Source organism: Triturus cristatus, chromosome 4_2 (assembly GCF_964204655.1).
Source record: "Triturus cristatus chromosome 4_2, aTriCri1.1, whole genome shotgun sequence".
In the NCBI taxonomy this organism is placed as follows: domain Eukaryota; kingdom Metazoa; phylum Chordata; class Amphibia; order Caudata; family Salamandridae; genus Triturus; species Triturus cristatus.
The window spans coordinates 969,132,553-969,268,215 of NC_140586.1; the positions used below are offsets into that span (position 1 = coordinate 969,132,553).

The 135,663-nt window shown below is 46.0% G+C and overlaps 1 protein-coding gene across 1 annotated transcript; it reads right to left on the reverse strand.

The window, feature by feature from the left end:
* Positions 1-53,863: 53,863 nt before the first annotated feature.
* On the reverse strand, positions 53,864-121,600 carry LOC146839175 (uncharacterized). Its single transcript, XM_085603189.1, has 2 exons — positions 121,523-121,600; positions 53,864-57,141 (listed from the first exon to the last, which is right to left on the reverse strand). Exon 2 carries the CDS (start codon positions 56,522-56,524, stop codon positions 55,265-55,267), a length of 1,260 nt encoding a protein of 419 aa, XP_085459315.1. The 5' UTR covers positions 56,525-57,141; positions 121,523-121,600; the 3' UTR covers positions 53,864-55,264.
* Positions 121,601-135,663: the final 14,063 nt, after the last annotated feature.

Below are 135,663 nucleotides of genomic sequence, written 5' to 3' on the forward strand. Positions count from 1 at the left end.
AAAGTTCTGTAGTCAGAGGTTCCTCCTTTTTACCCAAGGAAGGGGTTGGACTAACTCAGGGGACCCACCTATGGGAGGGTTTGGAAAGAGGGGTGGCTACACCCATTTCCTTTGTCCAGTTTCACGCCAGAGCAGGGGCTGGTAGCCCCTGCAACCGGTTTCAGCTGGACTATGCACAGGGACACAAAATGTGCCCCCAGTGCAGACTTCAAAGCACTCTTGGAGTGCGACCACCAAGCCCGAATCCACTAAAGCCTGTCTGGGAGGTGGTAACACCTCCCTGTGACAGGAAACCTATTGTCCAGGCCTCCCCAGCCATAGTTTTAGTCAGCAGCAGGAGGCCAGACTTGTGTCTGTGGCTGGCAGCATCCATTTTGTGATGCCAGGGCTCTTTTAGCTGGTACAGGGTATACCGGTGTTGTCATGTCTCTCCCTCTAGAAGGGTGGGATCATACTCCCACACAAGTTACTGGTGTGGGGGTATGATTCCAAGGTGTTTGGCACCAAACACAACATGTTTCTGTGCAGCCATCCCAAAGTTAGCATTTACCGTGAGGTTATAATGCACTTAAGAGTATATGGTCAGGCTGCATCACAGACAACCCCGGAGACAAGACTCCGAAGGCTGCAGAGGGGCTCCGCTCATGCATGGGCACCCTCTCACATAAAACCAAGCACCCTGCCTTCAGGATTGAGAAGGCCTGCCATAGGGGTGACTGATAGGTTTATATGCGCAGTGATAGGGTGAGATATAGTGAACCTATATCTCTGTAAGGGGTGCATGCACCACCTCACTCAGGCTGCAGTAGCAGTCCTGTGGTGTCATCTTGGAAGGCTTCCCAGGGGTGGCATAATACATGCTGCAGCCCCTGGTAGGCCTCTGGGGTACCTATGCCCTGGGTACATAGTATACTATATCCTAGGGACAAATAAGGGTACCCCAGAATCCAATCTGGAGTGTACCTAAAATACTTGTAATCAATTTAAAGGGAAAAGCAGATAGGCTGGGGTCCTGAATAGCAGGATCCCAGCCAAACTAAGTCGAAAACAAGCAAAACACCAGGAAAAAAGTGGGGGCAACCATGAAGTCAGATTCCACCTTCCTACATAACCCGCCCCCCCCCAACGAAAGGAGATCAGGCTAACCTTGGCCAGTTGAGCCTTTATTGACTAAGTGGCCATATAAGCAAGAACCTGCACAAGCATGGTTACCCCCTGTCTTATGGTCCACTAAGCAATCCCTAATCCCAAGGGTATGGGATGATCTCCACCATGGAGAATCACTACCTGTAGTGTGTTTTGGCAAAGAAAAAGGCTGGTGGGGTGTCTGAGTATAGAAGTGAGGCCCTAATAAAGTTGGTCTCAGCTTCCTCAGCTCACTGGTCACCATGGAGGCCTTTCTTTCCATGACTGAGTTGTATTTGGCACTAAGGGTCAACCTTTGGCTGTTTACAGCTGGGGGTTGGGTCTCTTTGGTTGGAACACTGGGGGACATGGTACGTTTGGAACCTTTTGGCCCCAGGTTTGCCTTGGCCCAACATACTCCATCTGAGAGAGGTCCCTACCCAATGGTAAGCTGGATCCCTTAGTGTGTTTAGGAATTTTCACCTGGCTAGGGCTACTAGACAGGGTGCCCCTAATCTGCTGATCGGGGTTCCTCTGGACAGGGGGCCTTGTGGGGTCCACTGACCTCCCTGACCTCTGCAGCTCTGGGCTGACTAAGGTAGGGTAGAGAGGGGCAGGTTACCTGATCCAAACTGGGCACCACCTTGGAAGGGTTCCCTGCCATCGGAGGTGGTGCCAGAACAGGCCTGACTACCTCTGGAGCAGCTCCTTCACTAGGGGTAGGATCAGTTCACTGAGGAGGCTGACCCTTACCTATAGTCTGGGGAGAAGAAGACTTTTCTTCAACCCTTGTTCTCTCTTGTGGAGGAGAGTGGGCCATTCTTTCAGGCTCCATCACTATAAAATGTCCCTGGGGTTGGGCTGTGCTCTTCACAACCCAACCAACTCTCTCAGGGAGGGCTAACATTCAAATGGGCCTGGTATTCAACTAAAGCCCAGGCTGACATTTCTAGATCATTGCCCAACAGGCAATCTGCAGGCACGTTTGGGGACACTGCCACTCTCTTTGGGCCAGTGACCCCTCCCCAGCTGAGATAAACTATGGCCATGGGATGATCTGTTCGGATACCATCAATGTTGGTCACCTGGTACTTGAACTCAGGTAACAGCTGTTGACGGGGGACTAGTTCCCTGTCACCATGGTGACACCAGCCCCAGTGTCCCTGAATGCCAAAGCTTTTTGACCATTGATTAAGGGCTCCTGTCCATACTTGCCCAAAGTATTGAGACTCATAGTAAAGGTGGTAAAACCCAAGCCACCATCACAGACGGAGGATGCCTGTGAGGGGGACCTCTCTACATTAGTGCCCACCTCTGTTCCCCATGAGAATGCACCTAACATGTTGGGTGCACTACCACTACATGGGGGATTACTACTGGTAGTACCAGGAGGAGTGGTAGTATTGGTAGGAGGAACATTTTCTTTATTGCCAACCCTAGGGAAGCTGGTTTCATTTTTCCAGTGGCCAGGCTTTTTGCACACATGGCAAAAGGGTTTCTTTTCAGGGGAGGAAGGAGTTTGGGGCCCACCCCCAGAAGAGGACTTTGGGGCCCTGTAGTGGGCTTATCTTTAGACTTATCCCCACCTTTCTCTTGGGTCTTGGAGGAATCTTTCTTCTGGTCACCACCCTGTGTTTTGGGGTTTACCCTGGTTCTGACGCATTTGTCTGCCTTCTTTCCCAATTCTTGGGGAGAGGTCAGATCAGAGTCCACCAGGTACTGGTGTAAAAGCTGGTTTTGACAATTATTAAGGTTCTGCTCCCTCATAATCAAATTGTACAATCCTAAAAAGTCATGCACCTTGCCGCCATGTATCCAACCTTCCAGAGCCTTAGAAGCACAATCTACAAAGTCAAACCAGTGTGGAGTCTGTGCCTTTTGGGTATCTCTGAACTTCAACCTGTGCTGTTCAGTTGTTAGGCCAAACCCATCTATCAGTGCACTCTTCAAGACTTTGTAATTGTAAGCATCCTCTTCTCCAACAGTGAGGAGCTTATCTCTACCTTTGTCTGCAAAGGAGAGCCACTAGATTGCTGCCCACTGCTCCTGGGGGACCCAATGAACCTTACAGTCCCTCTCAAGTGCAGTAATCCATTTGTGGATGTCATCCCCACTCTGGTAGGGAGGTACAATCTTGCTTAGGTTCCTATGGTCATGAGTCTTCTCTCTACCACTAAGGATGTTGCTGCCACCATGGGGCTTTAGCCCCAACTTTCTTCTAGCTCTATGAAGCTCTAGGGACTCCCTTTCTAATGCCAACTGCTCTCTTCTGATACTAAGCTGAGCTTCCTCATACATTTTTTTCCCTTTTTAATTTTTTTTTATTAACATTTTCAATTACAACAATATCCACCATACCATACGGTTTCGTTGTTACATATATCACATCTACAAACTGCAGCAATACCATGAACAGCAAGGTCTTGTTCGAAAACATGTCAACCGCCTCTTTGCCCACATTAACACGTGATATATTAATATCTCCTATTTACACCTCAGCTAGTCGGAGTCCTCTGATTTCGATTCTTCCAGTGGGGTATCACAAATGTTTCCACGATATTCATTCCATTTCCCCCGGACCCGTGTCCATTTTTTGGGGCATCTTCTATGTATGTACACTGATTTTTCAGTTACCATTAATTTGTCCATACCTCGACACCATCCATTTAATGTGGGGGTTTGTCTGGCTCCCCATAGTTGTGCTATATTTCTTTTCTCTAAAGCCATACCAAACGCTACCCAGGTTTGTGCCGCATGATTGAGATCTGTCGGTTCCCAGATGTTGAGTATACATCTCTTCGGCTCCGGCGCCACTGTTATACGTGTGATCCGCGAGATTGTGCGCATGATTGCTTTCCAATATTTGGCAATTTCTGCGCATTGCCAGAGTGTGTGCCAGAATGTGCCTTGTGCCCCACATTGTCGGATACAAAGTGGTGTATCTGTCCTGTGTAATTTGTACAGTAATGTCCTTTTGTAATATGTACGATGTAGAACCTTCAGTTGTACTAATTTAAATCTAGCAGGGATCGCTACCTCCCTGGGGAATGCCATAGCTGCCTGCCAGTCAGCCTCATCTAGTTCACCCAGGTCAGTCTCCCATCTAGTTTTCAGGATTTTTATCGGGTCTGGTTGGTTGTTTACTATTTTCTTGTAAGTTAATGAGATGGCTTTTTTCGTCATATGATCGGTAAGTAGCCTGTCCTCGAGGGGTGATGATTCTGGTAGTTGCGTGCCCTGCGGGATTAGTTCCGTGAGTGCATGTCGTATTTGCATGTAAGTCTCTGTGTGTGCCAAACCATAGTTCTGCTGCAATTGTGTAAACAGGATAATCTCACCCTTCCGCCATAGGTCTCCCACCTTCGAGATGCCGATTAGGTCCCATTGTCTGAAACCCTTCGTATTTCGTAGCTTGCCTAGTTTTTTTGTGTCCCATAGTGGCGTTGCCTGCGTCACAACTCCCTCCCATCCCAGGTCCTTATGCGCTTCATGCCAAATCTTAATTGTATGCGCTGTCGGCTCTGTGAGAGTCTTTGTTTTATTCCTATTTTGAGTTCCCCCATCATACCGTCCACACCCAGGAGATGTCTGTCCATGCGATAAGCTGGTTCCTCCTGCGCGGCGTAAAGCCAGTGATTTATTCCTGCCAGTTGGTAAGCCCTATAGTATGTTTTGATATGTGGGAGTGCTATGCCACCATCATACCAGCTTTTGACCAGTTTGTGCATAGCAGTACGGGTGGCCTTACCATCCCACATCAGCTTGTTTACTTCATTATTAATTGATATGAAGTATGATAGAGGGACGGGAAATGGCGTATTTTGTAGGATGTACAAGAACCTGGGAAGCGCCATCATTTTAAAAAGGGCTGCCCTGCCTGGCAATGTAAATGGTAGGGACCGCCAGTGGAGGACGTCCCGGCGAAATCGTTCCAGAGGTTTCATGAGATTTTCTGCAATAAAATGCGCGTCCTGACATGTTATATGAATACCGAAGCTATCTGTATGTCACAATTGCGTGGGAGTCGCGGGGGAGCGGCCGAGTGTACGAAAATGCGTGATTTCGTCCAATTTATGGTATATCCGGATACACGCCCGTAAGCCGCACAGATATCCACGAGGCAGTTAAGGGAACGGGTTGGCGAGGCCAGATAAAGCAGGATATCATCGGCACAACGCGATATACGGTCCTCCCATCCCATTGCCCACATAAGCCCACGGATTACTGGGTCTTGTCGTATCCATGCCGCCAAAGGTTCCAATACAATTGCAAATAAGAGCGGTGATAATGGGCAACCCTGCTGTGTCCCTTTTGCGAATTGGAAGGCAGCTGAGATGCACCCGTTGGCGACCACTTGCGCCATTGGTTTTGTGTACAATAATTCCACCCATCGTATGAATTTGGGTCCGAATCCCAAATGGTGAAGAACCGCGAACAGAAAGGGCCATTCGACCATGTCGAATGCCATTTGCGCGTCCAGAGAGAGAATTATGGCGTCCTCTTTGATAGTGGATTTGCGCACCAGGACACTGTGGACCCTTCGCAGGTTCAATGCCATGTTGCATTGTGGCATTAAAACCCGATTGGTCCGGGTGAATCACCATTTCTAAATATGGCTGCAGTCGTGTTGCGAGCGCTTTGGCTAATATCTTAGCTTCTGCGTTGATAAGGGAGATTGGCCTGTACGACATGCAACTGTGTGGCGGTTTGCCTGGCTTGTGTATCGCGACGATCGTTGCCAGGCGCTGATCTATAGGAAGTTCACCTTTCTCTAAACTATCAGAGTACATGTTAAGTAGGTGGGCTGCCAGAATAGAAGTCTTCTGTCTATAGAACTCCATGGGAATTCCGATGGGAGCCAAGGCTTTACCTGTAGGTAATGCTACTATTGCCCGTGTCAGTTCGTCTTTTGTAAGGTCTGCCTCAAATGCTTGTGTAGCTGCTTGGGTCAGCGTTGGCATTTTATATCTTTCAGAAAGGCTTTATTTTTGTCCACTGTGACCGTGGCTGTAGGTGTATATATGTGCTTATAATGGGTCGCTAGTTCGTCTACTATGGTTTAGGGATCGGAGGTCGTGATTCCTCATTGTGTATCCAGCTGGGCTATCCATCTATTGGCTCTTTCCTTTTTGTCTAGCCAGGCCAGGAGTTTGCCTGCCTTGTCCCCTTGCTCGTATACTGTGTGCTGTGTTGTCTTGAGTCTTGATTTTGTCTCCTCCCAAACAAAGGACTTATATTCTTGTTGTGCTAGCTGGAGCCCATGTGTAGTCGCCTCATTGATATCTGTGGCATGGTCTATTTCTGCCCTCTCTAACTGCTCTTCCAGCGCTTGAATTTGTTGATGTTGTTGTTTCTTGTGATGTGACACCAACAAAATTGCCTGGCCACGTAGGACCGTTATATATGCTTCCCATAATGTCATTGGTGACTCCACCGAGTGTTCGTTTTTGTCAAAATATCGTTTTGTGGTGATTAGTTTTTTCTTAATATCCTTAACCATTAAATAGTGTGGGTACAGTGGAAAAACCATGCGTCTACCCGGGATGCGTGAAGCATAGGTCAGCAGTACTGGTGAATGGTCCGATATACCCCTAGTGTTGAAAACTAAAACGGGGATATGATTAAGCATTCACTGAAGACATGAGTTCTCTACAGTCAAAACGTGTTTCTTGTCTTATGTTGACTAATGTCCGGACTCCATTTTGTATTGTCATGTCTCCACGTGCTTTGCACGAGAAGAGTCCTACCTTTCCGCTAGTTGCCCTTGTAATCTGCCTAGTAACAGTCTATAAATAGCTCCTTTGTCCGTCTGGCGCATGCCCAGACTTGACCACATCTGTTATCAGTTAGTCCTTGTTTGACCATGTTTTCGCGGGCTCAGGAAATTGTTAACTCCGCCCATATATTGATCCTGTATCGAAAATGTCCATAAATGGTAATGAATTTTGCTCTATGTTGTATCCACCCACTTATGAGCCCCTCTGTTGTATATAAAAGGGGACCATGTACGCAAGTTCTTTGTGCTACTCTATGTAATACTGAAGAGTGTTGTGTAGGTTGTAGGACCACCCTTAAGGGTCAATAAACTCTGTCTTTGTATTTGCAGTTTCCGTGCCAACTTCCTTCTAGTTTTCGTACACAGGAGGGCGAACCCTTGTATTTGCGGGCCTAGCTGGGGCCTGTACTCATCAATTGGCGCCCGTCACGTGGGGCTCATCGGCGACTCGGATGCTCGAAGGACTGGTCGTGACGAAGGTGAGGAATTTGGCCGGGGATGTGATCACTGCCAGCGGCGTCTTTTAGTCCTGGCATCCCGAGGTTTCTTCCTTCCCTTCCGAACTGACCATCTGGGTGGCGCCGGTCCTCGACTGAGACCTCTTCTGTCGGTTTGCCGTGTGATAGCCGTTTGGGCGAATTTTGGAACTTGGCAGTTGGAATCTGGACACTCTTGATTGGTAAGAACCATTGTACGGTACTTGCTCCGAGTTTTGAAGCCTGGGTTGGCTATTTGAGTTTGATTTGTGATGACCGGTCATATTTTGTATTGATTACTGTGAGAATATATGCGTTGCAACACATATAGGCAGGTAATGTGGAGATATTTCTCCGGAGTTGTTTAAATTTGAACGGCGCAACGTTTAAGTGCCATTTTTGATAATACTGCATATTTTGCATTATTTTTGAACATGCCTGCTTTTAGCGCACTCCGTAAGTGGTGCTGCTGCTTTGGAAACCGGATAAATCTTAAGGAATCAGCTCCAGCCCCCCCAGAGGGGACTCCTAATAGGGATATGTATGTGAAGCATGGTCTTTCCTCTATAATGTACAGCACAGTGTGGAGGAAATACACCAAAAAGGATCCTGAGTTACGATGGCCTTTGTATGGATCGTTTGATATGCGTAAGATTGGGTATGTGGAACAGTGTATGTGTAAACGGCGTGCTCGGCAAGACATGTTTGAATATGTACGGTTATGGGTGAAGGAAGTGCGTGAGCGGGAGAAACGTGAGAAAGCGCTGATTGATAAAGAGCAACAGAAAAATGATCATGTGAGAGCGCAGGAAGCGAAGCGTCGGGAGGAAAGAGAACTGGCGGAGAGACAAGAGAAAGAGCGTAGGCTGCAAGTATCGGGTCAATATGCTGTCCGCCAGCCACTTTATCCTGTCCTTACTAATCTCGAAGATGATTTTCATTTATTAGATCGCTCTCCGCCCCCTTATGTTGGCGCGTCTGCCCCGAGGTCACAGGATTCTGGATCGGTTTCGGATAAGGTAGACACGCGATCCATGTTATCAACTGATCGTATGGGTGAGCTTCGGAAAATTTATTTTCGTGCGCTTAAGGGCAAGCTATCTCTTACTGAATTATTGGCATCTTTGGACAGTTGGCAGAATAGGGAAAAGTTATATTTTGTTGAAACTTTTTCTGATGAAGTGGTTACTGCCTTTCGGAAATATTCTGATGTTCTTGAACCTGATGATATAGTATTAGATTCTAAAGCATTACGTAACGGTGTTTTTTCTCCCTCTAAGGTACCCGATGCGGTTCGACGGCTGTTTACATTACGGGACGCGATGCTTGAACTTAAAGAGAAAGCGCGCCAAAAGACAGGGGAGGAGGAGCAATTGAATCCACATGTCGGCGGGAAACAGTCGTCTACCTCCCATTCAGATAAGAGTGAACTAGTGCATGCTAAACCGATGCGAGAGGCGGCACCTTTGTATGTTCCTCCTAAAGGAGCGGAAACTAGTTCAGACATGTCCTCCCCCGATGCTAGGGGATATTTCGTGTATAATTGGGTTTATACTCCCTGGCATAGGACTGATGTTATGGCATTGAAGAATGCATTGCCTGACCCCCGCAAGAATCCAGCGGCCTTTTACGAAGAGGTCGAAGGGGCCTTGAATTCTTGTACTATGACTTTGGCGGATATAGATTTGTTCTTTGGGCTCATTTAACCACCGGATATGTGGCGATCTGTGCGGAAGGTGGATGATCAAGCCGCTTTTAAGGCCAAATGGTCTGAGATTGAGGATGAAGAAAGGGAGAGAAAGCCCGCGCAAAAACCGCCCCAGATTATTTTAGATCTCCCTGCTGCTATCTTGACTAAGTTGAAAACGATTATTCCCCCTAAAAAGATTGACTGGAATATGTTAGCCTCGTGTAAACAGAAGGCTGATGAATCAGTTTCAGACTTCTTTACGCGCTTTGAGGAAACATTTCATGATTTCAGTGGTCAGTCACTTACGGATGATACGGGTCGACATCTTTTTGTTGATAAATATGTGGCGAATTTATTACCGGGAATAGCAGCTCGTTTAAAAGCGAGTGAAAGATCTTGGTCCACCTCGTCTCCGGCATCCCTCCTGACTATGGCTCAGTATTATGAGCGTCAGGAACAAGAAGCGAAGGGGCATGAGGAGAAGAAATCGAAAGATTTGAAAACTAAGGTGATGTTAGCACAAGTGTATGGTCCGCCTCGTCGGGGTGTTGAGAGAGTTAGAGGAGGATTTTATGGCCCCCCTTCGGGTCGGACGGATGTTAATAGAAATCAATGTGCGTATTGTAAACAGTTGGGTCATTGGGCTAGGGATTGTCTGGTATTATATGCACCTCGTCAGGGACGTGGTCAGGGACCGCCGAGAGGTAGAGGGGGTTTTTCGAATTTCAGAGGGAATTTCAATGATCGTGCTCGATTTGAGCCTACCGTGCAGCAACGAGATAGACCTAATGTGTTTGATCGGCAAAATCAGTATCAAATGTCTGGGAATGACCGCCCTGGGTACCATGATTCGCAGCATGCATAGGATTGCATTGGGTGGGGGTTGGAAACAGTTGAAGTGCCAGTTGATCAGAGGGGTCCTTATGTTACAGCAAACGTTCTGGGTTCTACTGATCGGTTCCTAGTTGATACAGGAGCTACTCGAAGTGCGCTGTCCAAACAATTGGTTCCGAGGGCTCCCCCATCTGGCTTAATGGTTACATCGGTAGGATTTGATGGTACACTCTCTCGAAGCCCTCTATCCCAACCCCTTGCATTTCAGGTTGACCAATTTTCTGCACCCTGTCCGTTTTTGCTTGCCCCGAACACGCCTGACAACATTATGGGTCTTGATATGCTTAAGCACTTCAGAGCTACGATCCGCTGCTCCCCTACTGGAGTACGTGTGATCTTGAACGATAATCACCCCATGACAGAACGGATGTGTGTGGTTGCAGAGGATACTGTATTAGCTTCTCTCCCTCGTACTTTGTGGGCCACCTCAGATACTGATGTGGGACAGATGGTGATTCCGCCTGTCCACATTAGTGTCAAGGAGGGTGCTGTGTTACCACGCCTCCCTCAATATCGTATTTCCCAGGAGGGGGAGGAGGCACTCATACAGATTGTGCAGGATTTGATCCAGGTGGGAGTAGTGGAGGAAGTTCCATATAATGTCTGTAACAGTCCTATTCTACCCATTTTGAAGAAAGATACCGATACTAGGGTTTATCGTTTTATTATTGACTTAAGGGAGGTGAATAAGATAGTGATACCTCAGTATCCAGTGGTTTCTGATATCACGACGTTGCTTACTTTGGTCCCGCCAACGGCGACCACATTCTCGGTTATCGATTTGAAAAATGCTTTCTTTTCGATTCCTATTCATCCTGATAGCCGGTACCTTTTCGGCTTCACTTTGAATAATCGGTCTTATAGATTTTGTAGAGTCCCTCAGGGTTATACAGAGAGTCCTAGTATTTACAGTCAAGCATTGAAAAGACAATTGGATTCCTTTGTTCTGCCTGATGGTGTAGCCCTTATACAATATGTCGACGACATCTTGTTGGCGGCCGACACTCCTGAGCTATGTGAGAAATGCACGTTATCTTTGCTTTCCTCTTTGGCATCTCACAATCACAAAGTGTCGAAGAAGAAATTGCAATTCTGTAGACCAAAGGTGACTTACTTGGGTCACCTTTTGTCTAAGGAGGGGCGTGCACTCACACCAGATCGTATTCAAGCAATTTTGGACACGCCAGTACCTTCCACACAGAAGGACGTGCGTGCATTTTTGGGTCTTGCTTCTTTTTGTAGGCAATGGATATTGGGGTTTTCACACATAGCTAAGCCATTGTTAGCACTTTTGACAAAAGATACCCCAATTCCTCTTCCCTGGTCAAATAGTTGTGAAATTGCCTTTCAGCAATTGCGACAAGCCCTTTGTTCAGCACCAGTGTTAGGTACCCCTGATTATACGAAGCCCTTTACATTGTATGTACATGAGAGAGATGGATGTGCATTATCAGTTTTAGTGCAGATGCACGGCGACAAGCAGCGCCCTTGTGCATATTTTTCGGCCGTACTTGATCCTGTTGCCCGAGCATTGCCTGGTTGTTTTCGCTCGGTTGCGGCGACAGCTGTGTCAATACGCCAAAGCGAGGGAATTGTGTTATCTCATAAGCTGTTGGTATTAGTTCCCCATGCTGTTGATGCCCAGCTTAATCAGACAAAGACGCATCATTTGACCAGTGCTCGTTTAACGGGATATGAATTGACGCTTTTGGCTCCTCATATTACGTTAAAGAGGTGTGCAACGTTAAATCCAGCCACACTGTTGCTGTTCCCGGAAACTCAGTCTGAAGCACGAAACGCACATGACTGTATTCTTGTGACCGAGGAACAGACAAAGGGCCTTATTGATCTCCAGGATACGCCCTTTACAGATGTGGATGGAGAACTATGGGTGGACGGATCATGCCTGAAGCTACCAGATGGTACGACTTCAGCAGCGTATGCAATTACCACATTACAAACAATAGTGGAGACAGCACGCATACCGCAGAAATCAGCTCAAGCAGCGGAACTGATAGCATTAACACGAGCATGTGAGCTCAGTACAGGATTGTGTGTGAATGTTTATACAGATAGCCGCTATGCCTTCGGAGTAGCGCACGACTTTGGCCTACTCTGGAACGAGAGAGGGTTTCTAACGTCACATGGAGCACAGATAATGTATGGAGAGTTAGTTCACAATCTGCATTAACATATCCAAAGAAGATTGCTATAGTTAAATGTAGTGCCCATAAAAAGGTGGTTGATAAAGTTGGAGAAGGGAATGCTTTGGCAGATCGGGTGGCACGAGAGACTGCAATGCAGCCTGACTCTACTGCAATGTATGTTGTGAAGTCACAGGCAGAAAGATGGCACGATGCTAGGAGAGAAGTGCTGGAGATACAGAGGACCGCTTCCAATTAGGAACGGGAGCAATGGTCCAATGATGGAGAATTGGATGATGAAGGGTGTTGGAGAAATAAGCAGATGGATAAATGGAAGTTACCTACAGCTTTCGTACAACCTATGGTTCAGATGGCACATGGACTAGCGCATGTCGGAGCTTCCGCAATTGTAAAATTACTCACACAAGTTTGGGAGCATCCGGAGATCGCTAGTACGGCAAAGAGGGTAGTGCAGACTTGCATGATTTGCCTGAAGTATAATCCAGGAAAGGGTACACGAACTCCAGCAGGAGGATTTGCAACACCTACTGCACCCTTTGAGGTTTTGCAGATGGATTACATTCAGCTTGAGCGCTGTAACAATCTGAAGTATGTTCTAGTAGTGGTTTGTGCCTTCAGTAAATGGGTTGAGGCATACCCTACGAAAGACAATACTGCAATGACTACAGCCAAGATGGTATTGAAGGAGTTCTTCCCTCGATATGGTGTTTGTAGATTGTTGTGGAGTGATAACGGACCTCATTTTATAGCAGACGTTATCAAGTATGTCCTGAAAGGACTGGGAATTACCCAGAAATTTCATGCAGTGTTTCACCCTCAGTCTGCGGGATTGGTTGAGAAATATAACGGTACTTTGAAGCTTAAGATCGCTAAGATCCAAGCTTCGACTTCTTTGACTTGGCCAGACGCTTTACCGCTGGCATTAATGTCAATTAGATCGATACCGCATTCTCGGACCGGTCTCACGCCATATGAGATCGTGTTCGGACGCCCAATGAATATTTGTGGTCCACCGAAACCGAAGTCAGTGTATGATGTACCTTGTGTAATGAAGAATGATTATCTGGCACAGTTAACAGATAATTTGGTTTCTATTCATCAACAGGTTCGAGAAGCGCTCCCTGATCGGTCCACAGGTGAAGGACATAACCTTCGGCCTGGAGACTATGTTATGATCAAGGTGTTTGAAAGGACGAACAGTCTGGAGCCGAGATGGGTTGGTCCTGAGGAAGTCTTGCTCGCAACGAGGACAGCTGTGCGAGTCTCCAATCGGAAGAACTGGATCCACTCCTTGCACTGTCGCAAAGTGCCACCTGGACTAGTGGAGCCTGCTGTATTGACCGACCATCGAGAAATCCTGACTGCAGAGAAAGGCCGTGCTGTGGACCCGAATGATACTGAGGAGCTCTTTCCGGACCAAGCGATTCCTGGAGGAAGAAGATATCATCTCAGACCGAGGAAGTGATTTCTTTCTGTATTAGGACACGTTGTCAGAACGGCCCTTAGGTTAGTGAAATGGAGAGCCAATGAGGCAAGGGGGGGGGATCAGCCCTGCATTAGTGTAGTGACACCCGTCTTGGCCCGCTGGTGAAGAAATCAACGGCTGCCTAAGGGGAAGAGTTCTGACAACCTTTTAGTTTCAGGAAGATATTGACTTTTACTACAAAATGGAGAAGAAGAAGATTTTTTGTGCGACAAGTTTTATTATCATTGTAGCTATTGTTGGTATAACCACGTGGTTTGTCGAGGATGTGACTCCTGCCCGTGAGTTGCTTGTTTTGACTACTCCAGTGCCTGAGGAGCACTACTTTTACACCCTTCCGTATCAAGAATTGAAGCATCGTCAGTCTTATTTGAATAATACTTTTATCCAGATGTTGCATCATACCCATGTTGCCACAAATGCTACGAACTGTTGGATATGTGGTATGATGCCAGCTCATCAGAAGAAAGGAGGAACGCCGTTCATACCTTTTCCTTTCTCTCATAATGGCTTTTGTAGAGCATGGTACACTTTGCTTTTTGCCACACGGAAACCTACAGTGGGACGACTACTTTTTAGACTTAATAGGGAATGTCATCAAGATAAAGAAGGCTATCCACAAGCAAATGGGACAATATGGGAGTGGGAAGAATATCGACCAGATAATGAATCAATCCCCTACATCTTCACGAACACTGGCACAAGCTCAAGCGGACCTGTGTGTTCAGAGTGTGGGTTATATTCCTGTTGGTATTAGTGACTGTATTATTGTTTTGAATATAGATGGATTAAATAATAGTACTTTCTTAGCTTCCCATAATACGTACTTCGTATGTGGGAATAAAGGTTATTATCGCTTACCAGCCGGCTGGTCCGGAGTATGTTATGTAGCGTTCTTATTACCCCCTGTATTCTTAGCGCCTGCATCCTATCATAAAGACTTGAAGTTATTGAACAATGTAACTGTAAATAGGTATAAACGTACTCTATCTATTGATGATGTTGACCAAACTGACACTAGCTTACAACAGTATGTTGATTTTAATTTAGGATTGTTTTTCTTTGTTGGGGCTGCCCTAAATAGTAGGAAGGTTCGACGATTAACAAGAGTTGTAGAGGCTGTAACAAATCAAGCTGCTGCTGCTCTTGGGAATCTTACGGAAGAATTACAAATCACTAGAATTGTTGCGTTACAGAATCGTATGGTATTAGATGTTATGTTCGCAGACAGAGGTGGAGCATGTAGAATTATCGGAAGTAGTTGTTGTGTATTTATTCCTGACCACACGTCATCAGTCTATAATGCTATTAATAAATTGCATAAAATCGCAGCTGAGATTCATACAGAAAATGGCACTTGGACCTTTTCTGGATGGTTTTGGGCATTGATCACTACATGGGGATGGAAAGTTTTAACTGGTCTCTGTATTGTTGTAGCAGTTCTGTTTTCCTGCTGCATCTGTGTTCAGTGTGGTCCTTTACTCTGTTCTTTATGTGTGTCATTTTGTATTCCTGATAAGAAAGCTATTGCCAATGTCACCTATCAGAAAAACTTAAACAAGGAGGTGGAAGAGATGATGAAAATTGACATATATGATGATTATCCTAATAAGCCGAATGTCTTCAGTAAATGCTGAAAGGGTCGTCTGTTGAAAACTAAAACGGCGATATGATTAAGCATTCACTGAAGACATGAGTTATCTACAGTCAAAACGTGTTTCTTGTCTTATGTTGACTAATGTCCGGACTCCATTTTGTATTGTCATGTCTCCACGTGCTTTGCACGAGAAGAGTCCTACCTTTCCGCTAGTTGCCCTTGTAATCTGCCTAGTAACAGTCTATAAATAGCTCCTTTGTCCGTCTGGCGCATGCCCAGACTTGACCACATCTGTTATCAGTTAGCCCTTGTTTGACCATGTTTTCGCGGGCTCAGGAAATTGTTAACTCTGCCCATATATTGATCCTGTATCGAAAATGTCCATAAATGGTAATTAATTTTGCTCTATGTTGTATACACCCACTTATGAGCCCCTCTGTTGTGTATAAAAGGGGACCGTGTACGCAAGTTCTTTGTGCTACTCTATGCAATACTGAAGAGTGTTGTGTAGGTTGTAGGACCACCCTTAAGGGTCAATAAACTCTGTCTTTGTATTTGCAGTTTCCGTGCCAACTTCCTTCTAGTTTTCGTACACAGGAGGGCGAACCCTTGAATTTGCGGGCCTAGCTGGGGCCTGTACTCATCACTAGGCAGGTGTGTTATATATATTACCCTTTCCATCCCTGCCGCCAGCGTAAATATATAATCTATTCTTGACACGCTGTTATGGGCCCCTGAATGGAAGGTATATTGATGCTCGTGTGGGTGTTCGGCCCTCCAAACATCTGTTAGCCCAATTGCATTAACAAAATCCTTCAGTTTGGGATTGGAACTGCTAGACCCTTTGGGGGGCCATCTGTCTATGGATGCATCAATGATTGCGTTGAAATCTCCCCCTATAATAAGTTCTCCTTGCGGGAGTGAGAGCAGGAATTTGCCTAGATCTGGGAGAGTGGAATTGTGTAAAGCAGGTGGGATATAGACCGATACCAAGTTATATTGCCTTCCTTCCCATTGGCATGTAACTGCGGCAAACCTGCCATGGTCGTCTGTCCAGAACTTTTGTACTATCAATGGGCATCGTTTCTGTATTAAGACTGCTACTCCCCTTGAGCCTGAGGTGAATTCTGAATGTGTCGCCATTTTATAACCCCATCTGTCCAGGGCTTTACAAGTAGAGCCTGTTAAGTGTGATTCCTGTAGCAGTGCCACCGTTGGTCCCCTCCTTTTTATGTATTGCAGGACCAGAACTCTCTTTATCTTGTCCCCCAACCCTTTCACATTCCATGACATCACTGTGAGGTGCATGGTGTTCCTGCTATCATCTATTGCGTGCGGGTTGTCGGTTGCCATTGGTGTCCTTTATAGTCTTGTTCCTTGCTACCTTACTATATTGCATGGAGGCTTTGTTGAGAGTGTATGCTGTGGTATTAATGTGTATGATTTCCAGTCGTTTGGTATGCATTTGAACCTTTTGAAACCACAACCCCTGTGATTGATCCCTATCCCCCACCCACCTCCCTGCGTCCCTGCCCGGTGGATTCCAAACTACCTACTACCCCAACTGAGCAGAGTGCTTAGTCCCCATAACTTTGTACTTGTGTGCCGGGGGGGAGAGCCATTTGCGACTAGTCCCGGTCCCTCCCTCAGTAGTGTATTATTTCCACAACTGTGTATATGTCTCATCCTATGACATCGTCACCGTAGTTTAACAGCTTCTGTAAGTTCTGCACCACCTTATGACACTGCGGAGCTGTTATCACAGTCTTCATCCGAATTTGGCGGTTCTAGCTTATACTTCAAGGCAGTCCTATGGGGTCCAATCCTGGTTTCAATATCTCTGCCTAAGTGATCCATACTCAATTTGAGTCTTCCTGTACGTTTTGATTTAGTGTATCACCAGTTGCTCCCTTGCTTGACGAGTCCGATTCTGCCGATCGTTCAATGGATTGTCTGTGCCTCTGTGCTGATCCCCGGTGTCCCTTGGCCTTGCGCCATCCCTCCAACCAATCTGTAGCCTCCTCCGGCGATGTGAAGAACCAAGTCTTTTCCTCCGCCTCCACTCTCAGTTTTGCGGGGAAGAGCATTGCGTATTTAAGTTCCTCTATTCCTGAGCTCTTTCTTTACCTCCAGGAAGTCACGCCGTTGCTTTGTTACTAGCACTGTGTAGTCGGGGCACATCTCTACTTTGCTATTATCTACTTGTATAGGGGACGCTATACGTGCTGCCTGTAGGATGGTGTCACGGTCATGAAAGTTGAAAATCCGTGCTAGTATAGGCCGTGATGGGGCTCCCGGCCTGGGCCTCCAGCCCGGCACCGTGTGCATGTTCCACCGAGAAGAAACTTGAAAATCCTCGAGGTTGGAGTTTAGTTTGACAAGGTCTTCTACAAAGAGATCCAAAGCCGGACCGCGTACACTCTCCGGCACTCCCACTAGGCGTATATTATTGCGTCGAGAGCGTCCTTCCTGGTCGTCAATTTTCGCCTCCATTTGTTTATGACCTTTTCCAGAGACCTTACTTGTCTTTGTAACGTCGCTGTCTCCGTGGATAAGGTTGCCGTCGTGGTTTCCAACTCTTTCAGTCTGACACTGATTTTAGACACTTCTGCACGCAGCAGTGTGATGTCCGTGGAGATCGCTCTAATCGACGTTTGCATTTGAGGCAGCGTGTGCATTATATCACGCAAAGTTATTTCTTTTGGTTGTTCGGAGTGCGCGCCATCCTCACTTCATCTGTGAATTTCCGGGGTCTGAGGTCTATCTCCACAGTAGGCATATTTTTCTAATTTAGTTGCTTGTGTCGCACGTTGGCCTCTTCCTCCCATGGTGTTGGGGCCAGCCGGCAAGTGCAACAGCTAGGCGGCAGGGAAATCGGTAATCTGCGTGAGGAGTTTCCACACACGGCCTTTCGGTTTTCCCTCCTCCCACCAGCACTGAAAGGTACAATGTCCGTGATACACCCACAGAAGGGTTAGTGACTATGTCCGTATCTGATAATGCTATGGCAGCCTGGATCAAGCTGCAGTGGGGCTGCATGACCTTTTTTCCCCGGATTAAGGAAGGTCTCTGGGGGCCCAGCGTGCGGACGCGGCCGTTCCCAATGTCTCTCAGCCTCCCGTTATTATTCGTCACTCCTTCGCAAACTGCCATAAAATTTATGCCACCCCAGCCACCACGAGTCCATACACACTCCTTTATTTGGCGCAGAGCACCTCTTCTATATTATGGCTTGAGTATTAAATTGACCTAGGCCTGCATTTCATAATAGTAGGCGCCTGTGCTGCAGTATATGTAGCACAGACCTGAGCTCCTGGCCATGTATTAGATGTGGGGGTAAGTAGCGGGAGCGAGGTCTTTTTGCTGGGCTAAATCTCACCTGCAGGACCGCATCCTCATTATTCCCGATCTACCTGTTGCTTCCGTGGTCCTTCCCTCGTAGTTTTCACTCCGCGCCCTGATGCTTGCACTCTGATTCGTCGGTCTGTTTTCCTTTAATTGGCACCTCTCACATATGCGATGAACCGGTCGCGTCTCGCTGCTCGATGCCGTCTCAGGAGGTCCGGTCCAGTCGGAGCGCAGACTCGACCCAGGTACTTGATCCCTCCGTCTTCGGGTGCTTCCGTTGGTGTTGGGCATGAAGTAGCGTGCTCCGAGCCCTTTGGCAGCAGCTCCGCCGTTACTTTTTCATCCGCTGCACCTGTGCCTTATGACTGCGTCGGTCTTTACCCCCTACCTCCTCTTACATGCGCAGCTCTATTTTACGGGAGTCCCCAGCTGTGGATCTTGTGTGCAGGCTGCGATCGTGTCTTCGGCACTGTAGTTCTTCCGATTGATATAGTGGCCCCAGATTTTCGCCGATTCCAGCTGTAGCCTTCTGGCGGCCGATTCTTGGTTTTAAATGCACCGTGTTGTCGGATTCATGCCAGGATTATCTGGAGAGACGCTGGTTGCCGCTGAGCTCTCCTAGGCTGCGGCCATCGCTGTTGGCTGCAAGCCACGCCCCGCTTCCTCTTATATGAGCAGTCTCTCTTTCCTCTCATGGGAGAATTCCCTCCTATGAGAAGAAACAGAGGTCGCTACAGATGTACCAGAATGGTTAGACTCCAGAGAAGGAGATCTTGACCTTCTAGGCACACTGCCAACTCGCCAAGGTGGAGTAAAGAGAGGTCCAGTATGGCCTTCTTCGTCATCTTCAGGAGGAGTTGCATCTTCCAGGTTAAGATCATTGTCATCTTCCTGGCCAGCTTCAGAGGTCAGGTCATGGGTATCCTCACCCCTTGGCCCTTCCTCATCTGCTGCCCCACCCACTCTGCAAACCCCTCCAGACCCTGAGGTCTTTCTAAGATCATCTAAAAGCAGTACCTCTATGAGGTGTTGGGTGTTTGTATTTTCCCTGTTTTGAATTTACTAGTACTACACAATGCTCTCAATTCCAAGAATGGGAGTTTGTCATACTTAGATGGCAGAGGCTCTAGAAGGCTGTAAGACCTGTAAAAGTGGTTCCATAAAAGAGTGTTTCTGCCTCTGTGACCCAATTGGAACTAGCAATGAGGTCAGGGCACTCCTTTGGGACCCCACAACAGCAAATGGAGCCAGAAGAATGAAAACGGGCACATCTGCACCAACATCTGGCCTAGAGGTCTCCCCACAGGTCCAGAATGCCTCCAGGGCGGCGGAAAGGCAGGAAGCCATCCTGTTGGAAGCCAGGGGGCTCTCTTAAGCATCATCCTGGTTTGGGTGACTTCAGGTTCCCTGAAGAATCACTTAAAGTGGAAGGAATGCAACAAATAGCGCCAATAGTCTGAGGTGAGTCCTGTAAAACTTCACCCAACCAAAAGCCGCGGTCTGACCTCACAGGCAGTGAGGGGTCCCCGGCAGTGGCAGCAAACAACCTGTAGATGGCGCTGCAGCAACTCTCTGAGTTAGATTCTAAGGCTCCAGCCGCACCTATCCAGGGAGTTGTCCCTCTGCCCCTTCCGGTCAAGGGCGTCTTTACCGTCGAGACAGTCAGCAAAGCTTTATAAAGTGACACTGAGGGAAGGCAGCAGCCCCAGCCGCACTGACGCTGGATACAAGGAGCCTTGATCCGAGTGTGGGTACATCTGCCATCAAACTCTCATCTGTCATTGATCTCGACTCTTGATCCGGTGATGCCCCTGATACTGATAGATAAGAGTGCCCTAAGTGTTAACTCTGTTCAGGAGGTTCAGGACGTATCGATCGGTCCAGCGAAAAGCCGAACATGATCCCTTCAGTCCATTTCCTATCATTGGAAGGACAGCGCTTGATCTGAAACCAGCCCTCATGCCGCAGAAAATACATCTTGACCGTTTTCGATTGACAGGTTGGAGGTGTTAAGGAGGATCACCTGGAATCTATGAAACATTCCCTCCGATCAGCTGATCTCTCCTTTCTGGCAAAATATGACGTAAGCAACCCTGCGGATGGTAATTACCCCCAAGAACCCCCCCCCCCCCCTAGGTTCATACTCGAACTTGAGGGAACATGCTTAACACAATGAAAGCGATAACTGCTGCTTTAAACTTTCATTCCGACAGAGTGAACATTTGAGTAGAGTTACTCAACACGCTTCCTCTCTAAGAGTTACTCAACGTGCTTCCTCTCTAAGAGTTACTCAACGCGCTTCCTCTCTAAGAGTTACTCAACGCGCTTGTTCTCTTAGAGTTACTCAACGCGCTTCCTCTCTAAGAGTTACTCAACGCGCTTCCTCTCTAAGAGTTACTCAGCGTGCTTTCTCTCTAAGACTTACTCAACACGCTTCCTCTCTAAGAGTTACTCAACGCGCTTGCTCTCTAAGAGTTACTCAACGCTCTTGCTCTCTGAGAGTTACTCAACGCACTTCCTCTCTAAGAGTTACTCAACGCGCTTTCTCTCTAAGAGTTACTCAATGTGCTTCCTCTCTAAGAGGTACTCAACACTCTTGCTCTCTGAGATTTACTCAACACTCTTGCTCTCAAAGAGTTACTCAATGCTCTTGGTCTCTGAGAGTTACTCAACGCTCTTGCTCTCTGAGAGTTACTCAACGCTCTTGCTCTCTAAGAGTTACTCAACGCTCTTGCTCTCTGAGAGTTACTCAACGCTCTTGCTCTCTGAGAGTTACTCAACACTCTTGCTCTCTGAGAGTTACTCAACACTCTTGCTCTCTGAGAGTTACTCAACACTCTTGCTCTCTGAGAGATACTCAACGTGCCTCCTCTCTAAGAGTTACTCAATGCTCTTGCTCTCTGAGAGTTACTCAACGTGCCTCCTCTCTAGGAGTTACTCAATGCTCTTGCTCTCTGAGAGTTACTCAACGCTCTTGCTCTCTAAGAGTTACTCAGCGCTCTTGCTCTCTAAGAGTTACTCAACACTCTTGCTCTCTAAGAGTTACTCAACACTCTTGCTCTCTAAGAGTTACTCAACATTCTCGCTCTCTGAGAGTTACTCAATCTTGCTCTCTGAGAGTTACTCAACACTCTTGCTCTCTGAGAGTTACTCAACACTCTTGCTCTCTAAGAGGTACTCAACACTCTTGCTCCCTGAGAGTTACTCAACGCTTTTGCTCTCTAAGAGTTACTGAACGCTCTTGCTCTGAGAGTTACTCAACACTCTTGCTCTCTGAGAGTTACTCAACACTCTTGCTCTCTGAGAGTTACTCAACACTCTTGCTCTCTGAGAGTTACTCAACACTCTTGCTCTCTGAGAGTTACTCAACACTCTTGCTCTCTGAGAGATACTCAACGCGCCTCCTCTCTAAGAGTTACTCAACACTCTTGCTCTCTGAGAGTTGCTCAACGCGCTTCCTCTCTAAGAGTTACTCAACACTCTTGCTCTCTGAGAGTTACTCAACGCGCTTCCTCTCAAAGAGTTACTCAACGCTCTTGCTCTCTGAGAGTTACTCAACGCACTTACTCTCTAAGAGTTACTCAACGCTCTTGCTCTCTGACAGTTTCACAACGCACTTCCTCTCTGAGAGTTACTCAACGCTCTTGCTCTCTGAGAGTTACTCAACACTCTTGCTATCTGAGAGTTACTCAACGCTCTTGCTCTCTAAGAGTTACTCAACACTCTTGGTCTCTGAGAGTTACTCAACGCTCTTGCTCTCTGAGAGTTACTCAACACTCTTGCTCTCTGAGAGTTACTCAACACTCTTGCTCTCTAAGAGGTACTCAACACTCTTGCTCCCTGAGAGTTACTCAACGCTTTTGCTCTCTAAGAGTTACTGAACACTCTTGCTCTCTGAGAGTTACTCAACGCTCTTGCTCTCTAAGAGTTACTCAACGCTCTTGCTCTCTGAGAGTTACTCAACGCGCTTCCTCTCAAAGAGTTACTCAACGCTCTTGCTCTCTGAGAGTTACTCAACACTCTTGCTCTCTGAGAGTTACTCAACACTCTTGCTCTCTGAGAGTTACTCAACACTCTTGCTCTCTGAGAGTTACTCAACACTCTTGCTCTCTGAGAGTTACTCAACACTCTTGCTCTCTGAGAGATACTCAACGCGCCTCCTCTCTAAGAGTTACTCAACACTCTTGCTCTCTGAGAGTTGCTCAACGCGCTTCCTCTCTAAGAGTTACTCAACACTCTTGCTCTCTGAGAGTTACTCAACGCACTTACTCTCTAAGAGTTACTCAACGCTCTTGCTCTCTGACAGTTACACAACGCACTTCCTCTCTGAGAGTTACTCAACGCTCTTGCTCTCTGAAAGTTACTCAACACTCTTGCTTTCTGAGAGTTACTCAACGCTCTTGCTCTCTAAGAGTTACTCAACACTCTTGGTCTCTGAGAGTTACTCAACGCTCTTGCTCTCTGAGAGTTACTCAACACTCTTGCTCTCTGAGAGTTACTCAACGCTCTTGCTCTTTGAGAGTTACTCAACACTCTTGCTCTCAAAGAGTTACTCAACACTCTTGCTCTCTGAGAGTTACTCAACACTTTTGCTTTCTGAGAGTTACTCAACACTCTTGCTCTCTGAGAGTTACTCAACACTCTTGCTCTCTGAGAGTTACTCAACACTCTTGCTCTCTGAGAGTTGCTCAACACGCTTCCTCTCTAAGAGTTACTCAACACTCTTGCTCTCTGAGAGTTACTCAACGCGCTTCCTCTCAAAGAGTTACTCAACGCTCTTGCTCTCTGAGAGTTACTCAACGCACTTACTCTCTAAGAGTTACTCAACGCGCTTGCTCTCTGACAGTTACTCAACGCACTTCTTCTCTGAGAGTTACTCAACGCTCTTGCTCTCTGAGAGTTACTCAATACTCTTGCTTTCTGAGAGTTACTCAACGCTCTTGCTCTCTGAGAGTTACTCAACACTCTTGCTCTCTGAGAGTTACTCAACACTCTTGCTCTCTGAGAGTTACTCAACACTCTTGCTCTCTGAGAGTTGCTCAACGCGCTTGCTCTCTGAGAGTTACTCAACACTCTTGCTCTCTGAGAGTTACTCAACACTCTTGCTCTCTAAGAGGTACTCAACACTCTTGCTCCCTGAGAGTTACTCAACGCTTTTGCTCTCTAAGAGTTACTGAACGCTCTTGCTCTCTGAGAGTTACTCAACACTCTTGCTCTCTGAGAGTTACTCAACACTCTTGCTTTCTAAGAGGTACTCAACACTCTTGCTCCCTGAGAGTTACTCAACGCTTTTGCTCTCTAAGAGTTACTGAACGCTCTTGCTCTCTGAGAGTTACTCAACGCTCTTGCTCTGAGAGTTACTCAACGCTCTTGCTCTCTGAGAGTTACTCACCACTCTTGCTCTCTGAGAGTTACTCAACACTCTTGCTCTCTGAGAGTTACTCAACACTCTTGCTCTCTGAGAGTTACTCAACACTCTTGTTCTCTACCATGCAGGGATAGACTCTAAATTAGTGAAACTGACCACTGTTGTTGTAAAGGCTCATTCAGATGCAAAAAACAACTAGTCACTTACGATTGTGCACACATCATAGATAAAGTCTCAGACATCCCAAAAATAGGACATGCCCTTGACGACGAAGTTAAAATGATGTCTTTAGAACAAAGAAACAAGTCTGTGGCAACACTGGGTCCAAGGCAAAGTGTCTGTCAAATCCAAGCTGATTTGATTGTGCAAGCAAACCCGCAGACAATTCATTTAATGTGCAGGCTCATTTGGTGATTGTAAAAGGAGATGCGGCCGAGGTTATGTCTCTAGTAATAAAGCAAGAAAGCAACGTCTTTCATGTATCAAACACTTTTAACTCATCAACCTGCTCCAAAGTATAAGGGATAACAAAAAGAACCAGGAAAAGGCTTGGAAAAGCAAAGTTAAGATATCAGCGAATACCACAGCATTGGTTGTTGGGCTAAGCAAATGTTGCCCAATTTTCAAATTGACCGTTCAGGACAACCAACAGACTAAACCTTCTGCAGAGGAGACAGGAGAGGTTCCGCTAAATCATATCAGGGAAACTTGATCAGTTATCATCCTGGGTCCCGAAACACGCAGCGTTATTGCTTGATGAAAGAGCTATGGGTTCACCTCCATTGACAAAAAAGGCAACTAAAGGTACCTTCAGCGTCTCACCAAAGTATTGCAAATAACACTAAACCAACAACAAATTGTATGACTGCAAAAAACGAACAAACCAGAGCAACTTCAATGTACCTTAAGTGCTGGTAGAAGACATCCCGTTGATTTACAATCATCTTCTCTTCATGAAGGAGCTCCCACACGCAGATCTAGGATCTGGGCATTCCAGATGGACACATAGACGTTCAGGTCAGGCTGGCTGACCCACTCACTCTACTAAGATCTCCTCTCAGCCTTTGTATGAATCCAGAGCCCCACATGATGTCCTCCACCGTGGCAATATACTAACATTAATAGCTTCCATTCCAGTGCTTTCTCATCTTCCACCTGATTATCCTGAATCCGTACAATCCAAACAAGATTCTTCCAGTTCCTCATGAGAAGTGACCTGCACCAGATGGCTAAACAATGACATTGTGAATCAGGTATTCCAATGCGGAAAGCCCTCCGCAGAATGGGGGCTTGAAATTTGTAAATTTGCTGATTAAAACTACCCAACATCCCTACAGCGGTGCCAAAGACGAAAGTGCAGCTTGGCACAATCCCAGCCAAGAATTCTAAACAAGATACATCATTGCTAAGAGGAGCTGTCGACCCCTCTTCAATCCTGCACTAACACCAGGTCCTATAATTGCAAAGTCGTTCTCAGGTCCACGTACCTGTGAACAACTTCCAAAGAGGCAAGTTCTAATGGAGGATTGGGCATGACATCCAACCATCTAAACAAAAGAAAAATCTGTGGGTGAGGAGTGATGGTTGAATATCTCCGCCAAATCGTCCATAAGTATATGTTCCTGGAATGTGTATGGCCGTGCAAGGCTGCTGGAAAATCAGGATACAATATCTTTCTTACAGAACTTTGAAATATTGATGTTCCAGGAAGCATGGAAGGAAGATAATACCCCAATTCTGGGACACCATTAGTTTTCCATCTCAGCCACTCATACATCTTTACAATGCGGTGCAAAAGGAGGCCTATATATATATATATATTTTCATCATATATTAGGGATACCAGTGACTTTTTAGCTAAAATGAATGACTTTGAATGGAACCAACGATTTTATCTTCTTACGTTGGATGTATCCTCCCTATACACTTACATTAATCACAAAGATGGCCATCGTGCAGTAGAATTTTTTCTTAATCAGAATAAGGCAACATGCCCCCAACACAATACTATGCTGTTAAATATGATTAATTTTTGTCTGAACAACAATATTTTCTTATTTGACAAAATGTTTTATCAGCAAATGCGGGGTGTTGCCATGGGAGCCAGCTTCTCCCCCAGCTACGCCTGTTTATTTATGGGCTGGCGGGAGGAGCTGGTCCTCAAAGGCATACACCTAAGGGAGTATGGTGAGCATGTGAAAATTTATTATAGATACATTGATGATTTATTTATCATATGGGATGGATCAAAAGTCAGCTATGAACTTTGTTACTATGATCAATCAAAATTATGTCAATCTAAATTTTACCGCCACCATAAGCAACCAAAACATTAATTTCCTTGATGTAGAAGTCTATATTAATAATTGTAAATTAGAAACTAGGCTCTACAGAAAGGAAACTGCTGGGAATGCGGTACTGCACTACTCTAGTTTCCATCCACGGCACCTTGTACACAGCATCCCCTATGGGGAAATGCTCCGCCTAAAAAGAATCTGTAGCAATCAAAATGATCTGATACAAGCGCAACAACTAAGCAAAAACAGATTCTTAGCTAGGGGATATCCCCTTAAAACAATACAAGAGGCAATCAATAAAACCCAAGATCTGGTCAAAACAGAACTACTAATGCCCAAAAAATAAGGAAAAAAGATACAAATAGAAAAGTCTAGTTCTGATGAGTTAAGACTAATTACCACCTACAGCGCCCAAGAAAAAAACATAAAAAAATTGTCCATGGGAATTGGGCTCTTGTTTAAAATGATCCCATTATAGGTCATGAGCTCCCTATAAAACCTAGTATTACCTACAAATGGGCACCTTCAATGTACAACAGCTTAGTCTCCAGCAGCCCGGAATCATCTAACTGTACAAATTGGTTAGCTATCCTGAATGGATTCACAAAATGCAAAATGTGCAAAGCATGCCAATATGGCATAAACAAAAAAAGTTACTGTAATGCGTTCAGTAAGCAGGAGATAAAAATTAACAAACCTTTGCACTGCAAAACAAAATTTGCGATATATGTTCTGGAATGTACATGCCCATTAAAATACATAGGCAGTACTAAACTACCAGGGAACAAAAGAATCCTACAACACATCAGGGCAATAAACAATAATGATTCCACTTACCCTGTAGCTAGGTATTTTGCAGAAGTCCATAACAAGGATTTAAAAGATTTAACATACTTTGTGATAGATGCAATACCTAAAACTAAACGAGGGGGAGATAGGGAATACTGGCTGAGAATACTGGCTGAGAAGACTGGAAACTCGCTATATTCTTAATATGGACAGTAAATCTCCGGGAGGTCTTAACAATATGGAAGACTTATATACTTGTTTATAAAAATGACCCATTTGTTTCCCAGAACTCTGTGCGTCCTTTTTACCTATAGGCACAAACTGTATTATACATCTATTTTTTGATGAAAATTGCTCTAATTATATTTACGTCGTCCCAATCAAGTTATCAGTGTTTTGAAATATAAATAAACTTGAGAATAAAACCCATGGGACACACTTCCAGACGTAAATGGAGGCTGCTACTTCACCTAAAACCAGTTAACATAATGGTTTTTTAACACACCACACTTTTTGCACTGTAATTTTTTAACACTTAAGGTTTTTTAAATTAATTAGCACACAGCACTTTCTGTTATTAAGGGTTTTTAGATTCCCAATTAGGAACCTTTGATCCTTGCACACATGCCAGTAAAATCTCGCTCCAAACAACGATTTTGGATTTATCCAGACATTGTTTATACTGTATGAATATATATTTATATATAAGCCAATAGAACAAAATTGAGTTCTTTTAGATCACAATATTTATAATTTCTTTTTAATATTCTAAAAACGTTTTTAGAGGATTTATTATGACATTTTAAAACAATCTTTGTGTCTTATTATATTCAAGGTTATTTATGTCTTTATTAATATCTTTTAACCTTTTACATCAAATTTTGATAATTTGCATTTGTTGTAAATTGGCACTTGACTTTGTGATTATTATCTATCATACTTTAGTTATTTAAAAAAAACTTAATAATGAGCGATACTGAAAATTCATGATGGCATGTTTAGTTTGTTTTCTATATCTATCATGGTGCAGCAATCACGTGCGAAATGTTAGCGTTTTAAATGGTCTGTGAACATTGACGGCGTTGTCATGTGATCAAGGTCCTTCCCGGACTGAAACGCGTAATGGCCGACATTAAACTGCTATTGTAAAGCACAGAAAACTGGGTCCGAGTCTGCTTGCCGAGCGAAGGACAATCGAATTTGGTGAAAAGCAGTTACTTTGATATATATATATATATATATATATATATATATATCAAACCACAACTGCTCAGCAGACAAGGGTGCACTCCGGGGGTCGTGATCCTCCATGGGCGCCACCAGCACCTCGACCGGCGAGTATGCCTGACGCGTTTCGGAAAATATCCTTAATCATAGGCAAGACACTCTGCAGATTGAACAGCTGCAAACTTTATTTTAAAATGGTTGCCCGCCAATGGGCTTCTGAATAGAAAGTCCCGCTGCCTTCTGGGACTCGTAGTATTGCAGCCAGTCTCTTTACCCCAATGGGCGGTATGAAACATCACATCAGCCCTTCGTGGGCTGCGGGGCGTTAGTGGCGTCCACAATCCATGGTTCGACCTCCCTGCGACAGCGACGATGACATTCATCTCGCATCCTGCGCCCATGGAGGATCACGACCCCCGGAGTGCACCCTCGTCTGCTGAGCAGTTGTGGTTTGATGTTAATACGCGCCGGCTTCAGGCGCAGAGGGTTGCACCACCCGAAGATGGAATGGGGGCAGGATGCGAGATGAATGTCATCGTCGCTGTCGCAGGGAGGTCGAACCATGGATTGTGGACGCCACTAACGCCCCGCAGCCCACGAAGGGCTGATGTGATGTTTCATACCGCCCATTGGGGTAAAGAGACTGGCTGCAATACTACGAGTCCCAGAAGGCAGCGGGACTTTCTATTCAGAAGCCCATTGGCGGGCAACCATTTTAAAATAAAGTTTGCAGCTGTTCAATCTGCAGAGTGTCTTGCCTATGATTAAGGATATTTTCCGAAACGCGTCAGGCATACTCGCCGGTCGAGGTGCTGGTGGCGCCCATGGAGGATCACGACCCCCGGAGTGCACCCTCGTCTGCTGAGCAGTTGTGGTTTGATGTTAATACGCGCCGGCTTCGGGCGCGGAGGGTTGCACCACCCGAAGATGGAATGGGGGCAGGATGCGAGATGAATGTCATCGTCGCTGTCGCAGGGAGGTCAAACCATGGATTGTGGATGCCACTAACGCCCCGCAGCCCACGAAGGGCTGATGTGATGTTTCATACCGCCCATTGGGGTAAAGAGACTGGCTGCAATACTACGAGTCCCAGAAGGCAGCGGGACTTTCTATTCAGAAGCCCATTGGCGGGCAACCATTTTAAAATAAAGCTTGCAGCTGTTCAATCTGCAGAGTGTCTTGCCTATGATTAAGGATATTTTCCGAAACGCGTCAGGCATACTCGCCGGTCGAGGTGCTGGTGGCGCCCATGGAGGATCACGACCCCCGGAGTGCACCCTCGTCTGCTGAGCAGTTGTGGTTTGATGTTAATACGCGCCGGCTTCGGGCGCGGAGGGTTGCACCACCCGAAGATGGAATGGGGGCAGGATGCGAGATGAATGTCATCGTCGCTGTCGCAGGGAGGTCGAACCATGGATTGTGGACGCCACTAACGCCCCGCAGCCCACGAAGGGCTGATGTGATGTTTCATACCGCCCATTGGGGTAAAGAGACTGGCTGCAATACTACGAGTCCCAGAAGGCAGCGGGACTTTCTATTCAGAAGCCCATTGGCGGGCAACCATTTTAAAATAAAGTTTGCAGCTGTTCAATCTGCAGAGTGTCTTGCCTATGATTAAGGATATTTTCCGAAACGCGTCAGGCATACTCGCCGGTCGAGGTGCTGGTGGCGCCCATGGAGGATCACGACCCCCGGAGTGCACCCTCGTCTGTTGAGCAGTTGTGGTTTGATGTTAATACGCGCTGGCTTCGGGCGCGGAGGGTTGCACCACCCGAAGATGGAATGGGGGCAGGATCCGAGATGAATGTCATCGTTGCTGTCGCAGGGAGGTCGAACCATGGATTGTGGACGCCACTAACGCCCCGCAGCCCACGAAGGGCTGATGTGATGTTTCATACCGCCCATTGGGGTAGAGAGACTGGCTGCAATACTACGAGTCCCAGAAGGCAGCGGGACTTTCTATTCAGAAGCCCATTGGCGGGCAACCATTTTAAAATAAAGTTTGCAGCTGTTCAATCTGCAGAGTGTCTTGCCTATGATTAAGGATATTTTCCGAAACGCGTCAGGCATACTCGCCGGTCGAGGTGCTGGTGGCGCCCATGGAGGATCACGACCCCCGGAGTGCACCCTCGTCTGCTGAGCAGTTGTGGTTTGATGTTAATACGCGCCGGCTTCGGGCGCGGAGGGTTGCACCACCCGAAGATGGAATGGGGGCAGGATGCGAGATGAATGTCATCGTCGCTGTCGCAGGGAGGTCGAACCATGGATTGTAGACGCCACTAACGCCCCGCAGCCCACGAAGGGCTGATGTGATGTTTCATACCGCCCATTGGGGTAAAGAGACTGGCTGCAATACTACGAGTCCCAGAAGGCAGCGGGACTTTCTATTCAGAAGCCCATTGGCGGGCAACCATTTTAAAATAAAGTTTGCAGCTGTTCAATCTGCAGAGTGTCTTGCCTATGATTAAGGAGTTTTTCCGAAACGCGTCAGGCATACTCGCCGGTCGAGGTGCTGGTGGCACCCATGGAGGATCACGACCCCCGGAGTGCACCCTCGTCTGCTGAGCAGTTGTGGTTTGATGTTAATACGCGCCGGCTTCGGGCGCGGAGGGTTGCACCACCCGAAGATGGAATGGGGGCAGGATGCGAGATGAATGTCATCGTCGCTGTCGCAGGGAGGTCGAACCATGGATTGTGGACGCCACTAACGCCCCGCAGCCCACGAAGGGCTGATGTGATGTTTCATACCGCCCATTGGGGTAAAGAGACTGGCTGCAATACTACGAGTCCCAGAAGGCAGCGGGACTTTCTATTCAGAAGCCCATTGGCGGGCAACCATTTTAAAATAAAGTTTGCAGCTGTTCAATCTGCAGAGTGTCTTGCCTATGATCAAGGATATTTTCCGAAACGCGTCAGGCATACTCGCCGGTCGAGGTGCTGGTGGCGCCCATGGAGGATCACGACCCCCGGAGTGCACCCTCGTCTGCTGAGCAGTTGTGGTTTGATAGATATATATATATATATATATATATATATATATATATATATATATATATATATATATATAAAATCTACTGGCGGTCGCCAGTAGATAGTTATACTTAGGACCTATTTTCCATAGGAAATCCGCAACATTCTATTCCCAATAAGTCTGGCGCCGATTGACGAATCTTCGCGAAATTTTCCAAACTTTTGGCCAGCTCCTACCCTGAAAGTTTCGCGGTGACTCGTCAAGCGGGGGCTGAGAAAAAAGGAGGGTCCCAAAACGTGTTTTCCCCACGCTATTTCCCATAGGATCTGTTGTCGCAGCTACAGCCCGAACTGCTGAACAGAATTACACCAAATTTGGCAAAGAGGTAGTGCTCAGTTCAGACTCGTGCCTTTTGCTTAAATGGTGTAAATCCGTTCAGTAGTTCCAGAGAAAATGACAGTTATAAGTACATATATATCTATGGCCGGGGAGGATCCGCCGTGCACGAGCTGAATACTAATTGGCTGTCAACACTCCAGATCAGGAAGTGTTGGCAGCCATCTTGTGCCTCGGTAGAACCGAGAAGCCCCAAAAAAAACATCACAAAACGCGAAAAGGGGGCAGGGTAGAAACACCCTGACCCCCTAGGCCTGCTCAGGGGGTCCCACAAGGACAAATATATATATTTTTTTTAAATAAAATCGCGGGATGCGCGTAGGGTCCGCGCAACCCGCTGAGGAAAAAAAACCGAAGCGCAGGCTCCCGCGCTTCGTTTACAATTAACCCCCGGGGGGGCCAAGTCCCGGGGGCGATTTTTCATAGTTATGGAGGGCCCAGAGGGACCTTCCAGCCCCGGGGACCGCCACCCCCGGGGCTTGTTTAAAAAAAAAATTGAACAAAAAACCTGTGTGGGGGGGCTCGAGCCCCCCCACCCATCCCGGGGACCGCCACGTCCCTAGGGCACTACATATTTAAAGTAGGGGGTCCGATACGGACCCCCAAGCCCCGGGGACCACCCCCCCGGGGCTTTAACTGGAGCCTTGTTGTGGCCCTGGGGACCGCCACCCCCCACGGCTCCTGCAGTGTCCCGGGGTGCCCACCCCCGGGACACTGCTGTTTGCAATGGTAGGGCGGGAGCCTCGCGGCTCCCACCCTGCCATTGCAAACCGCTTTGCTATTTGGAAGAGAGAGCAGGGAAACCTGCTCTCTCTTCCAAATAGCAAAGCAGATTGCTTTTACACATGAGGAGCAGCATGTTAGCTGCTCCCCATGTGGAAAAGCAATGCCGGCTCCCGCAGGAGGCGGGGAGCCGGCGGGGCCGTGGGGGGATTGGGGACCCCCCACGGTCCCCAACGGAGGCCAGACCCCGGGGGCCAGTAGGGGCCCGGGAGGGGGGCCACGCGGTCCCCCTCCCCAAAATAAAAATAATAAAAATTAAAAAAATGGCCCCGGGGGATGGGGTCCCGGGGCCAAAAGAGGCCACAGGAGGGGGGCAAGGCAGCCCCCCTCCACAAAAAATAAATAAGGGCCATGCCCCGGGGTTGGGGTCCCCGGGGCAAATTAAGGCCTCGGGAGGGGGGTCACGCCCCCTCCTTTCATCACTCTGCAAACGCGCCCCCTTGCGCGTTTGCAGAGGGGGATCGAATTCCCCTTCAATACTGGGGGTCCCAGGGGGCCAACTAGCCCACCAGGAACCTCCAGTATGCGCCAGGGGGCTGCGTTGCAGAGAGGTGTAATGAGGCCACGCCCCTTTTTACACCTCTCTGCAACGCTGCTCAATGGCACTTACTGGAGGTACCTGGTGGGCTAGTTGGCCGCCAGGGGACCTCAGGATTCAAGGGGACTTAATCTCCCAACTTAAAACGCGCCACGGGGCGAGTTTGCACAGTGGTGAAGGTAGGGGGCGGGGCCTGAGGTGATGCTGTGCAAACACGCCCTGTGGCACATTTTAAGTTGGGGAATTCATTCCTCTTCAATCCAGAGGTCCCCTAGGGGACAACTATCTCACCAGGTACCTCCACTAAGCGCCACAGAGCTGCGTTGCAGAGTGTTGTAAAGAGGGGCGTGGCCTCTGAACACCTCTCTGCAATGCAGCCCCCTGGCGCATACTGGAGGTACCTGGTGGGCTAGTTGGCCCCCAGGGGACCTCAGGATTGAAGAGGAATTAATTGTTTGCACACATATCACCTCAGGCCCCGCCCCCTTCCTTCACCATTGTACAAATATTCCTCTAAAATCAGCCGAACTACGAATTCCGATTTACTCACCCGTAATCAGGAGAGAACCCTGGGCTGCATCTTTTAGCCCAGCACTGACCCTGAAAAGTAATTCTAAGCGTACTTACCAGTAACTTGTATTTCCTTCCATAGGAAGCCATTGTGTGGTTTTCAGCGGAAAGTTTTCTAAGTGTCCATTTTTTAAACTTACAAATATTCCTCTAAAACAGTGGTTCCCAAACTTTTTCCACCTGTGGCTCCCTTGACATATTGGCCGTTGACCGCGGCTGCCCGTTATGTTACTTTTTTGGGCGGATGGGGGAATGAATGCCCGGCCTCTGAAGTACTTCCATTTTATTCCCTGAAAAATAATTGGCATGAAGCTGGTGCAGGTAATATAATCATAGATGTAACAAAATAAAAGTGTAACAGTTGTTTAATAAAAAAGACTTGATTTGGTTAAGTCAGAAAGAATACTCTCCAGCACGGTGGTTTGCATGTAAAATATATTTTTTTCAATTTGTTTTGAAAAATTTGGCGCTAGCATTGGGTGCTCTCCTACAAATAATTTTAGTTGTTAAGGAGCCACTTTTGATATATACGAATGCTGCTCCACTAATCCTATTAGCCATTCGTCCACATTAGTAAAGTTTTGGTGTTCTACATATATTTATCATTTCTCTCATATCACTTGTGTTGATGTCAAGTATGCTAATTAGTTCTCACTTTTAATGTGCCTTACGATTTGAGAACTCTGCAACTGTTGAAATGTGACAGACTGGATCTATAAACCCACCCAAGGGTTAAACTAGACAGAGTGACAAGGAACGGTGGGTTTAGTGAAGGAAGAAGGCTACAGTTATGCAGTTTACATCATAAGCAGCAGCTCTTGAGATTGCGAATATACACAGGAAATGCACAAGGCTGCTGTTAATATAAAACCTAAACTACAGACTTTAGAGGTTGGGGAGAAATAATATTGATTTCAAAGTTTTTTGGAGAACAATCAAAAAACATACACTTTTACGAACTTCCAGGTTTCAAGAATGGAGGTGTAGATTGCTGGAGCATGGCAAGTGGAAGTACAGAGGCATCTGTACAATGCTTAAGTCCCAATCTTTGTACGAGTTGGTGATGGTAAAACAAATCATACAAGCAACATTTAAAAATATAATGAAGCAAGACAGCTATCCCAAAACAGCGCTACCAGGTACTGATAGCTTTAGTAGATTTAAACTCACCTGTTATCCTGTGGTGACTGCAAGCTTAACAACAGTCTTTTCGACCAGGGCAGCAGCAGGTAGAGGCTGATCAGGAATTACATCAGAACCCAAGCAAGATAGTTAACAAGCTAAAACTAGAGACTGAACAGAATCTGCACCCTGTTTAGCTTCACCTGAAGTACAGCTTGAGAGGCAGGTACCACTGCCACACCCTCCTTGAATCTCCACTGGAGGGCCTTTTACCATGTCTATTTAATTCTATGTACGAGCCAGGTAGTTGGGAATTGTGTTACTGAGCGATCTTCATACAGAAGAAAAAGTGGGACTAGTAAGAAGACCCACTATATATGACCTGGGCTGCTTGTTGCAGGTCACACTTTCTTTAAAAAAAAGTGTGGGTTACTTACTATATGAAGGAATAATTAGAAATGACAAAGCAGAGGGCAAATATTTCTAGTTGCTGCAATTTTTGAAGGTTTCTAGGAAGCACCTGGAGGCCAAGTTTCCAGTGAACTCCTGCTGAGGATATTTTCACGCTTGAATCACTTTCAACCACAGACCAGGATGCAATCCAGCCTCGTAAATTAACTCTCCAAGCAGCAGAGCTCCCAAATGCACACGTAGCTTTCTTTTAGCTAATGATCTCATGAGTCATTCATGAAGAGGAGACGACTAAGAATAAGATATTTCCTCATCAATTTCATACATTGGTAACTTCAATAAACTCACTTATTGGCTCAGTTACTTGATATATGATTTAAACAGCCTTCCCTTCGTGCAAGTGTTATATTTCCTTATCGCTCAAAGTTTGTGTGAACTGCGTCAATATCTGACAAACAGAAGCAGTTAATGTGCTATTTTACATGTCGCACTGCCGTCTAGTGGTACAAAAGGGCGTTTCATCTACCTTTAACAAAACATATTTTAGATAGCGAGCTTACAAAATGCAAGTAATTGCACAAGCCGGGATACTGAAGTATTGTGTCGCGGCGCCCCTGGCTATTTTTGGGGGCGCACCAGGGCGCCACGGAGCACAGATTGGGAACCACTGCTCTAAAATCAGCCGAACTACGAATTCCAATTTACTCACCTGTTATCAGGAGAGAACCCAGTGCTGCATCTTTTAGCCCAGCACTGACCCGGAAAAGTAAATCTAAGCGTATTTACCAGTAACTTGTATTTCCGTCTATAGGAATCCATTGTGTGGTTTTCAGCAGAAAAGTTTCTAAGTGTCTATTTTCACAAACTAAAAATATTCCTCTAAAATCAGCCGAACTACGAATTCCGATTTACTCACCTGTTATCAGGAGATAACCCAGGGCTGCATCTTTTAGCCCAGCACTGACTCTGAAAAGTAATTCTAAGCGTACTTACTAGTAACTTGGATTTCCTTCCATAGGAATCCATTGTGTGGTTTTCACCAGAAAATTTTCTAAGTGTCCATTTTTGAAATGTATAAATATTCCTCTAAAATCAGCCGAACTACGAATTCCGATTTACTCACCTGTAATCAGGAGAGAACCCAGTGCTGCATCTTTGTGCCCAGCACTGAACATGAAAGGTAATTCTAAGCGTATTTACAAGTAACTTGTATTTCCTTCCATAGGAATCCATTGTGTTGTTTTTCAGCAGACAAGTTTCTAAGTGTCTATTTTCACAAACTAAAAATATTCCTTTAAAATCAGACGAACTACGAATTCCGGTTTACTCACCTGTTATCAGGAGAGAACCCAGTGCTGCATCTTTTAGCCCAGCACTGACCCTGAAAAGTAATTCTAATCGTACTTACCGGTAACTTGGTATTTCCTTCCATAGGAATCCATTGTGTGGTTTTCAGCAGAAAAGTTTCTAAGCGTCTATTTTCGCAAAAAAAAAATTCCTAAAAAAATCGTCTGTATGACTTAAACACATTCTTTCAACTTTTTACAGGAGGTTGGCCAGTGCTGGATCCAGGATCCACCACTGAGTAAGAAAAAGTAACAATAACACTACTTACCTGCTAAGTGAATTTTCTGCCATAGGATAACATTGGTGATTCTATGTGAAAAAAATTGTAAGTGTTAACTTTTAAAATACAATAATATTCCTTAAAAATAACAACTGTAACCAAAACGCTTTTACTCAACTGTTTACAGGAGATGTCCAAGGACTGAATCTAGGATCCAGTCCTGTGGTTAGAAAAGTAATCCATAAAGTAACTAATTGCATTTGACTAGAAATTCACGTTGAGCTCAATGTTGCATTGTGTTTGAAATTGGGTTGCCCATTGCAACAACTGTAACTACTGTACTCAAAAGTATGTTGCCTATTTGCCAAGTATTTAAACTAAAGTAATTCATTCTGAGAAAGTATATTTTGTATTGTAATGTATAATGTAATTATGATGTAATTAAAAAAAAAATATCTAAAAATAAATAGTTTAAACAATGTAGTAAATCAGTATAAAAAAATCAGTATAACAATTAATACATTAAAAATTGTCATTTACAAAACCTTTTAAATTCACTGAAAAAAACATAGGTTTCAGGGCGTTATAGTTAGGAATTGGCATTCAAAAAACTTTAGAAATTCACTGAAAAAACCAAAGGTTTCAGGGGCGTCATAGTTAGGAATTGGCATTTAAAAAACCTTAGAAATTCACTGAAAAAACCATAGGTTTCAGGGGTGTTATAGTTAGCTGGACATTTCCCTTGTACAAAACCCTAGAAATTCCCCTGTTATAGTTAGTTCAGCTAACTATAACTCACGCCCCCGCAATGCACTGCTGATGACGTCACATATTACATCACTCATGACATGGTCAGTGACATCACTCATGACATCACTGATGACATCTCAAATGACATCACTGATGACATCACTGATGACGTCATCCAGTGACTGTGTGTTTCTGTAAAGTTTAAATATATTTTATATATTTATAGTGAAAGGCCTGTGGAAGAATGAGTGGGTAAACAAGTGTGTGAATGGATGATTTTCTAGGTGCGTAACTGACTCTATAAGTGAGTCATTAAATGTATCTTACTGCGGACAAGTGACTGAACTGTGTGAATGTCTGTATGTGTCTGTGTGTAGGTGTATAAGTGGCTGCATGGTTTTGTGAATAGCTATATGAGTGTCTATATGGGTTATTGATTGGTTGTCTGAGTATCTGTATGGGTGCCTGAGTGTTTGTGTGGGTAGGGTGTGTGTGACTCTATGCATAGATGTGTGAGTGGGTGATTCTATGGGTGCATGGTTTTAAGAGTGCATCTGTGATGGACTGTATGGTTGAGTGAGTGTATGTATGGGTGTGTTAGGGATTGAATGTATATCTCAGTGGTACATGTGTGACTAACTACATATGTGAAAGGCAGTATATATGCGTGTAAGAGTATATAAGTGGGTATATATGAGAGTGTGTGATTGTGAGAGTGGCTGTATGGATGAGTGTGTGCTTGTTTCAATGATTGTATAAGAGTGAAAGAATGTGGTACTATTTTTATGAGAAAGTGAACTTGAGTGTGTTTAACTGTATAGGTGAGTAAATTGGACTGTGTTTAATTACTTGCACGACTGACTAGGTGTGTCAGTACCTCAATGGATGATTGGTGGTCTGTGAGTGTCTATATAGGTGTATAAATGCATATGATAGTCTTGTACGGAGTGACTGTAAGTATGAGTGACTGTACAGGTGAGTGAGTGGAGGTGTATGTAGACCTAAGAGTTAATGAATGGGTATGTAGCTATTGGTATTGGAGTATCTATGGTTTTGAGAATGGACGTCTGAAATTTGGAGTTGGTGTATCAAAGGTTAAATTAGGGTGTGAGAAGATGCAGTAATTTATCACATGGATGATGTCATCAGTGATGTCATAAGAGATGTCACGAGTGATGTTATGAGTGATGTCACTGACCATGTCATGAGTGATGTAATATGTGACGTCATCAGCAGTGCATTGCGGGGGTGCGAGTTATAGTTAGCTGAACTATCTATAACAGGGGAATTTCTAGGGTTTTGTACGAGGGAAATGTCCAGCTAACTATAACACCCCTGAAACCTATGTTTTTTTCAGTGAATATATATATATATATATATATATATATATTACCTACTGGCGGTCGCCAGTAGGTAGTTATAGTTAGGACCCCTTTTCCATAGGAAATCCGCAACATTCTATTTTGAATAACTTTGGCGCCGGTCGACGAATCCTCGCGAATTTCTCAAAATAGGTGGGGCGCTACGCTCCGCTCCTACCCTGAAAGTCTCGGGGGGATTCGTCAAGCGGGGGCTGAGATAAAAGGGGGTCCCAAAACGCGTTTTTCCCATGCATTTTTCCATAGGACCTTTAGACAGGGCTACAGCCCGAACGGCTGAACAGAATTACTAGAAATTTGGCAGAGAGGTAGTCCCTAGGTCAAGGAAGTGCCTTTTGTAGGTTTGGTGTAAATCTGTTCAGTAGATTCTGAGAAAATAGCCTTTAAATCAATATATATATCTGAGCCAGCTTACGGTACGCTTACCGTAAGCTTACCGTACGCGTACGGTGGCGTGCGCGAGCGCGATTCTGATTGGCTCTTAGATCTTAGTAAACATTCGAATCGGCCGAAACCAGGAAGCGGCGGCCGCCATTTTCTCTCTCGCACTGAGAGTTAGGTTGTTAAATAAAACCAATACACATGTAAAGGAGCTGTTTTGACAGCTCACACACACATAGCCATGATGAGGGAGTCCCCCAAGACCCCCCAAGGTCAAAAAAGCCATTTTTATTTTTTCGCTAATTTCGCCGATTACGCTTACCGTACGCGTACGGTAAAAAATATAAAAAAAAAACACTATCCACACTCTCCCCACCCCCTGTGCTTTTGGTGGCCGCCGGCCACCAAATGTGCAGGGCTAATCAGATGTGTTTAAAAAACCACAATATTTTTAACAAAAATAATCAAAGAAAAAATTATCCACACTCTCTCCACCCCGTGTGCAAATGGTGCCCGAAGGGCACCATTTGTGCATGGCTTATAAGCACCGTAAGCACAGTAAGCACCGCGTGCTTACTGTGCACGCACGGTGCGCGAAGCGCACCGTGCGCGCACGGAACGAACTGCGTTAAGTGGGCGCGCACGCCACGAATGGCGTAAAGTAACTTAGCATTTAAAAAACCGTACAAATTCACAGAAAAAACCATAGGTTTCACACACGTTATAGTTAGGAATTAGCATTTAAAAAACCTTGCAAATTCACTGAAAAAACCATAGGTTTCACACATGTTATAGTTAGCGGAAATTTTACTGATAAAAAAACCAGTGAAATTCCCCCGTTATAGTTAGTGCAGGCAACTATAACTCACGCGACCGCAATCTTCTGCTGATGACATATGTGTCTTTATGAAAAAAAAATATTTGTAATATATGTATAGCTAAAAATGTATGGAAGAAGACATGGGCAAATAAGTGTCTAAATACAGTATTAGCATCAGCAGAGGATTGCGGTCGCGTGAGTTATAGTTGCCTGCACTAACTATAACGGGGGAATTTCACTGTTTTTTTATCAGTAAAATTTCCGCTAACTATAACATGTGTGAAACCTATGGTTTTTTCAGTGAATATATATATATATATATATATATATATATATATATATATGAGCTTTGCTTCGCTCACACGTTTCTTCCAAGAGAAACAAGAACGAACGTGGACCTCGTTGTATAATTCAAAATTTTATTTCTCCTTGTCCGCCATTACGCGTTTCAGCCGTCAAAAGCGGCCTTGATCACATGACAATGTTCAGACATTTTTTCCATTATTTAAAGTGCTAGTGCTTCCAAAACCAACCTATCACACATGTAGAAATACGTAAATAGTGAAGAAAGACTGAACTAACATCCTGTAATTGAGGATCCACATATGTAGTTCATGTACAATAAACTTGATTGCAAAAATGCAATTAAAAAACAATATTGGTAAAATACCTCCTTAGTACATTTCATACATGCCCATGAAGGCCATTATAACAATTTGAAAAGCATTGATGGTATTTATACTTTCACTTGGTTAACTGTTTGAATACAGAATGGTAAATATCCCACATAGGGCTAGTCTCAATCAATATGGTGTTTATCAAATAACTGTTTAAATACAGATAAAGAAATGAATATCCTTCATGGAAATATTTTCAGTCGTTATATTACATGCGTGATTGTGAAAAAAGAATAATTAAGTGAATGATTAAAATCTACTTGCCATTTATCTATATAAACTACTACTTGAGTGCTACCTCGGTTGCAATTTAATGACAATTGTCTGTATTAAGGGCATCTATGTTAAATACAATAGAAAAATGCATTGATAAGTAATCATTGCATAAAATTCCCATATTTACAAATTGTAAATTCATTAATGCAAACATGAGGCACTCAGTAATTTGAAAAAGGTGCAGAAAGTGCTAATTGGTTCAAAAGAGCCACAGAATCTAAAACAAGAGGGATTGAAATTTTTGCATACATGCCAAATAGAGACGCTAATAGGGGAGTCAGGCTGATTGAGCTAATATTTTTTGCTACTGAATCATTAGATGACCTTGATCTATAAACCATCAGAACAAACAATACAGTATTAGCATCAGCAGAGGATTGCGGTCGCGTGAGTTATAGTTGCCTGCACTAACTATAACGGGGGAATTTCACTGTTTTTTTATCAGTAAAATTTCCGCTAACTATAACATGTGTGAAACCTATGGTTTTTTCAGTGAATATATATATATATATATATATATATATATATATATATATATATATATATATATATATATATATATATATATATAATATGCTACTTACCAGTATGCATCTGTTCTTGGCATGTAGAGTTGCAGATCTAAAAACTTTTATATAGATCGCCATTTGGTGTTGGGCCGGGATGTTTGCAGTTTGTTTTTCCTCTTGGAAAGTCTTTGGAAGTCACGAGGTCGGTGACTCCTCCTTTGGATCGTATTGCGCATGGGCTTCGTGTCCATCCTCAGATTGTTTTTCGCCAGCAGGGAAAGATGGAGCGTAGTAACAACAGTGAAGAAACCCATGTGTGTTGTATCTAAATAAGATAGACTGGAACAGATACAGGTAGCCGGGGAGGCGGGTGGGCGTGTGTAGATCTGCAGCTCTACATGCCAAGAACAGATGCATACTGGTAAGAAGCATATTCCGTTCGAGGCATATGAGCTGCAGATTACACACTTTTGCACAGCAGTTCCCAACCTTAGCGGCGACCACCAGCATCCGTTGCAGTGGTTTGAAATAGTGTTTTTAGTACAGCCTGGCCCACACTAGCTTGTTGCTTGGTTTGCACATTATACACAATAGTGTTTAGTGAAAGTGTGCGGTGTTGACCATGTAGCTGTTTTGCAGATATCATCTAGTGGGATGTTCCCTAGAAAAGCCATGGAAGCTCCTATCTTCCGTGTAGAATGGGCTTTAGGGGGAACGGAAAGCGTTCGTTTTGCTTTGTGGTAGCAAATCTGGATGCATTTTACAATCCACCTATCTATCCCTGATTTTGAGATGGGGTTGCCCTTGTGTGGTGGAGAGAAAGAGACAAACAGTTGTTTGGTCTTTCTGAAAGGTTGTGTTCTTTGGATATAGTGAAGTAAGGCTCGTTTGACATCTAGCGTGTGAAGAGCCCTTTCTGCAACGGTCTGAGGTTGCGAGAAAAATACTGGTAATTCTACAGATTGGTTTAGGTGAAAAGGGGAAATGATTTTAGGTTTTGGGTTGGTACGGAGAACAACCTTGTTCTGGTGCATTTGAAGAAAAGGTTCTTGTATGGTAAGTGCTTGTATCTCACTGACCCTTCTAAGGGAAGTGATGGCTACAAGGAAAGCTGTTTTCCATGTGAGGAATTGCAGTTCGCATTTATGCAAAGGTTCGAAGGGAGGCCCCATCAGCCTTGTGAGCACGATATTTAAGTTCCACACAGGTGAGGGTGGTACTCTGGGGGGAATTAATCTTTTGAAGGCTTTAATGGCAGGTACTCTGAAAAGTGATAGGTGCTGCCTGTTTTGTAAGTAAGCTGCAATTGCTGCGAGGTGTAGCCGAATGGAGGTATAGGCTAGATTACACCTTTGTAGGTGGAGTAAGTAGCATATGATGTGTTGTATAGACACGTCTAGAGGATTGATTGTGTTGTTGTGGCAATAAACAACAAATCTTTTCCACTTGGCAGCATAGCAGGATCTAGTGGTAGGGCGTCTAGTTTCTTTGATGACGTTCATACAGTCAGGGGGAGGGTTTAGGTACCCGAATTCTAGGATTTCAGGAGCCAGATCGCAAGGTAAAGCTGCGCTGGGTCCGGGTGCCTGATCTCTCCATGGTTCTGGGTTAGGAGGCATGGTGAGAGGTGTAGCTTTTGGTGTGGTACTACCGAGAGTTCCAGCAGCGTGGCGTACCACGGTTGTCTGGTCCACATTGGAGCTACTAGCTGTTGTAGCTTTCGTACGACTAATGAAATGAGTGGGAGAGGCGGAAAAGCGTACGCAAATTTGTCTGACCAGTTCATCCATATCGCATTTCCTTTGGACAGTGGGTGTGGGTATCTGGCGGCGAAGCTTGGGCATTTTGTGTTTTCGTGGGTGGCGAAGAGGTCTATCTGTGGATGCCCCCACATTTGAAAGAACGGATGAAGAACCTGTGCGTGAAGTTCCCACTCGTGGATCTGTTGTGTCTGTCTGCTGAGCAGATCTGCCACGGTGTTTTGGACTCCTGGGACATGTTGAGCTAGGAGAAAGATTTTGTGGGGAATTGCCCATCTCCATATGCTCTGTGCTAATTGAGAGAGCTGTGGAGAGTGTGTGCCGCCTTGTTTTTGAATATAATACATGGCCGTCATGTTGTCTGTGCGAATGAGGACTGTCTTGCCTGAAATCTGTGGTTGAAAGGATTTCAGGGCTAGAAAGATAGTTAGTAACTCCAGATGGTTGATATGGAGTAACTTTTGTTGCGGCGTCCATGTGCCCTGCACTGTGAGGTGTAATAGATGAGCTCCCCAGCCGGAGAGCGATGCGTCCGTTGTTAGTATTATTTGGGGAACCGGGTCCAGGAATGGTCGACCTTTGGAAAGGTTTGTGGTGTTCCACCACTGCAGAGAACGATGGGTGCGACCGTCTACCAACACCAGATCTGTCAGTTGCCCCTGGGCCTGGTTCCATTGGCGCGCTAAGCACTCTTGGAGAGGACGCATCTGGAGTCTTGCGTGAGGCACTATGAAAATGCAAGAGGCCATCATCCCTATCAGTTGCATAAACACTCGTGCTGGAAGGGAGTGTTGAAGTATGAATTTTTGTCGTAAAGCCTGACTGCTTGCAATCCTGGCCGGATTGGGGTAGGCTATTGCTTTTGAGGTGTCTATGGTGGCACCGAGGTATTGTTTTATGTGGGATGGTGTTAGCTGGGACTTTTGGTGGTTCACCGTGAAGCCTAGTTGGTGAAGTAGTTGGATTGTGGTGGCGGTGTGGTGTACACATTGGTTGTATGAAGTGGCTTTTATCAGCCAATCGTCCAAGTATGGGAAGACGTGAATGCGCTGTCTTCTGAGGTGTACCTCCACCACTGCTAGGCACTTGGTGAATACCCGTGGTGCTGTTGTGACTCCGAACGGGAGCACTTTGAATTGATAGTGTTGTCCGTCCACTACAAATCTTAGGTACTTTCTGTGAGCATGATGTTCTGGAATGTGGAAATATGCGTCTTTCAAGTCCAGTGTGGTGAGAAAGTCGGTTTGCGAGAGGAGCGGAAGTACCTGCTGAAGCGTTACCATGTGAAAATGGTCAGAGTGTATATATGTGTTTAGGGGCCGGAGATCTAGAATAGGTCGTGGAGTCTCGTCCCTTTTTGGTATTAGAAAATATAGGGAGTAAACCCCCAAATTTTGTTGATTGACAGGAACGTGTTCTATTGCGTGTTTTTGTAGGAGGGAGATTACCTCCTGCTTTAGCAATGTGGAATGTTCTTGTGACATTGGGCGTTGCCTGGGTGGAATGTTTGCGGGGGGTAGATGTTAATTCCAGGCAGTATCCTGACTGAATTATTTGGGTCACCCATTTGTCTGAGGTGATGGTCTCCCAGACATGAAGGAAATTTGTGAGTCTGCCCCCGACTGGAGTGGAATGGTCTGGGGGCAGCGGGGGGAAGTCATTGGGTAGTAGGTGTGGCAGAACGGGCGTTGTTTGTTTTGCCTCTGCCCTTGTTGTTGTTACCCCTGTAGCCGCCTCTTTGGTAACCTTTTGTAAAGGTGGTCTGAGTAGGGGACTTGTACGATGTGGACGCTGTGTTTGAGGAGTAGCCTCTGGATGCACTTTGAAAGGATGAGCGGCGAAAGGAGCGTCTAGGCGGGTGAGACTGTAAGGCCTCCATGGATTTTGCTGTATCCGTGTCCTTTTTCCTCTTTTCTAAGGCCTCATCCACCTTTGGCCCGAATAGATGTTCCTGGTCAAAGGGATGGTTAAGGATAGAGGCCTGTACTTCTGGTTTAAACCCAGATACTCTTAACCAAGCATGACGACGGAGAAGGACGCTGGTGTTGATGGCCCTGGAGGCTGTGTCTGCTGCGTTTAGGGCACAACGTATAGAGGTGTTTGTGATTGTTTTACCCTCTTGAATCAACTTGTTGGCTTTACTTTTATATTTTTCAGGGAGATGTTGCATTATGCTCTCTAATTCGTCATAATGAGCCCTGTCATATCTGGCCAGCAGTGCCTGAGTGTTTGCTATACGCCATATGTTGGCGGCCTGGGATGCTGTGTGTTTGCCTGAAGCATCTAGCAATTGTGATTCCTTGTCAGGTGGTGGTGCATCACCTGACGCTTGTGAGTTTGCCCTTTTACGTGCCGTAGAGACCACTAAGGAATCTAGTGGCGCTGGTCCTCTGATGTAAGAGGGATCTGAGGGAGCAGGTTTGTACTTTTTTTCGATACGTGGGTTAAGGACCCTGGCTCTCACTGGGTATTTAAAAACTTCTGCCGCATGCTTTACCACCCCTTTGAGCATGGGCAGTATGGAGGTGGACGTCTGTGTAGTATCGAATGTGTCTAGGAGGAAATCTTCCTCCACAGGGTCATTATGCATGTCCACCCCATGATAATGTGCTGCTCTTTGCAGAAGATGGTTAAACCCTAGTGAATCTTCAGGTGGAGATGGTCTAGAGGGGTAAATATCGTCTTGTGGGACGTTGGGGATATCTGGTATATGGTAATCGTCCCATGGATCTGGAGATCCTGTAGGGGTGGGGTCTTGTGGCACATCCCCTGTATCATAATATGGGTCCCCCCTGATCATCATCGTCTGGAGATGGAGTAGGAGAACGATGAGGTGGGGGTGGAGAGGGTGGAGGGGGTGGAGGTGGGGAAGGAGGAGGAGGTGGAGGAGGAGGGAAAGGTATTCTGAATGGAGAGGTAGCAGAGTCCTTCCTCTTTGGAGGTGGAGGCGGAGCAGGCTTCTGCAAATGTCTCGTCTTAGTAGAGAGCGTCAAATGTCCAGTTTTTGGATCCTTGGTAAGAGTTTTTTGCAAGGGATCCGGTGTAAATAACTCTGGTGAGGTAATTTGGTCCGTCGGCGTCGAAGGCGTCGAGGCCGATGGTTTTTCAGGTTTTTCCGTGCCGGTTTGATGTTTAGAACCCGGCTTGGGACCCTCCGGTCTCTTGGTCAGCGCCGAGATGTGCTTCGGCTTGGAAGTGTCGGTGGCCTTGTGTGGTTTGGTCGGCACCGAAGATAGCGTCGGTGCCGAAGAGCTGGGTTTCGACCCCGAGGGCTTTGGTGCGGAGCTCGGTGTCGAGGTGGAGTCCGTCTTCTTTTTCGGTGCCGAAGTGTGTTTCTCGGCACCGCTGGCAGGCTGGCTCGAGCCCGAGCCGCCGGAAGGCTTACTTGGCTTCTTCACCGGGCCCGAAGGTGGGGTGTGTGAAGCAGTGTCTCTGGTCTTGCCTAGGCCCGGAGGCGAAGGCGTGACCGAAGCCTTTTTGGATGTCGGCGTGGGTGTGGGAGGGGGTAGATTGGTACTCACGACCCTCTGCGCCGGGGTGATGTCCTCCACATCTGACTCGTCGGCCTCGGAAGCGCTGACGAGGTCCTCTTCGGTACGATGATGTTCCGGATCGTCGATGTCGTCTCCGAAGATGTCGACTGGAATGGACGTCGAGGAGTGTGCCATGTTCCTTCTGGCTCTTCGGTCCCAAATAGTTTTTTTGGATCGGAAAGACTTACAGGCCGGACAGTCTCGAGCCTCGTGTTCCGGGGAGAGGCAAAGGTTGCATACCTCATGAAGATCGGTGTGGGGAAATTTGGACCCACATTGAGGGCACTTTTTGAATGGAGCTCTTTCCATGAGCCAGGACCGGAGCCTGAGTAGGCCCGAAGGCCGTCGTCGACGACTGGAACCGAAGGTTTGTGTTGATGAGAAAGCGCGTTGATTGAAGAGATCGTGATCGAAAAAATACAGCGATTGGGGTGAGGATTGCGCGTCGATCGTTGAACTGGAAGCTGTTCGGAACCGGAGCGCGAAGATCACATCCGAGCCTGATGGCGGAAAAAAACAATCTGAGGATGGAGCCGAAGCCCATGCGCAATACGATCCAAAGGAGGAGTCACCGACCTCGTGACTTCCAAAGACTTTCCATGAGGAAAAACAAACTGCAAACATCCGGGCCCAACACCAGATGGCGATCTATGCAAAAGTGTGTAATCTGCAGCTCATATGCCTCGAATATATATATATATATATATATATATACATATACATATATATATATATGTATATATATATATATAGCCTTTAAACTGGACACCAAGGCCCAAGAGATGCATCTGCAACTGACATGGCTGCAGTGTGTAAACCACACTTCTATATTTCAATTATTCTATGAAACATTTATTTGACTACAAAGAGATCTATTAAAAACGACTCAGCATGCCACTCTTTGGGAATGACCGAATCACTTGCTTATCAGTATCCAGCTGCAAGCCGAACTTCCTCGGGTGATTTCAAAGCTCACTTAATTTTCACAACAACAACTGATAATTCAAGCAGTGCCATAGCCCAGTCGTGTCATAATCACTTACTTACTAGGACTAATAATGTTAAATGGCAAACCCCCAAAGGAACTATCAACTGTGCCGCCTTTACAAACTCCAGATGTCACTCTACAATAGACTATCCACCATTTCCAAGGCCCTGCCTCCAGCACTGTTCGGCATGATGTTAAACCAGGAGTTGAAAGTGATCACAGCTCTCGAGGAGTAAGAGAGTTATCTCTGTATTATCAGCCGGATCCAATATTCTCCATCAAGTGATCCCCTCCTTGATTTGAAAGACTGGCCTGGGAGTCAACCAAACAGCCTGAAATGATGGGTATTGAGGGAAAAAAAATCAATGCTACAAAATGAAGCGTCTATGACGGAGATTTGGAATCAAGCATACCAATGTTTAATAGAAGCCTTTTCAGCTAAAACAAATGAAGGAGGAAACCTACCATAATTGCACACAACAAAAGAAGGCCCCAACAGAGCTTCCAGCAAACACATTTGTCAACAATTTCTTCTCGAAAACAAGCTCTGAAATCCCAGAGAAGTATACAAGCAAGAAATATGGAAGGCAAAAAGGGCATACCGTGACGAGTTATGAGCTGAATGGCATCATGCCATTAAAACAAACAACATCCATGAGTTTTGGGGAATTATTAATGACCTGGAAAATGGCGGCAGAAGGGCTAATGGTGCTCCTGTCACAGAATCTGTCTGGGAGGACCTCCCCTCTGAACTGTATGGTGTGCGACTCAAATCCCACATAGATGAGGGCGTACAGTGGAGAACATTGACCCTGGTTCTACAAAGTGACATAAACTAATATACACCAATGAGCTTGAGCTCTTACACAGAAATAAAACTGAGCTATTAAATGGGGAAATTGTATCAACTCTTCTTAGCGGGATTACATCAAACAGAGCGCCGGGCCCACGTGGTTTCCACAGTGCCATTTTTAGAGCCAATTCAGACCAGTGGTCAGAGATCTTGCCTCCTTTATTTAATGAGATCCGACTGACGAGGTCAGTGCTGGAATCATGGCAAGGGAGCATACTGCAGCCCATGTATAAGAGCGGGTCCCTCTGACAATCCTGCAGACTGACGGCTTATGGCTCTAACAGATGTTCAGGCGCAGGGTTTCGCATTAAGTTTACTTGAAGAACTCGAAGAGTGAGCAGAATTGCATCATAGAATCTCTGTTCACTAGTCAGGATTCCGAAAAGACCAGTCAACAACTACTACCTTACTGTCTCTTACACTAATGGCTGACAGAGCAATTTATAAAAGGCAAACACCATAATTTATTTTATTTGAAGAGTTTGATAAAGCATGAACAAGACCCAGAAAAGGGTATCAGAGCGCTGTACAAAGGAGGGCACAGGGCAAGAGTTTTAAAACAAGGGTGCGGTACAAAATAGAACACAAAAATTAACAAAAAAGTTACAGCAGGTAATACATCAAAAAGGACCTGTGAAGAGAAAACATAAGAAATGTAGAGTGATTGGTAAAAAGACTGTCAAGCTGCTGCTGGAAGTGGATTAAAGATGGCATCAGGGCTATTGCTGTAGATGGTCATTCAGTATCAGCCACTTGACATGTTTTTTGAAAGAGGTAGTCGATGGGTTGGATCTGATCTCGGTAGAAAGAACATTCCAGATTCTAGGAGCAAGACCCGAGAAGACATGGTTGTAAGTTCTTTTCTTATTGAATTTGGGTGGTTTCAAAAGTAGAGTATTAGAGCTTCTTAATTTCTGACTCGAGCCAGATAGCTCAAGGTTTTTTGCTAGGTAGACGGGGATGTTGTAGTGAATTGCTTTGTGCATCAGGCAAGCAATTGTGAAGCAAATCCTTGCTTCAATGGATAGCCAGTTAAGCTGAATTAAGTCCGGGGTGATATGATCATGTTTTCTGGAACCCGTGATGAGTCTGGCTGAAGCGTTAAGGGTGGCTTTAAGCGGAGACAGACTCGCTTTAGGAAGGCCTGCAAGGGTCACCAACCCATATTCCAGGCGTGAGATACCGAGGGATTGGACAGCTGTCTGGATGTCCTCAGGAGGCAAGAATGGCTTGACTTTCCTTAGGGTGTTGAGCTGATGATTAGCACCCCTAATAGTGACCCTAATGTGAGCTTGTATGTTTAGGTATTTGTCCAGGGTGATGCCTCAAGATCTAGCACAGTCAACAACTTGCGGGGTGCAGTTGAGTGCAGAGAGTTGATTGATCCAGTTTTGGGTAGGAGCCGAGTGGTTGCGCGGGGAAATTTGAAGGAATTCTGTTTTAAGGGAGTTTAGCAACAGATGATTATGTGTTTTCCAAAGCGCATCAAGAGTTTTTATGTCGTCAGGAGAGGAGATCTTCAGCTAAAGTTGCGTATCATCAGCGTACATATGGTATTGAATGTTGGATTCGTTCAGAATATTGGAAAGAGGTTCCATAAAAAGGTTGAAGAGTGTGGGAGAGAGCGCAGAGCCTTGAGGAACTCCAATCGTGGCCGGGGCACTGGCAGCAAGTGATTGGTTAACTTCGACTCTTTGGGTACGGTTATATAAGAAAGAGGCAAACCAATTTAAGACGGGGCCCGATAACCCCATCCTGTGTTGAAGAAGAGCAATCAGGTTTTCATGTTTAATAGTGCCAAATACAGAGGACAAGTCAAGCAGGATCAGAAGACAAGGGATCTCAAGGTGTCATCATCTATGTGGGTTAGAGCTGTTTCCGTGCTGTGCCCCGCTCTGAAACCAGACTGGTAAAATCTTCCTCACCAGGGTAGGAGGTCATGGGTGCCGAGATGTGGTTTATGGTATGAGAGTCTTGTTGGATGATTTCAAACAGTTTCTTGGGTCTATTTTTAGCGCTGTCCAGTAGGATTCTGAAGTGATCTGATTTCGCACTGCGAATGTGTTTGTTGTAAGCGATTCTCAACCTCTTTAAGTGCTTGAGGCTTCTCGTGGATGGAGAGTTCCTCCAAAGTCTCTCAGAATGCCTAAGTTTGCGACATTCCTCGTTTATGGATTCAGTAAACCAAGGTTGGGATTGTTTGGTTGGAATCCTTTCGAGTTGCATGGGATTGATGGAGTCAACTATACTTGACATGGAATTGATGTAGTGATCCGTGTGGTCGTCAACGTTAGATATGTTGGGGGGAGGCTGAAGCAAGTTCTTGCGAATGGTAGATCGATTATTGAGGTTGATGTCTCTCAGATTGCGAACAAGCTCTTCGGTTTTAAGCGGTTGCCTTTGTCTGAACAGGACTTTTTCCAAAATGTGAAAAGAGATTTGGTGATGATCCGACCAATCACAAGGTATAATGTCATCAAGAAGAATAATGTTGTCTCTAGCTATGATAAGGTCAAGGGTGGCGCCTTTATTGTGGGTGGGACCATTGCAGGCCTGGATGAGGTTGAGGTCAGAGAGGAAAGCCTTAAAAGAGCATACTAGGGAATCATTTGTGTTGTTCCAGTGAACGTTAAAATCTCCAAGGAAGATATGGCTAGCGTGAACGTCAGCGCAAGAGGAAATGGACTCCATAATTTGCTGTAAGAAGAGCAGAATGTCACCAGGTGCATGATATATCGTGTGGAGCACACAAACAATCTTCCAATTGTTCTATAGAGGCTCCCCCAGACGCACACCGTGCTTCGTAATCACTATTGAGGTCCCCCCCAGATGCACACCACGTTCTGCAATCATGATAAAGGTCCCAACAGACGCACACCGCGCTCTGCGATCATGATAGCGGTCCACCCAGACGCACACCATGCTCTACAATCACTATAGAGACCCGCCCCAAATGCATACAGCGCACTACGATCACTGGGAGGCGTGTAAAAGAGGTTGGGTTTAATAGAGAGTGTTTCACGCACATCCAGTAGTCTCCTATGGGTGCTGCAGGGGAGCGTGTAAAAGAGATCAGGTTTATTAGAGAGTGCCTCACGTTCACCCGGCAGTCTCCTAGAAGGACTGCTGTGGGTTGTAGAATAGGTTGTGTTTGACTGAGAAGGAGTCTAATGTTCACCTACTGTTCTTATCCAGGTGCTACTGGAAAGGGCATTGAATAGGTGGCTTCGACAGAGAGAAATGCAGAGATTAGAGGCGCAGCTCGCCTCTTTCATAAAAGGGCACTGTTAGCGTATACATGTTTGCACTCTAGATTGCAGTTGTTGATTATGGGGAGCCACACAGAACTTGGTATTGCCCCCTCTCCTTTCCAATGCTTACGTGAATCTCCTGCCTTTATTCTTCACATTATGAGATTTTGATTTTCCAATGTATGCTGAACTCACCCAGCTAGTGGTCAACATGGATATGGGAGGGTACCAGATCCAGTCACTTACCTTGATCAGTGAGAATGTGTAATTATTGAAAAACTGTTTTGAGACTGAGACCCTCCTGCTGTGAGTCTCCTCGCACTCTACGTTAGGCTTTGACAGACCAACAGTGTTAGGTCGGGCCACTCACACCTCCCTGAAGAGGACCCTAGACATCCTCTCAAGCCCCCTCTGCCCATAAATAAGAAAATCACTGGAGTTTACAGAAAGTGTGTGAATGATTCAATTAACATTTATTTTAGAATTAATACATAGTCCATTACATTAATACAACAATATTATAGAACAGCGTTTCCCAAACTGGGTTACAACCCCTCTTTTTGGCTCCCAGCCAATATCTCGTGGGTCGCAAAAGAGTAATAAATAACGGTGCCTTTACATTTTGTAATAATCTTGTCAGATTTGCTGTGCTTTAACCTCTTCAATGCCCATGACGAGCTGGTCTCGTCATGGGCCGCGGTTGCGCTGTGCCCATGACGAGACCAGCTCGTCATAAACCCCGCCCGCTAATACAATGGCCGGCACAGGGCGGGGAAAGGGGCGGGCACTGAAGGGGTTAAATGCAGATGTCAAACGTTAGGATAATTCTTCTGACAAATCCTGCTCCTTCTGTTAACATGGGGATTGGTGTTTACTTTTCTTGCTCTGACTCCAAAGCGAGAGGAGTTTTTAAGGTGAACTGTGTGACAATCTCGCTGGTGTATGTGGAGTGTGAAAGGAAAGGCTGGTGGGTGTCATATTTTGTAACACACAACAACATATAAATACCGCCACCTTTCTTACCTGCTGATATATTTCAGAATATATCAGCAGTATGGAAAGCAAAAGGAAATCCATTATTTTGCAATTCTGAAGTGTGATGGGAACAAAGATTTCAAAAGGATAAAAACAAATCAAGACAGTTTAACTGGGTGATGTACAAATGATATTCACTGAACCCCAACTTCTATACATTATCATTAGGGTGCTTTATATCTTTATCAGTAAAGCTGTATGTCTGCAAATCTAGTGGTCAGAAACTGTGCTGCCTCTAAATGACGCACGTTACTGTAGGATGCTTTATTATTATATTGGCGACCCACGCCCCGCCATGCACAGCTCTGTTATCAATGATGTCATTTCAAATGTTACAGTGATGATAGCAATGATGTTACAGGACATGCCATGAGTGATGTAATATGTGGGGTAATTAGCTGTGCATGGTGAGAGTATTACTTATAGTTACTTTAGGGAACGAGTTATATTTATTGTTACTAGAGATAATAATAACTGTGGAATTTGAGTGTTTTCTTAGTTTAAAACGTTACATTGATACAGAACTTTTCACCTAACTATAACAACACTTTAACCTTAGTTCTTTATGTGAATTTCTAAGGTTTTTTTCCATGTAATGCAAGACATAATTACAACTCATAACTATAACGCCACTTTATCCCTTACTTTTTTCAGAGAATTTGTAGGCTTTTTTTAACATAAAGACTTATATTTTATTACCATATGTAAAGCCAACCCCCGCCACACACGTCCTTTGACTGTGCGCGGAAAGAGGTTAAACGCAGGGCCTGCTGCCAGCCCCTGCCTCCAAACTAATGATTTTGTTAACGAGTCACAACACCAAATATAACAATAACTATTGGCTTCATCAAGGGGTGAACATATCAATATATAGGAATATATACATATATATATATCATCTTTCTATAAAAATCACCAGTGCTTTTGTGAAATGTATATTTCAGTAATCCACACATTGCAATGTTTAATAATAGTGACAATTATAAACATGTTTAATAAAGTTTTATATTAAAAAATCACGTTTGAGAGTCTTTTGTTTCACATAGTTTATATTATCAAAGCAGTTTGTGGTCTGTAAAATGTTAAAAGAAACACTCAAAAACATATTTTTTTAATAAAACCTACATGTCTCTGAGTCTTTTAACATTTTTTCAGCTCACAAAAGGGAATCAGAAAAAAAACACGAGAGCCTCGAACTCCCAGTGAAGACCATAGAGCTCCAGCTAGGAGTGTTTTTGAAAAATATGGTAAGTTCTCCGGGGGTCATAGATTCAATGACCCTGGGAACTTTTCACAGTTTTTTCAAAGATGATGTTTGAAGGCTGCTGCACTCCATGCAGCTCCTCCACAACATTATTAAAATGTTTGGTGTTCCCCCGTGCTTTCTAGGCAAACCACCATGTAAAAATATGCTTAAATATACCCTGCAGGGCATTATGGGGCACCCTTTCAAGGAGCAGTAAATAACAAATGTGCGGCTCCTGCCTCTCATGTATTTTCTTTGTTGTTCTTTTTATTTAGGGTGTTTTGTGCAGCTCCAATCTCCAAGCCTTTACAAGCCCCGGCAACCCCATACCCAGGGCCGCACTCATTTATTTATGGAAGGGGTATCACATCTCTGCGGGACCCCAATGACAGGCAGTTTTCTATTAGGGAGGGGGGTTGTGTACCCCCTCCCCAAGCCTCTGAAGATTCACTAAACTACTTCCACATTCATTGAAATGGTATCAGTGTGTATTCACTGATGTGTTTGGAGGATTGATAAGTGACTAAAGCTTTTCACACATTCACTTCACTTGAATGGTTTTTCCCCCGTTTGTGTTTGTTGTTGTCTTTGTAGGTCTGATAATTGCCTAAAGCTCTTCAAACATTCACTGCAACTGAATCCTGTGTGAGTTTGCTAGTGAATCCTTAATGCTCAAGAGTCAGTAAACCTACTGCTATATCCAGTGCAATTATATGGTTGTTCCCCTGTGTGTCTTCGCTGATGAATCCTGAGCTTTGAGGAATCGCTAAAACTCCTTCCACATTCATTGCAATGGTATGGGTTTTCCCCAGCATGTGTTTGTTGGTGTTTTTGTAATTCTGATAATTAACTACAACTCTTCACGCCTTCACTACAATTGTATATTTTTTTCCCTAGTGTGTGGTCGCAGATGTGTTTGGAGGTTTGATAACTGAACTAAGCTCTTCACACATTCAGTGCCCTTGAATGTTTTTTTCCCCATTGTGTGTTCACTGATGATTTGTTAATGCTGAAGATTGTTTAAAACTATTGCCACATTCATTGCAATGGTATGTTTTTTTTACCCTGTCTGTTTTTGCTGATAACGTTTTAGCTATGCATTCTGACTAAAGTTCTTCACACATCCACTGCAACTAAATGGCTTTTCCACAGTGTGTGTTCGCTGATGACTCTTTAATGCTGAAGAGTCACTAAAACCACTGCCACATTCACTTCAATGGTATGGTTTGTCCCCATTATGTGTTTGCTGATGTCTTTGTAACTGTGATAACCAACTAAAGCACTTTGCACATTCTTTGCATTGGTATGGTTTTTCCCCTGTGTGTAGTCGCTGATGTCTTAGGAGATATGAAGATAGACTAAAGCTCTTCACACATTTACTGCACTTAAATGGCTTTTCCCCTGTGTGTGTTCGCTGGTGTCTTTGTAAGTTCCCTAACTGACTAAAGCTCTTCACACATTCTGTGCATTTGAATGGTTTTTCCCCTGTGTGTGTTCGCTGATGAATCCTGAGAGTTGAGGAATCACTAAAACTACTTCCACATTCACTGCAGAGGTATGGTTTTTCGCCTGTGTGTGTTTGTTGATGTCTTTGTAGGATTGATAATCGACTAAAGCTCTTCACACATTCACTGCAATGATATGGTGTTTCCCCTGTGTGTCTTCGCTGATGAATCCTAAGCTTTGAGGAATCACTAAAGCTCCTTCCACATTCATTGCAATGGTAAGGTTTTTCGCCAGAGTGGATTCGTTGGTGTTTTTGTAGTTCAGATAATTGACAAAAGCTCTTCACACATTCACTACAATTGTATGGCTTTTCCCCAGTGTGTGTTCGCATATGTGTTTTGAGGTGTGTTAACAGACTAAAGCTCTTCCCACATTCACTGCACTTAAAGGGTTTTTCCCCAGTGTGTGTTCGCTGATGATTCCTTAATACTGAAGAGTAACTAAAACTACTTTCACATTCACTACAATGGTATGGTTTTTCCCCTGTGTGTGTTCGCTGATGACTTTTTAGAGATACTTTCTGACTAAAGCTCTTCACACATTCACTGCACTTGAATGGTTTTTCCCCTGTGTGTGTTCGCTGATGACTCCATAATGTTGCGTAGAAACTAAAACTTATTCCACATTCATTGCAATCATATGGTTTTTCCCCTGTGTGTGTTCGATGATGTTTCTGTAGGTGTAGTGATCGACTAAAGCTCTTCATGCACTCACTGCACCTAAATGGCTTTTCTCCTGTGTGTGTTTGTTGATGCTCGTTTAGGTGTGCTGATTGACTAAAGCTCTTCTCACATTCACTGCACTTGAATGTTTTTTCTCCTTCGTGTGTTCGTTGATGGCGCTTGAATAGGGATGAGAAATTAAAGCTCTCACCAAATGTGTATGATTCTTCTATCTTGGTTGGCGTCTGTAGGTCTGGTATATATTCATCTACATCCCAAGACTGTGCTTCCTGAAGTGCCAACATGGCTGAAAAAACACTTGTGTTATTCTAAAATGTACTGTATGTGTGTGGTTTTTTGCACGTTTGATTTCTGATTTAATAATAATATTCAATAGCCATTAAATATTTTCCACACTCATAATATGTATGAGGATTCTTTGTAGGCGATTGTGCCTTTAGATAGGATTATGGCTATGCACGCTTGCGGGTAAAGATGTATCTTCCTTCTGGCCGGTACAAATTGGGACAGTCTGTTGTATTGTAGATAGAAGAACTTCTCTTTCCTTTACCTGTCAGTTGTCTGGCTCCGCTCTGTTGTGCTTTTCTCTGTTTACTGTGGTTTGGCCAGAAAGAGTTTACAATACACCTAGAGCACGGAATGATGGCTTGTCATCATTTCAGAAAACAGAGCACTGCGGTAATCACATCATACCGATCCCATGATCAAAGCTGGTTTTGGTCACTTGGTCACTTGTTTATACTTGTTGTTGCCAAAATTTTCTAGAGGTTGTTTCTTCGTCTTGTGGCGTGGAGGTGCACAGCTCACACTCTTACATCCGCTGAATTGCCCTTGCCTGCTTCATCCAGGATCTGTCAATTTATGTGCAGGTTCCTCTATCGTCGACTGCACTGATGTTTTCCTGAAAAAACAGAGACCATTGTTGGAGACAGGTTTTTGCAGATTTTGAGTTTCAATTTCATTATCCATAATAATTTCATGAATCCGAGGCATTTTTTCTGCTGGATGTAAAGATATATAAAATTAATAAATGGAAACAATGGAATGGGAATTCACAATATTAAACTGGCTGTAAAAAACATCTCTTCTTTACCATCTTTAACCCCTTCGCCGCGGCGCGAATTCCGCCGCAGCGCTGGGGGGTTTTTCAGTGAGCGCGATGCCGCCATGCTCATGACGGAACCACGCCGTCATGAGTCACGGGCGAGCTGTTCTCATGACGGAGTGGTTCCGTCACGGCGCCGCCCACTTACGTTCCGCACCCGCACAGGCGGGGAAAACGCGCCGCGTAGGCGGAGCGGCAGCCAACGGCCACGGCATGACGGAACCACTCCGTCATGAGCACAGCGCGACCGTGGCTCATGACGGAGTGGTTCCGTCATCAGCAGGGAAGGGGTTAAAACTTAGCAGGGAATATTTCATCATACATGGATATTTAACTAAAAGCTCTGTTGATCACGTCACATCTTATTAAGTTCTGAAAAAGAGGTGATTTACCAGTGTTCACCGAGTAACTTAGAAAAGAAAGGGAGGTCACGGAGCACCCACATGCTAGAAGTACAGCTTAAGGTAGATGCACAATGACAAGTTTTTATTTAAACAAGAACAGATTGTGGAAAAAGAGTGGGATCAGGCTGGGCTGCTGTTAATTCAGTAACTCTTCAGGAAGTATATAACAAAGGTAACTCTTCAGGAAGAGTATAACAAAGGTAACTCTTAGGGAAGTACATAACAAAGGAAACTGTTCAGAAAGTATGTAAAAAAAGTTACTCCATTGATACACTTCTTCTCATTCCTTTCCTGTTCACACTTGCGCAGCTCAAATGCCAACTCCTGTCTTTAACTCGCTGTTTGTTAAGTCACCTTTGACACTGTCAGTAGCTCCCTTGGTTCAAACATTTCTGGTTTCTTTTAACCTGGAGGCTTGGAGCGTTATTGTGAGTTGAGGTGGGTTTCCTATCGCAATAACTTCTGTCAATCTCCCTTAATCTAGTGCAGCTTACAGCGCCCAGTTCAGGCCCTGAAAGGCAACTTTGAAAAGCAAGGGCCCAATTCACAAAGGTACACTGAGACACAAGTCTAACTTTATGACATTCGGTATTCACAAAGGTACACTGAGACACAAGTCTAACATTATGACATTCTGTATTCACAAAGGTACACTGAGACACAAGTCTAACTTTATGACATTCGGTATTCACAAAGGTACACTGAGACACAAGTCTAACTTTATGACATTCGGTATTCACAAAGGTACACTGAGACACAAGTCTAACTTTATGACATTCTGTATTCACAAAGGTACACTGAGACACAAGTCTAACTTTATGACATTCTGTATTCACAAAGGTACACTGAGACACAAGTCTAACTTTATGACATTCTGTATTCACAAAGGTACACTGAGACACAAGTCTAACTTTATGACATTCGGTATTCACAAAGGTACACTGAGACACAAGTCTAACTTTATGACATTCTGTATTCACAAAGGTACTCTGAGACACAAGTCTAACTTTATGACATTCGGTATTCACAAAGGTACACTGAGACACATGTCTAACTTTATGACATTCGGTATTCACAAAGGTACACTGAGACACAAGTCTAACTTTATGACATTCGGTATTCACAAAGGTACGCTGAGACACAAGTCTAACTTTATGACATTCTGTATTCACAAAGGTACGCTGAGACACAAGTCTAACTTTATGACATTCTGTATTCACAAAGGTACACTGAGACACAAGTCTAACTTTATGACATTCGGTATTCACAAAGGTACACTGAGACACAAGTCTAACTTTATGACATTCGGTATTCACAAAGGTACACTGAGACACAAGTCTAACTTTATGACATTCGGTATTCACAAAGGTACACTGAGACACAAGTCTAACTTTATGACATTCTGTATTCACAAAGGTACGCTGAGACACAAGTCTAACTTTATGACATTCTGTATTCACAAAGGTACACTGAGACACAAGTCTAACTTTATGACATTCGGTATTCACAAAGGTACACTGAGACACAAGTCTAACTTTATGACATTCTGTATTCACAAAGGTACACTGAGACACAAGTCTAACTTTATGACATTCTGTATTCACAAAGGTACACTGAGACACAAGTCTAACTTTATGACATTCGGTATTCACAAAGGTACACTGAGACACAAGTCTAACTTTATGACATTCTGTATTCACAAAGGTACACTGAGACACAAGTCTAACTTTATGACATTCTGTATTCACAAAGGTACACTGAGACACAAGTCTAACTTTATGACATTCGGTATTCACAAAGGTATACTGAGACACAAGTCTAACTTTATGACATTCTGTATTCACAAAGGTACACTGAGACACAAGTCTAACTTTATGACATTCGGTATTCACAAAGGTACACTGAGACACATGTCTAACTTTATGACATTCGGTATTCACAAAGGGCATTTACGAGTGGTAAAGTTAACATTTTGTCTAAGTTTGACTTAAGTTTTGGTCTTAAGTTTAACTGAGAGCAAAAATCTAGTTTTAGCTACACTTTAGACCAAAACTTTCGTACAACTGAGACAAAAGTCTAAAGGCCGTTTCTGAATACCGAAAGTCGTAAAGTTGACTTTCGTCTCAGTTTACCTTTGTGAAACGGGCCCATGTCTTTATTTCTTCCTAAAGTAGATAAAGTTCTGTAAGATGCAGCTCCTTCTGGGGCTTTTGTGTAAAACAGAACAAGGGGTTCATTGTAAGGCCCGTCATGTACATTATACGCGCAGATAAGGCAAACAAACATTGATTCATATCATTTAAAATTTTACGATATCTGCTATTTAGTCCATATAGAGAATCCAACATGACCAATAATTTACCTCACATATTCCCGCAACAGATGTGTGCATATTAATCATGTTTCCCCTTTTTCTGCCTTTACATGACATCTGGCATGACGATGTCCGTTTGGGGCCCAGGATGCCACTTTGTGACTGGATGGGCATTAGGCAGAGCTGGAGGAGGTGTCAGTTGTCCACAGGTGATGCAGCATTTCTACCTTTCCATATTTCTTATATTCATGTTTACCTCATTTCCTGTCCTTCTGCGCCCCTACTCCCCTCTGTCTGCGCTCTCACTCTGCAGGGTTCAGCAGAAGTCAGGTAACGACCTGATAGCAGCGGCTCCTTTATAAGAGCGTCAGAGGTGTTTTCTCCCTATATTTGCTCCCCCTACCCACCAAATGTAATGAAAATAAGATTATAGTTTAAAAAAAGATTTCTGCCAGCAGGCGCTGTGCGTTTTTATTGGCCATAAGTTGTCAGAACCGGGTTGATTAGTGATGAATGGGTGGGGCTTAAAAATACAATACTTCACCACCTCGCCACACACTCGCACTTTAAAGTGCGCATGACAGGATGGCCACCGTGCGCACTGGAGGCCTATCACCATCTTTGACTGACGTGTGCATAGTGAGGGGAGGGGATGGGGAGCTGCAGCTCCCTGCACCCACAATGAGCACTGGGTCCACCTTCCCGATCCAATCCTGGCGCTGCTTTCAGCAAGGGAGCAGAGTCAGGATTGGCCAGGACTTGCGGCACTAATCATATTTGCATGCTGCTTCTGCTAGGTTGTTCTGTTTTACTGTGGGTTCTGGCAGTTAGTTATTCCCCAGGTTGACTTATTGTGCACTGCACTATGCTTCTGACGGTGATCTGGTTGCTCCAGTGTGGTAAATATTTCGTTACCGGTACTATTTTTTATGCGGTAAAGTCTATTAAGAATAACTCAGTAAATATAAGAGGCAGAATCCGTGGTATTAGAGGTTTTAAAAGGCTTTATTCCTATACAAAGGAATACAATTCGAATTGTAGGCATTCTATTCCATCACCACGAAAGTTCAGGAAGGAAGGACATACATTATTGACAGATAGGCAGTTTTATAGAAAATACATTACAGTAAAACAGATGCAAGAGGCGTAACAGCTGATAGTGTAGATAAAAGGTGCATACGTATCTAATAGAGGCGGTACATGGGCGTAATTTAATAAACGTCATCATACATGATGTCACAAGTGGGTGGATCCATAAGAGAATCCTGCAATGTCAGCAGAAATAGTTGGCAGAGATGCGCGCGCAGCCGCATGACGTGTGATTGACGTGCAACTAGAGGGTGAAGGGGACTTGACATTTCGCTCTACATGTGGAGACAGAAGTCTGGGGGTCGTGTCAACCTAATCCCAAATCATATCTAATATCCTATGTTTAAAGAACTGGGTTATCCAAAAAGAGAGGTCTCTTAGGACAGAATCTATTCTATACTGACTATACTGACTGTTAGTGCGTGTACAAGCGTCTAAGTGTCTACACTAGATGCGAGGGGGTAGGAATATTCCATGGTAACGGGGCTATGAATTACTTGCATGAGGGCAGCGAGGCCTGGACCTGTGCACGGTAGCTGGAGGAATGTTTACCTAAACTACTAGACAGGAATGCATCGGATGAGGAGCGAAGGAGATAATCTTGAAGGTGAAATACAGTTTTTGGCAAGCGACAGGCTGGATCAGGCACCGTTAGCCGCGCAGGGAGTAGGACAAAGTTCATGGATACAGATGCAGGCTCAGACTGGAGCTTTCAGAGGCAGAAGGCAGGAAAAGGCTTGATGACAGAATTCGGGCCTACTCGCCTGAATCTGTAAAATGCGGCAAGTGAACCACATAAAGTCGGTGGCCTTTCATACTTAGGAATGGAATATCTGACCCATTCATGGCGGATCTGAAAGAGGACATGTTGACGGTGGACGCACATATATTTGCGTCTTCAAGACTGGAGCAGGAGGGAACATACATGTACTTATAGCATGCACATGGAGCCGTTGGGGTCTACGATAGGGGACATAACTGATCACAAAATTCATATTTCCTCATTCCCTCCTTGTCCCCTTCGGACCCTTAGGAGATATCGATCTTCATCAATCCATCGATCTGTTCATATAGCATCATTTGTTCTTCTTTCTTCTTCCGGGATCTCGAACGAAAACTTGGATGTGGGATACACGAGGTGGCACACAGACCACAAATCGCTGGCCCACATTGTAGACATAAGCAACAACTGAATAGTATGAGAAAGCCAATACCTAGGAAGGATAGGATTCTCCATCCCCAGGCTGACAACACGCCCCAGAACCAACCGGACCAAGTCCAGGTGCCTGGACTCTGGTGTATCTGGCTTACAATCTTATGAAGGCGAGTTATGGCTTTATATACTGACGGCGAATTTTCTGGTATGAAAATGCAGCAACTTGATCCGATGACCCTACAAGCTCCGCCCCTATCGGCCAGGATGACGTCAAGGACAAGACGATTTTGAAGCACAACAATCCGCATAGCAGACTGCTCTTCTGTTAAATTGCCTAAGGCGGAAATAGTTTTGTTCACTACTGCTTCAAGGGTTCTGGTTAATCTACGTATCAGCTTACTATTAGTGACTGTACCTATATAGGGAAAGAATCCTTTATTGAAATCTGTGTATTTTTCCCATGCTGTTTCAGTGTAATCTACAATTGGGAGATCTCTCTGCTGTCTATTGTGTACTAAATGGGTATTTCTATGATAATCAGGAGGAGCTAGGAAAACAGGTGGCAGAAGGAATGCTATGTAACAGGTACCATCCCAATCTAGAGGTAGACGTATATATGCGGTCTGGCCACATATAAAGTAGGAATGACGGGAAGCTCTAAATGTAGACTTGCCTTGATCACTGAATTTTATTACAGTAGTGCATTTACTATGGCCCATGTGTATGGAACCATTCTTTCTTACACATAATTCCCCTTTTACTGGGAATACTGACATGGCGGGCAAGATTGGTGTAGCTTCAGATTCAACGTTCAGGATCATAAGGTTAAGTGTAAAATTACCTAATCCATATACTTCATTTTCTAGATCAGTTCCTGTTCTTTTGGGAAGTCCCTCCTTGTTAGGGTAGCAGACTTTAAGCAAAACTAAGTTCAGGTTTCCCCATACCCAGTTGTCTTGATAAACTGCGGAATTTGAATCTAGGGAATTAATCAAACTAAACCATGCTCCACAGGAGCCATTGTGTGTGAACGGATAGGGAAAGAGGGGCAAAACTCCCTTATAGTTCTGATAGGGAGGGAGTCGGCCACATATCCAACAATTTGTGGCATTGCTGGTTTGATGGGAATGATGTAAAATACTAATGAATGTGTTGTTGCGCAGCGCAAATCTATAGGACAACTCATGCGGAGGTAATTCACTAAAAGAATGTTCTGCAGTTATATTGTAAGCACGCTTAGGAATAGGGCAATACATGTGCAATAGTATGCTGACAATGATGATCAGAAGACTTAGAAAAAACAAAATTAATAATGTTACTGTGCAGTGACTACGAAATGATTTACAATACGCATGCTTCTTGAGCAGCATCTGATGATTTCTTTCTCTATTCCGGTCTAGAGGATACATGTCAGAGACAAATTCAACCGATTCACCTTGAAGAGGACTTAAACAATCAAATTGTCTGACTTACTAGACCTCAATTTTAGTTTGTAAAGTTCTGGTTTTGTTAATTCAGCCAAGGGGAGCTTTGAGTCTGTCTGTGAGGGAACACAGGGTTGAGTATCTACACTGGATGGTAGTCCATAAAATTTCTTGATATGACTCGAGTGCAACCACCCTTTCCGTCCCTCGATTTTCACGGCTGTCCTTGTGGTGAGTAGAACCAACTTCGGTGACTTCCACCTAGGATCCAGTTGGGTCTTCCGGTCAAAATTCCTGACCAGCACCAGGTCCCCAGGAACCACGTCATGGGGCTTCACCTCAGTATTGTCGGGAAAAGCTGCGGATACCTGTGAACGACAAGATTGTAGTGCAGACATCAAGGAAGCCAGGTAATCTGTCAGCATATTACAGTCAACATCAGTGATTTTGCGAGGTATAGGCGTCCCCCACATATTTGGTGGTCTACCGAAGACCACCTCGTACGGGGATAGCCCTGTTCAAGAATGTGCTACCATTCTCATGTAAAAGAGCGCAACTGGTAAGGCTACTATCCAATCGACTCCTTTTTCTCTACATATTTTGGACAATCTAATTTTCAGAGTTTGATTGTGGCGTTCCACGAGACCTGCGGCCTCGGGATGTCGGACACAGTGGAATTTCCATTGGTAGCCTAATAGAAGGGAAACGTGTTTCATTAGTTCGGATGAGAACGGCTGACCGTTATCTGAGTAGACAACACGTGGTAAACCGTACCGTGGGAAGAATTCTCGAACTAACTGTTTGGCAGTAGTCGGGGCAGTGTAATCTGAAACCGGGTATGCTTCTGTCCAACGGGAAAGAGCACAGACAACTACGAGAACATATTTGAATCCTCGACATCGTTCCATCTGGATATAATCCATCTGGAGGACTTCAAAAGCATGATCGGGGGTTTGAAATCCACCCTGCTCTACGGGGATGCTTTTACCTGGATTAAACTGACAACATATCATACAGGTACGAACTTTTTGTTTAGCTGCGGCTCGCAAGTGTTTGTTGAACCAAATGTGTTGAATGCTGTCTAGCATAGCTTTTTCTCCTAGATGCGCTGGACTATGTATTGTGTTAATGATGACTTGGACCATTGAGTCGGGAAGAAACCATATAGATTTTTCCTTCGTCATCCATCCTTGATCTGTTTGGATCCCTCCTAATTCAGTCCATTTCTTTATTTCTTCTGGTGTAGCATGTGTCTGTATGTCAATTACATCAAGGGCGGGATCCTTAACTGTCATGCAATGTGTTGGTGTCGGAACTATTGTCTTTGTCATGTCAGTTGTGTGAGTCTGATTCTGAGCAGTCTGTTTAGCTGTTCTGTCAGCTAGGTCATTACCCTGAGAAATGATATCGGTAACTTTTGTGTGGGCTTTGCATTTCATAATCGATATTGCAGTAGGTAGATGAATCGCGTCTAATAGGGCTTGAATGAGGGGTCCGTGTTGGATGTGGGCACCGTGAGAAGTTAAATAACCTCTCTCTCGCCACAGTACGCCGAAGTCATGGACGACTCCGAATGCATAACGTGAATCTGTGTATATGTTGACTTTTTTATTTGTGGCTTGAATACAGGCTTGTGTCAGAGCGGTGAGCTCTGCTGCTTGAGCTGACAAAGTGTTAATACAATTTGTTTCAATGACTTCAGTGTCTGTTGTGACTGCGTAAGCGGCCACTAACTCTCCTGTACTTGTTCTCATACATGACCCGTCTACATACAATGTCAAGTCTGGATCTGACAAAGGGATATCTGTCAAGTCTTGTCTGGGTTTCGTCGTGATAGTAATGACTTCGACACAATCATGTGCCAATGGATCTGTTCCGCCTACTGGTAACAGTGTGGCAGGATTTAACGTATTACAACGTCTGATTTCTATGTGTGGCTGAAACAATGTCAATTCGTAACCGGTGAGTCTCGCTATAGTCAAGTGTTGTGTTTGTGTGCGGTTCAAGAGAACCTCTACTGCGTGTGGTACTTGTACTGTCAATTGATGTCCTAGCACTATGGCATCGCTTTGTCTGATTGCTAAAGCTGTTGCTGCCACCGATTTCAGGCACGCTGGAAGTGCCTGAGCTACTGGATCTAATGTACTAGAGAAATAAGCACATGGTTTGTATGATCCTGCTTGTTCCTGAGTGAGTACTGACAAGGCAGTACCTTCGCGTTCTGTAACAAAGAGTGTAAACTGTTTACTGTAACATGGTGTTGCTAGGACAGGTGCTTGGCATAAAGCTTTCTTTAAGCTTTCAAAAGCGTGTGTATGTTCTGGAGTCCAAGGGAGGACAGTCGATGTGGCTGCCTCCTGTGTTGTCAACTGGATGAGTGGTTTTGCTAGAAATGCATATTGAGGGATCCACTGCCTACAGTATGAAGTGAGGCCTATAAAAGCCCGCACCTCCTTTTGTGTCTTGGGTGGTGGCATGTTAGCAATTAACTGGATGCGGTCGGATGTAAGCTGCCTTCCCTCCTTGGACAGCGAGTGCCCAAGGTAAACAACTCGCTGGACACAGAATTGCAGCTTAGAAGGGGACACCTTGTGCCCTTTGTCAGCCAGAAATTTCAAAACCGTCAGTGACGCTGTTTCACATTCATGTTCGCTTCGGGCGGTGATCAGCAGATCATCGACATATTGAAGCAAGGCAGTGTTAACTGGCATGTGGATACTGTCAAGTTCTCGTTTCAGTGCTTGGCTATAGATGCTGGGGCTTTCTGTGAATCCTTGAGGTGCGCGTGTGAATTTAAAGCTTCGTCCATTTAAACTAAAACCGAACAAATATTGACTTTCCGGATCGATTGGGACACTAAAGAAAGCATTCTTGAGATCAATTACAGTGAAAAACGTTGCTTCTGAGTCAATAGCTGTGAGTAGAGACGAGATATCTGGGACCACAGGGTATTGTGGTACAATACATTTATTTAATTCGCGCAGATCAATAACTAATCGATATACTGGTGGTGCTTTTGGATCCGTTCTTTTAAGAATCGGAATTATCGGGGAATTACATACATTGGAGTCGGTTTCGACAACCACTTCTTGTGCAATGAGCTCGTCAATGATTTGCAGTAAAGCCACTACAGCATCTGGTGGTAACTTGTATTGTCGCATTCGTGGTAGTACTATTCCTGTTTTCAGTGTAACGCGATATGGTGTAATGTTCATGCAACCAACATCAGTGGGGCCTTGTGCCCATAAATGTGTAGGTAAATTTTGCAGTCGGTGATCCATGTCTCTGGACACGTAGTGACCTTTAAAGTCACGTAAAAATAGTCGTACTCCTTCCGGAGAACAACATATTATGGCTCCTAGAGCTTTCAATGTTTTTATGCCTAACAAGTTTTCTGGACATGATTTAGTAAGCAATAAATCTGTAGTACATGTCAATGGACCGACTGTAAGTGGAAGAGGTTGTGTTACGTCATTGATTATAGGTTTTCCTGAGAATCCAAGGGAAATATTCTGTGAGCCTGAGAGGGGTGCCCCTGGAACTTCACTGCGTCTTATAGTTGTTCTGCTTGCCCCTGTATCAAGTAAAAACTTTCTGTCTTCCCCTAATAGTTCACTATGTACATAAGGTCCCTCTTGGTCTACAGGAACCTCAATAAGGGGTAAGCCAACTTCCCTCTCTAGGCTATCTCATGAGTATCGCTGATAATCGGGATAATCGGTTTGTGCATACTGATACATCTGTTGTGTTGTTGCTTGGGTTGCAGCAATAGGCTGCGCTTGTGGTGGTGCTACGATCTGTTGTGGAGCTGCCTGTTGCGGAGCTAGTTGTTGCGGAGCTAACCTAAGTTGTGCATTCTGAGGGATTTGTTGTTGATTCTGATCCTGTCTAGGTGGACGTGGTCTCTCATGCGTTCTACCTGTGGCAATATTATGTTTCAGGACTGGACAATCGTGTATATAATGACCTGGTTGTTTACAATAGTTGCATGTCCCTTTCGCAGGACCTGCGGAATCACCCTTTTGATGACTATCGGCTGGAACTGACTGTGCAACAAGCATTTTCATTTTTGTATCTTTCATACGTCTTTGTTCGTGTTCTTGTTCTTCTCTAATTCTATTGTGGTGATATTGTAACATTTGTAGCATCTGTGATGGGGTATTACCTTGCCAGGTACTTTCGAATTTCAATACTCTATTCTTGACTTGCAGCAGAGAATTTTCAACTAATTTTGTCACAAACAGATGTGGATATGACTCACTACTGGCTTTTATGTCACTATTTATATTAAAACATTTTTCAAATCGGGAATAGAAATCACTAGTGTCTTCATCTGGTTTTTGTTTACAGGCTGAGATTGCACCCCAGTCTTCCTTTTTCGTAGTTAATAAACGTGGCAGTACCTGTATTAGTAATCCTGCTAGTGCTGTAGTCTTTTCCCCAAGCCCTGCTCCTGCAGCTCGGGCCTTTTCTTCGTTTTCTAACGCTGTCCAATCTATCTTTTGGTCTCCCACCTCCCATTCCTTTTCTTTGAGTTTTTCGTAAACACCGGCAGGTAATAGGACTTTTAATATTTTCATAATATCGGGGTAGGTATACTCTCCCATGAGTAACATGTCTTTTATCTCACGGTGGAAACCTGCTGGATCCTTGTCATGGCTGGGTACTACTTTCTTCATTTCTAATAATTCCAATTTAGTTATAGGCGTGTACACAAACACGCGTGTAAAATTATCACCGGCACCTCTTATTGGGTGCACTTCGCGTAACGGGTTCTGTCTATCTATGTGATACATTTTTCTTCCCATGATGGGAACTGGAACGTGTTCTGGGCATACGAAATTTAAATATTGGTTTCGGGATTCTAGAATTTCTTTAATCAAATCAGTACCTGACCCTCTCCATATGTTCGTGAGTAGTTCTGTCAATATGTCAGGTAAGGGTCCTGGATCGGAGTGTTGGCTTTTATATAATATAAGGAGGTGTTGAATCATGTATATACTAGCTAAACGTTGTTCATATGGGTCAAGATTCAGAAACGTGTGTGCAAGTACATCAGCATTGTATTCGCCGGGACTGTCTGCCCATTGTACTGCTGACCTGGCTAATTCTTGTTCGTCCATGGAATCGAGCATGTGGTACCCCCTTCGATCTCGGAGTAATTTATCAGCAGCTTGGAATAGGTGTTCAGGGGATTTCGTATTTAACATAGGGTTTGGAAAATGTCTATTATATTCTGGACGTATTGGACGTACCGGGTCATTAAAACCTCTGGTATTATTATGGGGTCTTCCTCTACCTACATAAGCTATTGTTTCTAATTGCTCTGATTCTTGCTCCTCCTCTTCTTCTGATTCTACTCTGTCGGTTTCTCGTCTTTCTTTATGTATTCGTTCTACCTCCTTGCAGATCTTTCGACACATGGCGATTATACACGCCTGTCTATCATGTTTCTCTTCTGATATGTTCTGACCCCATTTGGCAAGTCTTTGCATGGTATCGTGATCTGCCCCAGGCCTGTCTTGATTCCTAATTACACAATTTATGAAAAAACGTAGTAGTTGTCTTTGGACATCCACTTTCTGGTATTCCATAGCTTCGTTAATACTTTCTGGACCTTGCCCTGTTTGGACAAAGCGATATATTTCGTCGAGGTGTTCACCCATTCCTGGTATTGTCATTAAATATAATGTAGCTCGTCTTATACGTAGTGATGATATGAGCAATTTATCCTGTCTACCTGGTACTGGGTCGTATCTACAATCCACAAGCTGTTCTTTAAACATGTCGGATGTCGCTAGCTGGGGTGTACGTTGGAGTGCTAAATCTCTAAGGGTCTGTTTATTTCGCGGCGGTGTGGCAAACATGTCTGTCGTACCTCCTGTAGCACCATCTGAGGTGCTAGGCACAAAAGGATTCGTTGGGCGTAGGATAGAGATTGTAGACGCGGGAAAAACTGTAGAAACGGACGGGCCTGTTGGAACTTGTGTAGGAGTTTGTAGTTGCGGGGATACAGACGGATGCTCTTGGTGTTGAACACCATCGGCAAGCGGTGTAGGTGGTATGGCATTAGCATACTCGGGAGCTGCGTCATCTAAATAGGAGGAAAGGAAAACGTCCTTTGCTGTTTTGGGATGTGTTTTGGGATGTGCTTTTATCGGGAGCAATGGAGGAGTTAAGTCCTTTGGTGTTTCCGGGGTAGCCTTAGGTAACCCTTCGGCCAGAAGAGGATACATACCATTCATAAGAGCGTTTCTTTGTCTATCTACTTGTTCTGATTTTACTCGGGTACCTTCCTCAAGTAATAGATTTTCTCGGGTTTTATTTGAATTCTCTCTACCTTTCTCTTCCTGTCTGAGTGCTTTTTCCGTACGTCTATATGATTCTTTACGCCATAATTCAATGGCATCTTTCTGTGACTGTCTGGCTTTCTTTTTCCATAATTCTTCTTCTACTCTCATGATGCAATCTGCATCCCAGGTCCCCGCTGCGGGCCATCTCTGACTCTCTGGTAATTCTTTGGTGTAGTCCACCAATAAATCAAGACATAATACGGCATCTAGGCCATGCTTATGATACATAAAGTACCCTGGAGTGTCCCTCGGTGGGATGGGAACAGCTTCTTCGAGTACACCTTTTCTAGTTTTGATCTGTCTTAGTTTCGAAAAGAGTGGCATTTTTAGACCTTATTACTAGAACACACTTTATACAAAAACACAATAATGAACAGTCATTCACACCACAGTATATAGAACGTACTTAAAACATTTAACACTTAAAAGTTTTACGAACAATGATAACTAATAGAAAACTAGTTACTGACATAATACTGACACTAGATAGTACTTATTTATATGTAAGACATACTATATATACTGCTAAACAGTACAGATACACTGCTAAAACAGTGCAGACCGGATTTGTGTACCCAAACCCGTCTTGACCGGCACAGACTATGTGCACGTTAAATGCCTCCCCGGTAATGGTACTCACCGGGTAGCTCGGAACGGAAGGCCTCGGAACGGAACTGAAACTGGACCGGACTGGACTGGACTGGACTGGACTCGGAACTTCGGAACCTGGCGGGTCTCTGTATACCTCGGATCTTGCTCTCTCGGCTAGGCTCTGGTCGGGATACTTCGCACTTCTCACCGCCTCGTCTGGGTGTTGATCGCAGCCTCAGTCGTCCCCGCTTGGCCGGAGGGAGATACAGGAAATCCTGCAGGTACGCGTTTTTGTCCGTTCAGCTGTGGCAGGAGACCGGGCCTGCAACGCACCGCCGGCGCGTGAGATGAGAAAGTGTCCCTATTCGGGCGCCAATTTATGTGGTAAATATTTCGTTACCGGTACTATTTTTTATGCGGTAAAGTCTATTAAGAATAACTCAGTAAATATAAGAGGCAGAATCCGTGGTATTAGAGGTTTTAAAAGGCTTTATTCCTATACAAAGGAATACAATTCGAATTGTAGGCATTCTATTCCATCACCACGAAAGTTCAGGAAGGAAGGACATACATTATTGACAGATAGGCAGTTTTATAGAAAATACATTACAGTAAAACAGATGCAAGAGGCGTAACAGCTGATAGTGTAGATAAAAGGTGCATACGTATCTAATAGAGGCGGTACATGGGCGTAATTTAATAAACGTCATCATACATGATGTCACAAGTGGGTGGATCCATAAGAGAATCCTGCAATGTCAGCAGAAATAGTTGGCAGAGATGCGCGCGCAGCCGCATGACGTGTGATTGACGTGCAACTAGAGGGTGAAGGGGACTTGACATTTAGCTCTACATGTGGAGACAGAAGTCTGGGGGTCGTGTCAACCTAATCCCAAATCATATCTAATATCCTATGTTTAAAGAACTGGGTTATCCAAAAAGAGAGGTCTCTTAGGACAGAATCTATTCTATACTGACTATACTGACTGTTAGTGCGTGTACAAGCGTCTAAGTGTCTACACTAGATGCGAGGGGGTAGGAATATTCCATGGTAACGGGGCTATGAATTACTTGCATGAGGGCAGCGAGGCCTGGCCCTGTGCACGGTAGCTGGAGGAATGTTTACCTAAACTACTAGACAGGAATGCATCGGATGAGGAGCGAAGGAGATAATCTTGAAGGTGAAATACAGTTTTTGGCAGGCGACAGGCTGGATCAGGCACCGTTAGCCGCGCAGGGAGTAGGACAAAGTTCATGGATACAGATGCAGGCTCAGACTGGAGCTTTCAGAGGCAGAAGGCAGGAAAAGGCTTGATGACAGAATTCGGGCCTACTCGCCTGAATCTGTAAAATGTGGAAAGTGAACCACATAAAGTCGGTGGCCTTTCATACTTAGGAATGGAATATCTGACCCATTCATGGCGGATCTGAAAGAGGACATGTTGACGGTGGACGCACATATATTTGCGTCTTCAAGACTGGAGCAGGAGGGAACATACATGTACTTATAGCATGCACATGGAGCCGTTGGGGTCTACGATAGGGGACATAACTGATCACAAAATTCATATTTCCTCACCAGGACCATTCGGAACTTACCTTCTCACCGGATGTGGATCCGCACTTCGCACTCCAGAACTTCAGGGCTTTATGCGAGCTGAAGAGTAGTATGGCATCCTGGGAGAGCATGGTGAGCCGGCTTTCGATAACTGGGGTCAGGACGGGAAAGTTAGAGGGTTGGGTCATAAAACAACCTCAATAATCTGTCTCGTGGAAGGTAGGAATTCAGGTGTCCAATGTTTGTTGTTTGTCCTCCAGTGTCGTATAAAGTGTGCCAAAGGTCATAATGTGATCAAGGATATGTTGCTGCCTTGTTGTGTAAAGATAATCATAATTTTGGCGCAGTGGGCCCCTTGTACAGCTGGCATACAATGCAACAACACCTTAGGTGAGCAATCTCCAATCTGTGAGGCGAGACCCCCAGGGGGGCCGTGGAGTCCTCGGAAGGGGGTCGCGCATTTCCAGGCCTTACTTCTGCCTGGAATAAAAAATGTGCTTTTCCTTTTGGACAAGGCTGGGACCCTTCATTCCGATCATTAAAATGCTTTAGCTGAAGTTAATTGACTCTCATGTGCTGTAAAACGAAGAGGCCTGGTAAAACAATCCTTCAAGTACGTGTTCATGCCAGGGTGCCTGCTTGCCTGAATAACATGCAAATGTGCGCTAGGAGTTAATCTGCAAATGTAAAGGGTGCTTGTGATGGCAAAGATGTTTTGTTTTTTTGCATGGTGGTGCAAAGAGTTAACAACTGGGCTGTGAAGTGCATGCTTGTAACCATAATTGCATGTACACTGTGCTCAGTGCCCCTGGGGAGGTGTTGGAGGGACAGGTATGCAAAAAAAAAAAAGAAAAAACATCATATTACTTAAATCTACATATTGGAAGCACCATTTTATTTTAAAACTATTTGCACAGTTTGTAGCAATCTATATTATAATGTGTGTAATGCAAGTATAAAATAACGACTTACACATTCACTGTGCTTTCTGTCACAGGCTGTGACCTCGACGCACTAAAAATACACAAGTCACTATTCTCCACAGCACCAACCAAATTATATTCTGTGTCTATCTGGTGACACAGACCTCTGTAGTGAATTAAATAACAGAGGTTTCATAATGTACCACAGTGCATTTCCCATTGAGTACATTTATTTTTCTTTTAAGCTACCCATTATTTTATATGTAGCTACCTGGTGGTGAAAGACCTAAAAACTAGCAAAATATTTTGGGGCTGATTTATGAGAGGCTTGCGCTGCCGGAGCACCACTTTTTCTGAAGCTTTGGTGGCTCAAGCGTCTCAATCATATCTATGAGGCGATGCAAAGTCACCCTGCGCGGCTTTGCATGGCTTCATAGCACCCTGCGCGGCTTTGCATGGCCTCATAGCACCCTGCGCGGCTTTGCATGGCCTCATAGCACCCTGCGTGGCTTTGTGTGGCCTCATAGCACCCTGCGCGGCTTTGCATGGCCTCATAGCACCCTGCGCGGCTTTGCATGGCCTCATAGCACCCTGCGCGGCTTTGCATGGCCTCATAGCACCCTGCGTGGCTTTGCATGGCCTCATAGCACCCTGCGTGGCTTTGCATGGCCTCATAGCACCCTGCGTGGCTTTGCATGGCCTCATAGCACCCTGCGTGGCTTTGCATGGCCTCATAGCACCCTGCGTGGCTTTGCATGGCCTCATAGCACCCTGCGTGGATTTGCATGGCCTCATAGCACCCTGCGTGGCTTTGCATGGCCTCATAGCACCCTGCGTGGCTTTGCATGGCCTCATAGCACCCTGCGTGGCTCTGCATGGCCTCATAGCACCCTGCGTGGCTCTGCATGGCCTCATAGCACCCTGCGTGGCTCTGCATGGCCTCATAGCACCCTGCGTGGCTTTGCATGGCCTCATAGCACCCTGCGCGGCTTTGCATGGCCTCATAGATATGGAGTAAGACAAAGCAGCGCAAGTCGCTGCGTTGCCTTACATTATGTCAAGTAGGTGTTCCATCGGCGTTGCAGTGGGTGTTCACACGCAACACCCATGGATTTTGGCCCAGATTTGTAAAACCATGTAAACCTGGGGCTGCACCAAAACCTTACGCCTCCCCACAGCAGGCGTAACGAGGACAAATGTTTTCATTTCTCCTTGTTTCTCCTCTTTCTATGTGGGTTCCTCTTTCTATGTCTGCTGCATTCTGCAGCACACATAGAAAGAGGGAAACCTTTTGCAGGAAGGTGCCCCTTCCTACACAAAAATAATTGTGCCTTTGTTGGTGTTAGGCAGCAATCTGTGCACCAATGCCATGGAAAGGACAGGAATGGACCTTATTTCATAAATACGGTGCCTTCCTGCCCTTTCACATTGGCGTAGGGCAGCGCAGCTAGAAGTCTTGTAGCGCTGCCCTACGCCAATGCCTCATAAATAAGGCTCTTTGTTTTAGCCACACCTTTGACCACGCCCCCAAACTCTCTTAGTGACCTTTGATTTGCTAAACACTGTTTAATTCATTTCACCGATGTAAAAATGATTTGCTGTGGGAATTGGGGGTGTTTATGGCTGTCGATATTTGGCTATGATGAGGAGGACCAAGTTTTAGTACTTTCTGTCGGGGGGGGGGGTCCTTACGCTTAAACATTTTTGACAGGGGGGTGTCGGCATCAAAACGTTTGAAGGCTTCTGCCTTGTGTACTAATGATAGGTGAGCCTCTGTGAGGGAGCACGGATTTCCGATGATCTTGCAGTTGAAGCAAGATACTGAGTATTCTAGTCAGAAGGTATCTGATTTAGGGAAGTGCTGTGAAAAGGCGGGATCCGCTGTGCTTTGACGATCTTTAGGCATCAACAGCAGGAACTCCAAGCCAGACCCTGTGTGGCACAAACGTGGGGGGTCTGTTATTGTCTAAATTGAGGTTACTGATATTGCTAAATCTCAACAAGGTTGGTTTGCTTCTCCTAAATATTCTTTACATTAACGGTACGGGGAGGCACTGTTAAAATCCAGGGGATTTGTTTGTTTTTACCTAAAGAAACCATTTAAATCAACGCATCCCTATTCAAACTTGATTCATTTCTCAACACGTCATTGAAATGTAGATTGGGTATTTAAAATAATGAAGCTTGGTTCAACAATGAATTCAAATGTACACCAGAAAATGTAGCCTAGTTACTTGGGCCGGTCTTACCAAAGGAAAATGTGTGGTACACATCTCCTCTTGGGATGTAGCGTCGCCCTGCTCTTTATATGTAAGGGCTCACCAACCTCAAATGCAGTGGAGTTTGTGCACTCTTTTTATGGCTTGGCCTCATAACTCCGGCGCCTTTACATAGAGCGGTGTGTTCCTGTGCGTTAGTGCAGAACGTCATTTATTGTCTGTTAGAAATGTGGCATCCTGTGCTGCTTATTTGGCTTGACTGCTTGGAGGTGAACGACTGGTAATGTCAGACTCCCCCTCACTCTCAGTGGCGGTTCAAACAGCAGATACAGGGACAAGTACTTGACTTATTGCATAGAATGTCTGTGAAAAGAAGACAAATTGCAGGTAAGTTTCCAGTCTACTTTATTACATTCAATCTCTTCAGCTTCCCGACAGCAACTGCCAGTGCCATGGCAGTCCATGTTCCACACAGGGAACGCAGAGAAAGGAATGCAGGCACGAGATCCTAACACCCCCCCTTCCTTCACATAAAAACAAAAATGATGAAAACATTCTAACAAGCATAGAGAAAACCTGAAACAAAATAAATTGAAAAGATGACATGTAAGCAAATAAGACAAGAAGATTCAATACCTTACATAGTCTTGAAATCTAGAAGGAACAACTCTTGTCCTAGAAGAGGTCGCCCGGGGAACAACCTCCTTGACAGGAACGGAAACCTTTGAACTTTCTCCCATGGGAGGCGAAGTTATGCAAGGAGTGTGAATCCCAAATTTTTCTCTCACAAACTCAGCTTTTGACTCAGGCACCACAGAGACAGCACACTTGTACCAGATCTTCCCATTCTCTAACACAACAACATGCTCTCTCACCTCCCTCTCTCTCTCTAACTGGAGCAGAAAATCAAGAGGATCCCTTGAGAATGAGAACAGGTTTCTTGATTCTCACCCAGTTCCCTTGACATACAGGAGATGCTCAGACACGATCCGATGCATACTTGGCTTGGGCAGCAGCCCTGACATCACCTACGTTGCCTAGCCTCTGCAGATCTACTTCCTTCCATGACATCCAATCTTTGTTCAGCTTTGAACCAGCAACCCTGCCCCTTAGCAAAGTGAACGGAGACATGCCAGTACTCAAGTGAGGGGTGATTCTCATTGCCCACAACATGTTAGAAATCGCCTCCTTCCAGTGCAACCTGTTGACAAAAGCCAACTGTAATTGATCCTTGATCAAACGGTTTAGGTGTTCAACCAGACCATTACTGGGAGATGATAAAGAGAGGTGAGGATGTGCTTAACGCCATGCACTTTTCAGAAAGTCCTGCATTTCCACAGAAATTTACTGAGTCCCGTTATCTGTTTCGAACTCCTCTGGAAATCCTTCCCGAAGAAAAACATCCTTGAAAAAATGTATGATGGTTGCAGAATTTATGCCATCTACAAACCTAACTTCTGTCCACTTGCACATATAGTCGATCAACACCAAAGCGTATTTGGGAGAACTACACATACCACCAAAAGGACCAGCTATATCGAAGGCCAACTTACACAAGGGTGAGTTTTTCACAGCTATGGGATTGATGGGAGAGAGATAGGTTACTTTAGTTTTGTCACTCAAGACACACGCACCACAATCACGAACACAGTGTTCAATGGACCTATCAACACCCGGCCACCAGAAATCCTCGCGAACTCTCCGCTTCATGGCACGAATGTCCAGATGACCTTCATGGGACAGATCCAACACCTTCCTGCGCATGGTCATAGGCAGAGCCAACAATCCACCTGAACACAGAATTCCGTCAATAAGGGACAACTCATCACAAACCCTTTTGAAAGGAATCAGTTCGGGAGCCAAACCCATGTTGTTAGGCCAGCCATGAACCACAAAATCCATTACCTTCCTGATCTCCATATCTTCAGACAAAGCCAACTTCCAACCAATTTCAGACAGAGCAGTTCCTGTGTCAGCTACCCCACTAACAGCACACACCATTTCCAAATCCTCACCCACAGAATCAAAATCAGACTTAGAAAGTGGTTACCTAGACAGGCAATCACCTACGTGATTTTTCACACCAGCCACGTACTCCAGACGATAATTAAATTCATTTAACCTGTACTGCCACTTAGCTATACGTGGAATAGCCCTGCCACCACACTTGGTGGTAAAAAGATCGACCAGTGGTTTGTGGAACGTCCTCAGAACAAATTCATTCCCCCACAAAAAATTGCGAAAATACTGCACACCCCACCACAGAGCAAGGGCATCCTTCTCAATTGTAGAATAAGTGCTCTCCGCTCCTCGAATTGTTCTACAGTCAAAAGCAATGATCTTATGCAGAAGAGATCTGACAACAGGGAGGAGAACAGCCCCAAGACCCACATTGCTCGCATCAGAGGTAACTATACAACGATCATTAATGTTAAATAACTTGAGTGGGCATGCTCGCACAATTGTTTCTTTCAACAGTTTAAAATCACAAGCACACTGTTCTGGCCATACATACTTTGCATTCTTTTTCAGGAGCTCACACAAACATACTGTCCTATCTAAGAAATTAGCCACAAATTTGGCATAGTACTCCACCAGCCCAAGAAAGGAACAAAGCTGATCTTTATTCTGTGGTTCAGCTGCATTTTGGAAGGCATCAAGAAGTTTAACTTTGGGTTCTACTCCTTTCTCAGAAATGTGGTGCCCCAGGTAGTCCACACCTTCTTGGAGAAACCTACACTTGTCCTTTCTTAATGTTAATCCACTAGACCTGATAATGTCCAATACTTCCCTGACTCTGGAATTGTGTTCTAATTCTGTTTTACCATGAATCAAAATGTCGTCTTGGAAAAACACGACTCCTGCAGTGTTCTTAAACAGGTTCCCCATGAGACGCTTGAACACTGCAGAAGCCGACGTCAAACCAAACGGCATCTGTACATAGTGAAATGCACCTTCAGGTGTCACAAAAGACATGAGGTGTCTCGAATCCACACACAATTCTACTTGATGGTAAGCAGAGGAAATATCGAGAGAGGAGAAATACTTTGCACTCTATAATGTAGACAACATCTCATTAATAGTGGGCAGGGGTTGGCGGTCCACCCATATGCAAGCATTCAGGTCGCGCAAGTCCACACACATTCTGAGGGACTTGTCAGCCTTGCGCACAAAAACAATGGGGGACAACCATTCAGACCCCTCAATGGGCTCAAATACACCCATGGAACACAACCGCTCAAGTTCCTGTTTAAGCTCACCACGCATACTAAGAGGTACCTTGCGCACTTTATGTGCAACAGCTGTTGCACCCTCCTTCAAAACAATACGGTGCTGAAAACTCTTGAGTTTACCCAAATCACCATTAAAAGTACTTTTGAATCCAATTGCTCTTAGATAACGATTCAGCAGTGAGTGTATGCACAGGAGTAATAGCAGAAGAACGGGAGTAGAACTGCTTGGCCTCATGTTTTGATAAGACCATATCAGGATGATTGGGATCTAGAATGATCCCTAGCTCACCTTGCTCCTCCCAACCCAATAAATTTGCACCTTCCTTCAGAATGTATATAGTCCCTTGTGTTAAATCTCCTTTGTATTCCAGCTTGCCCTCAAACTTGCCAACTACCTCCACTCTTTTACCACCATAAGCAAAGGTTTTTATGTTGGACTGAACAAGAGGAATTTTGCCCAATCCGTCAAAGTTTTTGGCATTGATGAGGGTAAAAGGAGAACCAGAATCAGCTAGAAACTTTAGATTTCTACTGTTTAGATTTATGGTACACGCAGGGGATTTTCTTCTATGTGGTTTGGCAATAGAAGCAATTTCCACTACACCATCCAATTTAGTAGAAGAAGAAGACAACATTAACAATTCAGTAACTTTCGTTATCATTCCCAGAGTCAACATTGTCCTCTTCAATAGCTTTCACAGTTCTTGACTGTCCCTTATGTGCAACAGTAGTCTTGCACATACGCTCCAAATGTCCTTTCTTACCACATTTGAAGCAAGTTTGATTAATAGCAAAACAAAATTTAAAATTGCCCAGATGAGATCTGCTCCTACAACGGTAACAGGAGAGGTCCGGTTTATCAAGTCTTTCAGATTTGGATTTAGATGAACTGGATGCAGATGGAGAATTGCTAGGTACGTTTGTGTTGGTTCCTTTTGTAGGTTTACTTATAGGTTTAGTACTGACTAACTTGACTTTGTTGGATGACGCAGACCCACTCATCTCTTTCATGCACAGTTGAGAATGCTCGATACGTCTAGCTAAAATGAGAGCAGTTTCAAGGTCAGGATCTTCGGAAGCTAAACGTTTCTCCTGATTCTTTTTATTGCAAGTGCGCTCAATTAGCTGATCACAGAACTCTCTATAATTACAAGTGACAGCTAAAGTTCTGAGAGCAGCTACAAAATCATCAATGAATTTACCAGGAATCTGAGCACGTTGCAAAAATTTGTGACGCTCCAGTACAATATTTCTCTTGGGATTAAATCTCTTATCCAGAGTTTTAATCAGTGAGGCGTAATCATCTACAATTAAAAAGTCCCCTTCATCACCACTACTGACACATGTTCTTACAAGTTCTAGAGGTAAAGTCTTTCAAATGGTCCTCCCCTCTGCGCCCAAATTATATATAAGTAAGGCTTTTTTCTTCTTTGAAATAAAAGTGTCCCCATCAATCGCCTCAAGATAAGCTTCCAATGTCTCCTTCCATTGTTGCCAAATGACAGGAGGAGTACCAGGTGACTGCAAAAAGGGGGGTGGTGCAATTACGTGATCCATTTGGTGACCGTGCTTGTGTGAGTTGCTGCCACAAAGATCACCACAAACAAGTAGTTAACCTACAGATAATACCAAGTATTTACGTGCCACAATGCAATTAAGAAGAAAGTATTGTGCACATCACAGACATGTCAATGAAAAGAATGATGTCAAGGTGTGCATGTCACTGTTGTAAATGGGCACATATAACTGGTTAAAAGGCTTGGTTTTGCTTTAAACAGTATCTATGATTTTTTTTTTTAACACTCTGCATAGAGTTCAGTGTTACGGAACTTCACAACTATTGCAGTTCTGAATTAAATTAATAAGCCACTTTCATTTTGTTCATGTGCAAACAGTCACGACAAAACGATGTCTCAGCTTGAAGAAAGTGACACGATTATGCGCAGGCTGCCACACAACAAGAGCTCTGAACTGAAAGTGACGCGCGCCGGTTTGCGTGCCGGTTGCCACAACAAAGGTAAAGCTTTAGCTGAACACAGCGACGCGCTGATATGCGCGCTGGTTGCTATGTCAACAGGAGCCTAGCGTTGACTCGCGCATAAGTTGCCACAACAATGGAAGTTCACCTGTGTAGCGTGACACGCACTGACACACGCGCCGGTTGTCACGACAACATGAACTCTCAACGTCAGAATGATGTGCGTTGGCTCGCGCTTGCGCAAACAGCCTCCTTTGCTATCAACAAACTTGGATCCACACTAAAAAGAGGAAAAACCTCACCACAAGCTCCAGAGAACCGCAGTTCGCCGGACAAAGGCGATCAGCATCGAGGTCTTCACCGGATAGACCCCAGAAGCGCTGAACCAGTTTTCCTCACCAGAACCAGCAGACGTGAAACAAGGCATCACCAACCTCTCACAGCAGCCAACGGAGGGAAGGCTGGGGACCGGACAACTCATCGCCAATGAAAAGAAGACAAGTTGCAGGTACGTTTCCAGTCTTCTTTATTACATTCGATCTCCTTAGCTTACCGGCAGCAACTGCTAGTGCCACGGCATTCCATGTTCCACACAGGGAACGCAGAGAAAGGAATGCAGGCACAAGTTCCCAACAGTCTGGTAATTACTTATGTGAATATTTTACAAATGTTCAATGGCTGAAAGACTGAGAACCTTTATTTTGATTCTATCTATAGTGAGAGGTGTCACTTGATCTATTTTTCCCGCTGCTTGGAAACGAGCTGATCGACTGCTCTCTGGTTGAAAGGCCCATTTTGAAAGTTGTCAGCTGTGCTATTCTTTTTTCCTGAAAGAGTTTCTGATGTTCCAGTTCCTGTTCTTCCCATTGAGAAGCTTGTTTTTCCCTTTAATTTCCCTACCCTAGGCTGACCATAGATGTCAGGAAGGCAGTGCTTTTTGCGGATGAATTTGTTCTCCACAATGTTGAACTCGTTGGTGCCGTACCCACTTTTTGGGAGACAGGCTTTAGCCCTTTATGATAGTAGTGCCCTTGGTTAGGTTGCTATTGATAACCTTACGGTGCTGGTATTTGAGACACCTTTGTGCAGTGTGTCCCGGCATTTAACCTAAACAGCAAGCCATCCCGATGCACATGTTGTGAAGCGTGCAAACACAGTGATATCCTTGGGGTAATGTGATTATATTTCTTCATCCCTTAAATGAGATGAAGTGGGCCTTGTAGGGTGCCTGCTGCCTTGTAACATTTATTGCTTGCTGTCTTATTGTGTCCAGGCTGACAAATCACAATAACTTGTATTCCGTCAGTAGATTTCATTTGTAAAGGTATATCAATAAATAAAGAAATCTGTGAGGTATTCAGCATTGTTATCTCAAAGTCAGTTCTCTGGTTATACTGAATTATCATAGGAAATATCTTTATCGATGTCATAACTACAATTTCACAATTGCTTTATTAACCTTCTTGCTTTCTCAAATTTGCTTAAAAATGTCAATTTTTTTTCAAATCTTGGGAGTCCCCACTGAATCCCTTGAACACAGTTAGGCTCGCTCACTCGCTACGCTTGCTCACCATAGGACACTCAGCATGAACTTTTACGACTCACCACTTTCAATTCACCAGCTGCCACTGCTGATAGTCAAGAAGCTATTGTTAGAAACAAGTCCTGTGCACATGTGTGAGGGTGAAGGTTTTAGTGTAAAAACCAAAATTTAAAGAACTTTTCTTGCAGAAATTATGAAGGTCGACATCAGGAGTATCTAAATGGGGATTTATATATCAATCCAGATCAATAAAGAAACAAAAGACCAACCGACACATGTTTCGTCACAATGTGGTACAATTGTGACTCTTCAGGGTGCAGTACCGGTGATAATTCCGTCCCAGTCGCGATGCTGGTTGCTCGAAAAAAAGAGAACAGGAAAGAAAGGGTGGTCCTTCCAGGTATCTCATTAATTAAGGAAATATACAATTAATTTATGTGGTTGGGGGTGCACTCCCTTTCTTTATATTTCTTTTCTTTGCTTGCTTTTTTTATCCTTCGGGTGCTGCAGCAAGACAAGGGCTGTCAACTCTTGCTGTGTTAGAAAATTGAATTTTTTAACAAATACTAGGACTTGTATTCACTTGGTGCTAACACCACTCGTTGAACAGTCAATGTTTGATCTGAATAGTGCGCAGCAAATAGAAGTCCCATTGATTAAGGAGACATGTACGAGCGGACGTGTAGGTCCGAGTCAAACGGAGATCTCTGCTCCCGAGTCCAGCGTGTGAAGTACGCGTCTCGATTTCCATAGGACACTCAGCACAAACTTTTACGACTCACCACTTTCAATTCACCAGCTGCCACTGCTAATAGTCAAGAAGCTATTGTTGTCAGCGTTGGGATTACAAGCTTTATTTCAGAAGCTCGCCTGTGAGGTACAAACAGAGTAAGTGCACAGGTAGGTGTTTATGTGGTACGGAGGAGGTGCGCAGGTAGGTGCTTATAAGGTACAGACAAAAAAGGCACACAGGTAGATGCGTGTGAGGTATAAACAGAGGAGGTACACACTCAATCAATCAATCAGGGGTTCATTAAAGCGTGACTACTCACCCATAAGGGTCTCAAGGCTCTAGTCGAGGGGGGGTGGGTGCAGGATCCGTTCCATCAAGGAGGGGGTCTGTTGGAGCGCCAGGTTTTTAGGTATCTCATGAAGATGGGGAGCGATGTTGTCTGTCTGAGGTGGAGCGGGCCGCAAGGAAGGAGCAGCCACTCCATCTTGTCTTTCTGGTGCGGTGGACCACGGTGTAAGAGAGCTGGGCTGATCGTAGGGTCCTTTGGGGTGCATGGAATTTGAGTCGGCTGTTCAGATATGCTGGTCGGGTGCCGTGGAGGACCTTGTGTGCGTGGGTGAGCACACAAGGTGACTCTGGCCTCGATGGGGAGCCAGTGGAGTGTGCGCAGGTGCTGGGAGATGTGGCAGTGTCTTGACAGGTTGAGGACCAATCTTGCGGCGGCGTTCTGGATGTTCTGTTGCTTGCGGGTGAGGTTTTTGTTTATTCCGGCATAGAGTGCGTTGCCGTAGTCGAGTCTGCTGATGACACTGGTAGGTACTTATGAGGTACGAACAAAGGTGGTGCACAGGTAGGTTGTTTATGAGGTAGAAAGGCGGTGCACATGTAGGTATGTGTTCCTCTCTGGAACTGCTTTCATCTATTTGGTGTACAGATTGTTTGCTTTTATTAGCAGTTTGATATCTTGCTAATAAGGCACACAAACATTTCAAATACACACAAATACAAAATAATACTCAAATTAAATCTCCAATCAATCTAAAAATATGGCATTGGCCTAATACAAAATACCATTGCCTTTATACAGAATAAAAACATAAAAATTACAGTATACAAGTATATTTATGCAATAAAACTATTATTTCAAAAGAGCGACCGAGAGATACTATTCCATTTATACGAGATAAACCTCTAACCATACAGCATGTAGATATATTTGTATAAAGAGGCTATGATTGTGCAAAAAAATACCATTGTTTTTATGCTAAGTAACCATGGTTAAACAACTTATAATTATATTTGTGCAAAAAATGTGATTATAACAAAGGGGACTAAAAGGATCGCTACATATTTCAACATGGATCTGATTCGAATACATGGACGGTCCTCGAATACCCTGTACGATCCTTCTAGTGAAACAGGCCTCTGCTCATTTGACCATTCATCAACTATACCCAGAAATGCTCCCACTGCACAGCCGCACAATCTTACATTATCACATTTTAAACTTTCTACCAATAAATCACCTGTACGGTGAACCTGCATCATTCTGAAGACCGGCAACAGCAATATTCTTCTACCGTTATCAAAACACGCAAATTATAAGTACGTGTGAAAAGGACAGTGATGATTTTCAACAAAAGAGGGACTGTCCCCTTCCCTCCCAGCCTGTCTAGGCCACTTCCATATGATAAAGGCTGGGACCTGCCCCAATCTAACCTCCAGGGCCCACCTTCTGATGCCACCACTTTTTATATCCCCCAGGGAAGGCCGAACATGCCCCCCATCGTTTGCCTCTTGTAGATGAGACAGATTATCTCTATATCACTCCTCTTAGAGCATTCTTTCACTAGGGTTTCAATGTTTGTTTCTGCTGTGCTCCAGACATTCTTTGAAGCTCTATCCAGGAAAACATTAATGTCGAGGAGTTCAGTTCAGTTCAGTTCACAATTCTTTATTTGGTTACACAAGTAGTCATAAAAGTGCATGCATGCATGAAATAGATAAAATAATTAAAAACGGTTTCATACTTTTGATCCTATTCATTTCGAGATAGTAAAATCAGTGCAATCTCCATATCATAATACCACCAAAGCTGAGCACTAAAGAGCGGCCCTCGCCCCAGTTTTCAGACACAGTCCAACGTAAAAGATACATTCCTCATCATTCAACTGGAGCAAGGTGTCAAAGGATACTCTAAAATCTGCGATACAATACCCACGAAAGCAGTCAGTTGTTACAAGTTGTAACTCTAACGGGTTGTTTCCTTTTGTTGACTACCTGTTTGTTGGGTGCTCTTTTCCTTTTTGTTGCTATGCTTTTAGAGGGTGGAGGGTCTACACATGCTGTGCGCTGATCTGGGTTTACACTGGTGCTTGCGGTAAGGGTTCTGCTGATGTTAGAATGGAGCAGAGCACAAGATAGTACTGGTTCTTCCTCCGATACACTGACAATGTGTGCTTTTCCCCCAGATGCTTTACAACAAACAAATGATCGACGGAATACTGACAATGCAGACATTCTCCCCCAGTCAAGAGATCTGGGTTAAATGCATCGTTCTTTTGCCCACTACACCACCCCAGTTTAGACATGGCCATATGCAAATCAGTCTTGACCCTGTGCCTCATGGGAACAGTCCAGCCCGAACTGCCAAGCCATGTCTTCCCTGGACCGGAATCAAGCATCCTGGCGCAGATGTCAAGCCCCCGTAGTCGAGTGACAGATGTTGCTAAGTCAGTTTAATTTCATTGGTTACAATCCCCACCACTCTTTCTCACATAAAGCCGATGGACTCAGAGGGACAGGAGACAACACATTCCCCTTCCTTCCACCGCTTCACCATAATGGGATATAACTTATTTTTATCACCCGACTATTAGGTTACTCCTGTGGAGGGTTCCAAAGTGGAGCCAAGAGAGGGGGCCCAGCCTCGTACGGCTGCAGACAGGCGCAGACGGGCCTGCTGTTCGCCTGGGCCATGCCTGGGCACATCCCACACAGCGGGGCTATGTCCCAGCTCTTGTAATGCACCTCCGGGCGCAGGAAGCAAGTGTTGGTGGCTTAAAGGACTTCTGTGAGCTGCGCCTTGTGCTGATCTTCCTTCCAGGCAGGACCTCTGTCAGCGGTGCCATGTGCAGTTCTTTCTTCCAGGCAGAAGCTTCCATCAGCTGCGCCTTGTGCAGACCTTCCTTCCAGGCAGGACTTCTGTCAGCTGTGCCTGGTGCAGATCTTCCTTCCAGGCAGGACTTCTGTCAGCTGTGCCTGGTGCAGATCTTCCTTCCAGGCAGGACCTCTGTCAGCTGTGCCAGGTGCAGATCTTCCTTCCAGGTAGGACTTCTGTCAGATGCGCCTGGTGCAGATCTTCCTTCCAGGCAGGACCTCTGTCAGCGGTGCCTTGTGCAGTTCTTTCTTCCAGGCAGAAGCTTCCATCAGCTGCGCCTTGTGCAGACCTTCCTTCCAGGCAGGACTTCTGTCAGCTGTGCCTGGTGCAGATCTTCCTTCCAGGCAGGACTTCTGTCAGCTGTGCCTGGTGCAGATCTTCCTTCCAGGCAGGACCTCTGTCAGCTGTGCCTGGTGCAGATCTTCCTTGCAGGCAGGACTTCTGTCAGCTGTGCCTTGTGCAGATCTTCCTTCCAGGCAGGACTTCTGTCAGCTGCGCCTTGTGCAGACCTTCCTTCCAGACCGGACTTTTGTCAGCTGTGCCTTGTGCAGATCTTCCTTCCAGGCAGGACTTTTGTCAGCTGTGCCTTGTGCAGATCTTCCTTCCAGGCAGGACTTCTGTCAGCTGTGCCTTGTGCAGATCTTCCTTCCAGGCAGGACTTCTGTCAGCTGTGCCTGGTGCAGATCTTCCTTCCAGGCAGGACTTCTGTCAGATGCGCCTGGTGCAGATCTTCCTTCCAGGCAGGACTTCTGTCAGCTGTGCCCTGTGCAACTCTTTCTTCCAGGCAGGACTTCTGTTTGTTGCTCCTTGTGCGGATCTTCCTTCCAGGCAGGACTTTAACACAGACCAGGTAGTAGGAGAATTTCTATTTTATTTGTATTTAACAGAGTTTTATATAGCGCAAACTTGACCCGAATCGGGTATCAGAGCCTTTTACATAGCACCAATTGGAATACATATTTGTTAGGCTCAGGGCGATTAAGTGATTTGCCCGAAATCACAGGATGTTCAGCGTCACTGCCCAAACTCAAACCCAGTTCCCCAGATTCGAGGTCGACCACCCTAGCCGTTAGGCCAACTCCTCTCCCCAATCTGATACTAACACTGCAATAACACAGGCCAGGCACTAGGAGAATCTGATGCAAACAATGCAATAACACAGGCCAGGCACTAGGAGAATCTGACTCAAACAATGCAATAACACAGGCCAGGCACTAGGAGAATCTGATGCAAACAATGCAATAACACAGGCCAGGCACTAGGAGAATCTTATGCAAACAAAGCAATAACACAGCCCAGGCATTAGGATTGATGCAAACAATGCAATAACACAGGCCAGGCACTAGGAGAATCTGATGCAAACAATGCAATAACACAGGCCAGGCACTAGGAGAATCTGATGCAAACAATGCAATAACACAGGCAGGCACTAGGATTGATGCAAACAATGCAATAACACAGGCCAGGCACTAGGAGAATCTGATGCAAACAATGCAATAACACAGGCCTGGCACGTGGATAATCTGATGCTAACAATGTAATAACACAGGCCAGGCACTAGGAGAATCTGATGCAAACAATGCAATAACACAGGCCAGGGACTAGGAGAATCTGATGCAAACAATGCAATAACACAGGCCAGGCATTAGGATTGATGCAAACAATGCAATAACACAGGCCAGGCACTAGGAGAATCTGATGCAAACAATGCAATAACACAGGCCAGGCACTAGGAGAATCTGATGCAAACAATGCAATAACACAGGCAGGCACTAGGATTGATGCAAACAATGCAATAACACAGGCCAAGCACTAGGAGAATCTGATGCAAACAATGCAATAACACAGGCCAAGCACTAGGAGAATCTGACACAAACAATGCAATAACACAGGCCAAGCACTAGGAGAATCTGACGCAAACAATGCAATAACACAGGCCAGGCATTAGGAGAATCTGAAGGACACAATGTAATAACAGGCCAGCCACTTGGATTGATGCAAACAATGCAATAACACAGGTCAGGCACTAGGTGAATCTGATGCAAACAATGCAATAACACTGGCAGGCAGTAGGATTGATGCAAACAATGCAATAACACAGGCCAGGCACTAGGAGAATCTGATGCAAACAATGCAATAACACAGGCCTGGCAAGTGGATAATCGGATGCAAACAAAGCAATAACACAGGCCTGGCACGTGGATAATCGGATGCAAACAATGCAATCACATAGGCCAGGCACTAGGAGAATCTGATGCAAACAATGCAATAACACAGGCCAGGCTCTAGGCGAAACTGACGCAAACAATGTAATTACACGGGCTAGGCACTAGGAGAATCTTGATTTGATTTGATTTGATGAAGTATTTGTAAAGCGCAACTATCACTCCGTGAGGAGTATCCTGGCGCTGGAGTAGCGGTGAGAAAGAGCCCTATAAGAGATTAGATCAAAGCTAGACAAAATTCGTCAGAGGCACTAAAAACCCAGGTTTTCAAGGCCCTAAATACAGATTCAGTATTGCATAACCTAAGATGAGCAGGAAGCAAATTCCAGGCTTTGGCACCCAGGTAAGCCACAGTCTTACCTCCTTTCAATTTGTATCTAAAATTGGGGAGTTTAAGCAGATTTGCTGAAGAAGACTTTAGGAGTCTTGTTGTTGTGTATGGGACAAAGCGTGCCGCCAGGTATTTGGGTCCCACATTAAGCTTAGCTCTAAAGGTGATCAAGAGGATCTTTAAAAGAATTCTCTTATGCACCGGGAGCCAATGAAGACTATTCAAGGCAGCAGAGGCTGAAGATCTTCTTGGAAGTTTAAGCACTAATCGTGCTGCCGCATGTTGCACAACCTGTAATTTCTTTAAAATAGCTTTATTAACTCCTGCAAGGAGACCGTTACAATAGTCTAGGCGCGAGAGTATCAAAGCCACAGCTACAGATTTCCTTGCTGCCAAAAGGAGGAATTTAATTTTTTTTAAAAGATTTAATCAGGCTGAAGCACATTCCCGCCACTGCTTTGTCATGAGGTAGGAATGAAAGAGAGGTGTCGAATTGTACTCCCAAATTTCTAGCGACTTTCACCACATCAGGCGGGGGAGTCGCACCTTCAGGCCACCATTTGGAGGGTTGGAAGAGGACATCATTCCCTATCGGGAGAATTTCTGTTTTGTCCGTGTTGCATTTTAGCTGATTATTCCTCATCCACTGAAGAACGGCGGTCAGACAACTTTTAAAATTGGTCACAGCCTCTACGGAACCATTCTCTATAGAGAGGATCATCTGGGTGTCATCTGCATATGATGTGACCTCTATCCCAAATGATCCAATCAAAGAGATAAGAGGGGTCATATATATATTAAACAATAATGGGCTTAGAGAGGACCCTTGAGGAACCCCTGCCGTTAGGTTATGTTCTATAGAAAGGAACGTACCCAAGGTAACTGCTTGTCTCCGGTTAGAAAGGAACAACTTAATCCATTCCAATACCGTACCGGAAATGCCGCTGCATTCAAGACGTTTCAAAAGAATATCATGGGAGATGATGTGGAATGCAACAGACAAGTCCAAAAGAATCAGGACCGCTTTCTTACCTTTATCGGCAATCATTTTAAGAGTGTCAAATATTTCCAAGAGAGCCGATTCTGTAGAGTGTTTTGGGCGAAAACCAGATTGTTGTGGATGGAGGATTTGTTGCTCTTCAATGAACTTAGTTAGTTCCTTATGAACAAATGTCTCTGTTATTTTACCTAACAGGGGAAGGAGAGAGATCGGACGAAGGTTTGAAAGTACCGACGAATCAATATTTTGTTTCTTTTTTAGCGGCTTTACCAGCGCAAGCTTCCACTCGTCTGGTACAATGCCTGTCCTAAGGGAGGAATTAACTATGTGATTGATGATAGGATTCACTGTCTCAAGTATTTTATGAAGAATCGTCGGGGGACAGGCATCCAATGGCGAGCCTGATTTACACCTTTCTATTGCCGCAAGAGTCAGCTCCAATGGGACTGATTCAAAAGTGCAAATAGAGATAGAGCTTTCCACCGAAAGAGGATCAAAAACAGAATCCTGATTATAGACTGGAAAATCTCTTTTCCTCAAAAAATAGTGAAATACTATCACACAGTTTCTGCGAGGCCGGAAGTTCCTTCTGTTCCGCTTTAGGTTTTGTATATGACTTCACTATTGAAAAGATAGTTTTCTGATCTTCCTTAGCTGCATTTATTTTATTAGTAAAATATTATTTTTTTGCCAGTTTAATCTGGTGAAAGTAAGCTTTCCTGCTCTTTTTTAACACTATTTTTTGTTAACCCCTTCAGTGCGGCGCGGATTCCCGCGCCGTGCTGAAGGTTCGCTGCGCGGGCGGGCTCATGACGGAACGGTTCCGTCATGAGCACAGCGCAACCGATGCTCATGACGGAACCGTCTGTTTACAAAGCAAATGCGCTTGGGCCAGTAGGGGCGTTAACCAAGTGATTTTTAAAGTTTTAGGTTTTTTAAGCTTATTCCACTTCTCCTGGGGGGAGAGTGTATTACATACTTTGGATATCCAGGACTGAAATAAACGTGAATCTAATTCTGTATTACCGGTCAAGGCAGGAGTAAGGGCCTGCGCCAAAGTAGATAGATTAGGATTTCCAGCAAACAATGTAATAACTCGGGCCACGCACTAGGAGAATCTGACACAAACAATGCAATAACACAAGCCAGCCACTAGGATTGATGTAAACAATAGAATAACACAGGCCAGGCACTAGGAGAATCTAACGCAAACAATGCAATAACATGGCCCAGGCACGAGGAGAATCTGACGCAAACAATGCAATAACACAGGCCAGGCACTAGGAGAATCCGATGCAAACAATGCAATAACACAGGCCAGGCACTATGAGACTCTGATACAAACAATGCAATAACACGGGCCAGGCACTAGGAGAATCTGATGCAAACAGTGCAATAACACGGGCCAGGCACTTTGAGAATCTGATGCAAACAGTGCACTATCACAGACCAGGCGCAAGGAGAATGTGATGCAAACAATGGAATAACACAGGCCAGGCACTATGAGGATGTGATGCAAACACTGCAATAACACGGACCAGGGGCACTTTGAGAATCTGATGTAAACAATGCATTAACACATGTCAGGCACGAGGAGAATGTGAAGCAAACAATGCAATATCACAGGCCAGGCACTATGACACTCTGATGCAAACAATGCAATAACACAGGACAGGTACTAGGATAATCTGGGGGCCACAATGCAATAACACAGGCCAGGCACTATGACACTCTGATGCAAACAATGCAATAACACAGGCCAGACACTAGTTGAATCTGATGCATACAATGCAATAACACAGGCCAGGCACTGGGAGAATCTGATGCAAATAATGCAATAACACCAGCCAAGTACTAAGAAAATGTGATGCATACAATGCAATAACACAGGCCAGGTACTAGGAGAACCTGATGCATGCAATAACACAGGCCAGGCACTATATACAAACAATGCAATAACACAGGCCAGGCACTAGGAGAAACTGATGCAAACAATGCAATAACACAGGCCAAGCACTAGCAGAATCTGATGCAAACAATGAAATAACACGAGCCAGGAACTAGATTGATGTAAACAATGCAATATCACAGGCCAGGCACTAGGATTGATGCAAACAATTCAATAACATAGGAAAGGCACTATGTTAATCTGATGCAAACAATGCAATAACACAGACCAGGCACTAGGAGAATCTGATGCAAACAATTCAATAACACAGGTAAGGAACTCGGATTGATGCAAACAATGCAATGACACAGGCCAGGAACTAGGATTGATGCAAACAATGCAATGACACAGGCCAGGGACTAAAAGAATGTGATGCAAACAATGCAATAACACAGGCCAGGAACTAGGAGGATCTGATGCAAACAGTGTAATAACACAGGCCAGGCATTAGAAGAATCTGATGCAAACAATGCAATAACACAGGCCAGGCACTAGGAGAATCTAATGCAAACAATGCAATAACACACTCCAGGCACTAGGAGAATCTGATGCAAACAGTGCAATAACACGGGCTGGGCACTAGGAGAATCTGAAGCAAACAATGCATTAACACGGGTCAGGCACTAGGAGAATCTGATGATAACAAGGCACTATCACAGGCCAGGCACGAGGAGAATGTGATGCAAACAATGGAATAACACAGGCCAGGTGCTAGGAGAATCTAACGCAAACAATGCAATAACACAGGCCAGTCACTAGGAGAATCTGATGCAAACAATGCAATAACAGAGGCCAGGCAATAGGAGAATCTGATGCAAACAATGCAATAACACAGGCCAGGCAGTACAAGAATCTGATGCAAACAATGCAATAACACAGGCCAGGCAGTACAAGAACCTGACGGAAACAATGTAATAACACGGGCCAGGCACTAGGAAAATCTGAAGCAAACAATGCAATATCACAGGCCAGAAACTAGGATTGATGAAAACAATGCAATAACACAGGCCAGGCACTAGGAGAATCTGAGGCAAACAGTGCAATAACACAGGCAAGGCACTAGAAGAATCTGATACAAACAATGCAATAACACAAGCCATGCGCCAGGAGAATCTGATGCAAACGATGCAATAACACAGGCCAGGCACTATGACACTCTGATGCAAACAATGCAATAACACGGGCCAGGCACTGGGAGAATCTGATGCAAACAATGCAATAATACAGGCCAGGTACTAGGAGAACCTGATGCATACAATGCAATAACGCAGGCCAGGCACTAGGATTGATTCAAACAGTGCAATAACACAGGCCAGGCACTAGAAGAATCTGATGCAAACAATGCAATAACACGGGCCAGGCACTAGGAGAATCTGATGCATACAATGCAATAACACAGGCCAGGCACTAGGAGAATCTGATGCAAACAATGCAATAACACGGGCCAGGCACTAGGAGAATCTGATGCATACAATGCAATAACACAGGCCAGGCAGTACAAGAACCTGACGGAAACAATGTAATAACACAGGCCAGGCAGTACAAGACGGCAGACGATGTGTCCTGAGAGGTGTAACAGCGGGTGTTATCTTTGACGAATGTGTGACTACAAGATATCACCCCTACACATGAGATCTGCATGGTGCTAGTAGGCATCATCCAGTAGAAAAACTACTGTCGTCGGAGTACAAAGACGTACAGGTGAGTGCATTAGGCCTCACTTTCGGGGTGCATGTAACACATGCATTGACGCACGGCAGGGATATATCAATACAGAACATATTTATTGCCCTGACGAAGGCCCCCAGACCCGATTGGGCTAGTTGAAAGGGCCGAAACATGTTGGCACAATATCGAGGGTACATTTGAATCAAATCAGATCCAAAATAACCCCAACACAAAGTTTTTAACGATACCAAGAGAACCCAAGAATAAAGGACCAAGTAAGGGTATTCTCGCAGGTATTTTTAATTAAAATCTGGTTCCCTGCTTAACCAGTACCCACTTATCTAAGAACTCCCATTATATCATTGGTTGAGTCCGCCCGGAGAGTACCATCTTCTCTGGGTGTGGAGTATTTGCCTATGATGAAGCATGTCACTATTATGTGAGTGAGGCTTTTACTTCAATATCTTGAATATTCCACCTGATATTTGGGCTGTGAAAGATTATTCCACTATCACGGCAGATTATTATCTTCCACTTTTCCTAGAACAGTTGCTTATTGTGTAAAAAAAGTTGAGTACGGGAGAACGCAACTGTGTCGTTTACTCTCTCACTCTCCACGTGTGAAAAACAGGCAGTGCAAGAACCTGAAGGAAACAATGTAATAACACGGGCCAGGCACTAGGAGAATCTGAAGCAAACAATGCAATAACACAGGCCAGAAACTAGGATTGATGAAAACAATGCAATAACACAGGCCGGGCACTAAGAGAATCTGATGCAAACAATGCAATAACACAGGCCATGCACCAGGAGAATCTGATGCAAACAATGCAATAACACAGGCCTGGCACTATGACACTCTGATGCAAACAATGCAATAACACGGGCCAGGCACTGGGAGAATCTGATGCAAACAATGCAATAATACAGGCCAGGTACTAGGAGAACCTGATGCATACAATGCAATAACACAGGCCAGGCACTAGGAGAAACTGATGCAAACAATGCAATAACACAGGCCAGGTACTAGGAGAACCTGATACATACAATGCAATAACGCAGGCCAGGCACTAGGATTGATGCAAACAGTGCAATAACACAGGCCAGGCACTAGAAGAATCTGATACAAACAATGCAATAACATAGGCCAGGCACTGGGAGAATCTGATGCAAACAATGCAATAACACGGGCCAGGCACTAGGAGAATCTGATGCATACAATGCAATAACACAGGCCAGGCACTGGGAGAATCTGATGCAAACAATGCAACAACACAGGCCAGGTACTAGGAGAACCTGATGCATACAATGCAATAGCACAGGCCAGGCACTAGGAGAATCTGATACATACAATGCAATAACGCAGGCCAGGTACTAGGAGAACTTGATGCATACAATGCAATAACACAGGGCAGGCACTAGGCGAATCTGATGCAAACAATGCAATAACACAGGCCAGGTACTAGGAGAACTTGATGCATACAATGCAATAACACAGGGCAGGCACTAGGAGAATCTGATACATACAATGTATGTTTCTGCTGTGCTCCAGACATTCTTTGAAGCTCTATCCAGGAAAACATTAATGTCGAGGAGTTCAGTTCAGTTCAGTTCACAATTCTTTATTTGGTTACACAAGTAGTCATAAAAGTGCATGCATGCATGAAATAGATAAAATAATTAAAAACGGATTCATACTTTTGATCCTATTCATTTCGAGATAGTAAAATCAGTGCAATCTCCATATCATGATACCACCAAAGCTGAGCACTAAAGAGCGGCCCTCACCCCAGTTTTCAGACACAGTCCAACGTAAAAGATACATTCCTCATCATTCAACTGGAGCAAGGTGTCAAAGGATACTCTAAAATCTGCGATACAATACCCACGAAAGCAGTCAGTTGTTACAAGTTGTAACTCTAACGGGTTGTTTCCTTTTGTTGACTACCTGTTTGTTGGGTGCTCTTTTCCTTTTTGTTGCTATGCTTTTAGAGGGTGGAGGGTCTACACATGCTGTGCGCTGATCTGGGTTTACACTGGTGCTTGCGGTCAGGGTTCTGCTGATGTTAGAATGGAGCAGAGCACAAGATAGTACTGGTTCTTCCTCTGATACACCGACAATGTGTGCTTTTCCCCCAGATTCTAGCGCAGATGTCAAGCCCCCCGTAGTCGAGTGACAGATGTTGCTAAGTCAGTTTAATTTCATTGGTTACAATCCCCACCACTCTTTCTCACATAAAGCCGATGGACTCAGAGGGACAGGAGACAACACATTCCCCTTCATTCCACCGCTTCACCATAATGGGATATAACTTATTTTTATCACCCGACTATTAGGTTACTCCTGTGGAGGGTTCCAAAGTGGAGACAAGCACCACGCCGACATTACCGGCGAGTTTGCTGGCCACGCCCCCTTCTCAGGCCACGCCCCCTGACCGCCCTATTTAAGGAACGCTGATCACCAGCGCCCTTAGATTACATATCTCCTGAGGCGGAAGCCGGGAGTAGGCGATTTGCTGCTAATTTCTTCTTTTAAAATTGAAAATTTGTTGTGATTTTAACTCTCACCTGTGCACATCTCCCTTCCAGCGCGCAGTGGACCCACGCCGAGGAAAAACAAGCACCACGCCGACATTACCGGCGAGTTTGCTGGCTACGCCCCCTTCTCAGGCCACGCCCCTAGCGTCATACCCCAATCATATAAAAATGTGTCACTCTAGGAAGCGCAGCGGACGAGCGCAGCGGGCACGCCGTTTGCGCGCCGAAGGCGCGCCTAAGGCAAGCCCGTCTGCGCCCGTCCGCGACGGACCGGGACCAGGGGCCATAACCCCTACTTCTCTCGTCACGCAAACTCGGTATTATGCCTCCGAGGAACTCAGAACCATCAGCTCTCAGGGAATCCTGCCCTGCGCTCATAAATATGGCCCGCTAGACCTACCGTCCCAATGCAAGGTTTGCAAAATTCACCTCAAACCTAAACCCTCTACACCTAACCAACAACTTTTTCGACTATTCCTGCTGAACTGCAGGTCTCTTCCTAGACACTGCACAGAGATTTCCCTATTAATCGAAGAGGAAAAACCAGACGCTCTCTTTCTAACGGAGACTTGGCTAACCCCTCACTCTGACCCCGAGTTGGTCCAAATCCTGGGGCAGGAATATCAAATTGTAAGACTGGACCGGGAACTTGACAGAGGGGGCGGACTAGCCATCATTTTTAAAGATTGTTTTACCTGTCGCTGCACTCCCAACCCCTTTCCGGAATGTGAAAGTATGTCTTTTACTTTGGATTTCTCTCCCAATTTGAGCTTTTCCGGGACTCTTATATACCGTCCACCAGGCACTCCCAAACAGTTTTATGAAACTTTGCCACCACTAGTCGCCGATCTGGCCCTATCGCCCTCCAACTACACGTTATTGGGTGATCTCAATATACACTTTGACGACCCCAATAATTCCATCGCCAACAAACTAAGTAGGGACCTCTCTGCTTTGCAGCTGCTCCAGCTGGTCTCATCCCCTACGCATACGAAAGGCCACTTGCTGGATCCAGTTTTCAGCAACTGCACACATTTGAAGGCTCGTCCCCCCATAGCACTTCCCTGGACAGACCATGCCTTAGTCCCGTTGCTCTGGATAACAGAGAAACTTATACCCCCTACACCCACTGTCCAAGAAACTCGAATTTGGTCTAAAATACCGCTGGCCCAGTGGACCCAAGAATTACAAAAATCCATTCCTTCAATCGGTCAGACTCCCTCACAGGCCAATGAAACATTCAATGAATGGATTCTGAGTTCCCTAAACGCCACGCTCCCCCTGAAGAAAACAGTTTTTAAAAGATCCAGAACTTCAGCTCCCTGGTACTCCACCGAACTAAGGGAGAAAAAGCGTTTTTGCAAGAGACTGGAACGTAAATGGCGACTAGGTTACGCGGAAATAGATAAAACTATCTACAGAGACGCCATCAGGTCATACAAAAAAGACATAAAAAGTGCGCAATCCTCATACTACTCCAACCAGATTGCAGAGGCTAGCTCCAGCTCAAAAGAGATATACAAAATAGTAAAAAGCCTCATCACCCTCCCCACACCCCCGTCTATAACGGAGAACCCAGAGCTCCGCTGTGAAGACCTGGCTAATTTCTTCTCTCAGAAAATTAACCTTATATACTGATCCTTCCCTTCTACAGACCAGACTGCTCTGATTAAAGCAGCCCCTTGTCCCCCTCAAATCCACTCACCCAATCACCCTCCGGTGTTGGCGGAATCCCCCCAGTTGCAGGCAGATTACCCATCCAATAACCCCCCGGTGCTGGCGGAATTCCCCCAGTTGCAGGCAGATCACCTCACTTTCCTCATGCGCCAGGTGAAGTCGGGTTCCCCTAGAGACCCAGCACCCCCATATGTTCTAGTCTTGGCGTTTCAAACCATCCTCCCCACACTGCTTGAAGTACTCAACACCTCGATTACCACCAGCATAGTACCAGCAGCATGGAAGCAGGCTATGGTGAGGGCCCTGATTAAAAAACCAAATCTTGACACCAAGAACCTCAACAATTACCGCCCGATCTCCTTGCTGCCTTGGGCAGCCAAGATCCTGGAGAAACATATAAATAGCATAATAACAACTTTTCTCGAACAACACCAACTTCTTGACCCATCCCAGACTGGCTTCCGCCCCAAGCATGGGACCGAGACGGCACTGCTGGCAGTCACAGAGGAGTCCAGGAGAATCTTAGATCGGGGAGGATCGGTGGCAATCATCCTCCTCGATCTGAGCGCCGCATTTGATACCGTTAACCACGGTATCCTTCTGCGGCGTCTCCTGGACACCGGAATATCTGACAGAGCTCTGGAGTGGCTCAAGTCCTACCTGAGTGAAAGATCCTTCCAGGTGTTTGAGGGCAATGTCACTTCCTCCAGCAAGCCTCTGGGATGTGGGGTCCCACAGGGATCTTCATTGAGCCCGACGTTATTTAACGTCTACATGAGGCCACTGGCTGAGATCGTCCGTCCGTTCGGTATCAAGATCATTACCTACGCGGACGATACCCAGCTGGTGGTCTCCCTGGCACAGGCGGGCGGTACGTCGGCAAATGTAGATCTTGCAGGCTGCCTGGATACGGTCAAATGCTGGATGACCAAGTCTTGTCTCAAACTTAATGGAGACAAGACAGAGCTCATGCTCCTGGGTCACATTTTACCATCGACCATAGACAATCTCTGGCCCACCAGCCTAGGTCCGGCCCCAACACCCAAAGACGCCATTAAGAGCCTTGGTGTCTGGCTCGACAGGTCCCTGTCCTTTGACCAACAGGCTACAAAACTTTCTGCCACCTGTTTTGGTATCCTGAGAGTCATTAGGAAGATTTTGCCTCTACTCCCCTTTGAAGCAAGAAAAACCGTAGTCCTGGGCCTGATCCAATCGCGGCTGGACTATGGAAACGCATTATATCTCGGAGCTCCCGACTTCACCTTGCGCAAATTACAATTAATACAGAACTGCGCAGCCAGAACACTCTTACAAATCCCTCGCAGATCCTCAGTAAAGTCCGGACTGAGGAAACTGCACTGGCTCCCTGTAAAGGAAAGAGTAGACTTCAAATCACTCTGCATCGCACACCAGACTTTCTGGTCGCAAGGCCCGACCATCAACCTCCCTCTCATCACACCCTATATACCCACCAGACAGTTGCGCTCCACTTCTGCAAATCTAGCCATTGTACCGCAAACAAAGAAATCAAGATCCGGAGGCCGCTCTTTCTCCTTCAATGTGGCTAAAAAGTGGAACGCCCTACCCCAGCATCTCAGATCAAACCCCGACATTCTCTCTTTTCGCAAACAGCTGAAAACGCTCCTGTTCACCACATAACCATGGTACTGAATCTGCCTTCCTCCTTACTCAAACTTCAGAGATATGCTTAGCGCTTGGACGCCTCAGGGCAGCTACCCGCGCTTTAGAAATCCGAATTCATTCATTCATTCATTCAAGAGAGGGGGCCCAGCCTCGTACGGCTGCAGACAGGCGCAGACGGGCCTGCTGTTCGCCTGGGCCATGCCTGGGCACATCCCACACAGCGGGGCTATGTCCCAGCTCTTGTAATGCACCTCCGGGCGCAGGAAGCAAGTGTTGGTGGCTTTAAGGACTTCTGTGAGCTGCGCCTTGTGCTGATCTTCCTTCTAGGCAGGACTTCTGTCAGCTGTGCCTTGTGCTGATCTTCCTTCCAGGCAGGACTTCTGTCAGCGGTGCCTGGTGCAGATCTTCGTTCCAGGCAGGACTTCGGTCAGCTGTGCCTTGTACAGACCTTCCTTCCAGACCGGACTTTTGTCAGCGGTGCCTGGTGCAAAACTTCGATCCAGGCAGAAGCTTCCATCAGCTGTGCCTTGTGCAGATCTTCCTTCCAGGAAGGACTTCTGTCATCTGTGCCTTGTGCAGATCTTCCTTCCAGGAAGGACGTCTGTCATCTGTGCCTTGTGCAGATCTTCCTTCCAGACAGGACTTCTGTCAGTTGCGCCTTGTACAGATCGTCCTTCCAGGCAGGACTTCAGTCAGCTGTGCCTTGTGCAGATCTTCCTTCCAGGCAGGACTTCAGTCAGCTGTGCCTGGTGCAGATCTTCCTTCCAGGCAGGACTTCTGTCAGCTGTGCCTTGTGCAGATCTTCCTTCCAGGCAGGACTTCTGTCAGCTGTGCCTGGTGCAGATCTTCCTTCCAGGCAGGACTTCTGTCAGCTGTGCCTTGTGCAGATCTTCCTTCCAGGTAGGACTTCTGTCAGCTGTGCCTTGTGCAGATCTTCCTTCCAGGCAGGACTTTAACACAGACCAGGTATTAGGAGAATTTCTATTTTATTTGTATTTAACAGAGTTTTATATAGCGCAAACTTGACCCGAATTGGGTATCAGAGCCCTTTACATAGCACCAATTGGAATACATATTTGTTAGGCTCAGGGCGATTAAGTGATTTGCCCGACATCACAGGATGTTCAGCGTCACTGCCCAAACTCAAACCCAGTTCCCCAGATTCTAGGTCGACCACCCTAACCGTTAGGCCAACTCCTCTCCCCAATCTGATACTAACACTGCAATAACACAGGCCAGGCACTAGGAGAATCTGATGCAAACAAAGCAATAACACAGGCCAGGCATTAGGAGAATCTGAAGGACACAATGTAATAACAGGCCAGCCACTTGGATTGATGCAAACAATGTAATAACACAGGTCAGGCACTAGGTGAATCTGATGCAAACAATGCAATAACACAGGCAGGCACTAGGATTGATGCAAACAATGCAATAACATGGGCCAGGCACTAGGAGAATCTGATGCAAACAATGCAATAACATGGGCCAGGCACTAGGAGAATCTGATGCAAACAATGCAATAACACAGGCAGGCACTAGGATTGATGCAAACAATGCAATAACACAAGCCAGGCACTAGGAGAATCTGATGCAAACAATGCAATAACACAGGCCTGGCACGTGGATAATCGGATGCAAACAATGCAATAACACAGGCCTGGCACGTGGATAATCGGATGCAAACAATGCAATCACATAGGCCAGGCACTAGGAGAATCTGATGCAAACAATGCAATAACACAGGCCAGGCACTAGGCGAAACTGACACAAACAATGTAATTACACGGGCTAGGCACTAGGAGAATCTTGATTAGATTTGATTTGATGAAGTATTTGTAAAGCGCAACTATCACTCCGTGAGGAGTATCCTGGCGCTGGAGTAGCGGTGAGAAGGAGCCCTATAAGAGATTAGATCAAAGCTAGACAAAATTCGTCAGAGGCACTAAAAACCCAGGTTTTCAAGGTCTTCCTAAATACAGATTCAGTATTGCATAACCTAAGATGAGCAGGAAGCAAATTCCAGGCTTTGGCACCCAGGTAAGCCGCAGTCTTACCTCCTTTCAATTTGTATCTAAAATTGGGGAGTTTAAGCAGATTTGCTGAAGAAGACCTTAGGAGTCTTGTTGTTGTGTATGGGACAAAGCGTGCCACCAGGTATTTGGGTCCCACATTAAGCTTAGCTCTAAAGGTGATCAAGAGGATCTTAAAAAGAATTCTCTTATGCACCGGGAGCCAATGAAGACTATTCAAGGCAGCAGAGGCTGAAGATCTTCTTGGAAGTTTAAGCACTAATCGTGCTGCCGCATGTTGCACAACCTGTAATTTCTTTAAAATAGCTTTATTAACTCCTGCAAGGAGACCGTTACAATAGTCTAGGCGCGAGAGTGCCACAGCTACAGATTTCCTTTCTGCCAAAGGGAGGAATTTAATTTTTTTTAAAAGATTTAATCAGGCTGAAGCACATTCCCGCCACTGCTTTGTCATGAGGTAGGAATGAAAGAGAGGTGTCGAATTGTACTCCCAAATTCCTAGCGACTTTCACCACATCAGGCGGGGGAGTCGCACCTTCAGGCCACCATTTGGAGGGTTGGAAGAGGACATCATTCCCTATCGGGAGAATTTCTGTTTTGTCCGTGTTGCATTTTAGCTGATTATTCCTCATCCACTGAAGAACGGCGGTCAGACAACTTTTAAAATTGGTCACAGCCTCTACGGAACCATTCTCTATAGAGAGGATCATCTGGGTGTCATCTGCATATGATGTGACCTCTATCCCAAATGATCCAATCAAAGCGATAAGAGGGGTCATATATATATTAAACAATAATGGGCTTAGAGAGGACCCTTGAGGAACCCCTGCCGTTAGGTTACGTTCTATAGAAAGGAACGTACCCAAGGTAACTGCTTGTCTCCGGTTAGAAAGGAACGACTTAATCCATTCCAATACCGTACCGGAAATGCCGCTGCATTCGAGACGTTTCAAAAGAATATCATGGGAGATGGTGTGGAATGCAACCGACAAGTCCAAAAGAATCAGGACCGCTTTCTTACCTTTATCGGCAATCATTTTAAGAGTGTCAAATATTTCCAAGAGAGCCGATTCTGTAGAGTGTTTTGGGTGAAAACCAGATTGTTGTGGATGGAGGATTTGTTGCTCTTCAATGAACTTAGTTAGTTCCTTATGAACAAATGTCTCTGGTTTTTTACCTAACAGGGGAAGGAGAGAGATCGGACGAAGGTTTGAAAGTACAGACGAATCAATATTTTGTTTCTTTTTTAGCGGCTTTACCAGCGCAAGCTTCCACTCGTCTGGTACAATGCCTGTCCTAAGGGAGGAATTAACTATGTGATTGATGATAGGATTCACTGTCTCAAGTATTTTATGAAGAATCGTCGGGGGACAGGCATCCAATGGCGAGCCTGATTTACACCTTTCTATTGCCGCAAGAGTCAGCTGCAATGGGACTGATTCAAAAGTGCAAATAGAGATAGAGCTTTCCACCGAAAGAGGATCAAAAACAGAATCCTGATTATAGACTGGAAAATCTCTTTTCCTCAAAAAATAGTGAAATTCTATCACACAGTTTCTGCGAGGCCGGAAGTTCCTTCTGTTCCGCTTTAGGTTTTGTATATGACTTCACTATTGAAAAGATAGTTTTCTGATCTTCCTTAGCTGCATTTATTTTATTAGTAAAATATTATTTTTTTGCCAGTTTAATCTGGCGAAAGTAAGCTTTCCTGCTCTTTTTTAACACTATTTTTTGTTAACCCCTTCAGTGCGGCGCGGATTCCCGCGCCGTGCTGAAGGTTCGCTGCGCGAGCGGGCTCATGACGGAACGGTTCCGTCATGAGCACAGCGCAACCGATGCTCATGACGGAACCGTTGAGCATCGAAGGGGTTAATCATTAAACGACTTTCTCCATTGTCACTCATGTTGTTTACAAAGCAAATGGGCTTGGGCCAGTAGGGGCGTAAACCAAGTGGTTTTTAAAGTTTTAGGTTTTTTAAGCTTATTCCACTTCTCCTGGGGGGAGAGTGTATTACATACTTTGGATATCCAGGACTGAAATAAACATGAATCTAATTCTGTATTACCGGTCAAGACAGGAGTAAGGGCCTGCGCCAAAGTAGATAGATTAGGATTTCCAGCAAACAATGTAATAACTCGGGCCACGCACTAGGAGAATCTGACACAAACAATGCAATAATACAAGCCAGGCACTAGGATTGATGCAAACAATAGAATAACACAGGCCAGGCACTAGGAGAATCTAACGCAAACAATGCAATAACATGGCCCAGGCACGAGGAGAATCTGACGCAAACAATGCAATAACACAGGCCAGGCACTAGGAGAATCCGATGCAAACAATGCAATAAGACAGGCCAGGCACTATGAGACTCTGATGCAAACAATGCAATAACACGGGCCAGGCACTAGGAGAATCTGATGCAAACAGTGCAATAACACGGGCCAGGCACTTTGAGAATCTGATGCAACAGTGCACTATCACAGACCAGGCGCAAGGAGAATGTGATGCAAACAATGGAATAACACAGGCCAGGCACTATGAGGATGTGATGCAAACACTGCAATAACGCGGACCAGGCACTTTGAGAATCTGATGTAAACAATGCATTAACACATGTCAGGCACGAGGAGAATGTGAAGCAAACAATGCAATATCACAGGCCAGGCACTATGACACTCTGATGCAAACAATGCAATAACACAGGCCAGGCACTATGACACTCTGATGCAAACAATGCAATAACACAGGCCAGACACTAGTTGAATCTGATGCATACAATGCAATAACACAGGCCAGGCACTGGGAGAATCTGATGCAAACAATGCAATAACACCGGCCAAGTACTAAGAAAATGTGATGCATACAATGCAATAACACAGGCCAGGTACTAGGAGAACCTGATGCATACAATGCAATAACACAGGCCAGGCACTAGGAGAATCTGAAGCAAACAAAGCAATAACACGGGCCAGGCACTAGGAGAATCTGATGCAATCAATGCAATAATACAGGTCAGGCACTAGGAGAATCTGACGCTAACAATGCAATAATACAGGCCAGGCACTAGGATTGATGCACACAATGCAATAACACAGGGCAGGCACTAGGAGGATCTGACGCAAACAATGTAATAACACGGGCCAGGCACTAGGAGAATCTGACACGAACAATGCAATAACACAAGCCAGGCACTAGGATTGATGCAAACAATGGAATAACACAGGCCAGGCACTAGGAGAATCTGAAGCAAACAATGCAATAACACGGGCCAGGGACTTTGAGAATCTGATGTAAACAATGCATTAACACAGGTCAGGCACGAAGAGAATCTGATGAAAACAATGCATTAACACAGGTCAGGCACGAAGAGAATGTGAAACAAACAATTCAATAACACAGACCAGGCACTAGGATAATCTGGAAGCCACAATGCAATAACACAGGCCAGGCACTAGTTGAATCTGATGCATACAATGCAATAACACAGGCCAGGCACTGGGAGAATCTGATGCAAACAATGTAATAACACCGGCCAAGTACTAGGAAAATGTGATGCATACAATGCAATAACACCGGCCGGGCACTAGGAGAATCTGATGCAAACAATGCAATAACACGGGCAAGGCACTAGGAGAATCTGATGAAAACAATGAAATAACACGGGCCAGGCACTAGGAGAATGTGACGCAAACAATGCAATAACACAGGCCAGGCACTATATACAAACAAAGCAATAACACAAGCCAGGCACTAGGAGAATCTGATGCAAACAATGCAATAATACAGGCCAGGCACTAGGATTGATGCAAACAATGGAATAACACAGGCCAGGCACTAGGAGAATCTAACGCAAACAATGCAATAACATGGCCCAGGCACGAGGAGAATCTGACGCAAACAATGCAATAACACAGGCCAGGCACTAGGAGAATCTGAAGCAAACAATGCAATAACACGGGCCAGGCACAAGGAGAATCCGATGCAAACGATGCAATAACACAGGCCAGGCCCTATGAGACTCTGATGCAAACATTGCAATAACACGGGCCAGGCACTAGGAGAATCTGATGCAAACAATGCACTATCACAGACCAGGCACAAGGAGAATGTGATGCAAACAATGGAATAACACAAATCAGGCACTTTGAGAATCTGATGTAAACAATGCATTAACACAGGTCAGGCACGAGGAGAATGTGAAGCAAACAATGCAATATCACAGGCCAGGCACTAGGAGAATTTGATGCAAACACTTCAATAACACAGACCAGGCACTAGGAGAATCTGGTGGAGACAATGCAATAACACAGGCCAGGTACTAGGATAATCTGGGGGCCACAATGCAATAACACAGGCCAGGCACTATGACACTCTGATGCGAAAAAATGCAATAACACAGGCCAGGTACTGGGAGAATCTGATGCAAACAATGCAATAACACAGGCCAGGTACTAGGAGAACCTGATGCATACAGTGAAATAACACAGGCCAAGTACTAGGAGAATGTGATGCATACAATGCAATAACACAGGCCAGGCACTAGGGGAATCTGATGTAAACAATGCATAAATACAGGCCAGGCACTAGGAGAATCTGATGAAAACAATGCAATAACACGGGCCAGGCACTAGGAGAATGTGACGCAAACAATGCAATAACACAGGCCAGGCACTATATACAAACAATGCAATAACACAGGCCAGGCACTAGGAGAATCTGATGCAAACAATGCAATAATACAGGTCAGGCACTATATACAAACAATGCAATAACACAGGCCAGGCACTAGGAGAAACTGATGCAAACAATGCAATAACACAGGGCAGGCACTAGGAGAATCTGATGCAAACAATGCAATAACACAGGTCAGGCACTATAATTGATGCAAACAATGCAATAACACAGGCCAAGCACTAGGAGAATCTGATGCAAACAATGAAATAACACGAGCCAGGCACTAGGATTGATGTAAACAATGCAATATCACAGGCCAGGCACTAGGATTGATGCAAACAATTCAATAACATAGGAAAGGCACTATGTTAATCTGATGCAAACAATGCAATAACACAGACCAGGCACTAGGAGAATCTGATGCAAACAATGCAATAACACAGGTAAGGAACTAGTATTGATGCAAACAATGCAATGACACAGGCCAGGAACTAGGATTGATGCAAACAATGCAATGACACAGGCCAGGGACTAAAAGAATGTGATGCAAACAATTCAATAACAGGGGCCAGGCACTAGGAGAATCTGATGCAAACAGTGCAATAAAACAGGCCAGGCACTTTGAGAATCTGATACAAACAATGCAATAACACAGGCCAGGCGCTGGGAGAATCTAACGCAAACAATGCAATAACACAGGCCAGTCACTAGGAGAATCTGATGCAAACAATGCAATAACAGAGGCCAGGCAATAGGAAAATCTAACGCAAACAATGCAATAACACAGGCCAGTCACTAGGAGAATCTGATGCAAACAATGCAATAACAGAGGCCAGGCAATAGGAGAATCTGATGCAAACAATGCAATAACACAGGCCAGGTACTAGGAGAACCTGATGCATACAATGCAATAACATGGCCCAGGCACGAGGAGAATCTGACGCAAACAATGCAATAACACAGGCCAGGCACTAGGAGAATCCGATGCAAACAATGCAATAAGACAGGCCAGGCACTATGAGACTCTGATGCAAACAATGCAATAACACGGGCCAGGCACTTTGAGAATCTGATGCAACAGTGCACTATCACAGACCAGGCGCAAGGAGAATGTGATGCAAACAATGGAATAACACAGGCCAGGCACTATGAGGATGTGATGCAAACACTGCAATAACGCGGACCAGGCACTTTGAGAATCTGATGTAAACAATGCATTAACACATGTCAGGCACGAGGAGAATGTGAAGCAAACAATGCAATATCACAGGCCAGGCACTATGACACTCTGATGCAAACAATGCAATAACACAGGCCAGGCACTATGACACTCTGATGCAAACAATGCAATAACACAGGCCAGACACTAGTTGAATCTGATGCATACAATGCAATAACACAGGCCAGGCACTGGGAGAATCTGATGCAAACAATGCAATAACACCGGCCAAGTACTAAGAAAATGTGATGCATACAATGCAATAACACAGGCCAGGCACTAGGATTGATGCAAACAATTCAATAACATAGGAAAGGCACTATGTTAATCTGATGCAAACAATGCAATAACACAGACCAGGCACTAGGAGAATCTGATGCAAACAATGCAATAACACAGGTAAGGAACTAGGATTGATGCAAACAATGCAATGACACAGGCCAGGAACTAGGATTGATGCAAACAATGCAATGACACAGGCCAGGGACTAAAAGAATGTGATGCAAACAATTCAATAAAACTGGCCAGGCACTTTGAGAATCTGATACAAACAATACAATAACACGGGCTGGGCACTAGGAGAATCTGAAGCAAACAATGCAATAACACGGGCTGGGCACTAGGAGAATCTGAAGCAAACAATGCATTAACACGGGTCACGCACTAGGCGAATCTGATGCAAACAAGGCACTATCACAGGCCAGGCACGAGGAGAATGTGATGCAAATAATGGAATAACACAGGCCAGGCGCTAGGAAAATCTAACGCAAACAATGCAATAACACAGGCCAGTCACTAGGAGAATCTGATGCAAACAATGCAATAACAGAGGCCAGGCAATAGGAGAATCTGATGCAAACAATGCAATAACACAGGCCAGGCACTAGGATTGATGCAAATAATTCAATAAAGCAGGCCAGGCACTAGGGTAATCTGATGCAAACAATGTAATAACACAGGCCAGGCAGTACAAGAACCTGACGGAAACAATGTAATAACACAGGCCAGGCAGTACAAGAACCTGACGGAAACAATGTAATAACACAGGCCAGGCAGTACAAGAACCTGACGGAAACAATGTAATAACACGGGCCAGGCACTAGGAGAATCTGAAGCAAACAATGCAATAACACAGGCCAGGCACTATAACACTCTGATGCAAACAATGCAATAACACGGGCCAGGCACAGGTAGAATCTGATGCAAACAATGCAATAATACAGGCCAGGTACTAGGAGAACCTGATGCATACAATGCAATAACACAGGCCAGGCACTAGGAGAATCTGATGCAAACAATGCAATAACACAGGCCAGGTACTAGGAGAACCTGATGCATACAATGCAATAATGCAGCCCAGGCACTAGGATTGATGCAAACAGTGCAATAACACAGGCCAGGCACTAGAAGAATCTGATACAAACAATGCAATAACATAGGCCAGGCACTGGGAGAATCTGATGCAAACAATGCAATAACACGGGCCAGGCACTAGGAGAATCTGATGCAAACAATGACCCAGTCCTGAGGCGGAAGCCGGGAGCTGGAGGTACTCTATTGTTTTAAAACTGCTCATTTTCCTTCATTTGTTGCTCTGTGTGGTGTCACTAAATCCTATGTGTTTTTAAAATAACAAGGCACTAATTAGTGCTCACACTCACCGTGCGCACAGCTGATTGCTAGCTGGTCGCGCCCCTCTCTGCTCTCTGCCAGCAGCCGCCATCACCAGCGGCGTGCGCGCTGACTCCGCCCCCTTTTTAGGCCACGCCCCCTGATCGGCGTACTTAAACCGCTGACTACAAGCGGCAGCCAGTAAACCTTTGACCCAGTCCTGAGGCGGAAGCCGGGAGCTGGAGGTACTCTATTGTTTTAAAACTGCTCATTTTCCTTCATTTGTTGCTCTGTGTGGTGTCACTAAATCCTATGTGTTTTTAAAATAACAAGGCACTAATTAGCGCTCACACTCACCGTGCGCACAGCTGATTGCTAGCTGGTCGCGCCCCTCTCTGCTCTCTGCCAGCAGCCGCCATCACCAGCGGCGTGCGCGCTGACTCCGCCCCCTTTTTAGGCCACGCCCCCTGATCGGCGTACTTAAACCGCTGACTACAAGCGGCAGCCAGTAAACCTTTGACCCAGTCCTGAGGCGGAAGCCGGGAGCTGGAGGTACTCTATTGTTTTAAAACTGCTCATTTTCCTTCATTTGTTGCTCTGTGTGGTGTCACTAAATCCTATGTGTTTTTAAAATAACAAGGCACTAATTAGCGCTCACACTCACCGTGCGCACAGCTGATTGCTAGCTGGTCGCGCCCCTCTCTGCTCTCTGCCAGCAGCCGCCATCACCAGCGGCGTGCGCGCTGACTCCGCCCCCTTTTTAGGCCACGTCCCATTCCTCTCTCTACAAATGTGCATGCATAGAACGCGCAGCGGACGAGCGCAGCGGGAGCGCCGTTTGCGCGCCGAAAGCACACCTAAGGCAAGCCCGTCTGCGCCCGTCCGCGCCAAGACCGCGCCAGGCGCAGGAACCCCTGCCCAAATTCCTCCAACCATCAGGTACGCTCCCAACGTCCTCCTCAAACTCCAAGGTAGATCTGACTGCCCCTGCAAGCTTGATCTTGCTAATGTATTCGGCTCCACCAGCTGTAACAATTGTCGTTGGACTCTCAACTTCGCCTCCAAACAGCCAACCTCCCCCAACAGTCCGCACTTTACAGGCGGTCTGGTAAATGCTAGGTCATTGTGTAAACATAGTCAGGATATCCACGACCTCATCATTGACCATGACCTAGATTGTCTCTTTATCACCGAGACCTGGCTTACTGAAGACAGTAACCCAGACATAGCCATCGCCCTCCCCCCTGGCTACTCCTTTCACAGACAGGACAGACAGAAAGGTAGAGGAGGAGGTGTTGCATTCATCCTGAGGAACTCCTTTAGCTGCCACACCTTCTGCCTCGACCCTCTCACGGATACAGAGGGGCTAGGTTTCTCCATTAAACTTAGTCAAACCCTTTCCTTCTCCGGGGGTTTGATTTACCGCCCACCCGGCAATGCCACGAAGTTCCTTGACTCCCTTCACGAAGCCCTCGGACACTTCTTCCTCCGCTACCCCCATTTCACCCTCTTGGGCGACTTTAATCTACATCTCGAAAAATCTTTCGACCCCCTTACCAGTAATTTTCTGCAGACACTAGACATCTTTAAGCTGCAACAAACCGTCAAATTGCCTACTCATTCTCTTGGTCACACTTTGGATGGTGTCTGTTCCAATTTCCCGTCTATCACCACCTTGTCCCCCACCCCCCAAATTTGGACTGACCACTGTTTGATCCCCTTTCACATTTCAAGCGTTCCTCCGCCTACCTGCATAAAACGCACTCGCCAACCCATTCACTCTATTAATTGGAAAACTGTTGAGAAAAGTTTCAGTTCCCATCCCTTCTCTCCTACCACTACCCCTTCTTCCTCTGGTAACATCGATACTGATGCAGTATGTCTCAACAACTGGCTCTCTCACGAAATCTCAAAACGATGCCCTCCGAATAACAAAGGCAATACCCTAAAGAAATCGAAAATTAAAGCCCCCTGGTACACGCCTGATCTAACAGCCGCTCACCTACTCTGCAGGAAAGCTGAACGCAAATGGCGTAGATCCTACGACACTGATGATCGTAACTACTACATCCTGCAGAGGAAAAATTATCTTTCAACAATCAAATCAGCACAAAGAACATACTATGTAAACGCCATTAAAGAGGCCAGTCAAAAACAAAAAACCCTCTTTTCCATAGTAAAATCTTTCACCAAACCTAAAGCTCTTCAACCAGAAATCCCCCCTTCCCAAGAGCTGTGTGACAAGATTTCTGACTACTTTGATGAAAAAATCTCCTCCATCCATAAAAACTTCCCCCCTCCCCCCCCTGTGCACTCAATCTTGGATCTAAACCAACCTCGCCCAATCGCTAACAGTCTCTACCACTTTACCCCGGTGACCTTGACTCAGACCAGAGAAGCGATCCTTTCATGCAAATCTGGCTCCCCCTCTGACCCTTGTCCCCCCAAGATCCTCCATATCATCATTGATGAAGTCAATCCTATCATTAATGAAATAGTCAACCTCTCCCTCAAAACTGGTTCTGTTCCCCTCTCCTGGAAAAAAGGGGTGGTTAAACCTCTTATGAAAAAGGCAAACAAACCCCCCTCCGACCTAACTAACCTCCGTCCCATCACCTTATTACCTGCACTAGGCAAAATAACTGAACAGTTAGTCCACAAGGAGCTCAAGTCCTTTCTTGACACTCACAACCTCCTTCACCCCCAACAATCCGGTTTCCGGTCTAAACATTCTACCGAAACCGCCTTGATCGAGCTGACCGATACCATTAAAACCCTCCAAGATCAAAGGAAGAAGGCCATCCTGATCCTTCTTGACCTCACGGCAGCATTCGATACCATTTCTCACTCCATTCTGCTTAACAGACTCAAGGACATTGGCGTTACAAACTCGGCCCTAGCCTGGATTAGTTCTTTCCTCTGCGACAGGTCTCAAACTGTCACACTGGGTCCCTTCCATTCAAAAGAAAAAATGGTCTCTTGTGGAGTTCCTCAGGGCTCCATTCTGAGTCCCCTCCTTTTTAATATATATCTCATCCCTCTGCTTACCCTCATAGAATCGTTCGGCATAACCGTCACGTCTTATGCCGACGATACCCAGCTTGTCATCCCTATCGACGACAATTCAAACACGGCCGAACTCAATCTTAAGCACTGTCTCACAGCGGTCTTTCAATGGATGGACGCCAACCACCTCCGCTGCAACTCGAATAAAACCGAGATCCTGCCCATTGGTAAGAACGCTTCTTTTTGCCCCGCCCTGTGGTAGCCTGATAATTCCGCTGCCCCACCTCAGACAGTTTCATCAGCCAGAAACCTCGGAGTTATTTTTGATTCCGATCTCTCTTTCGATACCCACGCCACGACCGTAGCAGGTAAATGCTTCGGCATCATAAAGTCCCTGAGAAAGTTCTTTGACTTCCTCCCGCTCGACTCCAGAAAGACCATCGCGGTAGCCCTCATACTCTCTCGAGTGGACTACTGTAACGGCCTCCTGGCAGGGACCAAAAAGTCCACCCGATTGAAAATTCAAGGCGTCCTACACACTGCTGCGCGCCTTGTCCTTAAACTCCCACGCAAATCCTCAATCTCCTCTGCTTTTAAATCCTTACATTGGCTCCCCTTGCATAAGAGAATACTCTTTAAAATTCTCATTGTAGCTTTCCGAGCCTTCTACAAATCCGGTCCAGCATATTTGTCAAGCCGCTTCCCCCACTACACACCGGGCCGCTCTCTCAGATCCTCGCAAGAAAACCTCATGATCCCCTCCAAATTCAATCTGAAGTCTAAAGGCGGTAAAACACTTAGTTCCCTGGCTATCAGAGCCTGGAACAGCATGCCAAGGCATCTCAGATTTCAGACGCTTGAAAAGCCGTTTAGGAAACATCTCAAAACGTGGATTTTTAATCTCTCTGATGACTGGACCAAAGCAGCCATCTAGCCCCCCACTACCTTCTTTGTGATTTGGTCATTGGTTTGTCAGCGCCATGATGCTCCTTCCGGTGCGAACGTTTGCGCTCTATAAATACCTATCCAAAATTCCAAAATTCCAAACACAGGCCAGGTACTAGGAGAACCTGATGCATACAATGCAATAGCACAGGCCAGGAACTAGGCAAATCTGATGCAAACAATGCAATAACACAGGCCAGGCACCAGGATTGATGCAAACAATGCAATAACACAGGCCAGGCATTAGGAGAATCTGATACATACAATGCAATAACACAGGCCAGGCACTAGGGGAATCAGATGCAAAAAATGCAAAAATACAGGCCAGGCACTAGGAGAATCCGATGCAAACAAAGCAATAACACGGGCCAGGCACTAGGAGAATGTGCTGCAAACAATGCAATACCACGGGCCAAGCACTAGGAAAATCTGATGCAAACAATGCAATAACACGGGCAAGGCACTAGGAAAATCTGATGTAGCCAATGCAATAACTCGGGCCAGACACTAGGAGAACCTGACGCAAACAATGCAATAACAGAGGCCAGGCCCTATACACAAACAATGCAATAACACAGGCCAGGCACTGGGAGAATCTGGTGGACACAATGCAATAGCAAAGGCCAGGCACTAGGAGAATCTGATGCAAACAATGCAAGAACACAGACCAGGCACTAGAACAAAAAGGTTGACACAATCCAATAACACAGGCCAGGCACTAGGAGAATCTTATGCAAACAATGCAATAACACAGGCCAGGCACTGGGAGAATCTGACTCAAACAATGCAACAACACAGCCCATGCACTAGCAGAATCTGATGCATACAATGCAATAACACAGGCCAGGCACTAGGAAAATCTGGTGGACACAATCCAATAACACAGGCCAGGCACTAGGAGAATCTGATGCAAACAATGCAATAACACAGGCCAGGCACTAGAAGAATCTGATACATATAATGCAATACCACAGGCCAGGCACTAGGGGAATCTGATGCAAACAATGCAATAACACAGACTAGGCACCAGGAGAATCTGATGCAAACAATGCAATAACACAGGCCAGGCATTAGGAGAATCTGGTGGACACAATCCAATAACACAGGCCAGGCACTATGAGAATCTGATGCAAACAATGCAATAACACAGGCTAGGCACCAGGAGAATCTGATGCAAACAATGCAATAACACAGGCCAGGCACTAGGATTGATGCAAACAATGCAATAACACAGGCCTGGGACTAAAAGAATGTGATGCAAACAATGCAATAACACAAGCCAGGCACTAGAAGGCTCTGATTCAAACAGTGTAATAACACAGGCCGGGCACTAGGAGAATCTGATGCAAACAATTTATTAACAAAGGCCAGGCACGAGGAAAATGTTATGTAAACAATGCAATAACACAGGTCAGGCACTATGAGAATCTGATGTAAACAATGCAATAACAGTGGACAGGCACTAGGAGAATCTGATGCAAACAATGCAATAACACAGGCCAGGCACAAGGAGAATCTGAGGCAAACAATGCAATAACACGGGCCAGGCACTAGGAGAATCTGATGCAAACAATGTAATACCACAGACCAGGTACTAGGAGAATCTGACGCAAACAATGCAATAACAGTGGCCAGGCACTAGGAGAATCTGATGCAAACAATGCAATAACACAGGCCAGGCACTAGGAAAATCTGATGCAAACAATGCAATAACACAGGCCAGGCAGTAGGAGAATCTGATGCAAACAATGCAATAACACGGGCCAGGCACTAGGAGAATCTGATGCAAACAAGGCAACAACACAGGCCAGGCACTAGAATAATCTGACGCAAACAATGCAATAACACAGGCCAGGCACTAGGAGAATCTGATGCAAACAATGCTATAACACAGGCAAGCAACTAGGAGAATCTGATGCATACAATGCAATAACACAGTCCAGGCACTAGGAGAATCTGATGCAAACAATGCAATAACACGGGCAAGCAACTAGGAGAATCTGATGCATACAATGCAATAACACAGGCCAGGCACTAGGAGAATCTGATGCAAACAATGCAATAACACGGGCCAGGCACTAGGAGAATCTGATGCAAACAATGCAATAACACAGGCAAGCAACTAGGAGAATCTGATGCAAATAAGGCAACAACACAGGCCAGGCACTAGGAGAATCTGACGCAAACAAGGCAACAACACAGGCCAGGCACTAGAATAATCTGACGCAAACAATGCAATAACACAGGCCAGGCACTAGGAGAATCTGATGCAAACAATGCAATAACACAGGCAAGCAACTAGGAGAATCGGATGCAAATAAGGCAACAACACAGGCCAGGCACTAGGAGAATCTGACGCAAACAAGGCAACAACACAGGCCAGGCACTAGAATAATCTGACGCAAACAATGCAATAACACAGGCCAGGCACTAGGAGAATCTGATGCAAACAATGCAATAACACAGGCAAGCAACTAGGAGAATCTGATGCATACAATGCAATAACACAGTCCAGGCACTAGGAGAATCTGATGCAAACAATGCAATAACACGGGCAAGCAACTAGGAGAATCTGATGCATACAATGCAATAACACAGGCCAGTCACTAGGAGAATCTGATGCAAACAATGCAATAACACGGGCCAGGCACTAGGAGAATCTGATGCAAACAATGCAATAACACAGGCAAGCAACTAGGAGAATCTGATGCATACAATGTAATAACACGGGCCAGGCACTAGGAGAATCTGATGCAAACAATGCAATAACACAGGCAAGCAACTAGGAGAATCTGATGCATACAATGCAATAACAGAGGCCAGGCACTAGGAGAATCTGATGCAAACAATGCAATAACAGTGACCAGGCACTAGGAGAATCTGATGCAAACAATGCAATAACACAGGCCAGGCACTAGGAGAATCTGATGCAAACAATGCAATAACAGTGGCCAGGCACTAGGAGAATCTGATGCAAACAATGCAATAACACAGGCCGGGCACTAGGAGAATCTGATGCAAACAATGCAATAACACGGGCCAGGCACTAGGAGAATCTGATGCAAACAATGTAATACCACAGACCAGGTACTAGGAGAATCTGACGCAAACAATGCAATAACAGTGGTCAGGCACTAGGAGAATCTGATGCAAACAATGCAATAACACAGGCCAGGCACTAGGAGAATCTGATGCAAACAATGCAATAACACAGGCAAGCAACTAGGAGAATCTGATGCATACAATGCAATAACACAGGCCAGGCACTAGGAGAATCTGATGCAAACAATGCAATAACACGGGCAAGCAACTAGGAGAATCTGATGCATACAATGCAATAACACAGGCCAGGCACTAGGAGAATCTGATGCAAACAATGCAATAACACGGGCCAGGCACTAGGAGAATCTGATGCAAACAATGCAATAACACAGGCAAGCAACTAGGAGAATCTGATGCAAATAAGGCAACAACACAGGCCAGGCACTAGGAGAATCTGACGCAAACAAGGCAACAACACAGGCCAGGCACTATGAGAATCTGACACAAACAATGCAATAACACATGCCAGGCACTAGAATAATCTGACGCAAACAATGCAATAACACAGGCCAGGCACTAGGAGAATCTGATGCAAACAATGCAATAACACAGGCAAGCAACTAGGAGAATCGGATGCAAATAAGGCAACAACACAGGCCAGGCACTAGGAGAATCTGACGCAAACAAGGCAACAACACAGGCGAGGCACTAGAATAATCTGACGCAAACAATGCAATAACACAGGCCAGGCACTAGGAGAATCTGATGCAAACAATGCAATAACACAGGCAAGCAACTAGGAGAATCTGATGCATACAATGCAATAACACAGTCCAGGCACTAGGAGAATCTGATGCAAACAATGCAATAACACGGGCAAGCAACTAGGAGAATCTGATGCATACAATGCAATAACACAGGCCAGGCACTAGGAGAATCTGATGCAAACAATGCAATAACACGGGCCAGGCACTAGGAGAATCTGATGCAAACAATGCAATAACACAGGCAAGCAACTAGGAGAATCTGATGCAAATAAGGCAACAACACAGGCCAGGCACTAGGAGAATCTGACGCAAACAAGGCAACAACACAGGCCAGGCACTAGAATAATCTGACGCAAACAATGCAATAACACAGGCCAGGCACTAGGAGAATCTGATGCAAACAATGCAATAACACAGGCAAGCAACTAGGAGAATCGGATGCAAATAAGGCAACAACACAGGCCAGGCACTAGGAGAATCTGACGCAAACAAGGCAACAACACAGGCCAGGCACTAGAATAATCTGACGCAAACAATGCAATAACACAGGCCAGGCACTAGGAGAATCTGATGCAAACAATGCAATAACACAGGCAAGCAACTAGGAGAATCTGATGCATACAATGCAATAACACAGTCCAGGCACTAGGAGAATCTGATGCAAACAATGCAATAACACGGGCAAGCAACTAGGAGAATCTGATGCATACAATGCAATAACACAGGCCAGGCACTAGGAGAACCTGATGCAAACAATGCAATAACACGGGCCAGGCACTAGGAGAATCTGATGCAAACAATGCAATAACACAGGCAAGCAACTAGGAGAATCTGATGCATACAATGCAATAACACGGGCCAGGCACTAGGAGAATCTGATGCAAACAATGCAATAACACAGGCAAGCAACTAGGAGAATCTGAGTCATACAATGCAATAACAGTGGCCAGGCACTAGGAGAATCTGATGCAAACAATGCAATAACACAGGCCAGGCACTAGGAGAATCTGATGCAAACAATGCAATAACACAGGCCAGGCACTAGGAGAATCTGATGCAAACAATGCAATAACAGTGGCCAGGCCCTAGGAGAATCTGATGCAAACAATGCAATAACACAGGCCGGGCACTAGGAGAATCTGATGCAAACAATGCAATAACACGGGCCAGGCACTAGGAGAATATGACGTAAATAATGCAATAACATGGGCCAGGCGCTAGGAGAATCTGACGCAAACAATGCAATAACACGGGCCAGGCACTAGGACAATCTGATGCAAACAATGCAATAACATGGGCCAGGCGCTAGGAGAATCTGACGCAAACAATGCAATAACACAGTGCAGGCACTAGGACAATCTGATGCAAACAATGCAATAACACAGGCCAGGCACTATATACAAAAAATGCAATGACAGGCCAGGCACTAGGTTTGATGTAAACAATGCAATAACACAGGTCAGGGACTAGAATTGTTGCAAACAATGCAATAACACAGGCCAAGCTCTAAGAGAATCTGATGCAAACAATGAAATAACACGAGTCAGGCACTAGGATTGATGCAAACAATGCAATAACACAGGCCAGGCACTAGAAGAATCTGATGCAAACAATGTAATAACACAGGCCAGGAACTAGGAGAATCTGATGCAAACAATGCAATAACACTGGCCAGGCACTATGAGAATCTGATGCAAACAATGCAATAACACAGGCCAGGCACTATGACACTCTGATGCAAACAATGCAGTAACACAGGCCAGGCACTATGAGATTCTGATGCAAACAATGCAGTAACACAGGCCAGGCACCAGGAGAATCTGATGCAAACAATGCAATAACACAGGCCAGGCACTAGGATTGATGTAAACAACGCAATAACATAGGCCGGGCACTAGGAGAATTTGATACTAACAATGCAATAACACGTGCCAGGCACTAGGAGACTAGGTACAGGTTCACACCAAGTCATGGTATCTTTACATTGTTTAAGCCAACAAGGTTTCTGCTACACTAGACTGTAGGTTTTACGGACTCTATTGTGACGGGCATTAGGTGAGACATGGCGCTAGTTCACTAGGCCGATATACATAGCTGCCAAGGTTTCAGATTGCTTACATGTGACATTTTCATATTTCATTTAATTATGAGTGACATTTCAATGACTATGAGTGACACTTTCGCTCAAGCAAAATCAAGCAATGAAGACGAGGGAAGCATATATAAATATCAGAAATTACACACATTTGAGCAACGGGAAACTCTAAGAGGATCTTAAAACTGCTGCAATTGATCTCTGGGTTTGTTGTTCCTCAATGTCGGTGTCTGCCGTCATTTCCGCTCTAATGCTCTTTGATTATCATATATGGACCAACACCATTGTGTAGTATCAATCATTTATATGCCTTATATCATCTATTTAATTCCCAAAGCACTCTAACATCTTTCGGCCCCCTCTCTCAGAAACAGTCCCTTTGCTTTATAGTTCTGCTCATACCAATGTAGGGTGTCAGGGCACTTCACATCAGACACACTACCAACACGATGACTCTTTTGTGGGTACTCCAGTCATAATTCATAGCACATCTCCCCTGACAACAGCTGAAGTGTTTAATAGGTACTTCATTCATCAAGCAAGCAATAGTGTGGGGGTGAAACTGAAGTGCCTTGCAGTGTTCACAAACATTCTGTCTGGTGTACTGCAAGAAATCGAGCACAAATACATAATTAGCAACTGGGGGCTCATGCCAGCAGGATATTCGAAGTTGAAAAAATCCCGCAGTGTCGCCTGTGACCTTAGTACTAACACAGGCCGGCGCTGACTGCAGGCTGCAGCTGCCTGACCGCGCGCTGCCATTCATTTTGTAAATCACACAGGCTGGTGGCACTTACTTGGGCAGTAATCGTAGAGTCCGAAGGAGTGTGGCGGGTGGCGCTCTAACAATTGCTTGACACGCGACGCCGTCTCTCTGTAAGGCAGTGGCGCAGGCTCACTTAGGCCGCAAGCCACTGCGCCCCACGGTAATTTGGGTTTGCCGGCCCGACGCCTCAAGCTGGCAGGCCAGTGAGTCCCGGGGCTGGGCCGTCCAGTGACACGCAGACTATGTCCTGGCAGCCGCTGCTGCTACCCGAGTGGGTCGCTCACTCCTCGAGTCGGGCTCCCAGGTCTAGCATTGTTGAATTGAGGGGGTTAAGTAAAACGGCTGAGTGATAGCGCACAGCAACGCCGGTGCGGAGCTGCTTGCAGCAGGCAGCGTGACGCTGCAAGCGCCATATTTGAATACATTTGCGGAGCCGCTCCCTAACGTACCGGCCTCAAGCACACAACATGATTGGCCGGCTGCTCCGCGGGGATTCAAGAAGGTGATACATTGTATCAGTGTGAGTCACCCTGCGAGCAGCCTTAATTTAGCTCAACTGCAAGCCTGTGAGAGCAGTGGGGGCACGGCGCGCAGCCACACTAAACAGTTTTAACAGCCAGCCAGCACGTCAGTGTCTGCTGTGAGACACATGCATTATGCGTGACAACGCATTTCAGTGCGGTGATGTGGAACACCACATTGAAATGCATTAGCGTCACACCTGATGCGTGATACTTGGCAGGCCTGATATATCATAAACAGGTAAAAGAGCATGCCACTGCTCTGGGCCCAAATGGGTTCTTTGGATGGCAAACACTGGAATTAGTGATCTGAGCACTTGTGTGAAATTATACCTGTCACACCCTGTTCCGGTGTCACCCCGGAGCAACAGTGTACAATAAGCTAAACCAGACCTTTCTTAATTCTGCCTTTCAAGCAGTCTCCAATCAGCAAGGGAGCTCTTTTTGTAATTTGGAGCAGTCGCCAGCAAGAAAAGAGGATATTTTTGGTTCACCTCTTCCGGGCTTTCTGCGCTGATGTGGAGGCAAATGGGATGGAACAAGCTACAGGAGGATGAACGCCTATTCCATGCCCTATGCCAGTCACCTAGTAAACAACAAGGGGGTTCACCAGGGAACTTACCAGGGGTTACTTTCTGAAGCAGGCTACATATACGTAGGGACTAGTCCAATTCCCTCTTCCTTTCAGACGTTCACAAGATAAACGAGGTTCTGAGTCACACAGAGTGAAGCATTCAGCACTGGTGACTGTGGAAACCTTTGGTGGGATTATAGTGAACCAGGCACTGTTTATAGAAGGCAAATATACAAAGTGAGTCTCCAGAAGCCAGCAGTGTGGTATTGGTAAGATGTAGGTCTGGATATTGGAATACATCAAAATCTAACTCATATTATTCATGTCCTAACTTCTCTTCCACTTTCACAGTAAAAAGCAGCGCAAGCTGGAAAGAATAATTCTGCTGCAAATGCCTCCTCAAAGTAAAGCAAAGTAAAAAGTAGAGCAGAGTAGAAATGTCATCTTCTGTTTGCACTTCTTACAGTGCAAGTAAAATGCAGATTCTGGTTTAAGACCCTCCGTATGACGTGTGGCAGTTTATAAATGTTTCCACAGGAAAAGCTCCTCACAGATTATTCATAGTGCAGTAAGACACAGTGCAGTGTGCACAGACTCCTCACAGTGCAGTAAGATGCAGTGACTCCTTACAGTGCAGTAGGATGCCCGGATAAAAGAGCCCAGCTCAGCCCCCAGAGGCCCCGGGATAGAAGAGCCCAGCTCAGCCCCCAGAGGCCCCCGGATAGAAGAGCCCAGCTCAGCCCCAGGGGCCCCAGATAGAAGAGCCCAGCTCAGCCCCCAGAGGCCCCCGGATAGAAGAGCCCAGCTCAGACCCCCAGGGGCTCCCGGATAGAAGAGCCCAGCTCAGCCCCCCAGGGCCCCAGATAGAAGAGCCCAGCTCAGCCCCAGGGGCCCCAGATAGAAGAGCCCAGCTCAGCCCCCAGAGGCCCCCGGATAGAAGAGCCCAGCTCAGACCCCCAGGGGCTCCCGGATAGAAGAGCCCAGCTCAGCCCCCCAGGGCCCCCGAATAGAAGAGCCCAGCTCAGCCCCAGGGGGCCCCGGATAGAAGAGCCCAGCTCAGCCCACAGAGGCCCCCGAATAGAAGAGCCCAGCTCAGCCCCAGGGGCCCCCGGATAGAAGAGCCCAGCTCAGCCCGGCTCCTGCAGAGATTCCCTCCAGTATTATTCAGTCTATTTCTACAAACACAGCAGAAGGTACTGACAATCTCCCACCTGAGCAGAGACCTGTGCAGACATGTCCAGGCTCCCTCCTCCTCCTGGGGGGCTGGGGGGGCAGATCTGAGATCTGGGGGGGTGGGGGCAGGGGCAAATCTGGGATCTGAGGGGGGGGCACATCTGGGATCTGAGGGGGGGGCAAATCTAGGATCTGAGGGGGGCAGGGGCAGATCTAGGGTCTGGGGGGGTCTCTGAGGGTCTGAAGATGAAGATAACTGCACAGACACTCAGGGGTCCTTCTTCCTCTGCAGTGGCCGGAAGTGATGTCAGCACCCGCTGCTGGTACTGTCTCTGCCGCCGCTGACCCGGAAGAGGAAACCTTCTCCCTTTCATCCTATGTGCAGCTCAGAGGGTTTCATCAGCAGGCGAGGAGCGCCCTCTGGTGGCCGCTGTCGGAAGCGCCGCCTCCTGGTTCCAGCAGTGAATACAAACAAGCATTGGTCCGTGTAAAGAGAGGGGTTTTAAATGTCACAGACATGGATGTTTTTAAGACACACACAGACAGGGCCTCACAGGGATGCTCTGTGAGGCTTCAGCAGGAGCAGGACTCTTCTACATCCTGTTTTTTTCAGCAAACACCAAACTGGGTCCATCTTCTGCCGTTAGTTTTGAGACAAACCGAGAAATGTCACTCGAGGGGAAGTAACTGCACAGACACACAGGGGTCCTCCCTCCTCTGCAGAGCCCGGAAGTGATGTCACCACCACTGCTGGTGCTGTCTCTGCCGCCGCTGACCCGGAAGAGGAAACCCTTCTTCCTTTCACACAATGTGCAGCTCAGAGGGTTTCATCAGCAGGCGAGGAGCGCCCTCTGGTGGCCGTTGACTGAACCGCCTCCAGGAGCGAATTCAAATGACAATTTTGTGTTTCATTAAAATGTATGAAAAGGTCGAAAACCGCTGCGATTCAGCTGCACTTGTTTACTGGTCTTGTCCGATGGCCTTTATATTTAATGCGGCTGTGTAGCCTTAAATGATTTGTAATTAAGTTGGACAGCGTTTTTTCGGATGTTCCTGTGTCTGTGAACAGGGCTGTGTGTCCTTGAACAACAACAGGTGTTGTGTAATATCGTGTATCCCCTTGGGATCGTGTAACGGGTGGAAGGGGTTCGAGCAGCGCCACACAGCGAAAGGACATCGAAGCGCCAAGAGGGGGATCGTGCAGCAAAGACGCGCTGCACGCAGTGGAAGGGCGCCTAGGGCTGAGTCTAAGCACTGGATACAGCGAGCCTCTAAAGACAAGGGTCGTGCAGGAAGCGCGATAAGGAGCTAAGTCAAAGGAATAGAGCGTGAAAGCGAAACCAAGCAGGCAAAAGATGGCGCGGAGCTCGTCGACCGGCAACTCCTGAGACAAAGGAAGTGAAAGTGAAAGTGTGAACTGCTACATGCACCCAGAAACAGGAATTCACACAAGCACTCGTATCTACTACGGCTACAGCAAACCCTGCTAGTCCATTCCAAGAACCTTCTATGGGCCCTCTGCAACTTGTTTTATTCATTTAAGAATTGGATAGAGAGAGTAAAGTTGCATTATCCTGGCAGACCCTGCTTGCTAATCACCATGAATTAGGTGCCATGTAAACAAAGAAGGGACTCCCACGAACCTACTCTCTGTAAGGCTGCCCGGGGGTGGGGGGGGGGGGGTTGCGTAGCGGCCCGCCCCTTGGAGGGCGGCCGCCTTAGTACCACAGGAAGGCACAGGGGTGGGAGGTCGAGTCCCTGGGCTAGTCCAGGGGAGACCCCAGCAGATAGCTGCTTCCTTTTGAGGGCGGGGAGGAGACAGGGGTACATATACTGTCTCCGCCCCCTCCTCGTCCTCTTGTCCGCTCGTTCGCCTTGCTGCCAGCTCGAGGTCGAGCCTCGAGGTCGCGTCCGCATTTCGTGATCCCGGGCATTTACTTCATCCCCCGCACTCGAGGTTAGTTTTCTATTGCCACTGAAGTTTCATCTAGATTCCTTGTTGAGGATGTGGTCTGTCGGCTTGAAACCGCCGTCTCTGGTGCAGCAACCCAGGGGCGAGGCTCGAGCGTCTTCCTGCGACGCTGGCCATTTCAAGTATCCCCTCATGCCTGAATATGTAATGCCATGCCGCGCTCATGTTCAGGGCTCCTATCTCGCATGTCGTCCGTGCCAGATTACTTGGTCTGGGACTCTCGGTCTCAAAGCTACAGTTCTCTCCCCATTGATTCTTTCATGCATTGCGTATGCGATCCTGGCCATCTGCAGTAACTTCCTCGCGCCTGAACATGCCATGTACGCGACGCGCTCGTCACGTTTTAAGAACTCTCCTCTTGTGTGTGAGATGCTTTTGCTCAGCGCCCTAACTCTCTCAATGTCGGTTCAGCGCTAGATACACATGGTCTGAGAATGCTAGTCTCGAGGTTACAGCTTCAAATCCCATTGATTCCTTGCACTTAGATATCTTTAGGATGTGGTCCGTCGGCTTAAACTGCCGATTTCGGGCAGAACTTCTGGGTCGAGCCCCGAGTGCGGGTCCACATCGTTCGATTCTGGGCATGTGAAGTATTCCCCTGTGCCGGGACAGATAATGTAAAATGCCGTGCTCAGGTTTAGCGCTCCAATTATAAATAAATAAATAAATAAATAAAATTTAAAAAATATATATATATAGTGGACGCACTCTGTGCACCTCACCTGCTTGGGGTACACTCCTACGAAGCGCTCCGACCCTGATGGTGGAAGGGGTGCCGCGGCCCTCGCCTGGTCAGTTGTGTAGGCATCATGTGCTACGAGCTGGTGCTCCTCCAAAGCACCCCCTCTCCCAGTTTGCTACTTGCGCCCGATACTTAAAAAAATAAATAAATAAATAATAATAATAATAATAAGTAAATAAGAAGAGCAGGCACAACTTTCCCGGGGCGCTCCCGGCGATAGCGAGTCACGGACCAGGCTTTCGTGGTCTGCGCCCTCTCGGTTTTCGCGCCTTGGGTCCTGGTGGGAACTTGTGTCGCTTTCCCGCGTATCTGGCTTTAGGAGGGGCACATGGAGCTCTGTGGTGCATACTACCGGTGTTCCTACGCCCGGAGGGGGCTTCCCAGGCCTTACATTCGGCCCGTCCGGGCCGCTCGGCTGGCGGGAGTGCGGCGGACGTTGTGCCCCTTCTCCCCCCCCCCCCCCGTCCGGCAAAGTAGGGCTCGGCGCTAGGGTCATTGCGCCCTGGACCTCGCGCCACGAGCTGCACCCGGCCGGAGCCACGTGCGGCGTGGTGGGAGAGGAGGGCAGCCCAAGCATCCCTGGTGTGCCCCCCCCCCCCATGTGAGCCAACAGAAGTATTGCTCAAGGGTTTGTGCGGGTTGTGCCAGGCCACAGGGTAAGGTTCCGAGTCCCGCAATCACGGTCAAGGGCCTGTAGTTGGTAACATTTCCAGCTTCCCTTCCACCGCGTCGTTGGGGCGCAGGGGCAATGCCTGCAGGCCACAGAAGCAGGAACAAAAAAAACCAAACAAAAAAAAAATTATTAACATCTCCATTCTCCCCCTTAGATCGTGCCGTGTCTGGTGTCCAGCTGACCGGGGGGAACTTGCTCGCTGCTGGACAGGGGTGTAAGTTCGCTAGGCGACGGTGGGGGACACGGAGATTAAGCTCCCGGCCTGCAAGCACAGGGGAAGGTCACCGTTGGGCGCGGGACATAACAGTTGTTGTTCTTTCACATGCACTTTCCTGTTTTCTTGTATGCCACTAATGTCTAAGGATGTCTCCCTGCTATGAAACTTTAGTGACAAGTAGTGAATTGCTTTCTGGAAACAAAAGTCACCTTTTCGATTGTCGAACTGGTGTAGAGAACCAGACTTTCTCCACGTGCAGGGAAGCAGTTCTCACTTTCCAAGTTGGTTAGCCTAATCGGAGTTTGGTTTGTGGTCGGAAATTGAAGTTGGAAGTGGCACCAGCCCTGGGACGGGGGGCATCCCATCGGGTAGCTTTGATAGCGAGAGTGCATGGGCGTGTTTTGGGAGTGTGCCAAGGTATTTGCCAGGTGTCTCGGGCAGCTGGGGGAGAGAGCGGGGTCCCCAGGTGTCCTGCCCTCATTGGCAGAGGGCAGTTTAGAGCTCACACGCGCGCTTGACGTTACGCGCGGGCAACGTTGATCAAGTTGCGGCGGCCGGGTGTGGCAGAGCCCGAGGCATGGGCACTCAGCAACGGTGTGGGGCACCTTGACTGCCCGTTGCAGTTTGCCTATGTAAGCGTGCCGCTCGGCGGGGTAAGTCCGGTAGAGCTACGACAATTTAATTAATTGGCGCCTTGAGGGCAGGCTCGCGTAGTCGTCCTCCTGCACCAGGATAGTCCGCCAGCACCAGAACACACTACTTCTGTTCCCTCTCCTGTGGGTCGGCACAGGACTTGTGCCTTAGCTAATCAGGCCACTGGGAGGTAGTGCTGTGCATTGGGAACATTACATAGGCCTTCGAGTGCTCCTCCGTCTTGACTAATAGTAGGCGGCCGAATTTGGGAGAGGATGTGGTTCGTGGGCGGCGCTGCCGCTTCTGGGGCAGGAAACCAGGGTCGAGCCTAGAGCTTGTGTACACATCCCGCCAGTCTGGGCATATCACTTATTTCCCCTCGGGCATGAGTGTTTATTTTAATTAGCGATGTATAGCGCTTCGGTTTGAGTTCGCGCATTATATATATGGGCGCAATATATATATATGGGCGCAGTTACGCACAGCCAGCCTGGATCCTTGTGGTGTAAGGAAGCCGGTGCTTCAGGGTCGCCCAGGCTGGGAAGGGTCTCTTAGCGGCAGCCAGCTAGAAGGTGGTCGGCTTCTTCGCCAGCGCTGGGTGCACATTGCCAGTCTGGCTCCATTATGGCTGCTGCTTTCCAGTGCGGGCACGTGCACTGTGTCCCCGTTCTTCATTCGCTCCTGCGGGTCCCAGCTGGTTAGTCATTAGTGGCCTTTGGAAGGTGGTGCTGTTTGTAGTAAATATAGGGAGGCAGTGACACGTGCTCAGTATGGCATGCAACAGGAGCTCACGTTGAAACGTTTCTACACCATGAGTGCACACTCATTTACTTGTATAACTGAGATGCAATTCCCCATGCGCGTTAGATTAACGCTCTGAATGGTGAGCAGTCAGGCCTTGCATCAAGCGGGTCACCTTACGAACGTACGGTGGGTGGTGGCAGGGCAGCATGCCATGGCATTGCCTGAGCTAGTCGAGGAGCCCTGCAGACCAGTTTTTCGCTCTTTTTCACCATTTGAAGCATGCGCAGGGCGCACTCTGCGCTAGTGGTGTCTTTCCTAGAGAATTGGCTGTTTACACGTTTGGGGGGACAGCCCAGCGGTCGTACTCGCAGGCAGGCTGAGATGAGGTAGAATAGCTCCTGGTGGCCCTTGCAACTGAGCTAAGATGGGGATTTATTTCTCTCACGCAATTATAAGCACTGATCAGCCGATAGATGGGCTGGCTGGTGGTGCTCTCCGCATGGTACATACAGAGATGCGAGGCCAGGTGCGCAGTATGTCAGGTAACTGGAGCTCATGTTTATCGTTTCAACACCTTTGCGCTCACACACAGACATCATTATATCAAAATGTTTTCCCTATGTGCATTAGAGTAACGCCATGAATGGTGATCATGCAGGCTTCCACGGAGCGGGACAACTGTCAGGCGTCTGTAGCTGCGCAGGGCTCCCTCGGTATGTCGAGGTCTTTTATATTAACCGAGCACTCCTGGGACACTTCACCACCATGGTCGGGAGCAGGGGGAGGTGTCACTTTGCATCCAGCACCCAGGCCAAGCAAAGAGTACGCCTAGTGTTGAGGGAGTGTTATTGTTACCTGGTCGTTCATTGGGGCTCCTTAGGGTAGGATGACCTAGCGGTAAGGAACAGCTAGGGTGGTTCACGTGTGCTCAGCGATCATGCAAGATGTATGCATCACGGGCCCTGGCTCACACGGAGGTGGGCTAAGATCACTCACACCACAGGTGCCGAGGCCTGCCATGATGCCTGGCACTGGGGTCCCAGGTTTCTTCTGAAGGGCTAGGCCTTCAGATGCTGAAAGGATGTCCGTTGTTATTTACTCGATTGTTAAACGATTGGTTATTTCCTGGGTCATCCGCGGGTGTAGAGCTTTAGGCGCTGGTTGTCTCTCCATCGAGTCGGTTTGATGCTGGATGGTGGTTTTTGGGCACAGCCACGTGGTGGGTCTTTCTGCGTCTGACTGGGGTTAGCCTTCCTTTAATCTCCCCGTTTGTCACACACGGTTGTAAGACGGGGGGGACAACTAGCCCTGTGCTGATTGAGTTGTTACTACTGTTATTAGTCAGACACATCAAGTACTCATTTGCACCCAACAATAGGTACTCTAGGTTGCATGTCCTCCACTACACACATCTCCAGACAGGACCGCCCTTCCTCCCCCCTCCAATCCTTGGAGCAATAAGGGCCCGCGAGCTCCCACATCATTCGGTGGGAGGATTTCGTAGAGTCTTGGGGCAGGTCACAGGCTGCTTCCTCTTGCTGTGTTTGTTCTTCTAGGTGTGGTCGGGTCAAGTGATGGAGGAGAGCAATTATCGCGTGGTATATCTGGGCATGAAGGAACAGTCAAGATTGTAGCGTAGGCAGATAGTGGTACTTATCGGGGACTGGATGTTGGTCTCAATGGCATGCCGCCATGCAAGGGGACCATGCACCTAGGTCACGTACAGCAGGCAGTGACAGGTGAACTGGGACCATGTGTACTAGAATATGCAGGAGTGGTTCCCACCACGGTCAGTCAGATGGGAAGCTGTCATCTTGATTCTCACTGGACACCCTTACTCCATCACGCCTATTGTAAGCTGAGGATGCCTGTTGACGCTGTTAGACCTGCTATTAGTTAGTACACTCACTGTTGTGCCTGGCTCGGTTTGTCTCGCCTCAGGGACAGTTTGGGGTTACTGACGAATTGCTTGCTCTACGGCTGAAGCGGGCGCTTCTAGAACAGGGCAAGATTGATTAGGCCAGTTAGCATGACAAAGGTCTTTTCGGCACTGGCAGAATGGTGCAGGCTGCGAAGTAGTGCCATTGCAGAACATAGATTTTCAACATTCGGCTAGGGAAGGTATTGAACCATGGTGAGCAATTGGTTTTGGGTTTGTGCTCATCAGGAGCAAGGGAATGGCATTCTGTTCCATCAGGGTACGGGGGCCGTCTCTAGCACCAGAAACTGTAAAGCTGCCATTTTCGCCCTGGGCTGGGGTGTCAATGTCATCCAACTTTGCAGCCAGACTCTGAGCAGGCAAAGGCATACTTGCGATGGTGCAACGGGCACTCAGCAGTAGAGGTAGATGTGTCATCATACCCCGATATAACGTCAGTGATGAAACGTAGGTTGTGGCTACACACGACCAGGCACTCTAGGGCAGCTGGGGCGGGGGTGTGTCAGTGCCAAGAGGGTGCGGGTTGCCTGGGTAGGGCTGCTGGTTTGGAGGGAGCACTACTCGGATCGCCACAAGGGCACATTTTGCTTTTATAGAAGGCTGAATTGATGCTTTTATGGCATGGTGCCAGTTGTTCTAGTTATGTCGCATGTTTCTTGGCAGTGTCAGAAACATTCAGAACGCAATGCTGGTGGTTAGCCTGTTGTCATGCTGTTCAGAGGTGTTTTAGCTCAGGCATGGCCAAGCTTGGGTTATAGGCCGGTGGTCTGCCCTGGGATTCGTGTTAACAAGCAGGTGAAGGAGCAGAACTTGGAGGGGCTTGGGTTTGACCTCTGGATACTAGGGCGGAGCCTGGTTGCTCACTTAGTGCTCGCCCTTGAGTTCGACGAAACAGGTACCTTTGATGCGAGTATCGGTACCGGGTAACTTCTCCCGCCCTCCAGCACTGGCTGGCAGCTTGCAGGTTGTGGAAGTGGCCTTCCAACGGGGGAGATATGGTCAATATGATTAAGGGAAACCCCGGGGTAACACTTTTATAGCTACAAATTAGCAGGAGACTAATTGGCTTTCCCAGTATTCAAAATAGATAAGAAATTTACACGTTGGTTCTCCTCTGTGGTCACTCTGTCCTGTCCCTCCCTGGTATACTAGCAGCATCTTGGGAGGGCAAGGCTTCACAGTTGGTGGTGACTGATGGAATGCGATGGACGTACTCCAACGGAGTGAAAGAGGAAGCAAGGCAGGCTTGTCAACTCTTACCACCTCCCGCATTGGCACTGCCAGGCAGGAGTGTCTTGTCAAAGGGACATGCAAGCCATTCAAAGGCAACTTGGGACCATCGCCTATTTTAGGTTTAAGGTCATTTCAGTCAAATCCACGGGGGAATCTAGAATGGATGGGGGAACCTGTCCTGATGGTGCATGCTGGCCGCTGGCCCGGTTGGGCGTAGACTTGTTTTGGCTGGACCTGGGAGAAGCCCGATATCAGCATGCGGTAGGTAAAAAGGACTACCTGGAGCCATGCGCGGTTGCGCAGAGCAAAGAGGTCTTGGCCTCATCAGGCATGGTCTTATGCACGCAAGTCCACAGGGTGCCTAGAGGGAGATGGGGTGCTCCTCTCTAGTTTAGGCATGTATCTTTTCCTACTTTTCCTACTGGACTTAGGGGAAGCTTTGGCTGCAGCAGGTTGTATGGAAATAGGTCTACCTTGGTGGGGGGCCCTGGTAGTGACGGTGGCCACTCCCAAGGCTGTGGAGGAGTTACAGGGCGATCCAGGGTCTGCAGATACAAAGGGGTACATCATGCAGCAGCACCGCGGGGTGCTAAGCCAGGATACCCAGGGATGTTTAGCGTTGTCCCCTGGAAGAACGACGGCGCCCCGTTAGCCGACAGGCGGTTGTGGGTCTGAGCAACCGGGGGCTGCCATGTATGCTCCGCCCACCCATCCCGGGGGGGCGTGTGAAGCAAGTGGACTGGTGGTCCACGGATGGGAGGGGTGGACCCTCCCATTATTTGGTATACACCAGTTGGCGTTGCCATGGTGACTCTAGGCTTATCAGACGGGCAGGCGGCATAGGGGCTGGCCTGCCCTGGGATCGCCCGTAAGATAACCCACCATGTTTGCATATTGGTCATGCTAATAAGCCTGCAGCAATATTTCTCCACTTACATTACAGTGTTGTGTGTTTTATTTTTGTACTTATGTGTTTTGTGATAACTGTTGCCGATATTGGCACTATGGCTGAGCTAATGAGGCAGCCATCTGGGAGCGGTTGGAGTTAGCCACCAGTCCTGGACATCGTTCATTCTGGCCAGCTGCCCACCTCGGGTGGCCAAGAGTTCCTCCTTATCGGTCCTATTCTACTTGCCCACCAACCGCCTGCGTCTCTGCTTAACCAGGATGACCTCCCCTCTGGTCCTGCTACTACGGCGGCCATATACCTGCCCGGAGAGCTGCCTTCGCCCGGGCCTTCGATCCAGGTCAGGATCAATGTCTCTACCTAGCACTGTGATCCTCTAGGGGACTCCCACTTCCATGCCGATCTCCATACTTGGAGGTCCTATTCCCTGGGTGGTAGGTTTTGGCCCCGTTATGATCCCACTCCCTCTCCGCCACTGGACACAACCTAGCCCTATATCCCACCGGTATGATGGTTTAGAGGGGAGTTAGACCAGAGTCCCTGACCGTGCATTTCTAGTCACCTCCTGTCCACAATCTCATTGGATAATCCTCACTCGACTTCCGGAATATGCGCCCTCCTCTTCTTATTCTTCTTTGCGCTATCGCTACTCTGGTGGCCCTTCCTCTCCCTATCATGGCTTCCATTCAAATTAAGTCAGGAGTTAACTGCTTCAAAGTCACTTATTCCCCCAATCTGTCCAAAGCAGCAGCAAAACGGTTCAAGCACAACACCTTTGAACAATTCCCTGATTCCCTCTTTGTTGATCAATTCCATAATGGGTGCCGAGGGAAACTCAAAAATGACTTAATTTTTTTCACTCACGATATCCCTTCCTGGTCCACCAGCTTCTTCAATTCCCTCAACGTCTCTTCTTCCTCATCTATCCCGAATGGACAGCAGGCTAAAAATGTCCCCCTCCACTAGCTTTAATGTCTCTCTCACCATTACACTTTACAATAATGGCACTGTCATGATACAAGCTGCAGACTCCTGTCTCTCTCTCTTTGATCATCTCTTCCACTCCCTTCGTCCAACCCTTACAACTATGATTTCCCTGGATTCTCCTTTGAGCTCATCTCCTTTCTCCCTTTCCCCCCCCCTTACTCCCCGATACTTGATCAGACCACGTTCCCGGGAGTCACAGGCCTACCCTTTGTTCCCCGCTACCTTTGCTCCCTCCCCTCCCACCCCTCCCCCTTCCCAATTGGTTCCTCCCCCTAGCTTGTCTACCTTGCCTCCGGCATCCACTCCCCCTCCCCACCCTGCACCTGCCCGATTCTCTAACGCTTTCCTCCCCCCTAATCCAACCAACCTCCCCCCTTATTATTCCACCTGTCTTACAACCTGGTCTACCGATCAAATTTCCTTACATTCCCCCTTCCCTCCCCCTTTCACCTCATCCCTTTCCGCTCTTCCCCGTCCCCTTAATTCTTCTCTTCCACCTCCCTTCTCTCTTCAACCTCCCCTCCCTCTTCCTGTGCTTCCTAACCATGTCTCCTTCCTCGACAATTCCTTCCTCGTCTCCCCCTCACTCCACCTGTTGCCTGTCCCCCTTCAATCACCGTTCATAACCTACAGTACTTGTCCAGCACCTTCCTCTCTTTTCTCCCCATACTTCGAACCTTCCTTGGATCCCCCTCCCTCCCCTCCTTGTATAGCACCCTCTCCTCTCTTCTCCACGTACCTTTGGCATTCATCCAACCCCCTGTCCTCCCCTCCCTGTTCAGCCTCTTCTCCTCTCTTCTCCCCTTACCTTTGGCCTTCATTTGACCCCTTCCGACTCCTCAACCTTCTCCTCCCATTTATGATCTCTACTCTTCCCCTCTGTTCAACACCAGTAAAAATATTTCTCTTCCCACCTCTGTTTTATCATCCTCTTCTATCGCCCACCATCTTTCCCCACCTTCTACCCTTGCTCCCCAACTCCCCACCCATTCCCCCACCCCTCCCCTCCCTCCTTCTCCCTCTGCACTTCCTCCTTTTTCCCGCTCCCCCACCTTGCCCAGGTCCTCCCTCACTCCCTGCACTCCCTCCCATTTCCCGCTCATCCATCCCTCCCCGTCCTCAATCACCCTCTGCACCACCTCCCTTATCCCGTTCCCCCACCCGTCCCCCCTCAACCTCCGCACTCCCACCCTTATCCATCAAGCCACCCAACACTCCGTGCTCAGCTCTCCTCTCCGTAGAAAATAAACTTGATTCTCTCATCTCTTCCATTTCCCAGCTTATAGCGTCCATCTCACTTTCAAGAACCAAGATGTCCCCCTTCCCTAATAGCCTCCCGAGGAGATCTGTGCTACCGTGCCCCAATAAAGCAAACCACAGTCTGTCCTCTACAGACATCTCCAACTTACTAGCCAGCTACAAGACCACCAGCGTCACTTCCCCTCTACCTTCCTCTCCCATTAATTCTACGCAGTGCACTATTCAGACCATCTCCTCTGTCAGAACCTACCAGCCTCCCTCTTACCGGGCACCCTCATTCACGAATCTTATCCCTATCTCCCTTAACAGCACTAACACCCCCATCACCAAAACAGTTGCGTCAGAGCTGCACTGCTTGCTCCACAACTGCAGATCTGCAATCAAACACAAATTGGAAATCTCTGACACTATCACCCACCAGAATCTTGACATGTTCTTCCTCACTGAGACCTGGTGTAATGACTCCTCTCATACTTTGTTTGATCTTCTGATACCCACTGACTACTCTATCCTCAGAAATGACAGATCAGACAAAATTGGGGGCGGTGTCGCTATCATCTTCAGGAATTCTCTTCAAATAAAAGCCTTCCCTACCACCCTTTTCCGTACATTCGAATGCCTATCCCTAGAACTTCAAATACATCATGGCTCACCCTTTAGATTCCATGCCATCTACCACCAACTGCTCTTCCTTTGTGGAGGAACTCACTGACTTCATCAGTGACCAATTTTCTCAAAGTGACAGACAGATCTTCCTGGGTGACTTTAATCTCCATTGGGGCTCTTTGGAAGACTCGGCTGCCAACAAGCTTGCCACCTTTCTCTCAGCCAACGATCTCTTCCAACATTGCTCGGAAACCACTCATTCCAAGGGCTCAATTCTGGATCTTGTTATATCCAAAGCAGACCTGCTGAATACTGCTCCCCCCATCTATGTAGACTGGTCTGACCACTTCCTCGTTCCCTTCCGTTTTCATCTTTTGCACGTTATAACTCTCGGCCAACCTAAAAGAGCTACTACCTGGTTCCGCAACACTAAAAACATTGATTTTGACACTTTTTGTGACTCTGCTATGTAGTCACTTCCTAGACTTGACCCTAACGTGGATGTCAATGCTCTCACCACTCAGTGTCTCTCAGTCCTAGCAGTTGAAATCGACAATGTCGCTCCACTCCAAAGCAAAAGGAATAGACACACCCCCTCAGCACCTTGGTTCAATAAAGCTCTCTACAATGAAAGGAAAAACCTTAGAATCCTGGAGAAACATTGGAGAAAATCTCCTTCTACCTTCAATCTCTCTCTGCTACGTTCAGCAAGATCCAAATACTACAACCACATCTTCCATGAAAAAGCATCCCATCTCAGATCCCTAACTACTAAGCCCGAGGACTCCACAAAGAAAGCAGCCGATTTCGCCATTTTCTTTGATGAAAAGGTCAAAGCACTGGTGGATCAAGTCGCCCACCCCGCCCCCTTTGAGGAGCGGAAATCCTTAGTCACCTGGCAAGACTTTGACGTCATCTCGGAAGATGACCTCCTCAAATGCATCCTTGAAACCAAACCATCCAACCACTCTTCTGACCCCATCCCTAGCATCATCGCCATCGATTTCTACACCCGTACTCTCTCTTACTTGACCGGGCTAGTTAATCTCTTCCTCAGTCAAGGCTCCCTCCCTGTCGCCCTTAAAACAGGACAGGTTACCCCTCTTCTAAAAAACCCTCCGCTGATGCGACCGACCTCAACAACTTCCGCCCTATCACCAACCTCCCTTTTCTTTCGAAAATCACAGAAAAATGTGTTGCGAAACATCTTTCCCTACATATTATGGACAATAATCTCCTCGATGTTTTCCAATCTGGCTTCATCCAAAATTGCAGCACTGAAACAGCCCTGCTGCAAGTGATTGATGATGCGTTGCATATACACGACTCCGGGGAATCGTGTCTTCTGATTCTTCTAGACCTCCCTGCAGCCTTTGACACTGTTAATCAAAGCACCCTCCTTAACACTCTTCAACAGAGAACGGGATTGGATGGCACTGTGCTTAAATGGTTTGCCTCATTCCTCTCGGACAGATCCCAAATGATTAAGATAGCAAACAGTCTTTCATCTCCATTGGCTGTAGGTCAAGGTGTCCCTCAAGGTTCTATCCTGGCACCCACTCTGTTTAATCTCTACCTGGAACCTTTAGGGAACCTCCTAAGCAAATCTGGGATCCATTACCATCTTTATGCGGATGACACTCAAATCTACCTCAAGGTGTCTTCCGCACACGATCTCTCTTTACTCGACTCTACTCTCAACTCCATCCACAACTGGATGTTAGCTCACCAACTCATTCTAAATCCCGCCAAAACTGAATTCCTCCTCCTTTTGACCTCTCTCTCACCTCCTCCTGTTCAATCGTGGATGGATCAGCTGAACCTGCTCAACAACAAACCCATCATTGTCGACAGCGCTAAATCCCTAGGGGTTATTCTTGACAAAAGACTCAATTTAATCTCCTACATCAACTCTATTGCCAAGATTGCATGATACCAGTTGCGCCTTCTTTGGGGGATCCGTCGGTTCTTCCCGGAGAATGACTTTAAAACCTTGGTACAATCGCTGGTTCTCTCAAGACTGGATTATTGCAATTCTCTTCTGACGGGCCTACCCAAATCCCACCTCTCCCCTCTCAAATTCATCCTCCATTCAGCAGCTCGCTTCATTTCAGGGTCTTAATGAAGCAACCACATCACTCCTATCCTGTCCTCTCTTCGATGGCTTCCGATCAAGGCAAGATCTATTTACAAAACTGCCTGCATCACACACAAAGCCTTGCACATGTCCTCCCCTCGTTACCTGGCTAATAAATGGAAATTGTCC

Bases quoted from the DNA above. Each gene is read 5' to 3' on its own strand.
- LOC146839175 (XM_085603189.1), bottom strand. From the start codon at position 56,524: ATGTTGGCACTTCAGGAAGCACAGTCTTGGGATGTAGATGAATATATA.